Below are 144,179 nucleotides of genomic sequence, written 5' to 3'. Positions count from 1 at the left end.
CCGCCAGTGTTTTGTACCACTGCAAAATAATGAAGAATTAGAGGCGAAAGATTATTGTTTTTTCCTTCCAATAACTACTTCCACTTCTGAATTTAGTTGAGCACTGATGTAATGTGACACAATGGTGTGTTTCACCTTGTCAGCTGTGTATTATTCTAAACATGAAGCTTTGATGTTCTAATAGTTATGGCTAAGTGAATGACAGGACCAAATGGAATCCAAATAGCAGCCCTGAATGGATTGCCCAGAGAGGTGAGACAATCTGTGCCTGCCTCTTAAACTTACTGGCATCTGAACTGTGGCTATGTTAACTATCAGTCTGGAGCCATTGGATAGTGAATCTTTGCATATCATTTGCAGCATTCAAAGTATTAAAAGAAAGTTTAATTGAGAGCTAAGTGCACACTAAGCTATATACAGTATAACATGGAGGTTTTGTAAGATATATTTGAACAAAAGTTGATTTCTTTTTGCTTTCTCCTAATTACATTGTTACACTGTCAAGAACAGATGACATTATCCATATAGCATGCCTAAAGATTACAGGCTGGTGATCAGAAACTTGTCAGAAGTGAGATATCCTTGCATGTTACACAAGCAATAATACATCTACAATATATACTGTTAGTCTATTTGCCGATGAGGCATCAACTCTTCGTTCCTGTTCTTTGGTCTTCTATTGCTCTTCTTTTTCTGCAAACACATTCAGCACGAATGTATTTATTAGCATTCGTACTGCTCGGTTCTACTTCCCTCCTCCCATCACCGAAAGAAAACTTCTATATATATTCTGTATTTGCCATGCTTATTATAGGCAGAGAAGGTGCAGGAATAAACATAGTTTTGCACTTACCCTAATTGCTGCTAATTGAGTAGTTAATGAGCAATGAAGACAGTAATGCTGAATCTATAGCTGGTTTGTGTTAAATATATTTACACCCAGAAACATGGCTAAATTTAATGTCTATTCATTCAATAACAGTGCCAAATTTAAAAAAAAACCCTTACTGTGGACTTGGCACAAACTGTAACAATATTACGAACAGAATTAAAAGAATTCTCAGTGCAAGCTCTGTAAATGCTGTTTTTACCACATGGTAAATGTTGGAGAGAGATGAGACCTTGAATCAGGAAGATGAAAGTGCTTTCAGTGAGTTCTGATGTGTTCTCCGTCAAACGGAAGTGATTGACAAGAATACCAAGCACAAATTCTGGTGAAACTCAACAGGTGAGGTAGTATCTATGGAACGGAATAAACAGTAAACATTTCAGGTCCAAACCCTTCTTCTGTCCGGATGAAGGGTCTTGGCCTAAAAAGTTGACTGTTTATTCCTCTCTATAGATGCTGCCTGACCTGCTGACTTCCTCCAGCAGTTTATGTGTGTTACTCTGAATTTCCAGCATCTGCAGACTCTTGTGTTTATCATTAATAAGAATAACAATTTTAAGTTCTATTTTTATATACCTAGGTTTACATGTTGTTAGTCCCTGGTAATATGCTTTAATATACTGAAATATCTAAATACACATCTAAAGATTTTTATCCATAATACCAAGGCCAGTGAAACTGGGGAGTAGAAATAGATACAGTAAATAAAATGTTAGTTGGTTTGTATCTTGACCATTGTTTTATCTGATTCTGTGTTCAAAGAGCAAGGAGGTTGTTGTTTGAATCATATTTTGCTTTCATCAAATAGAACAGATAAAATGCAAACATTTGTTTACTATCTGTTGCTAAAAATAGTTACAAATGCACAGCTGCATCCACTAAAAGAAAGTCCAAATCATCAAAATAACAATGTTTTAACAACAGTCATCTTCACTGTACTGCAAATTTGAAGTAAGTTTTCAAAATGATCCTTGAAAATAACTGCGTATCAAGTGAACAGAAAGGGAAAGTATTTAAGGTTTGGAGAGATGGGAGAAAGTGTGCAGGAATGGAAATGATTCCGTTGAGGAAAGGAGAAGCAGATGCCCAGCACTCAGTTTCAGATGGATGAAAACAGTTGCTTATTGAGGGATAGTTCTTTAGTTCATCTGGAAATGTAAAAGATCCTCTCTCTATGTTGTAAAAGTAGTGTGTGCATGATTTATTAGTTTGAATAAAGTCTGTTTCTCTGCATTATATGCTGAGGTGTGACCCTGAACTTCCAGTTGTCTATGACTTTAATTGACTATGCCTCTCCCTGAATCTGACCTCTCTGTATGTGTCCTTTTACATAGTTACAATGAGGTCCAATTTGCTTTAAGTGTGGCACCGCACCTGGGCAGGCTGCAGGATTCTATATCAAGTTCTCAAAGCAGAATCCTGGAAGAGCTTTAGGTATGCCAGGATATGTGGAGGTAAAAGGTGCAAGTTGACATTTTTAAGTGAGACCTGGCAACTTGGTGGGAAATAAAGGAACGATTGCTAATATACAGCCGTATGATGCTAGAAGATCGAGGTGGTAGTGGTGGGTGGGGTGGGGGGAGGTGCATGTATGTGGAAGAACACGAGTGGAGTCTGACAGCTAGTAAGTGGAAGCATTTGGGATGCTGGGCAGGTGGAACTAGGTTGGGGTATGAGAGGATTGAGGGAGGGAGAAGAAAATTTGCAACTCTGGGAGATGTAACACTTGCCCTTTATCAAGGTACCTATAAAGCCCTTTCAAGGGTGGCAGAGGTTCACTTGCACCTCATCCAATATGGTCTATATGGTCCTTACAATGTGACCTCCTCCACAGTGGTGAAATCAACTGTAAACAGTTTTGCCAGTATCTTCATTTTAACAGCAACATACATCTTTAACTGCTGGTTATTTGTAATTTTGCTTCTCATTGCCAGTTAAACACTAACCTGCCTGCCCTTGACTGTCTTCATTATCACAGTGGGGCCAAGCATAAACTGGAACCCTTCTTATTCTGCATGGGTAGTTTACAACCCAATGAGCATGATATTGCTTTTTTAAATTATAGGTAAAGTATATCTCCAGTGTTCTCTTCCCACACATATTCACCTATTTACCTAATTTTCTTCTCCCTTTTATTTATCTCCTATTCCTCAACTTCCACTCCACCCCACCAAATCTGGTTCCATTCTCCCATTAATCCCACCCCATCAGATTCCACCTATCACCTGGCAGACTTCATTCCGACTCCTCCACACCCTTCTTCCACCCTGAAACTCCATATACTGGTAACCTTTCCCCATCCCATGACTAACATCTTTGTCTTCCTCACATGCTTCTCGACCTGCTGAGTTCTTACAACATTTTGTCTTTTGTTTGAGACTTCAGCAAATTTAAGTTTCATTATGGCTTTGAAGTTTCTATACTCATGGTGCCTGTTAATCAGAAATATTTCATCAGCAGAGTATGAACATTGGGAAAATGTTGGATGGTATGGAAGTATTGTTATTTAAAGAATTAAATGAGCATACGAGAAAGGAAAACATAGAAAGTGGCATTCTTTTAATTCAGTGTAGATTGTTCTAATTATTATCTCATGGTGAAACCGGGCCCATTGCAAAATTGTACTCAACATCTCTATGTTGTTCACGTGATGTTTTTTGTCCCTCTTGTCAAACCTTTGAACAGTTCATGAACACTACCTCATATTATTTTGCTCTCTTTTTGCACTACTCATTTTTAAAAATATTTTTGTAACTTAATATTTTTATGTCTTACATTGTACTGCTGCTGCAAAACAACAAATTTCATGACATACATATGTCAGTGTCTGTACAACTGATTCTAACTTGCAACAAATGATGTCACTGTTGACAGTGCATCCATTTCTGTTCTTAATTTGGAGCTCAGTGGTGCAACCTGTGATCTTTAAGAAACAGTCTCTGTATAACTCATAAAATATCACACTACTCTCTTCTTGAGTGTCCTTAAAGGTAATAAAACTAATTATCAGGGTACACAATAACAATAAACTTGAACTGAAGTCCCATGAACAGCTCTTACTGCGTACGGGTTTGCTGACTGCAATGTTCCAAACTGCAGTGTCCTTAAGATATAAATATCCATCGATACTCTCACTGAAGGGAGGGTACTGCTGTAACTACTCAATATTGAAAAGCTAGTTTACTTCCCTGTTTATTCTCCACAGGGAGAATAGCTGCCAATACCCACTATTTGAGCAGTAGGCCCCCCTCCCTTAACAAGGAGAAGATGAGAAGATGCTTCCAGCTAACGAAGTTGTTAAAACACAGTTCATTTATTTTCAGCGATTCACGTTTAAAGCCAAACAACATACTAAAAACCCATTTAAAGCACATTGAGGATTTCTATCTTATGAAAGACTTCCAAATTACAAACCATTTTTAAAAGAAAGGATTTCCAAAACACAGGTAAAATTCCTAAAAGCTAAAAATAGACACCCACGGGCTGTCGTTCATCACAGAAATTAAAGAGGAATTGATTCTAATTCACCCCGTATTTCTGTAATACGTTCCTAGGCATTCACAAAAAAGCCTGAACTGTTCCTTAAGTTCATACTTTTGCCTCTTGGCTGACTTCACACACACATGATATTCTTTCAGATATCTTTTAACATGTGCTCTGAAAGCTTCTGGAGATAGTTCACAGGTCCCCACAATTAATGTTGTGAAGCTAACTCCATAAGTGTGCAAATCTTCCAACTTGTAATAGATCAGCTATTGATATGCTAAGTAATAGTATCCATCTGGTCTGCAAGTTTCCTTGAATTACAAAGTTTTCGCCAGTGTTGTCTGTTTGAAATAAGACAAATTTAATGACCCATTATCTTATACTGCATCTCTTCAGCATTTAGCACAGGTTCTGTGGGCTGGCGGTCTGCTTTATAGACCTTACTTCTGTTTGTAAAGCTGCCTTTTTAACTTCAAACTAATTACTGCTTGCCATTTACATTTTAAGAACTGAAGTCTGGCTCACGTTTATGACAAGAAGCTACACAAAGAATATTAGTTGGAAGTTGAACTTATTGGAAAAGAACTCTTTGATCTTTAGAAGTTTCAGCTGCTATATTTAGGAAGCTGAACTTGGCAGATAACAAGATCTGCTCCTGGCTCAGGACAGTGAATATCCATCACAGTGTACTGTCTCTGCTGCTGCCCTGATCAGATGAAGTATGGGAAGGATAGCTTTGGGCCTTGTATAAGCATATATTGGAGCTGGCTTGGTGCCAAAAAGAGAAACTGGTGTTCATGCCTTCCATCGATTTCTCCTTCCGCTACTTTTTTCCTTTTCCTTTTCCCTTTCCTTCTCTCTTCTTCTATCCCCCACTCTGATCTCTTACCACTTTCCGTCACCTGCCTATCACCTCCCCCAGTGCCCCTCCTTTTTCCCTTTCTCCCATGGTCTACTCTGTTCTCCAATAGCTATTAGAAACCTTTTAGTCCAGTCCTTCACCTGTCACCTTCTAGCTTTTAGCCTTCCCTTTCCCCCCTCCCCCACCTTCAGCTATTTTTTCCGCTGGCATCTTCCCCCTTCCTTTCCAGTCCGGATGAAGGGTCTCAGTGCAACTGTGTATTCTTTCCATGGATGCTGCCTGACCTGCTGATTTCCCCCAGCATTTTCTATGTATTGCTGTGGATTTCCAGCATCTACAGAATATTTTGTGTTTGTTGTTACTTCATTTGCCAAAAGTGAAAAAGAAAGTGACAGTTTACTTCCCTGTCATTAAGATTCCAGCGTCATCGTGATTCGCAGTCTCTCCTGATGTACTGTGAAGGTGAAACATAATTTGTTTTGTCTCAATTTGTTCCTTCAGTAAAATCAATCAGGAATCACAGTTCAATTAAACACAGCTAACTCTCAGTCTATGCCAATCGGAATGCGAAAAAAGAGAAGTCAGTGAAGGCAGTATATGTGTACCCAACTAACTGAACATATTTGTTGTCCATTTGACTTTTAAAATTGCAAGACAGTTTTACTAGCATGGCCAAATGTCAAGGGCAAAATCAGTCACCTCAGGTTTTCTCCCCCATGGTCAAACTAAAGGCGTAATGAAGTTTTGGAACCAAACACGCCTGTTGAAAGGTAAACAGAGAATCTCTGAGCAGATTATTGATGAGTAAGTGCTGCTTGATAGCACTATTGACGAAGCTTCCTATTACTTCCATGCTGATTTAAGAATAAACTGATGAGGTAACTGGCTCAATTAACTTATCCTGATCATTTGTACTATTCAACACTAGCTGAATAGCAGTGTTTTATTTGCAGCCTATTTTGATAGAAGTAAGGGTAATTTTAAAGCACACTTTTTACCTTACAGCTAGGATGCTGTTGGGGTTTACAGGCTTTCCTTGATGATTCTGACTCTTTATACCATATATGTCTTGGAAAAAGCATAGATGAGTCATTTCTTTGAATCAAGCTAAAGATGCCTGTAGAAGTTTCCATTGTGCATTTTTCCTCTTGCCTTCTGAATTCCATCAATATTGAATTCATGAGTCCTGGTGAAGGGTGACAGTCTGAAGCATCAAGTGCTTATTATTCTCCATAGATGCTATCTGACCTGCTGAGTTCCTCCGGTACTCTGTGTGTGTTACTTCAGATTTCTGGTACCTACAGAATCTCTAGTGTCTATTCATTTACAGAGTTACCATTTCCTATTAACGATTTGGTTTTTCATTTGATCTAATCTGTTGTGGGATTACTAATCCCTTCCCGTAGCACAGTGTTTCTAGCTACTTAGAATGTATTCGTCATGTGGCGCATATTCAATTACAAATCAATACTGTAATTGATTACTTATTTATTTTTCCCTATATTATCATGTATTGCATTGTACTGCTGCCGCTAAATTAACGGACTTCATGATATATGCCAGTAATATTGAACGTGACTATGATTCAATAATGTGCACAGTATGCATGTTTTTAAGGTCTAGTGCTCTCAAAAGAAAATTCACTGTAAAGGAGAAGGTCATTGGCCACCTGAGATAAGGGACGTTCTAATACTTTATACTTTATTGTCGCCAAACAATTGATACTAGAACGTACAATCATCATAGCGATATTTGATTCTGCGCTTCCCACTCCCTGGATTACAAATCAATAGCAAATATTAAAAATTTAAATTATAAATCATAAATAGAAAAAGAAAAATGGAAAGTAAGATAGTGCAAAAAAACCGAGAAAACCGAGAGGAACTATTTTCATTATGAACCTAAAAATTTACTTCCTCAATGCAAACTGTAGCTTTTTCTACTCTGCAATCATGGACACAAACAGTAATAAGCAGGAGAAACCTGCCTGACATGCAAAATCCTCTCCTTACCCCTCCACCATTATTCTGCAACCCTGCACTGAATATGGAAAGGAAAAGTACGTCGCATCCGGAGTTTCTCCAATTAGCGAACGACTTCCCTCCGCTTCTTTCTGACGTAGTGGGGAACCGCGTACGAGGCAAGTTACAGCAGTGGTTTGCCATTGCCTTCTGCCAGGTGAATTTCCAAAGAGATCAGCAGCGTGTAACCCAGCACGGATGGAAAGCGTGCAGGGGAGCCGGCTGGGTTTTTGAACTCGGGACCTTTCGCCCCGAATTCCAGCGCTAATGCCACTACGCCACCAGCCAGGTCGCATTGAATATAGCATTCTTTTTAATGGGTGGATTCCCCGAACCTATAAACACGAAATGATTTGATGCAAATGATGTCTGTTTTCTCTGACATGGGAACTGATTTAGACAACTATGGCTTCTGCACAAAACACACTTTCCTTAGATCAGCTCCTGTCTGTAAGTTTAAATATCAACCCAAAACATTCTGGCTGCTGCTTAACCAGAAGGATGGCATGTTGAGCATGTAGCCACAGCAGCTGAAGCATAAGACAGTGTGTTAGTCAGGTTGACATTCAATGGCTAGGGAGATGAACAGAGAGAGGAGGTTTCCACGAGTGTTGAACAATTAAGTGAAATTCCTTTTTAGCCATTATATCAGTTGGCTATTTCAAGCATATAATGGGTTCAAATTATTAAATGTCTCACTTTTCTCAAATTGGATATGATCCAAGACAAAATTTAAGGTAGCTACCCTTGTAATTTGTGCCCAAGACATCCTTACTGTGTGTTTTTAGCACATTGATCATAATGACAGGGTCTCTTGTTGATCCAGTTATATGAATTTTAATCATCACAATGAGTGTGTGTAAGCTTATATGAAAAGTTTCCCAGAGCTTCTGATCTTGAGGTGGCTCCACTGACAGTATGAAGGAGCACAGTCTTCGTCAGACTGGTGAGGGTCACAATCCAATCCTTCAGTGATTTGAGGAGATGCAGTATAGAGGCCATAGCTGGGTAGCTATGAGCAGGTTCCATTGTTTTCAGATGTCCATAAGTCAGAAAATCAACATCATTCAACTTAGTATCCGTACTTCCACAGTGATGTAATGCATGGTAACAAAGCACCTGAGACTGCTGAGAGAGGGAGAGAAACTGTGAGTGAGAGAGAGAGAGAGACTGAGAGACTGAGACTGATTTCAATGTCAGTATCCATAAGTCAGACATACATAACACGCAGATGTCCTGTACTGAGTTATCATTTGGTTATCCTTCCACTGAAGGCCTAACCTTCACTTAGGGCTGGAGGAAAATAAAGTGGGGCGAGAGTGTGGCTGGAGTAATTGTTTTTGAACTTGCATGTGGATGGATATGAAAACAACAGTCCTTTCCAGAGATACTCTTATCCTGTAAATGAATTAAAAGAATGCTTAGATGCAGGGGTGAAGTCCTATCTATGAGTAATTTCATGACGCTGCATATATGTGGTGTTATTTCAAATTGACATTGATTAATACCAGAGGAAGGAACAAAATAGATTATAAACATTAGATGTCAAGACTAAATAAAATATGTTTAAGTTAGACAATAAATGGAAGGCTGAACTTATAACAATTATTTATCATTGCTATGTTCTAAATTTATTAATTGGGTGGCAACCTGATATTTGTGAACAAGTACTGCAGGTACAAACATCATTATTGTAATGTGTGAAAGTCAATTTTTCAGTTGCAAAAAAATTAATCATTATTGAGTATCTCTCTCCATGTCTAATCACTGTTCAATATGAAGCTGTCAGAAAGAGGCGGTCAGAATCATAATTGCAAATGGAGCCATTTTATTTGAAGATTTGTTGGCACATGTTCTACACCATTATGTACAAAGGCAGAAAAACTGATTATACAAATACTACAGTATATTGAATAACACTAAAGGAAATGCTTGTGGCATGGGGTTTTATAAGTCAAACTATTTTAAGTAAAAGATTACATATAACAATTGAGGTGAGTTTTTCATTTGCTCCTTCTCCAAATACAATTAGACAGGAACTAATTGTAACATTACTCCTAACTAAATTGAACTCAACTTAATCTTAATGCAGTAATAATAAAAAAAATCACATTTGATTAAACATTTCAAATGAAATATGTTAGATTTGTGGTAGCAAAGCACTTTCTGCTTAGAGAGCAAACTATTACAATCTACCTGTTTGCATTTTGATTGATGAAATGATTAACTTGGATAGATGTGTTTTCTTTGAAATGGTTCCACCTCTCTCAAAAGATCAAATTAGTTTATGCAGGGTGCAGTGCTCTTCTTCATTAATGAATGTTATTTTCATTATAGCTCTGCATGTGTTTAGCCTCCTTATATTTACACCTCTAACAAGAGTGGTACAGAATAAATTATGTTTTCACGGTAATGTAGAAGATATGCCAAGAAATTGATTTTTTCCCTATTTTGAAGCAATGTATGTGTGCTATGTTTAGTCAGTAGCTTAAACACATTCTCTATTATTATCACTGTATAGTGTTATAAAGCTGTCATGGAGGTGAAGGATAACTAACAAGTTATTAGGGGGTGGACATGGAGATGTGGAAACATGATATGAATGTCTGTGGCCACACCACCATCAGCATTGTGCCTTTGGATTGCTTCCTGGACAACAGCAATACAGGTTCCTGTATATTGATTGCAGTTCAGTGTTCAACAACATCATCTCTTTAGTACTAATCAACAGGTTTCAAAACCTGGGCCTCTGCATGTGAATCCTTGACTTCCTCATTATGAGACATCAGTCACTGCAGGTAGGAAATAATATCACCTCCTCGTTGGCAATCAACAGAAGCGGACATTAAAGATGTGTGCTTATTCTGCTGCTCTACTCTTTCTATACCCGTGACTGTGTGGCTAGGCACAACTCAGACGCCACCTATAAATTTGCCGATGACCCAAATGTTGGCAGAGTCGAAGATGGTGCCATGGAGGCGTACAGGAGTGAGGTAGATCGACAGTTTGGGTGGTTTTGTAACAACAAACTTTCACTCAAATTTGGTAAAATCAAGGAATTGATTGTGGACTTCAGGAAGAAGAAATTGAGAGAACACTCACCAATCTTCATTGAGAGATCAGAGTGGAAAGGATGAGCAGCTTTATGTTTCTGGGCATCAACATCTCAGAGAGCTATCTTGGCACTGACACCTGGGACATGGCCTCTTCTCACTGTTACTATAAGAAAAAAGTACAGAAGCTTGAAGGCACACACTCAGTGATTCAGGAACAGCTTCTTTTCCTTTGCCATCTGATTTCTGAATGGACATTGAAGTCATGAACACTACCTCACTATTTTTTAAATTTATGTTTTTGCACTACTTATTTAATTATACATATATATACTTACTGCAACTCACAGGTTTTCCCTGTATTATATTGTATTGCATTGTACTGATTGCTGCTAAGTTAACAAATTTCACGACATATGTGTTCAGGAATTTTGAGAGTGCATAGCAGGTAGGAATACATGAGGTGGTTGTGGAATATAAGAAATACAAAAGACACTTAAGAACAAGACCAGGAGGGCTAAAAGAAAGCATGAATTTGCCCTAGCAGACAAGGGGAAGGAGAATCCTAAGGGATTCTACAGATATGTTAAGAGCAAGGGACAAAATTGGTCCTCTGGAAGATCAGAATGCTAATCTATGTGTGGAGCCAAAAGAGATGGGGGAGATCTTTAATGAATCTTTGTAACTGCATTTACTCAGGGGGTCTATAGAAGTGAGGCAAAGTGGCATCAACTTCATGGATCCTGTACAGATAACAAAGATGAAGGTGTTTGCTGTCCTGATGCAAATCAGGGTGGATAAATCCCCAGGGCCTGACGAGGTATTCCATCAGACCCTACAGGAGGCAAGTGCAGAAATTGCCGGGATCCTAGCAGAGATATTTAAATCATCCTTAGCAGCAGGAGAGATACTAGAGGATTGGAGGATAGCCAATGTTTTTCTGCTGTTTTAAAAAAGCTCTAAACATAAACAAGGAAATTATAGGCCGGTGAGTTTGACATCAGTTGTGGGTAAGTTATTGGCAGGTATTCTAAGGAAGCAGATATATAAGTATCTGGATTGATATGGACTGATTAAGGATAGTCAGCATGGTTTCATGCATGGTAGATCATGTTTAACCAATCTTTTATAGAGTTTTTCAAGTGAGTTACCAGGAAACTGGAACAAAGCAAGGTAATAGATGTTGCCTGCGTAGACTTTAGCAAGGCCTTTGACAAAGTCCAGTGTGGGAGGTTGGTCAAGAAGGTTCATTCACTCAGCATTCAGAATGATGTAGTAAATTGGATTAGACATTGACTTTAGATGGTTGCTTCTCTGACTGAAGGCCCGTGACTAGTGGTGTGCTAGACAGACTGGTGCTGGGTCCAGTGTTATTTATCATCTATATCAGGGGTCCCCAACCCTTTTTTGCACCACGGACCAGTTTAATATTGACAATATTCTTGCGGACTGGCTGACCAGAGGGGGTGTTCAAGTAGGGTTAAACTCATCTCGGCATGTCTTTTACAGTTAGGGTTGCCAACTTTCTCACTCCCAAATAAGGGACAAAAGTAGCAGTCAAATCCCGGGACACTTTACCCCAGGAAAGACTACCATGACCATGAAGCCTTGCGCGGGCACCTGTGTGCACATGCATGTACGTGCCGATTTTTTTTCCCACAAATCGCTTTTGCCTTCATCTTCCCGACTATACTGTACATACATTATTTCTACTTTATATAAGCTGTGTATTTATCATATCATTCCTGCTTTCACTATATGTTAGTGTAATTTGGTATGATTTGTTAGGTTATTTTTTGGGTCTGGGAACGCTCAAAAATTTTTCCCATATAAATTAATGGTAATTGCTTCTTTGCTTCACACCATTTCAGCACAGAAGGTTTAATAGGAACGCTCTACCTTAGTGGGGGAAATAAGGGACAAGGGCAGTCCTGTATGGGACAAACCGATTTAGCCTAATATACAGGATGTCCCGGCTAATACGGTACAGTTGGCAACCCTATGTTCAAGTTCAACAGTGCGTAACAGGGAATGAGGAAAGGTGCAGCTGACTCATATCGTTTTCTCACGGCCCGGTAGCACATGCTTTGCGGCCCGGTACCGGTCCACGGCCCGGTGGTTGGGAACCGCTGATCTATATCAGTGATCTCAATGATCATGTGGTTAACTGGATCAACAAATTTGCAGATGATGCCACAATTGGGGGTGAAGTGGACAGCGAGGAAGGCCATCATGGCTTGCAGTGAGATTTGCATCAGCTGGAAAAATGGGCTGATAAATGACAGCAACGCACACAAAATGCTGGAGGAAATCATCAGGCCAGGCAGCATCATGGAAAAAAGTGCAGTCGACATTTCAGGCCAAGGCCCAGATGGAATTTAATGCAGACAAGTGCAAGGCTTTGCACTTTGATAGGACCAACCAGGGTAGGTCTTGCACAGTGAATGGAAGGGCTTTCAGGAATGTGGTAGAGTAAAAGGATCTGGGAATACAGATGCATAATTCATTGAAAAGTGGCATCACATGTAGATAGGGCCATAAAGAAAGCTTCTGGCACACTGGCCTTCATAAAGCAATGTATTGAGTACAGGAGATCGGTTGTTATGTTGAAGTTGTCTAAGACATTGGTGAGGCCTAATTGGTACAGTTTTGGTCACTTACCTACAGGAAAGATGTAAACAAGTTTGAAAGAGTACAGAGAAAATTTACAAGGATGTTGCCAGGTCTGGAGGACCTGAGTTATAAAGAAAATTTGAGTAGGTTAGGACTGTATTCCTTAGAATGTAGAAGATTGGGAGGAGATTTGATAAAGGTATACAAAATTATGAAGGGTATGGATAGGGTAAAATGCAAGCAGTCATTTTCCAGTGAGTTTGGGTGGGACTACAACCAGAGGTCATGGGCTAAGAGTGAAAGTTGAAAAGTTTAAAGGGAACATGAGGGGAAACTTCTTCAATTGGAGGGTTATGAGAGTGTGGAATAAGCTGCCAGCACAAATAGTGCATGCGAGCTTGATTTCAACATTTAAGAGAAGTTTGGATAGGTACATGGATGTTAGGGGTATGGAGGGCTATGGTCCCAGAGCAGGTCAACAGGAGTAGACAGTTTGGCTTTGGCATGGACTAGATGGGTCTTCATAGACTTCAAGAAGACATTTGACAGAGTCTGGCATGATGCTTTATGGGTCACCATGAAGAAATTCAGCTTGGGGCAGAAACTGATTCATACAATCCATCAGCTTTACACCAAGGAAATCAGTGCAGTACTCGCTCAGGGCATCGCCGGGGAGTGGTTCCATACCTCTGTAGGAGTCCATCAGGGCTGCCTCCTCTCCCCCACTCTCTTCAACGTCTTCCTGGAACGAATCATGAGTGTTGCCCTTGAAGATCATGTGGGCACGGTCAGCATCGGAGGGAGGAACATCACAAAGCTAAGATTTGCTGGCGACATTGATGGACTTACAGGAAAACATGACGAAGTGGCCAACCTGGTCAGCCATTTTGACAGAGCCTCCACAAAGTTTGGAATGGAAAATAAGTGCCTAGAAAACCAAGCTCATAGCAAATGCCAACAATGCTATCACAACAGACATCTCAGTCCATGGTCAGAAACTTGAGACAGTGCAGCAGTTCAAATACCTAGGGGCAATCATCAGTAATGAAGGATCAAGACCAGAAGTTCTGGCAAGAACTGCACAGACAATGACTGCACTATCCAAACTCAAGACAATATGGAGGGACAGCAGCATCACCATGAAGTACAAGATCAGACTCCTGTATGCATTGGTATTCTCCATCTTCCTGTACGCATGCGAGACATGGACCCTCACAGCAGAGGAAGATACAGGCATTGGAAATGAGATGCTATCGCAATATCTTGGGCATCTCATACTTGGACCACATCACAAACGAGCAGGTCTGCAAGACCATCCAGCACCACATTGGCCCCCATGAAGACCTTCTCACAATGGTGAAGAAAAGAAAGCCACGTACAAGATCCAGTGGCCTTACAAAAACCGTCCTACAAGGAACTGTGGAGGGGAAAGGAAGGAGAGGTAGACAGAGGAAAAGATGGACGGACAACATTAAAGAATGGACAGGGAAAACATTTGCGGTGACCCAGGCTCTGGCACACAACTGTGACAGATGGAACAGACAGGTGCAAAGCTTGTCATGACGGCGCCCCAATGACTCCACCAGGAGTTAAGGGCGCAAGGAAGGAAGGAAGGAGATGGGCCGAGGGGCCTATTTGTGTGTGGTACTTCTCTATAACTCTGTATGCCAGGAACATTAAACCTGATTCTGACATATTGAAGCAATTACGAAGAACACACAACAGCAGATACACTTCATCAGAAGTTTGATGAAAAGTTTACAGTCTCTATAGAAGTACCATGGAGAGCATTTTAACTGGTTGCCTCACCGTCTGGTGCGGAAGTGCCAATGCACAGGGTCAGAAAAAGCAGCAGAAAGTTGTAAACTCAGCCAACCCATCATCAAGGGCATCCTCAAAAGGTGATACCACAAGATGGCAGCATCCATCATTACAGACCCTCACCACCCAGGACATACCCTTTCCTCATTACCACCATCAGGGTAGAGGTTCAGGAGCCTGAAGGCACAAACTCAACATTTTAGGAATAGCTTCTCCCCCCGCCCCCAACCCCTGCCGCCGTCACATTTCTGACTAGTCCAGGAACTCCTGAACACTACCTCGCTATCTTGCTCTCTCTTTGCACTGCTTATTTATTTCTGTGTTTCTTATTGTAAGTTATAACGATAGTTTATGCATTGCACTGTATACAAAGCAACAAATTTACATTTGTCACATTGCCGGCAAGAAGGGCTATTTTATTGAAGTGGAAAGATACCTCTGTCCTGACATTAATTCAGTGGTTTTCTCAAGTAATATTATGTCTTAGCTTGGAAAAAATTAGAAGTAGAACTTTTGATCCTCGATTCGATTTTCAGAGAAGATGGGGCTCTTTTGCCAAATATTATCATTTAATTTGAATAAATTTATATGGTTTCCTTCCAATCTTATTTTATATAAATGTGAATTGGCAGTTGTTGATTTTTCTTCTTTATATACATAGATGATTGTAAGACGTGTTGCTCCGGGAGTTGGTTCCTAATGGTTTTTTTTCTCTCTTTCTTCTTCTTTTTTCTTTTTCTTCCTCTTGTAGTTACTATTTTTTCTTTTAGTAGTTGGGGTTCTCTTTTTCCTTCTTTTCTTTATAATTTTTTTTCATTATCATATGTTATTCTTTTTTGATAAGTTTTTTTCTTCAGCTTTAGTAATTGTATATATATCAATTTGCTGAAACCTTGTACCATTTTAAAGCTGTAGGAGATTATGTATCAATAAAAAGATTTTAAAAATGAAAATAAAACTGAAAAATGATCATAAATCTAATTCCGATTCTGCTTCCTATTTCACAAAGTGGTTCTATCAGCAATCACAGCACTGCTTCTGTAAGCAGTCAGCCAAACGGAAATGGTCTCCAACCTAAGCAATGAATAGACACCCAGGTGCAATCAAACAGAAGAACATCAGTGCCATGTATCGGAAATGACAGATGTGGGGTTTGCTCCATGTTTTGTTGTAACTGAAAAATAAGGTCACAACAGTTCAAGTTCTGTAGCTATGTCTGAATGAGAATTGAGAAATTGATGGCCCGGTCATAAACAAGTAATCGCTGGGCCATCAAAACTCCAATTAAGGTATGTGTGTCCAGAAGTTGTAAAGCAAGGTTTCTGATGGCTGAAACTTCTAACGGAAGTGGGCACAATTCCTGTATAACGTACAAAATAATTATAGCATGTAATTTAAAAATAAATGCACTCAAATGTTCCAGATTCAAAGTAGATTTATTATTATAGTATGTTTGTCACTATATATTACCCTGAGATTTATTTTCAATGTAGGCATTCACAGCAGAACAAAGAAATACAAAATAATCAATTAAAAACTACACACAGATGAGCCAAATGTTTTAACAATAAAATTGGCAATTTATTCCCAGTGTGTATGAGGCCATGTTCGCATGGTGGTGTGACAGAAATGATGGGAGTCTAAACAATTTTAAGAACAGTTAAGAAGAAGCTCTTAACAACGGCAATGGTAAATGGAGTATCTGTTTAAAAGTATTTGTTTGCCTGAGGGAATATTAGAAAAATTTTCTTTAGAGCTAGTTGTCAAGAATAAAGCAGAGCCTGAAAGAAAGTTGGGACCAAATTCATTAGTAATTTTTATAGCAAATGTACTTATTTATTGATTGATTCCTTCATTTGTCCATTTATTAATTGATTCATTCATTCATTGAGATACAATGCAGAATAGGTCCTCTGAGCCGCACTGCTCAGTAACCCCTAATTTAACCCTAGCCTATTCACGGGACAATTTACAATGACCAATTAGCCTACTAACCGGTATCTCTTTATGGGGACTACTTATAAACTCTTTATAGACAGTGGCGGGAATTGAACCCGGGTCGCTGGTACTGTAAATCATTATGCTAACCACTATGCTACTGTGTTGTCCCAATTTGGTGTACATCAAAATGGAAAATACTTACAGGGTTGTTGGAAAATATGTGAGCGAAATTAATTGGATAGCTCGTCCAAACAAAAGCTGTAGTGTGGTCTGTGAGCCAGTCTTGCACCATCGATAGTACTTTTTGAGAAACATCAGAAGTTTCAGAACACGGCTGTGAATTTTATATTTGACTAACACCATTGTATAAATTATATAATTCATTCATATACATAAATACCATGCTGCTTTGGGAAAAAAATATCACTTTAAATATGCAGAAATTGTAAATTCAGGCTGTTAATTAACTTTCTCAGATGTTTAAACTGTCGTTACTCTGAGTTTCCGATATTCTATTTGCTTCGTAATCTGATGAATAAGTGACATCCTGCTGAGTCTCTCCTCTTCTCTTTCCATTTCCACTTCGGGAATAAATCTGTCAACAAATACTGCTGGAGTTTCTGATGTCTCTCTCATAGGAAATATTTGGTCAGTCTGAGTACTTCTTACATTTCTTACATTTTGCACTGAATGTTACTTAATTCTGCAGACTTGTATTATCTCACTTATATCACATATGTGTGTCTTTCTTATCAAACTCAGTGCCTCATGTTGAATTGCTTTTCATTGCTTTGTCTTAATAAATTGTTCGGGTATGAAACGTGGGTTTTGCCACTGTTTCACTTTGTCCTTTAAGCCTGGTTGTAATAAACGTAAGCATCTTCAAATTGAGTACACCTCATATTCCTGTGGAAGAACATGATGCTGTACAAAATTTCACAGTAAGTTAATAAACATAGATTCATAGTTAAACTCAGAAAACCTGACTCTTCAAGGCTTTTTTAACAAATGCACAAGTGCACTGTGCAAAATAAGATGGTGCTGTGGAAATAATGAATGTTTAGTGCCGTTGCACTTCCTGAGGCATTTAATTAGTTATGATATGAGTTGAGTCAGAAAAGGAACACCAATTCCTCAATCATAGCAATTGTTATAGAAATCAATCTCAATTCTGTAAATGTACAGGCAGCCATAGTGCTTAATTCTACATATATAATTATGGTCCATTTAGAACAAATGTTAATAAAGACTGTGAAGTTGTCAAGATTCAAATTTGTTAATGTCAGTTCCAGTACACAAGTGTAAAGGAGAATGAAATATTGTTACTCCGGATCTGATGCAGCATAAAACAAAACACAATAATTTTAAAAAGCACAATAAATAAATATATGAGGTAGTTTATTGATTGTATGTCCATAAATTAATGCGAGGCACAGGAATATCTGTACACCTTTTTGAGAAAAGTCAAGATGTTGTGAGCAGTTTTGGGCCCCTTATCTAAGAAAAGATGTGCTGGCATTGGAAAGTGTCCAGAGGAGGTTTATGACAATGAACCCAGGAATGAAACGGTTGATGTACGAGGAATATTTGATGGCTCTGGGCGTGTACTTGCTGGAAGTTAGGAAAATAGCGGGTGAATCCCATTGAAACCTATTGAATATTGAAAAACCTAGATAGAGTGGATGTGGAGAGGATGTTTCCTATAGTTGGTGAGTCTAGGACCAGAGGGCACAGCTTCAGAAATGAAGGAGGTCCACTTAGAACAGAGGTGAGGAGAAGTTTCTTTAGTCAGATTGTGGTAAATCTGTTCAATTCATTGCACAGATAGATATATTTAAAGCAGAGGTTGATAGACTCTTGGTTAGTAAGCATGTCAGAGATTATGGGATGGAGGCAGGAGAATGAGGATGAGAGGGATAATAAATCAGCTATGATGGAATGCAGAATAGGCTCAATGGGCCAAATGGCCTAATTCTACTCCTGTATCTTATGGTCTTAAACTTGATGTGGACTTTAGGAAATGGTCTTGTAGGAAATATTTCCATGTCTGGTCTTGTAATCTCCATTGTTTTTCTCCATTGTTTTTCTTGCATTGCTAACTCCACAGGTTGTCTCTTTGATAGTGCCACACATCATAGAAATAGGATCTTTGGCCTCTCCATGTCTATGCCACCCTTTATTGCCCATCTGCATTAATCCCATTTCCCTACATTAGATCTGCATCTTTATATGCCTTATCATCCTAGTGCCTGTCTGAATGTCTTTTAAATGTAGTGATTGTGTCTGATTCTTCTGGCAGTACATTCCAGAGATAGACTGTCCTCTGTTTTTTTAAGAAAGGTAGCATTCTCCTCAGATCCCCATTAAAGCACCTTTCTCACCCTAATCTATACCCTTTGAATAATCCTACCATGTGAAAAAGGTTCTGTCTGCCATATCTATGTTTCCCACAAATTTATAGACCTTTATCAGGTCACCCCTCCTCAGTCTCTTTCACTGAAGGACAACAAGCCTGGGTTATTCAGTCTCTTTCCTCTAATTAAAACCCTTCAATCCAGGGAAAATCCTGGTGAAACTCCTCCATGCACTCTTCAGCGTAACCATATTCTTTCCATAATATGGTGGCCATAGCTACAAACAGTTCTCCAAGTGTATTCTGAACAGTGTTTTGTAAAATTGAAAATAACCTCCCAAATTGTGAATTCAAAGGCCTATAGGCACACAGTATTCCTCCTTAACCACCATATCTACCTGTGCTTCCACTTTTGAGGAGCTATGAACTTGAACCCAGTTTTTGTTCTGTGCATCAACAGTTTGTGGTGCCTTACCAGCCACTATAAAATCAATCCAACTCTTCCCTTCTACATAACCCTCCATTTTTCTATCATCCATGTGCTTATCTAAGAGTTTCTATTATATATGCCTTTACTATTGTCCACTTCCACCCTGGGGAAAAGTCTTGAGCTCTCCACTATCTCCATGCCTCTTTACAGTTTTATCAAGTTTCTTTTCATCATCCTTTACTCCAAAGAGAAAAGCCCTAGCTCACTCAACCCATCCTCATAAGTCATGTCCTGTAGTCCAGGCAGCATCCTGGTAAATCTCCACTGCGCCCTCTGTACAGCTTCCACACCCTTCGTATAATGAGGTGATCAGAAATGTACACAGTATTCTTTTTCACTTTAAAAATCTTTTTTATTAGTTATTATTAAAGATCAACAAAAAATACATTAAAGTAATCAAGTCAATATGTCAATATGTACAATGAAGAATTAAATTAGCAAATAACTGATTAACAAAGCTAAGCAATATATCAATAATAAGAAGAAAAAATAAAGTGTTAAGAATATTTTTTGAAAGAAAAAAAGAAAGGAAAAAAAAGAGCCCCTACTAACTAAGAGAAAAAAATCCCTGCTAAATAAAAAAAAAATGGGGAAAAAACCCTATTGGGAGCACAAACCTGGAGCTATACGTCATACAAGCTTCTATAAAAGAAAAACATAATCCGCCAACTCAAGTCCATTTAAGCAAAAATCGGAAGGAAACCATATTAATTAACTCAAATCAGATGATAGTAGCGGGCAAATGAACCCCACCTTTTCTTGAAATCAAATCGAGGATCAAAAGTTCGACTTCTGATTTTCTCCAAACTAAGACATAGCATCACCTGAGAGAACCATTGTATCAAAGTAGGAGCAGAAGCATCTTTCCATTTCAACAAAATAGCTTTTCTGGCCAATAATGTAACGAATGCAATTACATGTTGTTCTGATAGAGAAATATCATGAATATATTGAGGAACACAGTAAGTGTGATCTAACCAGCATTTTACAAAGCTTTTATTTTGGTAATATTCTTGCTATCGATATCAGAATTTTTATGTGCATAGTTCATAATGCATCCTCTTGAATATTGAAATATTTGTCCAGTTGATCTTCGATCATCTTGGACAACTCTTGCCTTAGTGTTGACAGCTGTATTATTGGCAATTTAAATTGTGGTCCACCATAACAAGCAAAGCGTTTTATTTGTCTTTCACCTTAAGTACCTCCCCCAAGTGTATTGGCCAATTATTTGTTAGTTCTGGTTTTGCATTTGATTGCTGATAGTGTCCATTCCTTTTTCTGATACATATATTGTTACGTTTTGTAACTCTAGAAACTAATCAAAAGAAAAACACGGGAGCCAGGATACTGATCTCCAAAGAACATTATTGGAATATTTTATACATATCTGTCAATTTTCCTCTGCAAAGGAACAGCTTTGGAATGAATGACTATCCTCACCTCTCTGACAGGAAATGGGGCCATTTGCTCTCATTTGGTGCTGATATTTATTTCTGAAATACTGGAGCTGTCACTGTCAAATTCCAGCTAAATGTCACAATTGTGATATTTTTGGCATTCCTTCCTGCCGTTTCCATTCAAGATGCAATCTTCCAAGCCGGGCCAAATACACAACAATGATTTCTAAAGACCTGCTAATCATTTAAGGCAAATCTTAAGAATGCACCAAAATTCTAGTCTGGATAAATCTCTTCACACAACTACATAGTTCTTGGTTGTTTCTCCATTCCATTGATTACACAAAAATCTCTGATTTCCACACATCCTCAATGAATGGCCTTTAGTGAGGCAACCAGATTTGTTAACACATTCTAGCTCTCAGGAACAATTACCATTAGTAAAATAGCTGCCTTGCATTTATTTATTGTCATATTTTATGCCTCTGCATGTTTCACATGCGCATTGGAACCTCAACCATGTTGTTTGCTGTAAGAAAAATTTCTATCCTTTCTGGGCATCCAGTGATGTACGTGTGTTCTGTTGTACATTCCAAGCTTGTCCATGCATCTTGTCTGTTTATGGACAACCATTCCTGTCATGCTTCATACTTCCATTTCCATTCAAGATGCAGTCGATCTTCCGAGCTAGGTCAAATACACAACAATGATTTATCACAAGATAGATCACAAGACTTACTGAGACAAGATAAGAATATTAGGAAAGGATGCAATAGGCACACACAACTTAGGGACAATTGCTTTACTAACCTCAAAGTATCATCAGTTGTTAGCTTGTAGTTTCTATTGACTCTTAACACCTGTACTGGGAATGGCGATTGATCTTGCAAGTAAGGAATTCAAACATACACAGTTAACCAAATGGTTAATATCTGTAACTGCTAATCAATTCTGTACGAACATGGCATTTTTATGTTCAGAATTCAGAATAATGTGGTGACAAAGCCCATGCTGTTCTCATTGTGCAGAAGTAAGTTAAAGTATAATAGAGGAACGAGTGTGAGTTTTCAGAGTCCAGTTAATCTACGATGACAAGAGCACTTGTTGACGTGGCCTGTGTTTAGAAAACCATAGAAAAACTTCAGCACAGAAACAGGCCTTTTGGCCCTTCTTGGCTGTGCCGAACTATTTTCTGCCTAGTCCCATTGACCTGCACACGGACCATATCCCTCCATACACCTCCCATCCATGTATCTGTCCAACTTATTCTTAAATGTTAAAAAAGAACCTGCATTTACCACCTCATCTGGCAGCTTATTCCATACTCCCACCACTTCCTGTGTGAAGAAGCCCCGCCTAATGGTGCCTTTAAACTTTTCCCCCCTCACCCTTAACTCGTGTCCTCTGGTTTTTTTCTCCCCTTGCCTCAGTGGAAAAAGCCTGCCTGCATTCACTCTATCTATACCCATCATAATTTTATAGAAACATACATAGAAAATAGGTGCAGGAGTAGGCCATTCGGCCCTTTGAGCCTGCACCGCCATTTATTATGATCATGGCTGATCATCCAACTCAGAACACCGCCCCAGTCTTCCCTCCATACCCCCTGATCCCTTTAGCCACAAGGGCCATATCTAACTCCCTCTTAAATATAGCCAATGAACTGGCCTCAACTGTTTCCTGTGGCAGAGAATTCCACAGATTCACCACTCTGTGTGAAGAAGTTTTTCCTAATCTCGGTCCTAAAAGGCTTCCCCTTTGAAAGTCCTGCCATCCCAGGAATCAATCTGGTGAACCTTCTTTGTACTCCCTCTATGGCAAGGATGTCTTTCCTCAGATTAGGGGACCAAAACTGCACGGAATACTCCAGGTGTGGTCTCACCAAGGCCTTGTATAACTGCAGTAGTACTTCCCTGCTCCTGTACTCGAATCCTCTCGCTATAAATGCCAGCATACCATTCGCCTTTTTCACCGCCTGCTGTACCTGCATGCCCACTTTCAATGACTGGTGTATAATGACACCCAGGTCTCGTTGCACCTCCCCTTTTCCTAATCGGCCACCATTCAGATGATAATCTGTTTTCCTATTTTTGCCACCAAAGTGGATAACTTCACATTTATCCATATTAAATTGCATCTGCTATGAATTTGCCCACTCACCCAACCTATCCAAGTCACTCTGCATCCTCTTAGCATCCTCCTCACAGCTAACACTGCCACCCAGCTTCGTGTCATCCGCAAACTTGGAGATGCTGCATTTAATTCCCTCATCCAAGTCATTAATATATATTGTAAACAACTGGGGTCCCAGCACTGAGCCTTGCGGTACCCCACTAGTCACCGCCTGCCATTCTGAAAAGGTCCCGTTTATTCCCACTCTTTGCTTCCTGTCTGCTAACCAATTCTCCATCCACATCAATACCTTACCCCCAATACCGTGTGCTTTAAGTTTGCACACTAATCTCCTGTGTGGGACCTTGTCAAAAGCCTTTTGAAAATCCAAATATACCACATCCACTGGTTCTCCCCTATCCACTCTACTAGTTACATCCTCAAAAAATTCTATGAGATTCGTCAGACATGATTTTCCTTTCACAAATCCATGCTGACTTTGTCCGATGATTTCACCGCTTTCCAAATGTGCTGTTATCACATCTTTGATAACTGACTCCAGCAGTTTCCCCACCACCGACGTTAGGCTAACCGGTCTATAATTCCCCGGTTTCTCTCTCCCTCCTTTTTTAAAAAGTGGGGTTACATTAGCCATCCTCCAATCCTCAGGAACTAGTCCAGAATCTAACGAGTTTTGAAAAATTATCACTAATGCATCCACTATTTCTTGGGCTACTTCCTTAAGCACTCTAGGATGCAGACCATCTGGCCCTGGGGATTTATCCGCCTTCAATCCCTTCAATTTACCTAACACCACTGCCCTACTAACAAGTATTTCGCTCAGTTCCTCCATCTCACTGGACCCTCTGTCCCCTACTATTTCTGGAAGATTATTTATGTCCTCCTTAGTGAAGACAGAACCAAAGTAATTATTCAATTGGTCTGCCATGTCCTTGCTCCCCATAATCAATTCACCTGTTTCTGTCTGTAGGGGACCTACATTTGTCTTTACCAGTCTTTCCCTTTTTACATATCTATGAAAGCTTTTACAGTCAGTTTTTATGTTCCATGCCAGTTTTCTCTCATAATCTTTTTTCCCCTTCCTAATTAAGTCCTTTGTCCTCCTCTGCTGAACTCTGAATTTCTCCCAGTGCTCAGGTAAGCCACTTCCTCTGGCTAATTTGTGTGCTTCTTCTTTGGAATTGATACTATCCCTAATTTCCCTTGTCAGCCATGGGTGCACTACCTTCCTTGATTTATTCTTTTGCCAAACTGGGATGAACAATTGTTGTAGTTCATCCATACAACCTTTAAATGCTTGCCATTGCATATCCACCGTCAATCCTTTAAGTGTCATTTGCCAGTCTAACTTAGCTAATTCATGTCTCATACCTTCAAAGTTACCCCTCTTTAAGTTCAGAACCTTTGTTTCTGAATTAACTATATACCTCTATCAAATCTCCCCTCATTCTTCTACGCTCCAGGGAATAAAGTCCCAACCTATTCAACCTTTCTCTGTAACTGGGTTTCTCAAGTCCCGGCAACATCCTTATAAACCTTCTCCACACTCTCTCAACCTTATTAATACCCTTCCTGTAATTTGGTGACCAAAACTGAACACAATACTCCAGATTCGGCCTCACCAATGCCTTATACAACCTCATTATAACGTTCCAGCTCTTATACTCAATACTTTGATTAATAAAGACCAATGTACCAAAAGCTCTCTTTACAACCCTAGCTGCCTGTGACGCCACTTTTGTATCCGTATTCCCAGATCCCTCTGTTCTACTGCACTCCTCAGTGCCTTACCATTTACCACTTACCCTGTTTCTTCTTTTTAAAACAAAAACTTGTAATGTTAATAAGCAAGGAGGCAACAGGAAATTCAGAACAAGAGCTGATGCATTTTTTATTGTTGAATATTACTGCATTTATCATGGGAGGTTTTGATCTATATGTTGATTGGGAGAACAAAGCTGTCACAAGGTGTATCATAGAATAAGAATCTGTGGAATGCATCAGGGATCACTTTTTAAAGCAGTACCTTTAAGTGTGCTCTTAGGTTTAGTTTTGGTCCAATGAAGGATTGATAATGGATCTGTCAGTTGAAGATGTCCTAGGGGGTCATAACCACAGTATGATGGAGTGCAATTTGAAGCTGAACATCATAGTTCCATAAACAGTGTCGTCAAATTGAGTAAGGGCAATTATAATGGTTAGAGGGAAGAGTTGCTAGGGTGGACTGGATAAACAGCTAAGAAGCATATATTCAAACAGCTTATCATGCTCATCAGTAGTTTTAAACTGATCATAAAGAGAGATTCCATAAGAAAGAAGCACACTGGAGGTAAAGAATAATATTACGTTGAAAAGTGCAGTGTACAAAGTGGCCGGAGTTAGTGGTATACCAGAAGTCTGGGAAAAATTGAAAGTGCAAAAGAAGGGAGAAAATGAATTCAGAGAGAAGACTTGCATGGATTATAAAAATTCAATGGATATATAAATGGGAAATGCACCTGTAAAATAAATAATTTTTGTTTTGAGGGAATGAAGCTGGTGAATTAACAACATCAAACAAAAAAAAGGCAGATATGTTGAATACATTTTTTGCAACAATTTTTTACCATAGAGTACATTACAAACATTCCTAAGATCTCTGACAGGCCAATATCAACAAATGCAAAAGATAACATGCTGGAGAAACTTGGGAACCTAAGGTGGACAAGTCCCTAGTTCCTGATGGACCACATGCTAATTGCTGCACAGATTGTTGAGATGGTTGGAAGTTTTCATAACTCACTAAATTCCAGGAAGTTAGCAAAAGTTTGGAAAACAACCAGCATTCAAGAAAGGAGAAAGGCAGAAGAAGGGAATTCCAGAACACTTAATTTAACACCTTAACACAAGATGCAGGAGACAAAAATCAATGAGGAAATAGCTAACTATTTAGGGCATCTGAATGTAATTACATCCAGTCAACATGGTGAAAGGCAACTCACTGAGACCCTAGGATGTGGTCAACCAAGGATGTTGGTCCCAGCTGTCCACATGCTATACACAAGCCAGGGCAGTACAATATAGAGAGTAAGCTGTTGCACGTGCAGCAGGTTCCCCCTCTCCATGCATCTGATGAATCCAGCGGAGCAGAGAGACCAATACAGTTTGGCACCAGCGGAGTCTCAGGAGTTGCCAGTCAATGTTGAACTCAATGTACTGCTGCCTTAGGGATATTTCCTCTGGATTTACTGCCAAAGCTTGACCCATGAGTGGGTGTAGCTGCAAGGCAGCGTAAGTTTAAGATCAGAATTTTCCTTCTCCTTGATGTGCTGCCAACCAGGGCTGACGAGCCCGATCTTCCTGAAAAAGGTAAATTAAGTTAAGCTTCCTTTGAGGACATAGTAAGAAGGGTTGGTAGAGGAGAAAGGTATAGATGGTAGTGTATTTAGATTTCCAGATGTTTTTTAACAATGTGCCTCCTATGAGGCTGGTGCATAAAAAAGGCTTGGTATCAGAGGAAGTGCATTTGAATGTATTGAAAACTGGCTGTCTCAGAGAAGGAAGTGAGATCAAATAAATGGGTCTTTTTCAGACTGGAAGGGGATAATTAGCAGAGTACCCCAAGGATCAGTTCTTGGCCTGCAATTGTTCAACATTTAAATTATTGATGTGGAGGAACTGTATGTAAGATTTCCAAATTTGTTAATGTTAAGAAAATAGATGGGAAAGCATATTGTGATAAGGATACTGAGATTCTGTGGTATAATTAGATGAAAACATATATATGTATATGTATAGTTTAAGGGATACTATCCCTTTTGGCAACTTCTGGCCTACAATAATACAGTCACCGATAACAAGAACAGTTGGATTATTGGTCAGTCTGCATAATCTTGTACCCCACTCATTTTAGATGAGTAGACTTGTTTCTTCTAAAAAAAACAGTTTGACAGTCTGATGTATCATTTAATTTTTTTCATAGGATGAGGAAGTGGAGGGATGGGTTAGTAATTTTGCTGATGACACAAAGGTTGGGGTGCTGTGGATAGTGTGGAGGGCTGTCAGAGTTTACAGTGGGACATTGATGGGATGCAAAACTGGGCTGAGAAGTGGCAGATGAAGTTTAACTCAGGTAGGTGTGAGGTGGTTCATTTTGGTAGGTCAAATATGGCAGAATATAGTATTAATGGTAAGACTGTTGGCAGTGTGGAGGATCAGAGGGATCTTGGGGTCCGAGTCCATAGGACACTCAAAGCTGCTACGCAGGGTCATTCTGGTTAAGAAGACATATGGTGCATTGGCTTTCATCAACCATGGGATTGAGTTTAGGAGCTGAGAGGTAATGTTGCAGCAATATAGGACCCTGGTCAGACCCCACTTGTAGTACTGTGCTCAGTTCTGGTTACCTCACTACAGGAAGGATGTGGAAACCATAGAAAGGGTGCAAAGGAGATTTACAAGGATGTTACCTGAATTGGGGAGTATGCCTTATGAAAACAGGTTGAGTGAACTTGGCCTTTTCTCCTTGGAGCGACAGAGGATGAGAGGCAACCTGATAGAGGTGTATAAGATGATGAGAGGCATTGATCATGTGGATAGTCAGAGGCTTTTTCCCAGGGCTGAAATGGTTGCCACAGAGGACACAGGTTTATGGTGCTAGGGAGAAGTTACAGAGGAGATGTCAGGGGTAAGTTTTTTTTACACAGAGAGTGGTGAGCATGTGGAATGGGTTGTGGCAACAGTGGTAGAGGCAGATGCGATAGGGTCTTTTAAGAGACTCCTGGATAGGTACATGGAGCTTAGAAAAATAGAGGGCTATGGGTAACCCTAGGTAATTTCTAAGGCAAGGATATGTTTGGCACAGCTTTGTGGGCCGAAGGGCCTGTATTGTGCTGTAGGTTTTTTATGTTTCTATGTTTATAGGCTTGGTGTTTGATAAAGAGTACTCCACTGCATCAGTGAAGTGAGAAACAAGAGTTAATATTCCAGGGGAAAGGTCATCAGCCTGAATCAGTAACTCCTTATTTATCCACAGATGCTGGTGAGCTGCTAATTTCAGCGCTGCATGGTGCATTTTCGTGAAGGTTTCGTGAAGGCTTCATTGTTTTGATAGGAAGGGCAGGGTTGATGTCTGTTGGTGAAGTCAAAGCCTTTTTAAAACATGTTGGCTCTATGTTGAGTGTAGTAGAAACAGTGCATCTTTATATCTTTTGTGTAATTTAATCAGGTCACAAGTTTTGACAAAGTGAGGTCACTCCATCTGCTGTCCCACCACTAATAGTTTAGAAAATAATTTTTTAAAATCCACTTGTAATCTCCTGAAAGCAGAAAATCTCGTGAATTCCGAGCTGTAAACAAAAATAAAACCCAGGTGTTCAATTTTTAACAAGTATGTGTTTAAATCCAATGTATTTTTAGTCACAATGTCAAACAGCATGGATACAGATTCTTTGACCTACTGTGTCCACTCTGGCCATCAGATACCAATCTATCCTAATCCCGTTTTTCAGCGCTCTTCCATGCCATGGTGTTTCAATGAACATGTGCTGTAAATAGTAAATGTTGTGAGAGTACCCATCTCCATGTCACCCCTCAGGAAACATATTCCAGAATCTTTGAATCCCCTCTAACTATCCCACTTGTTACCTTAAACCCATGTCCTCTGGTTATAGACACCTCTGTGTAGGAGAAAATTTTCTTGCTATTTCTCTGTCAATGCCTATATAGTCAAATGCAAACCACCCCAGATTTAAATTTAATCATACACAAAAGATGCTGGAGGAACTCGGCAAGCCAGGCAGCATCTATGGGCAAGAGTAAACAGTTGATATTTCAGGCTAAAACCTTTCATCAGGCCAGGCCTGATGAGGGTCTCGGCCTGAAACATCAACTGTTTACTCTTTTCTAAAGATACTGCCTGACCTGTTGAGTTCCTGCAGCATTTTATGTGTATTACTTTGATTTCCAGCATCTGCAGACTTACTCTTTTGTTTCAAATTTAATTCCTCTATTTGTGCCTTTTTGTTTATTCTTGATTTTTCTAAAACTGAATTTACAATGTTCAGTAGTGAATTTAAGTGAATCCCTTCAAATATCGAATACCTGAGCAATGAATTCTCTTGGCAGAACTGAAACAGGTTTAGACAGCCAAAGTGAAAATCTCTTCTGCAAATATCGTTAATGACAATACTTTTGATAGCTATATGTCCAAACTTGCATTTGTCCATAAACTTAGCATTAAATTATTAAACAACAGAATCCTGGCATTACTGTAGAATCTGAGGAAGACTGAGCTTTACACAATGTCTGATAATGTAGTTGATGCTATTTACAGAAAGAGGAAAATATTCAATTCCTCACCACTTGACCTATTCTTAAAAAACAAAAATAAATTAATTTAAATTTTTTTTAATATCCACAGATTCTTTATACAGGATCTGAAAACATTACAATTCAAGAGGCTTATATCTGACCATCAAAATCCTTCAAAATAATTTTGCACCTGACTTATTGATAGGTCTTCAGAGAATGATGCATTTTTCATTCTGTAGTTGCTGATTTTCAGATTAGTTGTAGACTTGATTAGGTTCTCAGAACAGCCAATTACTATAATCTTATTGAAAAGACCTTGAAGTATTCATGCCTGTAAATTGAAATTATCTTCACACTGTTAGTCAGAAAACATTACTTAACAGTTACTAGATTCAAAGGATCCAATTCAAGCTTGAAAATTAAATTTTCTTTATTTTAATTTGAGTTACTCTTCGTTCCAGTCGGCAGACATTTGTCTGATACATTTCCATAAATTGAATTTCTTTTATAATGCTATACATTTACAATTTGCCAGTTATTTAAAGGGACACTGCAGACAAATCTGGATACTATCACCTCTTATGAAGTTAAGTCAAGCGACATAGGCAACGACAATGAGCTCAATGCCTTCTATGCTTGCTTGGACCATCAAAGCATGGATGAACCATCACAAGTTTCTACAGCCCCCAATAATCCTGTTATTTCAGTCTCTGAGGCTGACGTGTGAGCATCCTTCAGAAGGGTGAACCCATGTGAAGCATCCAGCCAGGTAGGCTGAGTACTAAAGACCTGTGTGACGAACTGGCTTGAGTGTTCACTGGGATCTTCAACCTCTCGTTTTGACAGTCCGAGGTACCCACCTGCTTCAAGTAGGCTCCAATTATACTGGTGCCCAAGAAGAACGTGGTAAACTCCCTCGATGACTATCATCCAATAGCACTTACATCCACACTGATGAAGTGTTTTGGAGGCTGGTGATAAAACATATTAACTGCTGCCTGAGAAGTGACTTGGATCCACTCCAATTTGCCTACCACAGTAACAGTTCTGTAGCAGATGCCATTTCATTGGCTCCTCCCTTAACCTTGGAACATCTAGACAGTGAAGATGCATACATCAGGATGTTCTTTATTGGCTACAGCTCAGCATTTGACACTATCATCACTTCAAAGCTAATCAATAAGCTTCAAGACTTTCGCCTCAATACCTTCTTGTGCAGTTGGAACCTTGGTTTCATCACCTGCAGACCCCAGTCAGTTCGGGTTGGCAACACTGATCTCTATCAGCACAGGTACACCACAAGGCTGTGTGCTTAGCCCCCTGTTCTACTCAATTTGCACATGATTGTGTGGCTAAGCACAGCTCCAATGCCATATTCAAGTTTGCTGATGACAGAATTAAAGGTGGGGTTGAATCAAGGAGGGAGATTGAAAATGTGACTGGGTAGTGCCATAGCAACAATCTCTTACTCAGTGTCAGCAAAGCCAAAGAGTTGATTATTGACTTCATGAGTTGAAAACGAGAAGTCCGTAAGCCAGACCTCATTGGTGGATCAGAGATCAACAACTTTAAGTTCCTCAGTGTTATTATTTTGGAAAACCTGACCTTAGCCCAGCATGTAAGTGCAATTATGAAGACAGCATGCAGCACCTCTAATTCCTTAGGAGTTTGCTAAGATTCGGCAAGACATCTAAAACTTGGACAAACTTCTATATATGTATAGTGGAGATCAATGTTCCCTATAAGGTGTGTGCGTGCGCACACATCTTTTGCTACTAGCACACAAGGGAATTTAAACTGTGCACTAAAGGTTGTCACTCTCTACCTCATTGGCATGTTAAGTATATTTCATAATCATATACAACCACATTTCCTTTTCTGGTTTCTGATGCAGACTGTGTTGACAAGATCGAATTTGTGATGATTTGTCTGCAGATTTTAGAACTGGCTTATCTATACTCTGCTGCCCTGCTTCCATTCTCAGAATCACTGTGTGCTGGTCTTATAGGCTTAAAATTAACTACTATGGTTTAGAGCATAAGACCATAAGACAAAGGAGCAGAAGTCAGCCATTCGGCCCATCGAGTCTGCTCCTCCATTTTATCATGAGCTGATCCATTCTCCCATTTAGTCCCACTCCCCCGCCTTCTCACCATAATCTTTGATGCCCTGGCTACTCAGATACCTATCAACCTCTGCCTTAAATACACCCAATGACTTGGCCTCCACTGCTGCCCATGGCAACAAATTCCATAGATTCACCACCCTCTGGCTAAAAAAAATTTCTCCGCATTTCTATTCTGAATGGGCGCCCTTCAATCCTTACATCATGCCCTCTCGTACTAGACTCCCCCATCATGGGAAACAACTTTGCCACATCCACTCTGTCCATGCCTTTCAACATTCGAAATGTTTCTATAAGGCCTCCCCTCATTCTTCGAAACTCCAAGGAATACAGTCCAAGAGCGGACAAACGTTCCTCATATGTTAACCCTCTCATTCCTGGAATCATTCTAGTGAATCTTCTCTGTACCCTCTCCAACATCAGCACATCCTTTCTTAAATAAGGAGACCAAAACTGCCCACAGTACTCCAAGTGAGGTCTCACCAGTGCCTTAGGGAGCCTCAACATCACATCCCTGCTCCTATACTCTATTCCTCTAGAAATGAATGCCAACATTGCATTCGCCTTCTTCACTACCGACTCAACCTGGAGGTTAATCTTAAGGGAATCCTGTACGAGGACTCCCAAGTCCCGTTGCATCTCAGAACTTTGAATTCTTTCCCCATTTAAATAATAGTCTGCCAATTTATTACTTCTGCCAAAGCGCATAACCATACACTTTCCAACATTGTACTTCATTTACCACTTCTCTGCCCATTCTTCCAATCTATCCAAGTCTCTCTGCAGGCACTCCGTTTCCTCAGCACTACCGGCCCCTCCACCTATCTTCGTATCGTCAGCAAACTTAGCACAAAGCCATCTATTCCATAATCCAAATCGTTGATGTACAATGTAAAAAGAAGCGGCCCCAACACTGATCCCTGTGGAACACCACTGGTAACTGGCAGCCAACCAGAATGGGATCCCTTTATTCCCACTCTCTGTTTCCTGCCAATCAGCCAACGCTCTACCCACATATGTAACTTTCCCGAAATTCCATGGGCTTTTGTCTTGTTCAGTAGCCTCATGTGTGGCACCTTGTCAAAGGCCTTCTGAAAATCCAAATATACAACATCCACTGCATCTCCCTTGTCTAGCCTACTGGTAATTTCCTCAAAAAATTGTAATAGGTTTGTCAGGCAGGATTTTCCTTTAAGGAATCCATGCTGAGTTCTGCCTATCTTGTCATATGCCTCCAGGTGCTCTGTAACCTCATCCTTGACAATCGACTCCAACAACTTGCCAACCACCGATGTCAAGCTAACAGGTCTATAGTTTCCTTTTTGCTTCCTTGCCCCCTTCTTAAATAGCGGAGTGACATTTGCCATCTTCCAGTCCTCCGGAACCATGCCCGAATCTATCGACTTTTGAAAGATCATTGCTAATGCCTCCGCAATCTCCACAGCTACTTCCTTCAGAACACGTGGGTGCATTCCATCTGGTCCAGGTGATTTATCTACCTTTAGACTATTCAGCTTTCTGAGTACTTTCTCTGTCATAATTGTGACTGCGCACACTTCTCTTCCCTGCCACCCTTGAGTGTCTGGTATACTGCTGATGTCTTCCTCAGTGAAGACTGATGCAAAATACTCATTCAGTTCCTCTGCCATCTCCTTATCTCCCATTACAATTTCTCCAGCATCATTTTCTATCGGTCCTATATCTACTCTCACCTGTCTTTTACTCTTTATATATTTGAAAAAGCTTTTAGTATCCTCTTTGATATTATTTGCTAGCTTCCTTTCATAGTTAATCTTTTCTCTCTTAATGACCTTCTTAGTTTCCTTTTGTAAGGTTTTAAAAACTTCCCAATCCTCTGTCTTCCCACTAATTTTTACTTCCTTGTATGCCCTCTCCTTTGCTTTAACTTTGGCCTTGGCTTCTCTTGTCAACCACGGTTGCATCCTTTTTCCATTTGAAAATTTCTTCTTTTTTGGAATATACCTGTCTTGCACCTGCCTCACTTCTCGCATAAACTCCAGCCACTGCTGCTCTGCCGTCTTTCCCGCCAGTGTCCCTTTCCAGTCAACTTTGGCCAGTTCTTCTCTCATACCACTGTAATTTCCTTTACTCCACTGAAATACCGACACATCAGATTTCGGCTTCTCTTTTTCAAATATCACAGTGAACTCAATCATATTATGATCACTGCCTCCTAAAGGTTCCTTCACCTCAATCTCTCTAATCACCTCCGGTTCATTACACAATACCCAATCCAGTACAGCCGATTCTTTAGTGGGCTCAACAACAAGTTGTTCTAAAAAGCCATCTCGCAGACATTCTACAAATTCTCTCTCTTGAGATCCAGTGCCGACCTGATTTTCCCAATCCACTCCCATGTTAAAATCCCCCACAATTATCATAACACTGCCCTTCTGACAAGCCTTTTCTATTTCCTGTTGTAATTTGTAGTCCACATCCCTGCAGCTGTTTAGAGGCCTATAAATAACTGCCATCAGGGTCCTTTTACCCTTGCAATTTCTTAGCTCAACCCATAAAGATTCTGCTCCTTCCGATCCTATATCACCTCTTTCTAATGATTTAATATCATTTCTTACCAATAAAGCCACGCCTCCCCCTCTGCCTACCTTCCTATCCTTCCGATACACCGTGTATCCTTGAACGTTCAGCTCCCAGAGACATGCATCCTTTAGCCACGTCTCAGTGATGGCCACAATATCATATCTGCCAATCTGTAGCTGTACGACAGGATCATTCACCTTATTCCTTATGCTGCGTGCGTTTAAGTATATTACCTTAAGACCAGTATTTGATACTTTTTGCTTTGATTTCACTGCAACTTTATTGCACTGCAACTCATCCCAATGGCTACAAATTTGCCCCATCACCTGCCTGTCTTTCCTGACATCTTTACTGCTCACTATCTTAGATTTATTTCTGTTATCCCCTTCCTTCGCTCTATCATTCCGGTTCCCATCCCCCTGCCAAATTAATTTAAACCCTCCCTAACAGCTCTATTAAACTTTCCCGCCAGGATATTGGTCCCCTTCGGGTTCAGGTGTAACCCGTCCTTTTTGAACAAGTCATACTTCCCCCAGAAGAGATCCTAATTATCTGAAAATCTGAAGCCCTGCCCCCTGCACCAGTCTCTCAGCCACACATTCATCTGCCTGATCCGACTATTCTTGCCCTGGCTAGCACGTGGCACAGGTAGCAATACTGAGATTACTACCCTGCAGGTCCTGCTTCTCAGCTTCCTTCCTAACTCCTGGAAATCTCTCTTCAGGACCTCCTCCTTTATCTTATCTATGTCATTGGTACCAACATGTACCAAGACAACTGGCTGCTCACCATCCCCCTTCAGAATATTCAGGACCTGATCTGAGACAACCCGTACCCTGGCACCTGGGAGGCAACACGCCATGCGGGTATCTCTATCAGGCTCACAGAATCTCCTGTCCGTTCCCCTGACTATGGAATCCCCTACGACTACCGCATTCCTCTTCTCCTTCTCTCCTGCACAACAGCACCAGGCTCAGTGCCAGAGACCCGGTCACCGTGGGCGTCCCCTGTCAGGTCATCCCCCTCAACAGCATCCAAAACAAGATATTTGTTGCTGAGGGGGACAGCCACAGGTGTGCTCTCCACTATCTGGGCATTTCCCTTCCCTCTCTTGACAGTGAGCCAGTTTTCTAACCAGGCAGATGGAGAAGGCTACAAAGATCCACAAGATCAATGGCTGGTCTGTTGAATGAGAAATGTTTAAGCAGAGTGACCACATGCTCTTCTGGGTTTATAAGAAATAGAGGTGATCTATTGAAGTGTACAGAATTCTTATGAGGCCTGATATTTGTTTTAATAAAGGTGCAAATCAGTACCACTGATTAAAAATATAAGAAATTGAAGCAGGAAAAGAAAATTTCTCTCCTGATTCCTGTTGTGGCATGCAGTAAGATCTTAGTCTATCTTTCTTTTTGCCTCGGTGCCACCTTCATACACTAACCCTATATTTACTAATTTCCTTAATATCTAAAATAAGTAATTGATCTTTCTCTTGGTTATACTCAGAGACTGACATTTACAGGCCTGTTTTGCAGAGGTCCCAGAAGTTCACCACTATCTGGATGATAAAATTTCTTGTTATCTCTATCCTGAATGGTCAACTCTATATTTTGAACCTGAGACCCTTTGTTCTTTACCAGTCATCGAAGGAGAGCCCATATCTGCCACATCAAGCCTCATAAGAATTCTGTACACTTCAATAGATCACCTCTATTTCTTATAAACCCAGAAGAGCATGTGGTCACTCTGCTTAAACATTTCTCATTCAACAGACCAGCCGTTCATCTTGTGGATCTTTGTAGCTTTCTCCCTTTGCCCAGTTAGAGAAGATAGACCTGGGATAGATCAGCTATTAAGATATTGAATGGCAGAGAGTGTACGCAAACTCTGCAACGGCTCCCAAGATCAGGACTGAACCTTCTTGAGAGAAGCAGTGGAGGCACAAGCTGCTGCATCCATGCCCCCCCCCCACTTCATATGTAATCAAAGTGGAGTGATTTTTCACTTCATACAATGTATCCAGGTAATATTACCCTTCAAGGCTCCATGGTGCTTGAATGTTTAATTCAGCTCATCAGCTTTGATTTGGTGTCCTTGAGCTGACAATCTGACGACAATGGACCCCAACTGTTTCCATCATTTGAGAGCTGCAATGTACCACCTTCCTCTGCCATGCACAATCAGAACCAAACACCCATTGTTGGAACTGTAATGCAGTAGAAATAATATTTATTATTGGAGGGTGGTATTGTACATTATGAGCATTATGGTAGAGGATCTGATTTTTTGGAAAGGCCTTTCCTCTGAAATGCCTTAAACAAGTCAACAATGACTTGGGATTTCTCCTCCAATCATATACAGTGCATGTGCATGCACCCATTGCATACTTTAACTCCGTGATGGAATTTGGAGTAACCTTGGTTCAGAAGTGGAGTGGCCATTTTTTTAAAGGCAACTGATAACTGGCAACAACATGTATAGTGCTTGATGTTGCTTCCTACAGTATATCACTCTTGGAGTTGTTATGTGGCAACAGTCACGCGCATTGACTCTGAAGACTGGTGGAGTCCACAGCAGTGGTTGCTCACTGCAATGGATTTTCCCTGTGGCAGCCAGCAGGGAGACATCACAGTCTGTAAAAATCACACGTCAGATTTAACTTCCTTGAAGCTGGTCATGATTATGTCCCTGTGGTTTCTTGCCATGTTGTACTTTTTCCAGGCATGCAAGGAGTAGTGAATTGTCTCCCTTTCTCTTCACTATTTACACCTCGGACTTCAACTACTGCACAGAGTCTTGTCATCTTCAGAAGTTTTCGGATGACTCTGCCATAGTTGGATGTATCAGCAAGGGAGATGAGGCTGAGTACAGGGCTATGGTAGGAAACTTTGTCACATGGTGTGAGCAGAATTATCTGCAGCTTAATGTGAAAAAGACTAAGGAGCTGGTGGTAGACCTGAGGAGAGCTAAGGGACCAGTGACCCCTGTTTCCATCCGGGGGGTCAGTGTGGACATGGTGGAGGATTACAAATACCTGGGGATACGAATTGACAATAAACTGGACTGGTCAAAGAACACTGAGGCTGTCTACAAGAAGGGTCAGAGCCGTCTCTATTTCCTGAGGAGACTGAGGTCCTTTAACATCTGCCGGACGATGCTGAGGATGTTCTACGAGTCTGTGGTGGCTAGTGCTATCATGTTTGCTGTTGTGTGCTGGGGCAGCAGGCTGAGGGCAGCAGACACCAACAGAATCAACAAACTGATTCGTGAGGCCAGTAACACACAGCAAAGTTGCTGGTGAACGCAGCAGGCCAGGCAGCATCTCTAGGAAGAGGTACAGTCCACATTTCAGGCCGAGACCCTTCGTCAGGACTAACTGAAGGAAGAGTGTGTAAGAGATTTGAAAGTGGGAGGAGGAGGGGGAGATCCAAAATGATAGAAGAAGACAGGAGGGGGAGGGATGGAGCCAAGAGCTGGACAGGTGTTTGGCAAAGGAGATATGAGAGGATCATGGGACAGGAGGTCCGAGGAGAAAGTCAAGGTGGGGGGGAACCCAGAGGATGGGCAAGGAGTATAGTCAGAGGGACAGAGGGAGAAAAAGGAGAGTGAGAGAAAGAATGTGTGTATAAAAATAAATAACGGATGGGGTATGAGGGGGAGGTGGGGCATTAGCGGAAGTTAGAGAAGTCGATGTTCATGCCATCAGGTTGGATGCTACCCAGACGAAATATAAGGTGTTGTTCCTCCAACCTGAGTGTGTCTTCATCTTTACAGTAGAGGAGGCCGTGGATAGACATGTCAGAATGGGAATGGGATGTGGAATTAAAATGTGTGGCCACTGGGAGATCCTGCTCTCTCTGGCGGACAGAGCGTAGGTGTTCAGCAAAGCGGTCTCCCAGTCTGCGTCGGGTCTCGCCAATATTTAGAAGGCCACATCGGGAGCATCGGACGCAGTATATCACCCCAGCCAACTCACAGGAGAAGTGTCGCCTCACCTGGAAGGACTGTCTGGGGCCTTGAATGGTGGTGAGGGAGGAAGTGTAAGAGCATGTGTAGCACTTGTTCTGCTTACAAGGATAAGTACCGTAAGGCCAGTGATGTTGTGGGGATTGAACTGGACTCTCTCACAGTGGTGTCTGAAAAGAGGATGCTGTCCAAGTTGCATGCCATCTTGGTCAATTTCTCCCATCCACTACATAATGTACTGGGTGGGCACAGGAGTACATTCAGCCAGAGACTCATTCCACTGAGATGCAGCACTGAGCGTCACAGGAAGTCATTCCTGCCTGTGGCCATCAAACTTTACAACTCCTCCCTTGGAGGGTCAGACATCCTGAGCCAATAGGCTGGTCCTGGACTTATTTCATAATTTACTGGCATAATTTACATATTACTATTTAACTATTTATGGTTCTATTACTATTTATTATTAATGGAGCAACTGTAACGAAAACCAATTTCCCCTGGGATCAATAAAGTATGACTATGACTATTTCTGGCGGTTGTTCCTTCCAGTAAATTTTGGAACATCTGCAAAGATATCATCTGCTCTCCTTTTGTTTCTAGGCTGTCACGCAGTCTATTCAAAATTTCTGTTGGTCGGATTTGGTAGTGAGATTGTAGATCCCTTTGGAAAGAGGGAACAGTACTTGTGTCATGAGGAAGCTCAGTCTGGATTCTGGCCAGTTACCTGAGTGTCTGCAGTTGGCTAGTTTGTCACTTTCTGTCACAGCAATTTAAAACTATACAGTTAAGAGAACTTAACTGAAAGCTTAACTGAACAAATACATTTCATTTTGCACCAAAGTGCACTCTCCTTGGATGCAAGCTAACTAGTGGTAACTGTATAGCTGTTATATCTAATTTCATACCCAGTTTATACATTGAAATTTGTCTTCTTTTTGTTGTGTGTGTGTGTGTGTGTGTGTGTGTGTGTGTGTGTGTGTGTGGTGTGTGTAGACATCCCACCCTGCAAAAACTCATTTCAGGGAGGTAGGACCACCATTTCAGAGAGGTACCACCCCTGCCCCCCCCGCAACCCCATATCTCTGCCCCCCCCCCCCCCCACCGGTCGACCTCCAAGAACGTACGTATGCGGGACATTTGATTATGAAAGAACACAACAATTTATTTGACACATATTGAAACTATTTACATATATATATGTAAACGACCTCACAGTACAAGGAAAGTTTGCAAAAGAAATAGAAAAGCTATTTGCATTAACATTGAAATTGCCAACAAAATACTCAACAAGGAATATATATATATATATTCCTTGTTGAGTATTTTGTTGGCAATTTCAATGTTAATGCAAATAGCTTTTCTATTTCTTTTGCAAACTTTCCTTGTACTGTGAGGTCGTTTACTTGGCAAATTTGAGCATTTTGCCGGAGGTCTCAACCTCATAGCAGTCTGTGTCAATGAATTTGTTAATTTTGCAAGACATCAGATTCGCAAGTGTTTTGTGAGACAGTTGACTTCTGAATTCTGTCTTAATGTGACGCACCATGCTGAATGCCCTTTTCTACATCACAATTAGAATTTGGCAGCACCAAAAGCAGCTTCATCAACTGGCAGAACTCTTTGAATCTCAATTGCCCTGTGCTCACAGATTTTACTTTGGACAGCTTCCACCAGAACTCATCAACTGGCAAACTTTTGTAGTTTGGCACCAATCCTTCAAGGTTAGTTGAGACAAAATCCAGGACTTCCAAGTGGAGCTGTTCTTTTGCATCTGCCTTGATCATATTTGGAAATCTCTCTGCCAAAGTCAAAATCTGGTCTGGATTCATAGAAACATAGAAAATAGTTGCAGGAGTAGGCCATTCGGCCCTTCGAGCCTGCACCGCCATTTATTATGATCATGGCTGATCATCCAACTCAGAACCCCGCCGCAGCCTTCCCTTCATACCCCCTGATCCCCGTAGCCACAAGGGCCATATCTAACTCCCTCTTAAATATAGCCAATGTACTGGCCTCAACTGCTTCCTGTGGCAGAGAATTCCACAGATTCACCACTCTCTGAGTGAAGAAGTTTTTCCTAATCTCGGTCCTAAAAGGCTTCCCCTTTATCCTCAAACTGTGACCCCTTGTTCTGGACTTCCCCAACATCGGGAACAATCTTCCTGCATCTAGCCTGTTCAATCCCTTTAGGATTTTATATGTTTCAATCAGATCCCCCCTCAATCTTCTAAATTCCAACGAGTACAAGCCCAGTTCATCTAGTCTTTCTTCATATGAAAGTCCTGCCATCCCAGGAATCAATCTGGTGAACCTTCTTTGTACTCCCTCTATGGCAAGGATGTCTTTCTTCAGATTAGGGGACCAAAACTGCACACAATACTCCAGGTGTGGTCTCACCAAGGCCTTGTACAACTGCAGTAGTACCTCCCTGCTCCTGTACTCGAATCCTCTTGCTTTAAATGCCAGCATACCATTCGCCTTTTTCACCGCCTGCTGTACCTGCATGCCCACTTTCAATGACTGGTATATAATGACACCCAGGTCTCGTTGCACCTCCCCTTTTCCTAATCGGCCACCATTCAGATAATAATCTGTTTTCCTGTTTTTGCCACCAAAGTGGATAACTTCACATTTATCCACATTAAATTGCATCTGCCATGAATTTGCCCACTCACCCAACCTATCCAAGTCACTCTGCATCCTCTTAGCATCCTCCTCACAGCTAACACTGCCACCCAGCTTCGTGTCATCCGCAAACTTGGAGATGCTGCATTTAATTCCCTCATCCAAGTCATTAATATATATTGTAAACAACTGGGGTCCCAGCACTGAGCCTTGCGGTACCCCACTAGTCACCGCCTGCCATTCTGAAAAGGTCCCGTTTATTCCCACTCTTTGCTTCCTGTCTGCTAACCAATTCTCCATCCACATCAATACCTTACCCCCAATACCATGTGCTTTAAGTTTGCACACTAATCTCCTGTGTGGGACCTTGTCAAAAGCCTTTTGAAATTCCAAATATACCACATCCACTGGTTCTCCCCTATTCACTCTACTAGTTACATCCTCAAAAAATTCAATGAGATTCGTCAGACATGGTTTTCCTTTCACAAATCCATGTTGACTTTGTCCGATGATTTCACCGCTTTCCAAATGTGCTGTTATCACATCTTTGATAACTGACTCCTGCAGTTTCCCCACCACCGATGTTAGGCTAACCGGTCTATAATTCCCCGGTTTCTCTCTCCCTCCTTTTTTAAAAAGTGGGGTTACATTAGCCACCCTCCAATCCTCAGGAACTAGTCCAGAATCTAACGAGTTTTGAAAAATTATCACTAATGCATCCACTATTTCTTGGGCTACTTCCTTAAGCACTCTAGGATGCAGACCATCTGGCCCTGGAGATTTATCCGCCTTCAATCCCTTCAATTTACCTAACACCACTTCCCTACTAACAAGTATTTCGCTCAGTTCCTCCATCTCACTGGACCCTCTGTCCCCTACTATTTCTGGAAGATTATTTATGTCCTCCTTAGTGAAGACAGAACCAAAGTAATTATTCAATTGGTCTGCCATGTCCTTGCTCCCCATAATCAATTCACCTGTTTCTGTCTGTAGGGGACCTACATTTGTCTTTACCAGTCTTTTCCTTTTTACATACCTATAAAAGCTTTTACAGTCAGTTTTTATGTTCCCTGCCAGTTTTCCCCTTCCTAATTAAGCCCTTTGTCCTCCTCTGCTGAACTCTGAATTTTTCCCAGTCCTCAGGTGAGCCACTTTCTCTGGCTAATTTGTATGCTTCTTCTTTGGAATTGATACTATCCCTAATTTCTCTTGTCAGCCACCTCATCTTGGCTCTTGGTATTGACCACTGACAGATTTTTCAAGATTTGGTCTCTCGTTGGGAACTTCTCGAAGATTTTTTGAAAGCACCTGGCTCTGGCATCTTTGAAGAACTGCTTTGTCTCTTGTGCTTCCTTGCTTACCAACTGCCTCTTGTGCTTCCTTGCTTAGCAACCGCCTCCTTTCCAAGGACCAGTAAAAAGCTCTTCATCTGGGCAGTGAATTTCAGGGTTGCTCAATAAATCTGCTAGCTATGTCAGGCAGGAGCTCTTCTACACTCTGATCCAACGAAGAGGATAGGTGCCTTGTTTTGAAAAATCAAACTGAATTTGTAAAAACATTGTGTGACATTATGGAGAAAGCATGTGTATATTTTCATTTGGGGGTCTTTCAGCCCCTTCTGAATCTGAGATGACTTCTGATTCTCATTCTTTGACTCAAAATATGAAATAAAGCCTGACCATTGGTGGAGCAGATGGTCCAAACCTTTTCTTAAAGAAAGCCAGCGCGTAGGACAATGCTTTTGTACTCTCTGCTGGACAACATTGCAGAACTCTTGAAACTGTTTTAGATCTTTTCTTCCTTTGGAACTTTTCTCAAAATAGTAGTAGATATCAATGAGTAGTTCTTCAGGTGACATTGAGAGCTCCTTAGCAGCAGTTTTGCATAAATGTTGACCAGGTGAATTGGACAGCCAACGCTGTAAGTATGAGGGGCCTGTCCTTTCACTCTTGATAAGACAGAGTTGTTTTTGCCAATCATCACATTGCAGTTGTCACTGCAAAATCCTGAACAATTAGACCATTCAAGGCCTTTGTCATGCACGGATGATGCAACACAGTTGAATATGTTTTCAGCTTTAGCATCATTGCACACTGGCATGTCTACAAATCCAACTGTTAACTTATCCTGTGTTTCATCATAGTACCTGGCTAAATTGGCACATTCTTCCTCACACATGATATCGTTGCTTTCGTCAACCAAAATACTGTATGGCCTTTTTACTGTCCGGATGAATGTGTACAGATCCTCTGAACATTCAGGTTCCAGTGCCATGTTCACAATGGCTGCTGTCTTGGTTGATGAGCAGGCTTAGTTTTTTGCTATTTCTGAATCAGGAAACATTTTTCTGAATAGCTTGCCTATGTGCTTACACACCTGGAATGGCAGGTTATGCTCAATGATGAAAGATGTAAAGTACACCTCAGCTCTAGTGACCTTCTCTGTCAGACTTTGGTTTTCTGCTGAAAAGAACTGTGAAATACTTGAGCAGCCTTCCCTGCGATTAGCCTCCCTAATTTGTTGTGGTCCCTAAAAGAAATAAAAGCATAAGGTGTATCCTTAATATATTGTCTTATGTAATACTTTGTTTAGTGATTTTGTCTAATCTGTAAACCAATCTGTAAACTGGGTATGTGCAGAAAGTGTGACATTAAAATATGTACTTATATTATCATGGAGTTATTTTTTAATTCTATTACAACTTTAAGCATGTCTACAGGGAGTTTGGCCTCATCACGTAGGACATCAATAGAGTAGCTCCTTATCAGCTAGCCAGCTAGTTTAAATAACATTAGCTATGCTAATGAACGAATGACACCTGTTAAACTCACCTCAACATGTCCTTTATAGTCATTTAAGCCACCATTTGCAAACAGTGCAACGAGCAACACTGTCATTATTTTTGACCGCTATTAGGCAGGGGTACACTTTAGTGTAGTCCGGGTTGAAGTGCACTTTATATTTTATTTTTTTCAAACACTCTGCCATGGCGGTGCAGGACACCAAACTGAACTGAGGGAAGACAAGAGGTGGACTGTGAAGCCCGCCCACAGAGAAAACTGATAGATCTACTTAGCACAAAGAGAGACCAATCAGGATGCTCGCTCCCACTCTCGTTCCCACTCCCGCTCCCGCTCTCCCTCTCATTTCCGGGATATTGTATATAATTTGCGGGCGTCAGTGATCTGCTATTAATATGCAGGAGACTCCCAGAACTTCTGGGAGAGGTGGGATGTGTGTGTGCATGTGTGTTCCTGACAAAGATTGATCTCTTGGGATTCCTTTAATGATTAACTAAATGCTGTTGTGCAAAACAAAGTCTCTCTTACAAAGAAATATGAACAAGCTGTGCCATGAGGAACAAATGAACAAAGATGAAATACCTTATTTTGATGCCTCAGATTTTGTTTCTATTTACAAAGTAATGGTGCCTACTGCTCCCTACCAAGATTTAATTATCTCAGTGATGAGAACATCCCCTTTTCCAATTGCTGTAGCTTGTTATTCGGCCATAATGTTGAACCTGAAACAGTAATGAATTGTGGTTCAGTGGGCCTCACTGAACACTAGTGCAACCCAAGCAACCTGTGCCAACATTATTTGAATTCCTGATCTCACATGTACTGCCACAGTCATTTGCCTCACATCCCAAGTCCACCACCTTGAAGGGGAAAGTAATTAAGCATCTCTGTATGTGCATTTTAAGAATACTACAGGACTTCTCAGAGCCCTCTACGGCATATTGAGGATTAGGTGAGTAAAGGATGCTTTCATTGTTGTAAAAGCTGGGACACGTCTTTTCAAGCTCTAAAATCAACGAACGCCTGGCCCTGATCCACGCTGATTCTTCTAGGATTTGTATAGTTCCACATGCATCGGCTTGATCAGGATGATACAATGTTTGCAGTGCTTCTGTAAGTGGTTCTATGCTTCTGTACTCTAATTATGGCTTTGATATTTGCATAGGCCCTGACCCACTGACTCACCTTCTTGGCTCATGGGTTGTCAAATCTGCTACTGGGAGTTTGTTTCGAAGAATATTTTTAATTAATAAACTGTTTTCCCTCCCTCCTCTCTCTCACTTTGTCACATGCTGGGAGATGGACTTCAGAAGTTACACTGTACCAACTGTGCAGGTGTCTGGGGTTGACCCTTTGCAGAGCAAGAGGCGACAAAACGCTAGGGAATATCCAACTGCACAAATAATAAATATACAATATTCCATCCACAGTGTCAGTTTTGCAAAGGCAATCCTAGTAATCAGATTATCTTTCAAAATTTGATATTCTCAGTTACATTTTGCAAGTCCTTTTGTTATTACAATGGTCATGATAATGATTTTGGTTCCATTTTATTTTAACAGAAGGTGATATATGTTTCAAGTTCAATATCCGACGAGACAACTGAAGAGAGAACTTGAGCAAATAATGGCACACACTATAGAATGGATTCGATTCCGTTTTCCGGCATGGAAAAGAAACAGCCTGTCTGAAACAACACCATTGTTATCATGTACATCACCGAATTCTCCAGGGTTGGGTCAATGGTCATCCACTTTCAATAAGCAAAGAATCATCTTTCCAAATAATAAAATGCTCACCAAGGACTCAGAAAGGATAATGAGAAACTACTTGAGCAACAAAATAAAAACTACAAAATACACCATCTTCAACTTTCTTCCAAAGAACTTTATTGAACAGTGTAACAGGTAAACACAATGACTTATATCTGTTAAATCAATTTTCCTCAGTGAAAATGCATTTAAGTTGCTAATTTATATTGCAGTTAACATTCCAATCTGCCAGGATGAATGTGATGTTTATGCAGTTATAAATATTTAAATATATCTTTAATGGCTTACTTTGTTCCTTGCCAAATGTGGCTCCTTCTCTGTTCTGCCAGTTTAAGCCTGACAACAGTTTTCCTTGCCTCTGTCCTCAATTTATCTTTTTCTTGTGAACTCTTGGCTTGTTTCTCGCAGTATAACCAATTTACTAATATTAATGCTGGTTGCTGGTTGCTGTTGTGGAAATCTATGAAATAAATGAGGATTTCTTTTATCCATCATCCTAATGGCAATAGGTTTACTGGAATGAAAATGAATTTGACTCCAGAAGGTGCATCTCATCATAGTATTGAACTCTGGAGGCCTGAGATCCATCCAATTCATTTCACTTTTCAGAATAGCAATGCCTCAAATTGCTTTATCATTTGAATAAGGATGTCTACTGGCAGATCACAATTTGAAATTATGTGCTCTCCAAATATATTCACAAATATCGCACTAAGAGCAAAAAAGGGGTAAAATCTTGGTGCAAGAAATTCTTCAGCACAATAAAGCAGCAGGTGCCTCCATACTGTTGTAAGAAAATGTCCAAGTTTCAGGGATATGTGCCTCTACTTTTGGTTAATACCCTTAAGTAATGATGTAGTTTTGTGACGAGCTCAAGCTGCCTTGTGCTGAAAATGGCAACACAACAGAAGGCTTTTTTTTTCTCTGCCAGAACTTGTGGAAAGAGCTGGGTAGCCTTCAGATAATAGATGGTGGGAGTATTTTGAAATATTCATGGTCATAAGGTAATAGAGCAGGAATTCAGGCTCTATGCCCCAACTGGACCATGATGAATGATAACATCATCCCTGCTAACCTCAGTTACCTGTGCTTAGCCCAAAACCTCCCAAGCTCCTGCCCTCTATGTGGTGTCAACCCATTCTGTGCTGAATTTAAAATATTTCCCCATATTAATTTGATTTATTAGATGAATGCTTCATATTTAATAAGGGATGAAGATGTTGAGGTGAATATGAAAGGAACTTGTAGCCTGAATCATCCCAGGGAAGGACATTTATTCATGTCCCATTAACAGAGACCATGCAAATAATTTGTTAAGTTTTCTCAAATGCGATTTGCAAAGGACAACATTAAGAAATATAAAATTGCTTCCTCTCCCTTTTTCTTATTTTGCAGATTTGCCAATATTTATTTCCTCTTGCTAGCCTTTCTGAACTGGATCCCATCGATTGAAGTATTCCATAAAGAAATAGCCATGTTGCCAATAGTAATTGTGATGTCTGTCACTGCAATTAAAGATGGATTTGAGGATTTCAAGCGGTATCGATTTGATAAAAAGATAAACCAAGCTAGGACACAAGTATTTGATTGGTAAGTCATTTGTGGATGAATACAAGGAGTTCTGTCATCACTATGATCTAACAGGGCATACTAAGGCTGGGTGGCTCCTGTGGTGTGCTGTTTATACCTATATAGTGTACAACTTCCCCAGTTACTTTTTATTCATATGATCCACAGGTTCTCATTGAACCCGCTTATAGCATCTACATGACGTGGTGAGGATGAAGATGATACACTGCCATTGCCATTTAGTGGGCTCGTTCATCACTCACATCTTGGATTTGTTTCTTGAACAAAATTACCTCACATCTTTAAATGGCTTTTCCATGCTGATGGCTGTTCTGCATGCTCCTGCTCCTAAAACTAAGGCATCCGTTAGTCTTGCGAGACCATGGATCTGCGCCTGGATAGTCTTCACTCTCCAGGGCGCAGGCCTGGGCAAGGTTGTACAGAAGACCAGCAATTGCCCATGCTGCAAGTCTCCCCTCTCCACGACACCAATGTCTTCCAAGGGAAGGGCATTAGGACCCATACAGCTTGGCACCGGTGTTGTCGCAGAGCAATGTGTGATTAAGTGCCTTGCTCAAGGACACAACATGTTCCCTCGGCTGGGTCTCGAACTCACGACCTTCAGGTCGCTAGTCCAATGTCTTAACCACTTGGCCACATGCCCACTCCTGCTCCTGCAATGTTACATTCAGTACATCAGACTGTTTTGCCTGAAGTCTCTCATTCACCATTCCCCACTCTAAAGGGAACAATACATCTGCCAGTCTTTGCTCCAGTCCTGTAATGCATATTCCAACCTTCTATGTTTTGAAAATCTATGACAGCAACAGATTTAACTGTTCTTTCTGGGTTTTACATTTTTTCTTCATTCAAGACCTCATCCGTTGTACGGTGCTAGAAGTCTCACAAATGTCTTTGTCTCTGACCCTTGATCAGCACCAAAATTTACTTTGTACATCACTGATCCTTTCCATTCCATGTAACAGAACTTGTCCGAAGGATGTCAAAAATTATATTTGTTTTGCAGTATTTGAATCTGTACCTAGAAAATAGCATTGCCAAAGTAATGTATTGTTGTGAGTCTTGACCTTTATTTCGAATTGAGGTAGAGATGTAGTTTTTCATTTAAGTATAAAAATGGCATCACGAAGATTGACAAGGTGGCATATCAAGTAATGTACACTTCACTAGTGATGAAATTATAGCAGATTTTCTGGTGACTGAATGAACCCTGCCCTGTTCAGATAATTACGCTTCTTAGTATATATCCATCAAAATAAATATCTTCAGGACATTTAGAGGTCATAAAAGTAACTATATAAATGTAAATCATTTCCTTCTTTGCCTTTTTTGAGAAATTAACAGATAGGTACATCTTTCATCCCTCTGCACTACGTCTGGTTTTGCTACAGCTAACATATTGTGAGATTATTTAAGTGTCAAAATGTCATTTCAGTCTCAGAACAAATCCAAATTCAGCAACTAAAATGGCATTTGGCTCTGTCTAACCTTCGTTCTGGGAAGTTGTCAAATCCGTATTTGAGTTGAAAAGGAAAAGCTGATAAAGTAAGTGGCTAAATGAATGGAAGTATGTGGTCGCAAATGGAATTAGGTGCAGCATTTTAATTTCATTAAATTCAGTTTGTTTGCGTGTTGTAAGTTATTTTAAATTCATTTACAAGTTCAAAGTAAATTAATTATCAAAGTATATATACTGTACCATATCCATCCCTGAGATTTATTTTCTCACGGGCATACTCAACAAATCCATAATGGAATAATAACCATGATAGAACCAGTGAAAGACTACACCAATATGGGTGATCAACCAATGTGCAAAAGACACAAACCGTGTAAGTACAAAAAAAAAGATTGAAGGGTAATAACTATTCCTGAACCTAGTGGTGTGAGTCATGAGGCTCCTGTACCAACACCTTGATGGCAACAGTGAGAAGAGAGCATGTCCCAGGTGATGGTGGTCCCTGATGATGGATGCTGCTTTCCTGCGACAGTGGTCTGTGTAAATATGCTCCATGATGGGGAGGGCTTCACCTGTGATGGACTGGGCCATATGCACTACTTTTTGTAGGATTTTCTATTCAAGGCATTGGTGTTTCCATACCAGGCTGTCATGCTGCCAGTCAATATGCTCTCCACCACACATCTATAGAAGTTTGTCAAAGTTTCAGATGTCATGCCAAATCTGCGTAAACGCCTCAGGAAGTAGAGAGTGATAAACGAATTAAGCTGGCTTTAAAACAAGTTTTGTTGATTAACTGTATCTAAACCAGCAATTAATGAAGCTATCTGATTATCAATTGTGACTATTAAAAGACCTTCTCAAGAACTAGTTTTTCTGGAGCATTCTAGCCCAGCAGTCTTTCAGTACCTCTGGGCTCAAAAAACATTTACATAAACTGAAGCAATGACTGATAACAAAGAGAAACAGTATAAATAAAAAATAATGCTGAGAACATGAGATGTAAAAAGCCTGTATAACTACTATGGGTACACAGTGGAGAGTATCCTAAGTGGTTGCATCGTGACCTGGTTTGAAACACCAGTGGCCTGGGATAGAAAATGCCAGAGAAACTGGTAAACACGGCCCAGTCTATCACAGGCAAAGCCCTAATGACCATTTACGTTTACATTCCTGCAAGAAAATTCTTATTAAAACTGACTCATTAATTTATCTGGAAGATGACACCTTTAACATTGTAATTTTATCAAAATATCAGATGAACACACTGGCTTCTATTTCATGACAGTCTTGAAAATGAGAATACTCTTTGAGCAGCCGTAAACTAGTAAAACATTGAAAGTATTAGCCTAGATAATGCATATAAATTTTCAGTAGAGGATGAAACAAATGGATATTGATCCCAGGATACTACTGATACCAACTGACCTGAAGTGACATTTGAAAGTCTTGGTTTGTCTTCTATCAGAAGCTCACTTTCTGATGAGTGCTTATACTCAAGGTGACAGTACTCATCCTTTACATTGTTTGACTTCAAAACCTATCATTTTTTCAAGCAATGACAGAAGTGAGTTATTTGAAGAATATTATCCAGCAAGAAGCTGATTACATTGGATTCATCAGAAGCTATTTTTGGATTGGATTAAAAAAATACAAGTTGGAGAGCCCATCCAATTTAATGAGTATTCTGTTGGCTGGCTAAGATTAAAAATGACCTGAGGATATATGTACCTAGTTTAACTTTGCAACCAGATGATTGACTAGAATGGTGAATGGTCTGACTGTAAAGAAGGACTAGAATCTAGATCATTGTCATCTCTTTTTAAGCACCCATCTAACAGTACTGTGTAGGACTAGGAAATCAAGGGGCAGAGCTGCCCAACTTATAAGAATAGAGCATGCCAGAAGCATTCTGATGGTCTGAGAGCAGGAGTATGGAAATAAATAAAAACATGTTTTCATTAATCTAAAAAAATAGCTATTTTGTCTTTCTGGATGCTTCCTGACCGGCTGAAAGCTTCCATTATTTTTTCTGCTTTGGGGATTTTTTTTTGAAGATTTCTGAATAACTGTGGTATTTTGCTTTTGGTGCTTCTGTAGATGCCTTTCAGTGGCTTTTATAAGTAATTATTGACACATTTAAAAAATTATAAACTTCCTCAGTTAAAATTTCACTGTGCAATTACCATGCTTCCAAAGGGAAAAGAGAAGCTTTAAGCTTGGGTGAAGGAGAGAAGTTATTTTGTGTTAAAGCTTTTCATTAGCTGTCTACACGTTCTCTTCCACAGGAAACAGCACCAGTATGTTGAGAAATGCTGGAAAGATGTTCATGTAGGTGACTTTGTGCAATTATCATGCAATGAAATTATTCCAGCTGACATGCTCCTATTGCATTCATCAGAACAAAATGGAATCTGCTACATTGAGACTTCTAACCTTGATGGAGAAACAAATCTCAAGCAAAGATTAGTGGTTAAAGGACTTTCAAATGCTGTAAGACACTGCTTCACTTTGTGTTTTATTTATTGTTGTTTTTTAGGAAATGTCATTTGGAGCATTTTCTATGAAGTTTCTCAGGAAACTCTGTTCCTGATCGCGTCCAAGATATCCTGAAGTGGGAAGGAGAACAGCCAGAGGTCGTGGTACATATTGATACCAACGACATAGGCAGGAAAAGGGAGGAGGTCCTGAAAGCAGACTATAGGGAGTTAGGAAGGAAGTTGAGAAGTAGGACCACAAAGGTAGTCATCTCAGGATTACTGCCTGTGCCACGCGACAGTGAGTATAGGAATAGACTGAGGTGGAGGATAAACACATGACTGAGGGATTAGAGCAGAGAGTGGGGATTCAGATTCCTGGATCATTGGAACCTCTTTTGGGGCAGAAGTGACCTGTACAAAAAGGATGGGTTGCACTTGAATCCCGGGGGACCAATATCTGGCTGGGAGGTTTGCTAGAGTTACTGGGGAGAGTTTAAACTAGGATTGCTGGGGTGGGAACCAAACTGAAGAGACGGAGGAAGAGGAGGTTGGCTCACAAATAGAGAAAGATTGGAGACAGTGCTTGGAGGGAGGATAGGCAGGTGATAGAGAAGGGACGTGCTCAGACTGATGGTTTGAGATGAGTCTATTTTAATGCAAGGAGTATTATGAACAAAGCGGATGAGCTTAGAGTGTGGATCAGTACTTGGAGCTATGATGTTATGGCCATTACAGAGACTTGGATGGCTCAGGGGCAGGAATGGTTACTTCAAGTGCCAGGCATTAGATGTTTCAGAAAGGACAGGGAGGGAGGCAAAAGAGGTTGGGGCGTGGCACTGTTGATCAGGGATAGTGTTACGGCCATAGAAAACAAGGAAGACATGGAGGGATTGTCTACAGAGACTCTGTGGGTGGAAGATAGGAACAGGAAGGGGTCAATAACCTTTTAAGGACCACCCAATAGTAACAGGGACATTGAGGAGCAGATAGGGAGACAGATTTTGGAAAGGTGTAATAATAACAAGGTTGTGGTGGTGGGAGATTTTAATTTCTCATATATTGATTGGCATCTCCCTAGAGCGAGGGGTTTAGATGGGATGGAGTTTGTTAGGTGTGTTCAGGAAGGTTTCTTGACACAATATGTAGATAAGCCAAAAAGAGGAGAGGATGTACTTGATCTGGTATTGGGAAATGAACCTGGACAGGTGTCAGGTCTCTCAGTGGGAGAGCATTTTGGAGATAGTGATCACAACTCTATGTCCTGTACCATAGCATTGGAGAAGGATAGGGAAAAAAAAGATAGGAAAGTGTTTAATTGGAGTAAGGGGAAATATGAGGCTATCAGGCAGGAATTTGGAAGCATAAATTGGAAACACATGTTCTCAGAGAAATGTACGGAAGAAATGTGGCAAATGTTCAGGGATATTTGCATGGATTTCTGCACAGGTACGTTCCAATGAGACAGGGAAAGGATGGTAGGGTACAGGAACCGTGGTGTACAAAGTCTGTTGTAAATCTAGTCAAGAAGAAAAGAAGAGCTAACAAAAGGGTCAAAAATCCAGGTAATGATAGAGAGCTAGAAGATTATGAGACTAGCAGGAAGAAGCTCAAGAAAGAAATTAGAAGAGCCAGAAGAGGCCATGAGAAGGCCTTGGCGGACAGGATTAAGGAAAACCCCAAGGCATTCTACAAATATGTTAAGAGCAAGAGGATAAGACATGAGAGAATAGGATTAATCAAGTGTGACAGTGGAAAAGTGTGTATGGAACCGGAGGAGATAGCAGAGGTACTTAATGAGTACTTTGCTTCAGTATTCACTATGGAAAAGGATCTCAGGGATTGTAGGGATGACTTACAGTGGACTGAAAAGCTTGAGCATGTAAATATTAAGAAAGAGGATGTGCAGGATATTTTGGAAAACATCAAGTTAGTTAAGTCACCGGGACCAGATGAGATGTACCCCAGTCTACTATGGGGTACATCTGAGCCTCTGGAGATAATATTTTCATCATCAGCAGGGATGGGAGAGGTTCTGGAGGATTGGAGGGTTGAGGATATTGTTCTATTATTCAAGAAAGGGAGTAGAGATAGCCCAGGAAATTATAGACCAGTGAGTCTTACTTCAGTGGTTGGTAAATTGATGGGGAAGATCCTGAGAGGCAGGATTTATGAACATTTTGAGAGGTATAATATGATTAGGAATAGTCAGCATAGCTTTGTGAAAGGCATGTCATGCATTATGAGTCTGACTGAATTTTTTGAGGATGTGACTAAACACATTGATGAATGTAGAGCAGTAGATTTAGTATATGTGGATTTCAGCAAGGCATTTGACAAGGTACCCCATGCAAGGCTTATTGAGAAAGTAAGGAGGCATTGGATCCAAGGGGACATTGCTTTGTGGGTGCAGAACTGGCTTACCCACAGAAGGCAAAGAGTAGTTGTGGACAGGTCATATTTTGTATGGAGGTCAGTGATCAGTGGTGTGTCTCTGGAATCTGTTCTGGGACCCCTACGCTTTGTGATTTCTATAAATGACCTGAATGAGGAAGTGGAGGGATGGGTTAGTAAATATGCTGATGACACAAAGGTTGGGGGTATTGTGGATAGTGTGGAGGGCTGTCAGAGATTACAACGGGGCAGTGATAGAATGCAAAAATGGGCTGAGATATGGCAGATAGAGTTCAACCCAGATAAGTGTGAGGTAGTTCATTTTGGTAGATCAAATTTGATGACAGAATACGGTATAGTATTAATGGTAGGACTCGTGGCAGTGTGGGGGATCAGAGGGATCTTGGGGGTCCGAATCCATAGGACACTCAAAGGTGCTGCGCAGGTTGACTCTGTGGTTAAGAAAGCATAAGGTGCACTGGCCTTCATCAATTGTGAGATTGAGTTTAGGAGCTGAGAGGTAATGTTGCAGCTATATAGGACCCTGGTCACACCTCACTTGGAGTACTGTGCTCAATTCTGGTCGCCTCACTACAGGAAGGATGTGGAAACCATAGAAAGGGTGCAAAAGAGATTTACAAGGATGTTGCCTGGATTGGGGAGCATGCCTTATGAGAATAGGTTGAGTTACTTGGCCTTTTCTCCTTGGAGCAATGGAGGATGAGAGGTGACCTGATAGAGGTGTATAAGATGATGAGAGGCATTGATCCTGTGGATAGCCAGAGGCTTTTTCCCAGGGCTGAAATGGCTAGCACGAGAGGGCACAGTTTGAAGGTGTTTGGAAGTAGGTACAGAGGAGATATCAGGGGTGAGTTTTTTTTACACAGTGTGGTGAGTGCATAGAATGGTCCGCCAGCAGCAGTGGTGGAAGTGGATACGATAGAGTCTTTTAAGAGACTCCTGCACAGGTACATGGAGCTCAGAAAAATAGAGGACTATGGGTAGCCCTAGGTAAATGCATGTTCAGCACAGCTTTATGGGCCAAACGACCTGTATAGTGCTGTAGGTTTTCTATGATTCTATGTTTATAAAACCTTTAGTCTTTACCAATGTTGTGGGTGTACGATCTATATTGGAATGACATGATTTATGCGTTATTTAAAAATTAAACTAATAATAGATCTGGTATTTGACCATTAGAAAATGTAATGTTTAAGCTGCTATTCCGTTTTGCTAATTCTCATAATGTCAATTTTTTTTTAGGCTTCTGGCTTTAAGCCATTGAAATTCAGCAACAATATAATCTGTGAAAATCCCAATAATGATATTAATAAATTTAAAGGCTTTATGTAAGTATGAAAGATCTTCACCATTAGTATTTTCACCTTCACAAAATATGGAATTTTTAGAATTTATTGAGATACGTTGAACTCACAAATCTGTAGATGCTACTTATTGCTCTGGAACCAACCCATACCAAATTCTAGACCTAGTGAGATACTTTTTCTAAAAAGTATCTAAATAGCGACTTTATCTGATCACGTGAAAGAAATATGCAATTCATTCCATTGCAAAAACAAGAAGAGTAATAGAATGCAAATCTCTGGAATTTATTAGGCAAAAAGTTGCTGATTGCTCAAGCATTACTATAAGTTCAAAGGAGATGGGTATTTGTTCCTCAAGGAGGAAGGATTGAATTCCAACCACATGGCTTCAGGGTATCATTGACAGACTCTTCAGAGTGCACACATTCAGCTCACAGCTTATTGAGAATTATGGACAATTAACATACAAAACAGAAGTCAAGAGCATATTGGATTAAAAATAGTCGTGGAACTTCTAGTCACACTTCACAATTCTGTTAAACTTGAGCTATTAGCCAATTATTTCACACTCACTGAAAAGGAAGAGGATATTTAAGAAAAGCCAACGTGTCTGGTGATTCTCATTGATAGCTTAGTTGACGTGTTTTGACTTCCACAAGCCATTTGCTACAAAGCAGCAGCAATGCATTATACAGACTGAAAAAGATGGATTTAAAAATTTTTTAAGCCTTGCATTTAAAAGCATGCATTTGTAAACATAGATTTGTTTCTAAATATTCACACTTGAATGTTTGTGTCAATAGGTGTAATTTTTATAAAAGAATAACATTGATTTTTTTAAAGTATAATTTTAGCAATTGATTGGTTTGATTGCAGAGATAAATTGAATGAAAAGATTGGTATTGATAAAGACAACCTCTTGCTTCGAGGCTGCACCATCCGAAATACATCTGTTACTGTGGGAATAGTGGTATATGCAGGTATGTAGTGGGGGTTATTTATTATTCCCATGAATTTGGTCCCTTGTCTTTATTTGGATGAAGTGGGATAATCAATCAAAAGGCAGCATTAAAGAGGAAACTGTGGCTTAGTTTGTTTAGCAGGAAAATGCCTCTGCCTGTCTTTGAAAAAAAAAGATTAGGTTATTATTTCAGAATATGGAACCAAAGAAGACAAAATCTTTCCTTAATTTCAGGTTCACTTTTAGCATTCAAGGTACACAAAATAATAGTCCAGAGAATGTGTGTTCAATGGAAATTTGAATATAAAAGTAAGAATTTTAGCAGCAGTTGAAAATGAAAGGCTTGGAGACAGGAGACAATGAAATGTTTGTATGAAAGGGCTGAACATAAGTGGTGGTCTCATTATGAACTGTGCCATATGATGTGGGATATCATGGTGTTTCCATGACCGTGATTGTTCTTGGCAGATTTTTCTACAGAAGTGGTTTGCCATTGCCTTCTTCTTGGCAGTGTCTTTACAAGACCAGTGACCCCAGCCACTTATCAATACCCTTCAGCCTGACATCAGTGACATAACCAGGACATATGATATGCAATAACTGCTCATATGACTATCCGCCCATGGCTACACCTTGCTCAGAGGTGTCCTGCAGGCTAGCAGAGGGAAGTTCTGCCTTACACCTCCTTTGGCAGAGAGGCATCCCCACCCCAGCACCTAGAACATTAGGGTACCACTCATAATCCCCAATTTCAGGGAAGGAAGCCCACTATCAATAGTCAGGGTGGCAATATGTGACGTCAATCTCACACCAACACTGCTGACACTTGCCTTCCTCCTTAAATGGATGAACAGCAGGTCAAATGGATTTGGGCAAGAAATGCCAGTACTGCCAAGAACAGCTCACATCCAGAAACAGAACTTATAAGTACCAGCGATTGATTTCATCTGACCCTGCAATGCCAGTTTTTTTTTTAAGAAACACATTTTTTCAAAGAGGCAAACTATAAATGTTCAGAACTACACTTCAGCTTTAATATGTTGCCACAGTCCTTGAAGAAACATCATATGGCTCTCAATATAATTGGTCATAGTGCTATTGTATACACTGCCAGAATCCAGCAAATACTGAAGTGTCCAGCTGATCAGTCAAGAAGTGCAGGTTAATGTTTCCAGACCATCAACATCCTGATTTTTGATGACACTATCATCTAAGCTTATTTTTTCAAGAGTTGCATGGACTAGTACAGCCTTCAGCATGTTCTCCCTTATTGACAGAAATTTGAATAAAGAATGAAGTTTTGTTTCAGCACATTATCTGCTATACTAGCTGACGTGTTTTGCAGAGGTCAGGTTACCCCTTTAGGCAAAGCAAAGATTCTGCAGCTCAGGAGAGCTTGAAAACTACTTTGAAAAGACGATGGAAGTGACAACAGTTGTATTGTTGTGTTCTTACAATAAATGTATGAATTGAAAAAGTAAGCATCTTGTATTCCTGTGCAATCTCCCAATGAATTAATATTTAACATAAATAACTGGGATGGTAAGATTTTAACTGATCAGAAGCCTTAAAGTAATTTCTAATGTACAGGCTACAGATGAATTATTATCTAAGGTAGTGAAATGGATGAGGGTTTTCAACCATTTTTTAATGTGCATGTTTCAGGCCATGAGACCAAAGCAATGCTTAATAATAATGGAGCTCGCTGCAAGCACAGTAAGTTGGAGAGAAAAATGAACACTGATGTCATATACTGTTTGATTCTATTGCTGATTATGTGCAGCATAGGAGCAATAGGTAAGATGTTCCAATGTACCATCCTTTACCTTTGTAGTTGCAAATGGACTGGTTTAGTTAAGTTGAAATTATTGGAATAATTAAACCTGGTTACTATGGTCAGTGATCATTTCCAGTAGGAATGTGACTATGCAGAGTGGCAAAGTGGATTGTTCTTTACTACAGTTATAGTTAAAAGTCTGAGTTAACACGTTAAATAACTTGTGTCGATGGGGCAAGGAAATGACATGCTCATTTGCCTGGATCTTTAACAGTTCATCTTCTTAAAATATTTATTTTATTTTATTTTTCTTGTAATTGCCAAGAACTACACTATTGATAATGATGAGTTTAAATAAGCAAAATAGATTGCAAAATTTGAAGAAATGAGCATTTTTATTTTGAGGCAGATTGCAGGCATTCAATATTTATCAAGAACAATTTAAAGCCTACTGAAATAAGTATACTTGTTTGGTTATCTACATTGTTGGTTGTATTCCATTATATTTGTTCAAAGTGTGCAGAATAAATCTCATTTAAAAGAAATTCAATGTGTCAGAATGCTTCCAGTGCCAGAGTAATTCAGCCTCCTTACTCTGTCAATGAGGACTGATCTGCAAATGAGTACACATCATTCCATGTCCTAATACTGCCACTGAAAAGATTTGATTTGAAGGGGCAAAGAAATCTTCAGAGAAGATGGAATGATACCTCATTCATGATGCGTTGATGCATTTTGGTAATGTTTTGACAGTCAGACCAGCTAAATAGATAGCAATGACAAACACTATGGCAAATTGCTTGTGTTCCATTTATTTGTGGAAGCATGTGTGATTGGTAAGGTTACTATTAATTGAAGAGGTGGTAGGAAACCACTTCATAACTTTTTGAATGCATTCTCATAATGTCATTGGGGCAGGGTGGGGGTTGGAATGTGGTGGCAGTTCCAGGATTTAGATCTCATGACAAAGAAAGGAGGGCAATATATTTCCATACCAGTTTATTGTGTGATTTTGGGGGGAATCTGCTGGTGATGGTTTTCCCTTGCATTTGCTTCTCTTATGCTCCTTCATGCTGAAGGTCATGAGATCTCTGTTAGTGGCAATAGTAACTAGAGTGTACGTTGTATATGGTACATGATGTGGCCACTGTAAGTCAATAGTGGAGCAGTGAACATTTATGGTAGTTGACAGAGTGCCAACGAGGAGTGTTATTTTCAAACAGTACAGTCATGAGTTCTTACCTGTTGGAGCTCTCTTCATTCAAGATTCAAGATTGTTTAACGTCATTTCCAGTGCACAAGCATACTATCTTCATCCAGACAGATACTGTACATGGTATTCCAACTCATTCCTGCTTTCTGCATAGTAGTAAGCTTTGAAAATTCAGAAGGTGAGTCATTTACCTCAGGGTATTCACCTGCTTTCATAGGCATTTGTATTCCTAATATTTAAACTAAAGTGTGATTTCAGTTCTCTGACACAACTTAAGCTTACTTTTTGTCAATTCACTGAACAATTAATACTATAGCTTGACAACATGCACTTTACTAAATGATATGTTTCCTTTAACCATACATTTTCATGTTAGGTCATAGAATTTGGGTTGGAACTCTCCCTTCATTGTCTCCATTTGAGCTCCCAGACCAGAATGGCAGCTTCATTTCATCTGTTATGTCTTTTTTCCATGCATTTCTGACAATGGTGATACTATTGCAGGTAAATCATATAAAATTTGGACTGTTATTTTGTCTGTATCTGTTTATATATGAATGACTTGCATGTTTGGAATACTTAAATCATGAGGCCTGTTGACCAAGCAGTTACTCTAAGATTGAAAACATACTGATGTTTACTTTTGTTTTGGGGGAAAAAAAAGTTACATGGATGTACATATAAGCTTGATCTTAATTCAAGTTCCAAGCTTAATTAATGGTTAGTTTGCCATAGCATCCTTGCTCTAGCCTGCAGATTCCTTAGGAATCCTGTGACCACACTATCCTTTGTAGGCTTGTGGATCTATCTGTATTTGAGGTCTTTCTACTACAGCCACCTCATGAACCGGTGTAATCTGCATGTGTGACCAGACCTCAAGTTGCATAACATGAGGCCCAGTCCTGTAACATCCCAGACCAGGGGTAGTGAATCTTTTGAGAGCATTTTTTCCAAATTGGCGATAATATTCTTAAAAAAAATTCTCAAAAAAATATTCTCTTGCATGTTATGCTAATTTTGAACAGAGATTATCATTGATTAATAAATTACTAACAATAATGATAGACTTTTCTTAAAATGGATGTCCTGTTGCTTATTTATGTGTATTCACTGTTTTATTATTTAAAAAAGTATAAGAGAGACATTAAAATAAATGAAGTGTTTCAGAAGACTTGTTCAAGAATTATTAATATTAATATTTTAAGATCTTTTCTAAATAGTGTTATCGTAACCTTTTACTACCCAAATACTGATAAGTAAACCAGGTCTGCGAGGCTTTCGAAACGTATTATCCAATATCACATGTTCTCACAACCATCTAGCTGGTGCCAGGACGGCATGAGACATTTCCTGTGGAAACATCTCACTGCTCTTGGGTTGTAAAAAGTCATTCTTTGCTTCATTTTACAGTAAAGATGATCGACATGTATCTTTTTATTTTGGGATGGGCTTAAAGAATCGATGAGAGGCAGACAACAAAATGCTTATACATGTTGTAGGTTTGCACTCCTGCACTAGACCTTGTGATCGTCTATGCTCCAAATAGCCTCCAAATGTTTATCGTTGAATCTAATAAAAAGACGCAGCAATTAAAATGCAATTCAATAGTTTTAAAACGAAGTATAATTATACTTATAAAACAAATGTAACTGATGTAATTTAGTTCCTACATATTAATAATTGAAATAAGGGAGGGTAAAAAGCTACTTACCTTTGCTTCCTCGCTTGCCTAAAGCTGATGGGCAAGATATGAGTTTTACCTGACCACTCAGCTTGGAAGTGTTTGTGCGTCACCCTGGACATGGGATAAATCTATGAGTGGAAAGAGGCATCCAATTTACAGCATATTCTATACTCCTGCATCATTGTATAGGAACGTGCTGACCTGCTTGGAGCATTTTGCTGCCAGATCTCTTCCAGGTCACTGGCAAAATGTGAATACATTTCAGCCCAATGTGAAACCAGACTTGAAGGTCAATGGACAATGACCTTTAAGTACACCTGTACAACTATTCATTAATGCAAATACCTAACCAGCCAATCAAGTGGCAACAACTCATTGCTTAAAAGCATGCGGACATGGTCAAGGGGTTCATTTGTTGTTCAGACCAAACCTCAGAATGGGGAAGAAATGTGACCTAAGTGACTTTGGCCATGGACTGATTGCTGGTGCCAGATGGGATAGTTTGAGTACCTCAAAAACTGATAATCTCTTGGGATTTCCATGCACCACAGTCTCTAGAGCTTACAGTGAACGGTGCGAACAAAAAAAAAGAAATCTAGTGAATGGCAAACACAAGGAAATCTGCAGATACTGGAATTTCAAGCAACACATATAAAATTTGCTGGTGAACGCAGCAGGCCAGGCAGCATCTCTAGGAAGAGGTGCAGTCGACGTTTCGGGCCAAGACCCTTCGTCAGGACTAACTGAAAGAAGAGCTAGTAAGAGTTTGGAAAGTGGGAGGGGGAGGGGGAGATCCAAAATGATAGGAGAAGACAGGAGGGGGAGGGATGGAGCCAAGAGCTAGAAAGTTGATTGGCAAAAGGGATATGAGAGGATCATGGGACAGGAGGCCTAGGGAGAAAGAAAAGGGGGAGGGGGGGAAAACCCAGAGCATGGGCAAGGGGTATAGTGAGAGGGACAGAGGGAGAAAAAGGAGAGAGAGAAAAAGAATGTGTGTATATAAATAAATAAATAACGGATGGGGTACTAGGGGAAGGTGAGGCATTAGTGGAAGTTTGAGAAGTCAATGTTCATGCCATCAGGTTGGAGGCTACCCAGACAGAATATAAGGTGTTGTTCCTCCAACCTAAGTGTGGCGTCATCTTTACAGTAGAGGAGGCCGTGGATAGACATATCAGAATAGGAATGGGACGTGGAATGAAAATGGGTGGCCACTGGGAGATCCTGCTTTCTCTGGCGGACAGAGCATAGGTGTTCAGCGAAACGATCTCCCAGCCTGCGTCGGGTCTCGCCAATATATAGAAGACCACATCGGGAGCACCGGACGCAGTAGTGAATGGCAGTTCTGTGGGCAAAAACACCTTGCTTAATGAAAGATTAGAGGAGAATGGCCAGACTTGTTCAAGATGACATGAAGTTATCAGTAACTCAAATAAACACACGTTGCAACAGCGGTGTGTAGAAGAGCATCTCTGAATGCAGAACACATGAAATCTTGAAGTGAGTGAGCTTATTAGGTACCTAATATAGTGGTCACTGAGTGTATTGAATGTCTGCTCGCACACACACACACAACTACAGATTTTGTACATAGTTAAGGCACATCTTTTTCAATTCACTGAAACTTTACTGAAGGAGCTGTTTTAAAATGCTAAATATTGGTGCCAGCTTACCAGTTTGATCATGTCGTAAGTTACCACAGTGCAGAAACTTTCAACTCCTTTGGTCAGCTTGTTCTTAGTTTCAATAATGCCATTCTATATCTGTACAAAGACTCTCTTATGGTTCCATTCATCAGACTTTCAAAACACCATGAGATCATCGTGTGTTGTCAGTGCAAAACTCTGTAAAAATCTTTGTGATGAATATAACTATTTACAGCATGTTATGCAAATGTGATTTAGGATCATTTAGATAAACTGGCAGCTATGTCTCCATGGGAGAGGTTATAAGTATTTTTGGGAGGACATATGGTAGAGATAGCAGAAACCATTATCAATGAGTTTTTATTTCACTACATCATGTAAACTCAAAGTGTCAGAGCTCTGAAGAGATTTCAGATCAATATTTGAGCTCTGTTGAAACAGATTACCAAGCTCCGGAAAATTGCACATTCAAACAGTAGAACGTAGCATATGTATGTATTAATTTCATTAAAAGATTGTTCAAGAATATTCACATAGCTTTCTGTGAAATTGGCTGCTTAATTACGTTTGCTTTTATTGACAGGTCTTAATTCCTATCTCTTTGTACGTTTCCATTGAGCTAGTAAAGTTGGGTCAAATATTCTTCATATGCAATGATGCTGATCTGTACGATGAAAGGACAAATACACGCCTGGAGTGCCGAGCTTTGAATATCACTGAGGACCTTGGTCAGATACAATATATTTTCTCTGATAAGACTGGAACGCTTACTGAAAACAAAATGGCCTTTCGTCACTGTAGCATTATGGGTACAGAGTTTCAACATAATGAATGTAGTAAGCATCACAACCTTATGAGTATTAATATATTTAATTTATATAGAAATTAAAGGAACTTTCATCATGTTTTGATTTAATTTCTGTTGCTGAGATAATTTAAATGAGCTACAAATATTTAATAAAGCAGAATGTATATGACATGCAGAAACAAATGAAAGTTAAGGCTATAAGATGGACTGATGCTTGGTGTCCATTGGTCTAAATAATTCAGAGATAAAATTTTTTTGATAATTTCCTCTTTTCAGAGACATCGAAGTAAGATGCCTTTGCAGTCAGTATTTCCCACTCCATTCATTTCCAACATCATGTATTTAACTCTGACAATGAAGTGTATAAAGTATGTTAATAACTTGCAATTTAATAATCCTGTGAATTCTCTGAATGATTTTTCATTTAGCCAAACATTTATCTACATGCACACAGCCGGATTTCTTGGATAAGGAAGGACCACAGTTGGAGACCTTAGGCCCCATCACCAGCCACCAGAACAGTGCGTCACATTTGAGGCCGAAGAGTACAAGATTTGTGAAGCAATCGCACAATATCTGTTCCCAGCAGCAGCGTCCCACTGTTGAAAGTCATAAGGAGTCGATGATGTCTGGTGGTAACATCCCTACCCAGAAAGCGGCATTAAACAGCTCAATTGTAAGTAAAATAAATACTGCATATTTGCATAAATTCTGATTTGAGAAAATCACTTGTTCTCTGAGCCTGGACATATTTTACAATCTAATCCCTATAAGAAATAACATATCAGATTAAAATTATAAATTAACTTGTCCCATGCTGAGTGAGGACTGGAACAAGAAGGCTACAAATTATCATAATGCAACTTCCTTAAGGAGATGGTTGTCAGGAATTTCTGCACTCGATTGGTAAGCAGCAATCTGTGTATTTGAAATGATTTGAATTGACCTTATTACTTACATCCTTCATATACATGAGGAGTAAAAATCTTTATGTTACATCTCCATCTAAATGTGCAATATGCAATTTATAGTAATTTATAATAAATAGTATGTACAACAGGACAGTCAATATAACATAGAAGTACAATTGTATCAGCATGAATTAATCAGTCTGATAGCCTGGTGGAAGAAGCTGTTCCAGAGCTTGCTGGTTCTGGCTTTTACGCTGCGGTACTGTTTCCCAGATGGTAGCACTGGAACAGTTTGTGGTTGGGGTGACTCGGGTCCCCAGTGATCCTTCAGGCCCTTTTTACACACCTGTCTTTGTAAATGTCCTGATTAGTGGGAAGTTCACACCTACAGTTGTGCTGGGCCGTCCGCACCACTCTCTGCAGAGTCCTGCGATTGAGGAAAGTATAGTTCCCATACCAGGCAGTGATGCAGCCAGTCAGGATGCCCTCAATTGTGCCCCTAAACAAAGTTCTTAGGATTTGGGAGCCCCTACCAAACTTCGTCAACCGTCTGAGGTGAAAGAGGTGCTGTTGTGCCTTTTTCACCACACAGCCAGTATGCACAGACAACATGAGATCCTCGGTGATGTGTAGGCCGAAGAACGTAAAGCTGTTCAGCCTCTCAACCCCAGATCTACTGATGTCAATAGGGGTTAGCCTGACTGCATTCCCCCTATAGTCCACAACCCGCTCCTTTGTTTTTGTGACATTGGGGGTGAGGTCGTTTTCTTGACACCACTGTACAGAGCGGGAATGGAATTTGACCTTACTCTGCCATTCTGGAAGTGAACTGGCCACCCGGCAATTATTTTCATGAGCATAGCAATAAAATAGTTCATGGAGGCATATAATGTAATAATAGATTTGGAGTAATAAAGTGGAGCAGTGATTGGTACAAGAACCAGAGGCTCAAATTTAGAGTCATGATCAAAAGATAGAGGTATTATGTGTGTAATCGGGATATCTGAATTAACTGTCTGAAAGAATGTTGGAAACAGCGCCAGTTGGTGCTTCTAAAAAGGCAATAGAGCAGTTACTTGAAGCTTCATCATTTTCAAGACTATGGGGAATGAACAGGGAAAGAGCAGTAACTTGAAAGTGTGAGTACATTCTTCTCCTGTCCCACAATAATTATTTAACTCTTTTGCAACTGAAGTAAATTGAGCCACACTATGCAGGCAGCATGAGACATTCAGAGAGGAGAATACAATCAATTTACAAAATAAATACTCTGGAAATCGCTACATTGTTTTACAAGACAGTATCACAAGAGTTCTACAACATTTGGATTATTCAAATATTGGATTATTTATTCTCTGCTACATGGCTAAGAAAACGCCAAGTCTACATTGGACAGTTCAGTGCGGGGAGAGAGGGAATTGGAGTAAATTGCAGTTGTTACGTACCCCGTAACTGGGTTGCCAAACCAGCAGAAATGGATCACTCAGTTGGAGTCTGGATTACTAGAACTAAGAAAGTTTTATTAAAGAAACAAGCAACACAGTACTCTAATCAAAAGGATAATAAATGCAACAGTTCAGCAATGATAAACACACATGTACACAGAATTAAGATAACAGGATCAATCAAGCACTATCGTTGTCTAGGGGTAAATGACCAGTTTCAAAGTGACGCAAAGTTCAGTTCAATTTAGTTCAGTTCAGTTCGCAGTAATCGTTGCTGTGGGAGATGGACAGTGGGGGGAAGGAGAGAGAGAGCAAAACGAATGAATATTCAAACGGCTTCCACACAGACCTTCGATATTCTTCGCAATCAGCTTTCAGGCGAGCCCTTTGTGATGTCATCTGAGGTCACTGACCGTGACCCCTCCGTGTCCAGATACGATCGTTTCTCTGCTGTGAACCTGGCACCCAGGCAAGGGTGGACACACACCAGGTTCCCACCGATCGTGCCTTTCCACCCTGAGCGTCTATGGCTTGATCCCGCGACCAGCCGTCCAAAACTTCCCACCGACTTGTGGGAGATGTACAGCTTCCAGGGTCTCGTTACCTCGGGGTGTCATGTGTGTGTTGCCTTAGCGAACCTGTCCCTTTTTATCACCCTGCTGGGGTATCGCCTCTCCATCACTTCAAACAGTTCAGGGTTCAAAGGGGGAGCCGATCTTGACAGCTCTCCTTCCGTTACTCTCTCCCGTCCCTTCATTAACATCTCCAAATGCTGCTCCATTGTTTTCCTTATCTCTCTTTCTCCTGAAGACAAGTGGCAGACCAACTGTTGATCCCACTGGTGCCAGCCCAGGCCAGCTAACATCTTAATTTATGTGTATTCTCGTCACACGGTATAAATCATTACGGACTGCTCTTCAACACAAACAAGTCAGCTGAATTCCTGGTTGGCATTTGGCGCATTAGCACTGAAATTGAGACCATATTTCATACCCAACCATATAATATGGTTTCTTTTGTAAATGCTGCCCAACTTAATGTTCATATCCCATTCAGGGAAGAGTATAATGAGACTATGCACACAATCTAAATATTTTAATCAATGTTGTGCCCCTGGGACATTTAAATAAACTGTCTATATTCTCCAAACATTTCCAACAGTTTTACAGAACACTGAAATTAATCTTTGCAATGTTAAAGCTATGAAATATGCCTCATACCGATTTACATTCATTCCTCTAGATTCAGTTCAGTACCTGGAATAATGTAATGATGTGATACCTGTAAATCTCACAATATATTTATTACTTATGTGAATATATTATCTGAGTTTGCCAGCAGCTTCAAGAAAATGGCATTGTGCTGTCCATCTTCTATTTGAAATGCATTGAGTAGGATGAGATTGTTGTTTGAATATTGGATACAAGCTAAACACATGATAAAGTTGATGTAATTTAAACAATGTGACATTTGATGATTACAACTAAACAACTCCCAGGCAATACAATTAACTTCCACAAATGCAGTGTTTCACTTCTTGAAAAATTATCATTTAACTATAAAGAAAGCTTATTTTTTAATATTTCATATTTTGTTCCTTGATCTCTTTCCCACTTTCTCAAATATCTATTGTTATTATTTGATATTTCCTTTATCATTAAATTCTTCTTTTTCACTTTTTGCATTATTTATTTCATAATATTCCAATACAATTGGTAAGGGAGATGCAAATTTGTTCTATTTTGTTTACTCTGGTTCCACAAATTCCTTTCCCTCAATGCTGTGTTATTTGGCTTTCACTCTCAGCATCTTGTCATGCAGAAAAAAAACAAACCTAAATTGCAGACTCTGTTAGATATTCAGCTGACCACTGGCCATAACCATTGAAAGACTCCTTGGAATCTTGAATAAGGTTGAGAAAGCCCAAAATTGTTTTAAAAGAAGAGATGAAGAGAAATTTCTTTAGCTAGAGGAAGGTAAAGCTGTGGAAGTCATTGCCACAGATAGCTATGGAAGCAAAGACGTAAAGTATATTTAAAGCAGAGGTTGATGGTTCTTGATTTGTAAGGGTGTGTAAAGGTCACGGGGTGGGGGTGGAGGAGAAGGCAAGTGAATGGGACTGAGAGAGAATAATAAATTAGCCATGATCAAATGGGGGAGCAGACACAATGTGTTGAATGGTATAATTCTGTTCCTATGTCAAATGATTTCATGGGAATTTATATGTGGTTAAATTCAATGCAGATTATTAAAGCTCAGTTCAAGCTATCTGCTGTTTTCATATTGACTCGTTTCCCTGCCAAACTTGTATGTAAATATGTGTAAGGAAAAACTAATGCATTTTTTAAAAATCTAGGATAGAAATGTAGAGTGATATAACATAGTAACTTGGCATTCCCATTCAGCCCACTGAGTTCTCAATGACCATAAAATGTCGATTTGCACTTGTCCTAGATTATTTTCCCCACAATACCCTCAGATTCTGAAACCTGCATGAACACACTAGAGACAACTTACAGTGGCCAGTCACTATCAATGTGCATTTGCACTGTGGATAGAAACTACACCATTCCATACAGTGAGAGGGATCTCCTGCAAACTCCTTACAGAAAGCAATTAAATCAGAATTGAATCTATGCCACATGAGCTGTGAGGTAACAATTCCACAAGCAAATCAACCACACCACCACAATCTACAAAATGGCCTCTAGCCTGGATTTGTTGACTCAAGTCGATTTTACATATTCATTTGCTCACCCATCTAAAGTGTTTTGGCCACAATAATTGGATTCATATTCTGATTAACAGTGACAATGGAATTTGTCCACACCTCCTCTTCATGTCTGAGGCAAGGCGTGAAATTTGATGAGGTATTTTTTGAGAATTATTCTGTTAGTTTGGGTATGATAATGATGGACAGATGTTGTTAATGAGGGATGAAAAGGAACTAAGACATATTAGCACATAAATAAATTTATCTTGTCATTTGAAGCACTCCTTTTATCTTTCACTTTCATGTTTATACTTTATATGAATTCTTTATGCAGTAACAAACTTGTTATTCACTAATAGTTTACTGTCAAAAATCCCAAGTGATCAAGTTTCATCCAAATCTAATTTGGGAATTAACTACACTCCATGGGTAAACATCTCCACACTTTGGTTAGTAAATCAAGGGGTTATTCACCCACTGAGAATGGCATTATCATAGTAAATTCACTAATGTTGCTCAAGCAGAAACCATCTGTCCCATTAAGCCTACCTCGACAATGGCTCACAACAGACCACCTCTTGCATTACCATGAACTTGCCTCTTATCTTGCACTAATTTCTTGTTTTGCACAGTCTGCTTTTCTTCATTGTCTTATGTAATTTATAGGTAACTTATATCTTGTCTGAATCTACGAGCCTGTGATGCAACTGCAAACCAGTTTTTCATTGTACCAGTGCCTTACTGTACTTGTGCACATCAAATAAGCTTGACTTCACTTGAGCCTAGTACGGCCCTTTGGTGTAATTTACAAAATTATTCTACTTCGCAGTTCTTTTGCCATGTCACATATGTATTTTTTTTTCTCTCCTGATAAGAACAAATTCAGAGATGTTTTTTTAAGCCAATAGTAGTTCCCAATTCATTGCATGATGTTAATAAGACCATAAAATAAAGGAACAGAATTAGGCCATTTAGCCCTTTGAGTCCACTCCACCATTTCATCATGGCTGATCCTGGATGCCATTCATCCCCATACACCTGCCCTCTCACTATAATCCCTAGATGGAATCTGTCAACTTCTGCTTTAAGTATACTCATGGATTTGCCCTCCACCTCAGTCTGTGGCAGAGCATCCCACAGATTCATCACTCTTTGGCTAAAAAAAAGTATCCTCCTTATCTCTGTGCTAAAAGGTTGCCCCGCAATTCTAAGGCTGTGCCTTCTAGTTCTGGATGCCCCCACCAGAGGAAACATCCACCTTTTCTAGTCTATTCAACATTTGGTAGTTTCAATGAGATCCCACGCATTCTTCTAAATTCCAACAAGTACAGGTCCAAAGCTGCCAAACTCTCCTCATATGTTAACCCCTTCATTCTTGGAATCATCCTTATAAACCACCTCTGGAGTCTCTTCAATGACAATACATCCTTTCTGAGATAAGGGGCCCAAAACTGTTGACAATACACCAACTGTGTCCGAACTAGTGTCTTATAAAGTTTCAGCATTATCTCCTTGTTTTTTTTTATTCTATTCTCTTTGAAATAAATGCCAACATTGCATTTGCCTTCTTTAGCACAGACTCAGCCTGTGGATTAACCATCAGGGAGTCTTGCACGAGGACTCCTAAGTCCCTTTGCACCTCTGATGTTTGAATTTTCTTCCCATTTAGATAATGGTCTGCTTTTAGATAACTGTTGTTCCTTTTACCAAAATGCATTATCATACATTTCCCAATACTGTATTCCATTTGCCACAGTTTTTACCCATTCTTCCTATTTGTCTAAGTTCTTCAGCAATCATTTTGCTTCCTTAGCATTACCTACCCCTCTACCCATCTTTGTATCATCCACAGTCTTTGCCACAAAGACATCATTATCTAAATCATTGACAAACAATGTGAAAAGTAACGGTCCCAATAGTGACCCCTGAGGAACACCACTAGTTACTGGCAGCCAACCAGAAAAGGCCCCTTTTATTCCCACTTGCTGTCTCCTGTCTGTCAGCCGTTCTGCTATCCATGCCAGTATCTTTCCAGTAATGCCAAAGGATTTTATCTTGTGAAGAAGTCTCAGATGTGGTACCTTATCAAATGCCTTCTGACAATCCAAGCAAATGAGATTCACTTCCTTTCCTTTGTCCACCCTGCTTGTTACTTCCTCGAAGAACTCTAACAGATTTGTCAGGCAAGATTTCCCTTGACAGAAACCATGCTGACTTTGACTTACTTTATCATTAGTCTCCAAGTACCCTGAAACCTCATCCTTAATCATAGACTCCAACACTTCCTAACCACTGAGGATAGACTGATTGGCCTATAGTTTCCTCCCTTCTTAAAGAGTGGCATGATATTTGCAATCTTCCATGCAAGTGGACGATGCCAGAATCAAGTGATTCTCAAAAGATGATGACCAATACATCCATTATCTCCTCAACAACCTCTTTTAGGACTCTGGGATGTAGTCCATCTGGTCCAGGTGACATCCACCTTAAGACCTTTGAGTTTGCCTAGCACTTTTTCCTTTTTTAATTGAAATGGCGCTTACTCCTGCTCTCTGACGCTCATGGCCCTCCGGATGTGTCTTCCACAGTAAAGCATGAGGCTAAGTACTTACTAAGTTCATCTGCCATTTCTTTGTCGCCCATTACTACCTCAACAACATCATTCCCCAGTGGTCCAATATCAACTCTCACCTCCCTTTTATTCTAATACCACTAAAGGTTTAATAATTATAAAATTGTTCCTAAAAATTATTGATTCCTACATGGCTAACAATATCCAGGGAATGGCAGAGTTAATATATATGCATTGCCAGAACATCTTGCTTATGACATGTGATGTTAAAAATATTGGATCTTTGAAAATAGAATCCTAGAACCTAATTATTAGCATTTATCTTTGTATTTAAGAATCCAGCTTATTGTATGCCAGTTAACTTAATAAGCTACTAGTCTATAACATTTTTTGGTGGATATTTGGTAGTTGGCAGATATTCTTGCATGTCTCTAGTAAGACCATACCAACTGTGTGTCATTGTACCTCAGGCAGTAAGAGTAAAATCCTATAAAACACTGAAGCCTCATCATATGCACAGAAGATTAGCATTTCATAACTGAGAAAATTGAAAGAATTTGTTTGTTATTTCATATTCTTGGTCTCCTTTTGCTGCATATTTTGTGAAAGAATAATTGAGTCTGGATGTCATCTTCCATTGTGATACTAAAACCTCATTTGTAACTACTTTTATTGAAAATATGTAATTCACATCACGTACACATAGATTTCAATTACAGTGGAGGGTGAAATCAATTTACAAGCCTAAACACTTCTGGCTGAAACTGCTTGATAAATCTACCATTGTGCTTCAAATCCCAAGGTTGCAATGACTACCAAGGCTGCAGCAGCAGGTATGTCTAATTAATAAAATTAGCTTGGCAGTGGCTTATAAAATTGCTATTCCACTGTTGCTTGCTGTTCTGTAAGTACATAATAAAACAGATTGTCAGTTAAAATGTTGATTCTTAACAACAGTTTTTTGTTTTTATGGTCTCATCATCTTGGAAATTTGATTAACATTTAGTAACTCTTTGGAGACTCATTGAATCAATTATTAAAAATTAAGCTTTTTGATATGGATTACCAAGTATTTTTAATAAATTTAAAGGGAATTAAATCCTACTGAATTACTCCTTTCTCTGCATTCCTAAAGTTCACCTGCTGCTGTTCACCTGCATTAATCTTGTTCAATGCATCATGTGGGAAGAGAGTTTTATTTAACTTTTAGGGCTTTTTTAGCAGTAACATCAAGATTCCATCCAATGACATTGCTGCCACAGCTCCCTGTATATTCAACATTTTCTCTTTCCACAGATCCTGCTTGTTGGGTTGAGTTCCTTCAGCATTTTCTGCATTAGTTTCACATCTCAGCACCTTCAGTTTAATCACAAACAATAGAAATTTTGTAGATGCTGGAAATCCAAGCAACACACACAAAATACTATAGGAACTCAGCAGGTCAGGCAGCATCTATGGAGAAGAGTACAGTCGACATTTCGGGCTGAGAGCCTTCAGCATTTTATGTGTGTTACCTACCTCCAGTTTAATTTGGTTTCTGACTCCCATGTCTGTCTTATCAACATCCAGCGATAAGGATCATTCCACAGATCTGACAATAATGCAGAAATGTCTGTTTTCAGATGGCCTCTAATCAACGGTTTAGTAAAAGAGTTTTAAGAGCCCCATTCTGTGTGCAATCAGATCTGGTTCATAAGATTTGAGATCATTGCATTTTCATATTCTTTTTCAGATCAATGGATTTGTACTACAATGCCACCAACAGATAAAGGAAGAAATATACACTTTTCCACAAATTCCAATGTCACTTAGTTTTGATGATGTGATAACAAAATGACAGAACATTTGATTTATTATTTAAAAAATCAAATATTGATTTCAGATATGAGCAATCTCCTCATATAAAAGGTAATGAGTATTGGTATTTCCAGACTCTATTCAAAATTGAGCTCGATTTTTGCACACCAAAAACTTGAGTCAGATTGAGTGCAAGAGTAAAGTTCAAGTGAAACTTGCCAAATTGAATAGAGCAGGAGCATCAGATATTTTAGGACTTTCTCTTCTTTCATTATTAAAATGTAATTTATGTATATTGATTTAGTTGAGAGCAGTATAAAGAGTCACAGAGCAATGTCGCACTGATTCAGATCCTTCAGTCTGACCAGGCTATGCAGACCAAAGTGCCCTTGTATCTAGTTTGACGCATATCCCTCCATGCCCACGCCTCCATGTACTTATGCAAGTGCTTCTTCAATGATACTACTGTTTCTGCCTCAACCACCTCCTCTGACAAGTCATTTCATGTACTCACTGCCTTCCATATATTGAAGGAAAGTTGCCCCTCAGGTCTTGCTTAAATATTTCCCCTCTCATCCTAAACTTGTGCCACCTGGTTTTAGACTCCCCTAATATGGGGAACAGTTTATTACCGTTCACCTTATCTATGCCTCTGATCATTTTAAACATTGTCCTATGTTCCAAGAGATAAAGAGTTAGCCTAGCCTTTTTCAGTGACAATCTTGACTTCTCTATCCTTGCATGAATGGGTTCAGCATATGCCTAAATGTTAGCCATTACTGGAAAATGTTTGGAAAATTCTGAAGGGCATAGGAAAGAAATCCAACGTATTATGCTTCTGACTCATTTAATTGGTATGCAGGAAAGCCAGTTCTGTTCTGGAAGTGATACTGAATAGGTAATGTTGGGTAATGTTAATAGGGAGGTAAAATTGAGTTTAAAAAGTCCTTCCTGATGTTCAGATTGACACAAGATCTAGAACAAGATACCAAGTGAAAAATATATCAATCATCTAATGGTATGGTTATTCATACCATTTAGGTTGTATGGTTGCAGCTTAGAGTTTCCAAAGATTTTACCCACTAAATAATGAAATATAATGTGAGTGGTGGTTTGATATTGAATAATCCAGAAAACAACAAAATCAAAATATTAGGTTCTTATTTAACTTTTTATTTTATTTCCTGTTAAACTATCATCATACTGCAGTGAACATCAACAGTTGTTCTGAACTGAAAGCAGTTGAGTTACAAGTTTCTTTATAACCACCTGGGGCTTTCGGAATCCATTCTTTTTAAAGTCCTAAGTATTATGCATTAAGCCCATTCCCAGTTTTCATTAGGGAAAATTGCAGCATAGGCCAAATGCTGCGAAAAAAATTATTGAAGTATGCAGACAAGATTTTTAAAGGTCAATGACTTCTAACTTCACCTCACTGTGTAAAAGCTGACACCAGAGACGGTCTCTGCTGGACTGCCTGAAAACAGCAAATGAACCAGAATTTGTCATAGAACACTAGGGGCTTACAGCAGAGGAAAGGAAAGGTATATGTGACCTAACATGTCCTTTTAGCTCGCTTGAAGTAATTCTTTCTTCATAACCCAATATCTTGCTGGACTTTACGCCTTGGGGAGCTCTGCACTTCTCTGTGAAAAGATTTTTCCAGGTATGTGAAGAGTAACGGACAGGCAAGAGTGCCTGACAAATCTGTTGGAACTCTTTGAGGAAGTAACCACCAGGATAAACACAGTCAATTGATGGTGATTACTTGGATTTTCTGAAGGTTGACTTGTAGAGCACACTGAGGAACAGGATATATGCACATTTTTAAAGGCATAGCTTGTTTATGGAAGTGTACATGGCTTGTGCAGGGGCAGATCATGCCTTACAAATTTGATCGAGTTTTTTGAGGAGGTGATAACAGAGCTGAATGAGCATAAGACAGTGGACATTAGTAAGGAATTTGATAAGGTCCCTCTCCCTCATGGTTCGTTGGTTCAGAAGATGAAGATGCACAGGATCCAAGGTGAATTGCAAGTTTGGATTCAGAACCAGCTATCCATAGAAAACGGAGTAAGGGTGGAAATCTTTATTCTGATTGAAGGTTTGTGACTAGTGGTGTGACCAGATCTGTGACTGCAAGGTTCGGTGCTTGGATCTCTGTTATTTGTGATAGTATATCAATGATTTGAACAAAAATGTAGATAGATGGATTAGCAGGATTTTTGACCCTCAGATTAGTGGAGATGTCTAAAGGACTTTCAAAGAATACAACAGGATATATAGATCAGTTCCAGGCATGGGCAGAGAAGTGGCAAATAGAGTTGTTGCATTTTGGCAGGTCAAATGAAAGGAGAAAATATACATTTAATGATAGACTCTTTATCAGCTTTGAGGCCTAGAGAGATCTTGGGGTCCAGGTCATAGACCACTGGAAGTGGCTATGCAAGAGGCTATGGTACTAAAGAAGGCAAATAACATGCTTTCCTTCATTAGTATGGGTGTAAAGTACAAGATTAAGAAAATCATGCTGCAGTTATATAAAACATTAGTCTGACTCCACTTGGAGTCTAGTGCTCTGTGTGCTGTTCTCATTGGGCCATTTATAGAATGGATATTGAGATGGTGTAGAGGACACAGAGGAGATTTAATAGTATATTGCCTGGATTACAGCTATAAGAAAAGATACGATAAATTTAGGTCGTTCTGCTTGGTTTATCGGAGGCTAAAGGGGAGACATGATAGAGGGTCTTAAAAATTATAAGAGCCATGGATAAGGTAGACAATCAGAAACCTTTCCCAGGGTAGAAATGTCAGAGCCAGAAGACATGCTTTTAAGGTTGGGAGAGTGTAAAATAAAGGTGATGTGTGGGACAGTGTTAGGTTCCTGGAGTAGGTTACTAGAGGTGGGAATGGAATCAGACTGTTTAGTGGGGTTTTGGGAGGCTTTTAGATAGACACATGAATATTGAAAGAGTAGAAGAATGTGCCTGATTCACAAGAGGAGGACATTTAATATAAATCTACATCAACATTAACACAACACCATTGGCTGTATGTGCTGTCCAATATTGTACTGCTGTATGTTTTACATGTTATGCACACACGCGAAATGCTGGAGAAAGTCAGCAGGTCAGGCAGCATTACTTTTTAAAATCACTTTTATGTTCTATGCCCAGTTTTATTATTACTTTGGGATGAATGCACATGGAATATTCGTTCACATCTTGGCCTGGAAATTCATCAAGATTTTAAGCTGAATTTTAAGCTGAACAGAAAGAATAATTTTGTGTACATTTCTGGGGGCTTTGGTACCCATTGGGAATTTTGACATTTTGTTGAATCTTCATTCCCTCTGCCTATTTAACATAAAACCTTCTCCACCCACCTTCCTCCAAAAATAACATCATCATTAGGACAACATGCAACATTTGTCTGCAGTGAAATTTTCAAACTCCCAACTCTGAAAAGCTAGTCTCGCCTAACAGAAAAATATTATTAACCCTATTTATCTTGAAATCGCATTACTTAAAGAGCCATCTGAGATCTTTGACCTTAGTTATAACTTCATGTGATCTAACTACAGCAACACACAAAAAGTACTGGAGGAACTCAGGAGATCAGCATCTGTGGAAATGAATAAACTTAACGTTTTGGATCAAGACTCTTCAGCAAGACTGGAAAGGAAGAGGGAAAGAATAAGAAGGTGGCCCCCCCAGGAGGGTTGAGAGGAAGGAGTACAACCTCAGTGATAGGTGAAGATGGTGGAGTAAGGATGAAGTAAGAAGCTGGGAGCTGAGGGGTAGAAAAAGTAAAGTTCTAGAGAAGAAGGAATCTAATAGGAGAGGAAAAAGAAAGCATGAGAGAAAGGAAAGGTGGAGGAGCATGAGTGGTTGTGATAGGCAGGTGAAGGAATGGGGTAAGAGGTGAGTCAGGGGGAGGAATCGAGTGAGGGGGGAAATTACTGGAAGTTGGGGAAATTGATGTTTATGTTGTCAGGTTGGAGGCCACCCAGACAGAATATGAGCTGTTTCACCCTGAAAGTGGCCTCATCACGGCAGACATGTCAGAATGGGAATAGGGATTGGAATTAAAATGGTCGGGCACAGGGAAATCTTGCATTTTTGCGGATGGAGTGAGGTGCCCAATTTATGTCAGTTTCACCAATGTTGGGCAGGACATATCGAGAGCACTGGATATAGTAGACGACAAAGCAGGTTCACTGATGAAGTGTTACCTGACCGGGAAGGATTGTTTGGGGCCCTGAATGGAGGTGAAGGAGGAACTGACTGGGCAGGTGAAGAACTTCTTCCGCTTGCAGGGACAAGTGCAGGGGGGAGATTAGTGGGGATGGATGAATGAACAAGGGAATCATGGATGGAGCAACCTCTGTGGAAAGTGGAGAGTGGGTGGAAGCAAAGATGCGTTTGGTGGTGGGGTCCTGCTGAAGGTGGCGGGAGTTGTGGAGGGTGATGTGCTGGAGGTGTAGGCTCTTATGGTTGTAGATGAGGACAAAAGGAACTCCATCCCTGTTAAGGCAGTGGGAAGATGGGGTAAGGGCAGTTGTTCAGGAAATGGAGGAGATGCGGGTGAGGGCAGCATCAATGGTGAAAGATGGGAAACCTTGGTCTTTGATGAAGGAGGACGTTTCTGTTACCTTGGTGAAGGAAGCCTCATCTTGGGAACAGATGCAGTGGAGATGAAGGAACTGAGAAAAGGGATCGACATTTTTACAGGAGACAGGGTGAGTAAAGGTATAGTCAAGATAGCCATGGGAATCAGCATGTTTATAAAAGAAATCGGTAAGCAGTTTGTCTCCAGAGGTGGAGATAGAGTTTGAGAAAGGGGAGAGAGGTGTCAGAAATGGACCAAGTGAATTTATTTTTATTTTAGTGGGGAGTAGGCCCTTCTTCCTCTTCGGGCCACACCACCTCAAAAACCCCACATCCCTGATTAATCCTAATCTAATCACAGGACAATTTTTATCATGACATATTAACCTACTCGGTAGGCCTTTGGACTCTGGGAGGAAACCGGAGCACACAGGGAAACCCATGCATTGTAATAATGTGCTAACTGCTGTACCATCATGGCACCCATTTTAATTTAAGGGCAGGGAAGAAGCTGGAAATAAATTTGATGAAATTGATGAATGCATCACGTGATGCATGAAGCAGCACCAATCCAGTCATCAATGTTGGGCATTATGTCTTGGGGGGCCTTGCCAGGGAAGGCTTGGAATGTGGACTGTTGCATGCAGCCTACAAAAAGGCAGGCATAGTTTGGGCCCAGCTGCAGGTGCCAATGGCTACACCTTGTGTTTGGAGAAGTGGGAGAAACCGTAAGAGAATTTGTTGAGTGTGAGGACCAGTTCCACCAGATGGAGGGGTGTGGAGGTGGAGGGACACTGGTTGGGTCTGCTGTTGAGGAAGAAGCAGAGTGCCTCAAGGCCTTCTTGATGGGGTGTAGATGTACACAGGGACTGGACATCCATGATAAAAATGAGGCATTCGGGGCCAGGGAATTGATAGTTGTTGAGGAGATGATCTAACCACTTTGGCTGAGCATGTGACTTAACTATTTTGGTTATGGAGGTCAAGGTTACTGTCACACTTGGGTTCCCTGATTTTGGGTATTTTGGACAGCTGGTGCTGATCTCTGTCATATCTTAGTCTGCCTCTCACTGGGCAGACGATACAGGAGTCTGAAAGCATGTATCACCAGGCTCAAGGACAGCTTTTATCTCACTGTTCTAAGATTATTGAATAGTCCCCTTGTATGATGAGATGATCTCTTGACCTAAATCTAATTCAGGATGGCCCTTGTAACTTACTGTCTCGCTTTGTTAAAGTAACAGTTTATTCTGCATTCTGTTATGTAGCATGTGACAATATTAAACAATTTACAAATTTGATTTACCAATTTATGTTTTGCGATGCCATGTACACACATGGAGTAGCCATCTGTTTCCCCCTCCCAATCCCCCTTAATTGGAAGTGTTGCTTTAAAAGTTTAGGAAGAGTGGCCATAATCATTTCTCTTTATCATAGACTTCCTAATAGTGCAGTCATTCACAGGTGCCACTCGTGTACCCCCAGAGACCTCTTGCCAGGAGTGTCTGACTGTAGCCCAAGAAAAATTGTAGCCTCACATATAGTAAGCATGCCTACTCAAGTACAAATTAAATTTATAATTAAAGTGAATATACATTATGTTACCATATACTGCCTTGACGTTCATTTTCTTGCAGGTATTTATAAGTAAAAAGAGAAATAGAATAGAAATTAGGAAAAGCTATACATAAACAGGCAAAGACTACGAACACCCAGTGTGAAGAAGAAGACAAACTGTGCAAATAAAAAAACTAAGAATATGAGTTGTAAACAGTACTTGAAATTGAGTCTTCAGGTCGCAGAATCAGTTCAGTGTGGTGGTGATTGAAGTTATCTGAAGCACCTTCAATAACTCCAAAAGTTGGGTAAAGTACTGAAAGGCTTTTATTCGCTGTACAATACGACCTCCATGGTGAGTGTCTGCCCCTGGACTGAGGGGGAGGGGCAAGGTGAACACCTTTATACAGGAATCTGTGGGAGGAGCCACAGGGGCAGTTAGCAGAGGGACGTGTCCAGACAGTTAACCCAGCTACAACATATATATGGTTTACCACATTATCCACACTGATTCAGGAGCCTGATCTACAGGGAAATATTCTGAGTTCCTCCCACTAGTGCATCATCCCTTACAGTAAAGAACAGCATGAAATGGAAATGTTACTTTAGAAAAAGACTGCAGAAGTGCACCTCCTGCATCACGTGCTGATAAATTGAAGAATGTGCAATATATTGATGGGGACTGTTGCACCAAAAATGTCCATTTAAGAACAGATTAATAACAGTTTTCTGACATTTAAATTCCAGCCTTTCATACAACTTTCACAATTAGTTTTAGTTAATGACCCTCAATGCTATCATTTCATTAAAGTTTCCCTTCATGTTCCCCTTAAACTTTTCAGCTTTCCCCCTTAACCGATGCCTCTAGTCGTAGTCCTTCCCAACCTCCGTGGAAAAAGCCTGCTGCATTTACCTTATCTATACACCTCATTGAATACCTCTATCAAATCTCCTCTATGTTTTAAAGAATACAGTCTAAGTTTGCTGACGATATGAAGATAGGTGGAGGGGCCGGTAGTGCTGAGGAAACGGAGAGTCTGCAGAGAGACTTAGATAGATTGGAAGAATGGGCAAAGAAGTGGCAAATGAAATACAATGTTGGAAAGTGTATGGTTATGCACTTTGGCAGAAGAAATAAACGGGCAGCCTATTATTTAAATGGGGAAAGAATTCAAAGTTCTGAGATGCAACGGGACTTAGGAGTCCTCGTACAGGATACCCTTAAGGTTAACCTCCAGGTTGAGTCAGTAGTGAAGAAGGCGAATTCAATGTTGGCGTTCATTTCTAGAGGAATAGAGTATAGGAGAAGGGATGTGATGTTGAGGCTCTGTAAGGCACTACTAAGCCCTCATTTGGAGTACTGTGGGCAGTTTTGGTCTCCTTATTTAAGAAAGGATGTGCTGACATTGGAGAGGGTACAGAGAAGATTCACTAGAATGATTCCGGGAATGAGAGGGTTAACATGTGAGGAACGTTTGTCCGCTCTTGGACTGTATTCCTTGGAGTTTAGAAGAATGAGGGGAGACCTCATAGAAACATTTCGAATGTTGAAAGGCATGGACAGAGTGGATGTGACAAAGTTGTTTCTCATGATGGGGGAGTCTAGTACGAGAGGGCATGACTTAAGGATTGAAGGGCGCCCATTCAAAACAGAAATGTGAAGAAATTTTTTTAGTCAGAGGATGGCGAATCTATGGAATTTGTTGCCACGGGCAGCAGTGGAGGCCAAGTCATTGGGTGTATTTAAGGCAGAGATTAATATGTATCTGAGTAGCCAGGGCATCAAAGGTTATGGTGAGAAAGCGAGGGAGTGGGACTAAATGGGAGAATGGATCAGCTCATGATAAAATGGCAGAGCAGACTCAATGGGCCAAATGGCCGACTTCTGCTCCTTTGTCTTATGGTCTTAACCTAATCAATCTTTCCTTATAGCTCATGTCCTCCTGTCCCAGCAACATCTTTGTAAATTTTCTCTGTACTCTTTTAACCTTATTTACATCTTTCGTATAGGTAGGTGACCAAAACTACTTCCCAACGCTCCACATTAGGTCTCACCAGCATCTTATACAACTTGAAAATAATATCCCAGCTCTTGTACTCAATACTTTGATTTAAGAAGGCCAAAGTGCCAAAAGCTTTCTTTATGACTCTATCTACCTGTGCCACCACTAACAATGAATTATTGTCCTGTATTCCCATACCCTTTGTTCTACCACACTATTCAGTGCCCTACCATTCACTGTGTAAGACCTACCTTGCTTGGTCCTACCCAAGTGCAACTCGTCGCACTTGTCTGCAATTAAATTCCATCGGCTATACTTGATTGTCAATAATTGGGAGAAGGTGCCATAACAGTTAGCAAAACGTGCATTGACTACTCAAACTTTACTGAAAATAATTAAAACATATAATACAATGGAGGTTGTAAACAAATGAAATTTCCAAATGAGTGATATCAAAGTATCTGCTGCTGAAAGTATTAATGCAATAAACAGTTGTGGATCATCTCTTCTTTAGTATATTTTCTTTATTGTATTTGTCATATTCAGGTTTAGAACCCTCATCCAATGCTGAACAGTATAAAATCTTCACAATAGATGAAGGATCTAGAGCCATAATAGAACAACTAAAACAAACTTAATATGTACTTTGTAAAGTAATAAAGAGAAGAGTAATTGCATGTACGATTGTGGAACAATAATCATCTGTGTCATAGAAGGAACAGGCTGTTTGAAGTTCTAAAGATGAATAGACTAAAAGATAAATGGATCACGGGGTTTGGTGTGTTAATTATTGAACCTCGCCCCCGTCATATTATTATGTATGCTTGGCCGTTCACTTGTCTTTCCTATTTTATATTATACCTGTTCTTAGAAGCACATGAAATCCAAAAAGCTAATAGCCATTCTACTTGCCCTCAAATTTTTTATTGCATTCGTCTCCAAATCTCTAAATGTATCTTTTGTTGGATGACAAAGAATGATTTTGATAACTTTTTATAAAATGATCTTCCTAATTTCCGCACTAACTTGCAGGGAACAGTTAAGATGGAATGCTTAATTGTATAGAAATGATTTCAATTACTGGTGTTATGTACCCCGTAACTGGGTTGCCAAACCAGCAGAAATGGAACGCTCGTTGCAGTCTGCGGTTACTAGGAACTAATAAAGTTTTATTAAAGAAATAAATTATACAGTACTCTAATCGTAAGGATATGAATGTAACAGGTTAGCAATGATAGTACACACATATACACAGAGAGAGGGTAATAAGAATCAATCAATCTCTATCGCAGTCTAGGGGTAAAATGATCAGTCTTAAGTGAAGCAGAGTTCAGTGCAGTTCGAAGTAATCGCTGTTGTTGTACCACTGGAGAGAGAGAGAGAGAGAGAGAGTGAGTGAGTGAGTGGGAGATGCAATTGGTTTCAGGCAGACCTTTTGATGTCTTCGCAGTTGGTTTCGGGCAAACCTTTTGATGTCTTCTAATCCCGCTGTGGTCACCGACTGTGACCCCTCCGTTCCGGATACGATCGTTCTTCCGCGGTGAACCCGGCACCCAGGCAAGGGCGGACACACACCCCAGGTTCCCACCGATCGTACCTCTAGACCCTGTGAGTCTCTGAACGGTTCCCGTGAACTGATCGTCCAAACTTCCACCATTTGTGGGGGCACACTGCTCTTTCCAGGGTCTCGTTGTGTGTCGCGTGCCTTAGCAAACTTGCTCCTTTTATCCCCCTGCTGGGGTATCGCCTGTCCATCAAACTTCAAACAGTTCAGGTTCAAAGCAACTGGTCTGTCAATATCTGAATTGTGTTTCTTTCCTGTTAATCTCTCTCTTCTCTCTCACTAGCATTTTGAATGTTTCTCTGTTGTCTTCTGTTATCTCCCTCATTAGCATCATCCTTCCAGTGGCTCTGCTTGGTGTCACATATGAAACTGGCTACTTTTGAAAACAAGATTCTGACTTCACCAGAATAATATTTACCTAATGTGTTTGTACATATATATTAATAGAGATAATTTTGCTGATTGGTTGTTGCAAAAGGTCATTTAGAAAGTCAAGTGTATAATATACAGCAATGCAAAATATCTTTATTATGCATCTCAGGAATAAATAGCCAATGTTTCCCTTTTAAGGCTACAAAAGACAACTATTGTCCCAAGCTCAAATTAATTAGAAGCCCTTTGTTCTCAGAAGAGACTTCAGTCATCTGGTGATCAGATGCTGCCTTTTGAATTCCAGGAATCAATTAGTTTTTTTGCCTTTCTCCATCAAAAAGAATGAGGAATAGACTAGAGTATAATTTATACATTGAAACTGAGGCACATACATTTGTGGATTCGCAGCAGAAGAAACTCTGAAGGATTTGAGGGAAGTGACAATATAGATAAGGGGAACAAATGTAACTTAATAGTTGTGAGGTAATAACAAAAATATCACGCTCAGGCGAGTTTGAAATGTTGCTAATCAAGAAAGTTAAAAGGAAGGAGGGCTGTGATGACAGCACAGAGAAAGCACAGACCTCCAAGGTATGGAAACTATTGAATCAGTTCTGATTTCAGTGTAAGATGATAACAGGGAGATGATGGCAAGTGATTCTGTCGTGTAGAACAGAAATTTAGGCTTCAGTCCAGCAATGTAACACTGTTCTGCATTTTATGCCTTGGCATGAAATGAATCCCAGGAAAAAAAGGTGCTCTTCAGGATTGTTACTCAATGAAGTTACTATGTGAAAGGTAGGACAAAAGATTTATTGACAAGCAGGTAAGTTAACAAAGGAAATCTATTTCAAATCTTGATGATTAAACTAATGCATCTTCATCCAAATGTCAAGTTAAAAAGACACCTACTCGCTGAAAGAATGCTATGGTATTGTGGTTGTAAGAGACGTGCTTCAAAAATGATGAGCAGACATAAGCTGATTGATTACCTGATGGAAATAGAAAAGATAAAATTGCATTCTTACAGAAACTAGTTGTTCATGCAACCCACAATAGTAATTCTGAGTTTCAAATGTAAACAGATACTTGTACAGAGTTACTGTCAGAGAATACCTTTGTGATGATATTCACAGTTTAGTGGACTTTTATAATTTTGGACGCAAGATAGAGTGGAGCCAATTTTCATGTTCATGTGCATTGGTTAATCTTAGGCCAATGAATCAAAGGAAACCAGGATTGTATTACAGTCATGGTCATTGAATACTGCAGCAAAGAAACATCTCTTTCAGCTCAACTAGTCTGTGCGAGCTATTACTCTACCTAATCCCATTGACCTGCATCCAAAGCATAGCCCTCCCTCCATACCCCTCTCATTCAGGTACCTATCCAAATTTCTTTTTAATGTTGAAATCAAACCCGCACCCACCAATTCCACACTCATGTTCCCCTTAAACATTTCACTTTTCACCCTTAACCAATAACCACCAGTTCTAGTCTCACCCCACCTCATGAGCAAACAAATTCCTCACCCCTCCTTCTCTATTCCCCATTCTGCCTTTTCTACTTTTACTTACATGCCTATTACATTCCCCCGAGTCCCCTCCTCCTCCCTTTTCTTCTACGGTTCACTCTCCTGTTCTATCACATTCTTTCTTCTCCAGCCCTTGACCTTTCTCACCCACCTTCCAGCGAATCTCTTTCCCTCACCCAAAATTTATTCTGACATCTTCCCCCTTCCTTCTCAGTCCTGATGAAAGGACTCAGCCCTAAACATCGACAGTTTATTCTTTTCCATAGATGATGCCTGACCTGCTGAGTTCCTCCAGCGTTTTGTGTGTGTTGCTCATTTGAAAAGGCCTGCTTGCATATACCCGCCCTATTTATGTGTCTCGTTGTGCTTATATGAGGGCCTGCCTGATTTTCCATTGCCAGTTTTAAATGGACAGAAGATTGGATTAGCTCCCTACTGAAGAAAAATACACATTAAAAACATTCAAAGAACTAAATGATAAAAGCAAAGTACAGTTGATACTAGAAATCTGTGGCTATCTGGAGATAAGATGATAAATGGGGACATTGACCGATGATTAGCAAATATTGGGCTGCTGAGAAGTCAGTAGGATAAGTTGGCACTTTGGTGAGTTAAGGAACCCATTAAATTTATTAGATTAGATTAGATTCAACTTTATTGTCATTGCGCTGAGTACAGATACAAAGCCAATGAAATACATTTAGCATCTGACCAGAAATGCAAAGAATAACGTTATTTACAAAATAACTGCAAATAAGGAGTAAGTGCTACAGCACACAAATATAAAAGTACTGAGACAGTACAACATGGATGCAATACTGCTTTGCGCTGTGATGTGAGGTTCAGCAGGGTCACAGCCTCAGGGAAGAAGCTCTTCCTGTGCCTGCTGGTGCAGGAGCGGAGGCTCCTGTAGTGCCTACTGGATGGGAGGAGAGTAAAAAGTCCGTGGTTAGGGTGAGATGTATCCTTGATCATGCTTTTCGCCCTGCCCAGGCAGCGTTTATGGTAGATGTTCTCAATGGTGGGCAATTGGGTGCCGATAATCCGCTGGGCAATTTTCATCACACACTGGAGTGCTTTGCGGTCCGATATGGGACAATTGTCAAACCACACTGAGATGCAGTTGGTGAGTGTGTTCTCAATGGTACAGTGGTAAAAGTCCATCAGTATAGGGACAGAGGTGAGCCTTCTTGATGCTCCGCAGGAAATAAAGGTGCTGTTGCACCTTTTTGATCAGGATGGAAGAGTTCAGGGACCAGGTGAGATCCTCGGAAATGTGGACACCAAGGAACTTGAAGCTTGATACACGCTCCACTACAGCTCCGTTGATGTAGGTGGGAATGTGAGTGTGGCTCCTAGCATGCCTGAAAATAGAACATGCTATAAAATGAGACCATTGAATATGGAAGCAACTGGAACATTGAGAAGTATGGTTAAGTCTTGAAGGAAGTACTGCATGTGTAAGATTCAGACCAAGTTATCATCAGTATGGTCAGACAGATTATTGAAGCCTCTGAGACGAACAAAGCCAATAGACGTATTTAGCAAAACTTACTTAAGGGTTGAAATAATGAAATTGGGACAATTAGGTTGGTGGAGAGTTGAGGAAAGTGTTAATAATGTGAAAACTGGTAACTTGTTTGAAACAGTTAAGTATACAGTTCACAGTGGATGAATGAATTAATAGGAAAACAGAGAGTGGATATGGAAATTAAGGAAAAATATAAGAAGAATAAGGGTCCAGAAAGGTCAAGCAACTGTGGTGCAGATATAAACAAGTGAAAAGAATAAGAGGAAAGCTGAAACAGAAGACAGAAAAAAACGAATGAGTATCAAAATTTTGGAATTTTTCCAGGCATACTTCCAAATAAGCTGGTGTAAAGAAAATGTTGGATTTTGAAAAGACTCCTGGAAGGAATGAAATCTCATGACCTAGAGGAGCAAATAGATAAAGAGTTCTTGTGAGATAACATGACCAGTTTTGACGGGATTGTTCTAGGAACAGACCTACGGGGCAAATGACAGCCTCTGTGTCATATGAAAAAATGTCAAGCATGGTGAATCCTTTCTCTCTATATCTCTTCTAATTTTCTGTCTATTAATTTTTCTGTCCCTTTTGTGTTTTTCTCTCACTCTGTCTCTCTTTGATGTCGTCTCTCCATGATCTCATTCTAAATCTGTCCCCTTTCTCAATATCATTTTCCCCCTCTGGTTCTTTTTCTCTTAGAATATAGACAGTTCAGCCACTATGTTGTACTGAACCAATTAAATTAGTAATCAAATGGACAACTACACTTAGTTTTTCTGCCTAATCGTTATCCATATCCTTGCATTTCCTTCACATTCATGCTTCAAGTACCCACCACTCTGTGTGTGTATGTGTGTGTGTGTGTGTGAAGAAAATTACCCTCCTCTCTCCTTTGAACTTGCCCCTTTTCACCTTAAATCTTAAATACAATCCCTCTGTGATTAGACATTTCAGCCTTGGGAAGAAGATGTAGTTTGTCTACTCTATCTATGCCTCTCAAAACCTTATAAACTTCATAGATCAGACCTATTTTCCCACCACCCTCACTGTCCCTGTTGCGCTAATAACCCTTTCTCACCCTCTCTCTCTATTTATCATTCGCTCTTTTCTCACTATTTCTCTTGCTTTCTTTCTGAAGCTGATTTTCTTTTTCCTTTCCCTTTCCCTTAGTTTTCGCATTCTCTGCCTTACATGATCCTACCTCCAATAATTTCTTTGCTCACCCTGCTTCTGTTTTCTGTTCCTTCTATTTTCTCTTGATTCCCTAATTCTCTCTCCCCCTGTGCTCTTTCCCTTGCAGGGCCCTCCTCTGCTCCATTCCTGATCTCACTCTGACAAAATTTCTCCCTGTTCCTTCAATGTTCTGCCTGCACATCTTCCTCTGTTTTCCTCAGAGCTCCATTCAAATGATAGGCTCAATTACCACCATGTTCCATCCACACATTCTTGGCCACACTCTGGTCATACACATGGTCCATTTCCTCAGTGCATTGCATCAACTTCTTTGGTTCCATTCCCACTACTTCCATCTGCACATCTGCCCATTTTCTGAACATACTGTGGCCCTTTAATCTAATGGGAGCTGCACTTAGGATCAGTAGGAGCCATCATTGGTTTGCAGGACTTGCATGTGGGACACAGACTAAAATGAACAAGGGTGGTAGGCACATTAATGAAACATCCTCTATTTTTCATATGCCATTCTGCCTTTGAAATATTTCCTTGTCCATCCCAGAACTCCATACTACCACAACTGTGGAACAATCTTCTACAGAAGGATTGGAATAGCTCAGAAAACGGCTTGGATCAACACCAACTGAAGGATGATTAGGAATGGCCAAAAGTGCTGGCTTTATCCAAAAATAGTCACCTCCATAAAGGAGTGAAAAGTGTAGGATTGTTAGCTTGTTGAATTGATTATGTTCTTGGTGTCTTTGGAGAATCATCAAAAACAATGTGGTCTGTAGGGCTTAGGGCACTACTTTTCACTATGCCTACTGTCTGCTGCAAGTAAAGTGCTATCCTGAATGATGGGATCGAGATGGTGTCATGAAAAAAGGATTACTAGACTGAAAACCTGATTTAACATTGGAGATGCTCTGCAAGTTTTGTATTTCAATGTTAGCTTTTGATATTTTGATAGATAAATACTTTCTGCACAAGGAAGTGTAACAAATTTGAGATTAGAGCCTAGCTAAACTGGAAGAACTAGGTATGAACTAGGTATTAGGTATGAATAGATATGTGCTGGCATAACAAGGAGATCATTAGCAAGTTGCCACTAAAGTAAATTCTGAGGTAAGCATGCATGTAAAAATGATCTGAAGCTGGAAAAACTCAGGCAAATGACAGTTCTTTTTTTATTGGGCCATACGCAAGCAGTAAAAAACATGACGCCAAGTAATAACAAAATATTTATTGGCAAATCATTGTCATGATTGATGGATAACATTTAATAAAAACAAATAGAAGGATATGAGACAAAAAAAAAGAAATGAATAGTACAGTTTTAAATCAAAGGTTTCAGACTGCAAGACAATACAAAAATGGAACTGAAATATTTGTTGATTTTGTTTCATTGAAACCATTCTGCAGTATACAAAATCAATGAGGTAAATAGATGCACAGACAAGAAAGCAGCAAAAATACTCAGAAATGGTGAAGAAATGTATAGGATATTGAAGTATTATGTTTAATTTCATTCACATGAAGATTAGAATGGAACAAATGAAGTGTAGGAGATCTGATAGTCACCTATCAGAATAATGTTTCTCTACCCGTATGTTATGCTCATGTACTGAAGAAATTGGGATTGGTTATCCTGGTCAGGTTTTGAAGTGGAACGGAGCATAGGCAATTTATGAATTTCGGGAGGAATGAACATTTTCTGGGTAGAATCATCGAAATTAACTGTGTGGCAGTGTTTAACATACAAGCCAATTTCCTCTAAAATCATAACCTTTGCCATAATGCCTTGATGCTTGATCCAAGTTAACCACTCAAAGTAAACAACATCTATGCAATTATTTGCATTCTCACGTTATCATATGAAAGATAATTTAATTTAGACAATTTCACTTACTTTGAAAGTGGTCTCATTGCATGTTTTGGCTCTATTTTTAATACAGCAGAGAAAATGTTTTTTTCTAAATATATTTCTTTGTTTGTCTATGAAAACAATAGGGATGAGGTACACTGTAGATTATGCTAATAAATTTAGAAAGAACCTTGAAGTATCATCTCAGATTGAAAAACAAAATAACACAAAATGCTGGAGGAACTCAGCAGGCCAGGTATCATCTAGGAAAAGAGTACAGTTGACACTTTGGGCTGAAACTCTTCACAGGACTGTCAAGCACCTTTTGAGAGGAATTTGGAGCCAAGTGGTAAAAGACTGAAAAAAAGAGAATGAAGTAGAGAATTGTGAGGATTAGAGTCATAGTGTCATATAAAAGTACAGCACATAGTTAGGCTCTTCGGCCCATCTAGACCATGCTGAGTCATTTAAGCTGCCTACTCCCATGGACCTGCAATGGGATCATAGCCCACACTACCCTTACCACTCATGTACTTATCCTAACTTCGCTTAAACTGAAATTGAGTTTGCATGCACTACTTGCACTGGCAACTTATTCTACACTCTTACCCTCTGAGTGAAGAAGTTTCCCCTCATAGTCCTCTTAAACTTTTCGCATTTCACCCTTAACCCATGACCTGTAGTTGTAGTCCAACCAAACCTCAGTGGAAAACGCCTGCTTGTATTTACCCTATCTATATTCCTAATAAGTTTGTATACCTGTATCAAATCTCCTCTCAATCTACTATGTTCAAAGGAATAAAGTCCTGACCTATTCAATTCTTCCTTATAACTCAGGTCCTCCAGACCCAGCATTATCCTTGTAAATTTTCTCTGTACTCTTTCAACATTATTTATACCTTTCCTGTAGGTAGGAGACCAAGACTGCACACGATATTCCAAATTAGGCCTCACCAATGTTTTATGGATCTTCATCATAACATCCCATTTCCTGTACTCAATACTTTGATATATGGAGGCCAATGTGCCAAAAGCTTTCTTTACGACCCTGTCAACCTGTGATCCCACTTACAATGAATTGTGGACCTATATTGCCAGATCCGCTTGTTCTACCACACTCCTTAGTGGCCAACCGTTCACTGTGTAACACCATCCCTGGTTGGTCCTAACACCTCGCACTTGTCTGCATTATGTCCCATAAGAATGGACTGCATTAAATTCCATAATAATGGACTGTGGCATAGAAGGAAGGTGAAATAAACTGATAGGAATATATGTAACGAAGAGATATGGTTTAAATAATTTTGTCCCACAATTCTATTTTGTTTTGCTGCAATATTGGCTGGAAATCATTCATTCTTGGTAAAGGAAAATAACTGTAAACCTGGCAGTAAATTTAATTGGGCATTTCTGGGTGTTGTTTCTTCCCCCAACTCTGCTCACCTGTGGATGGACCATCCCTCCACACCCTGGACTAAGCATCAATTTCCATCCTCATCATTGCCATGGATCTCTGATTTTTGGGTTAAGATAGTCTATCCCATCTTTGGTTTCTTAGTACACTGGTTTAGTGAACTATGTCTTATGCACTTTAAGTATTTCTACTCATTGCTGCTGATTTAGTTTGAATTTGTATGTTGATTTAAAAACCTTCATGATTACTTATTACCTTTGTTAAATATACTTAAAAAGTTTTAATGTATGCTATGCTTTACACTTAAGTACTGCAATTCCAGGCAAACTAATCTCCAAACTCCTAGACTTGGGATTCATCACCTCCTTTTTCAACTGGATCCTTGACTTCCTGAGCAACAGAGTGCAATCAGTAAGAATAGGCAGCAGCACCTCTACTACAATATTTCTCCATACAGGTGATCCACAAAGCTGTGTGTTCAGCTTCCTACTCTACTCCCTCTACCCTCATGACTGCATGGCCAGATTCCCTTCCAGCTGTGTCTATAAGTTTGCAGCTGATACGACTATAGTGGGCCATATATCAAGTAATGATGAGTTAGAGTATAGGAAGGAGACAGAGCCTATAGACAAAGTGCCGTATCAACATTCTTTCCCCTATTGTCGGCAAAACAAAAGAGCTGATTATTGTCTTCAGGAAGGAGGTGGTTCACATGCTCTTGTTTACATCAGAGGTGCTGAGGTTGAGAGAGTTGAGATATTCAAGTTCCTCGGAATCACCAATCGCCTGTCCCGGTCCAACCATGTTGATGCCATGGCCAAGGAAGTTAAGCAGCGTCTCTACTTCCTCAGGAGGCTAAAGAAGTTTGGCTTGTTCCCTTTGACACTCACCAATTTTTAAAACAGACTACAGAAAGCATCCAATCTAGATGCATCACAGCTTAGTCTGGCAACTGCTGTGCCCATGACCAAAAGTAATCTGCAGAAAGTTATGGACACAGCTCAGCACATCAGAAAAACAAGCAGCCCCTCGAAGAACTCTGTCTATGCTTGGTAAATCAGCCAACATATAATCAAAGATCCCACCTACCCCAGACATTCTCTCTCCTCCCCCCTAATGAGCAGAAGATATAAAACTTTGAAAGTGCATGCTACTGGGCTCAGGGTCAGCTTCTATCCCACTTATAAGACTATTGAGTGGTTCCCTAGTACAAAAAGATGGAATCTTGACCTCACAATCTACCTTGTTATTACCTTGCATTTTATTGTTTGACTGTACTGCTGTTTTTCTATAATATTGACACTTTATTCTGCAGTTTTGATAATAATTTTTCATAATAATAATAATTTTTTTGATAATAATAATATTTTGACTTGGTACTGACTCAAGCGCTATTGTAATTAACTCATCTGCATGAATAGTATGCCAAGACAAGATTTTCACTGTACCCCAATACATTTGACAATAATAAATCAATTTCTCAGATTATTACCACTACAATGTATGAACCAATAGAAAATTCCCACAATGCTTTCAATGCTTGCTCATTCTTGGTCTCAACAAAATCTGTTCTGTTGATTCGCTGAATTAAAATATATTTTTTCACTGCCTTTGTCCCATTTTAATATCAGAGTTATCCTTTTTTCATTTTACCTGTCTGAGCAGAAGTGTCCAGGAAAATACAGTCTTCTTAGAACCAATTCTCTGTTCTGGTTATTATAGTTTACCCTTATTTCTATTTGTGCTGTTAATTCAGATATTTTATTGTGAATGCTGTAGGTCATAGAGTGACGACTGCCCAGAAATAAGTTCTTCCGTCCCTCTGGTCTACGCTGACTGATCATTAGCCTGGTCCCATCTCCCTGAGCCATGACCATATACCACCTAATCCCTCTCATCCATATATCCAGCTAAACTTCTCTTAACTGTTGCCATTGAACCCGGATCTTCCACCTCCACTAGCAACTTGTTCCACACTTGCATCACCCTCTGCGAGAAGTTGTTTACCCTCAGGTTCCCTTAAATATTTCACCTTTCACCCTGAACCTATGACCTCTAGTTCTAGTCTCAGCCAATTTGAGAGAAAAAAAAACCTGTATGCATTCACCATTTCTGTAATTTAGGTTTTGGGTATTCTTCAGTTTTGTCTTTCACTACATTTTTTAAAGCTCTGACTTTAATTGGAGATATATCCTTATGTTTGTATGCCCAGTTCTTTCCTAACAGATAGCTTGTTCACTTATCTTCCTATCTTTTATGCTTACCTTCTTCTTTTTCTTTTATTGGCTGGACTTCCCTCAGTAAGGCAACACTCTCCTCCCAGTAACTGCTTAGCTTAAAACTACTATTGTCCCCTTAGTTACTTAGTTCATTTGTCCTTGCATCTCGGCTCAAATCAACCCATCCCTAGGGAGTAGCTTCTTCTTCACTTGTATTGATGATAGTGCCCCTTGAATAGAACCTATTTCTTCACACTGTTACGTACCCCGTAACTGGGTTGCCAAACCAGCAGAAATGGATAGTTGGAGTCTGGATTACTAGATCTAAGAAAGTTTTATTAAAGAAACAAGCAACACAGTAATCGAAAGGATAATAAATGCAACAGTTCAGCAATGATAAACACATATGTGCACAGAATTAAGATAACAGGATCAATCAAGCTCTATCGTTGTCTAGGGGTAAATGACCAATTTCAAAGTGACACAAAGTCCAGTTCAATTTAGTTCAGTGCGCAGTACTCGTTGCCATGGTGATGGACAATGTGGGGGAAGGAGAGAAAGAACAAGAACGAATGATCATTCAAAACGGCTTCCACACACAGACCTGCGATATTGCTCACAAGCAGCTTTCGGGCGAGTCCTTTGTGATGTCACCTGAGGTCACGGACTGTGACCCCTCCTCCAGATGTGGTCGATCCTCTGCAGTAAACCTGGCACCCAAGCAAGGGTGGACACACACCGGGTTCCCGCCGATCGTACCCTTCCACCCTGTGCGTCTATGGCTTGGTTCTGCAACCAGCCTTCCAAACGACTCCCGACTTGCGGGGGGGGGGGCACCGCTTCCAGGGTCTCGTTACCTCGTGGTGTCGTGTGTGTCCTGCCTTAGCGAACCTGTCCCTTTTTATCCCCCTGCTGGGGTATCGCCTGTCCATCACTTCAAACAGTTCAGGGTTCAAAGGGGGAGCCGCTCTAGACAGCTCTCTCTCCCGTCCCTTCATTACACATCTCCAAATGCTGCTCCATTGTCTTCCTTATCTCTCTCTCTCCCGAAGACAGGTGGCAGACCAACTGCTGATCACACAGGATAGCTAACATCTATGTGTATTCTTGTCACAACACCAATCTTTAACTACAAATCCAGCTTTCTAATCTTATTGATGCGTGCCAACCTGCATTTGGTTGAAGTTATTATTCGGAGATTATACCTTCCATGGATTTTAAAAAAAAATTTAGACCTCAGCTGCTTACGTTATTTCAACCAAGTCTCTGTCTTTGTTCTATCAATATAATTGATTCCTAATCAAATCTCAAAAAGTGGCTCTTTCTCCACCTTTCAAGTTCCTCTACAGACCTCGGGTGACGTTTTTAATCCTGGTACTTGACTGATAACCTGGCTTGCGTCTGCAGATAATATTATCCACCCTGTAGTGGTGATGTTCACAATCTCCAATACATTCCTTACCATCTCCTCAGGCTGCATTGATCTCCTTACCATTTTGCTTATCATCTCTACAGTCTCTGATCTTGTTGACATGTGCTGCAAGAATCTCACAACTGATGAAGTGCAATACTGCCTCTCTCAAAGCTACCATTTGGTTTCTCACTCCCACCTCATTTGTTGTCACACCTCATGTCACTTTTAATTGACCAGTTCTTCAGTACTCCATCAAGGAGCCGTGATTGCTTTCTGGACCAGTATCCACTTTCCTTCTCTTTAATGTATCATAATTCCTGAATCACTGACTTCAACTCATCACCTCTGAGCTGAAATTCCTCAACATAAAGATATTTACTGTATGTGTGGTCATAATGAATAAAAGTGTCCACATAAAACAGGTGCAAAATACCAGCCCTATAATACCTGTCCTAAAGTAAAGTAACTTATTATACCTTATGTTTTAGAAATTAAACATCCGTTAGTCTTGAGAGACCATGGATCTGCGCCTGGAAAGTCTTCACTCTCCAGGGCACAGGACCTTGGGCAAGGTTGTATGGAAGACCAGCAGTTGCTCATGCTGCAAGTCTCCCCTCTCCACGACACCAATGTTGTCCATGGGAAGGGCATGGCATTAGGACCCATACAGCTTGGCACCAGTGTCGTTGCAGAGCAATGTGTGATTAAGTGCCTTGCTCAAGGACACAACACATCGCCTCGGCTGGGGCTCAAACTCACGACCTTCAGGTCGCTAGTCCAATGCCTTAACCACTTGGCCACGGCATTACCCTTATAGAAGCAAAGTGTACAATTCATGTATACAGCACTTAATGGGCACTGTCTTGGAACCTGCTTGACCAGAGCAAAATCCATGATCTTTTATTGCCAAATTCCATTGTTCAGTCAGTTAATCAGTTTCAGTTTCAGAATTAAAATAAATTAAATAATTTGAATCCTATAGACATTGCACTGCATGATGGATCCTTGAAAGCCTCTTAGAGATACAAGTATTTCATGGATGTCTAAGCTGAATAGTTCTCTGCACCTGTTTCATCATAAACATACTACCTAGTTACGTATTGTTAACTCTAACTTTAGTTTACTTCATTTTAGTATGTTTCATTGGTTAAAAATAAAAAATGGTTGCAAGTGCTCTGTGTATGAAATAGATTTTTTATTGCAGTTTTGAATTGCTGTTTTAAGAGAAATATTTATAAGACATGGAGTGTTTCATTTATATTACAGAAAGTGAAAATTGGGAACTAGTTGACTAAAAGTGAAAAAATTACAGTGTCAAAATATGGTGAAAATTTTAATGAAATAGTCTGTAACTATTAAAGGGTTGCTTCTGATCTCTGCCAGTATAGACTGAGTCTCGCCAATTAACTCTTCATCATGCCTGTTCTACTTCTCTTTGGGTAAATTATCCAAACTCTAAGGCAATCTTGACAGAGAATGTTAAAAATTACTTTATATAACACCAGGCTGTAACAATAAGCACGGAAGTAAGAAATGCTAGTAACTTGTATGCCACAGTATTCACAGTGATGGTTAGACGTTAAGCTTGTCAGCACCTGCTAAGGAAATGGCACCCAGCCAAGTTAACAGTGTCATATGGCGATGCAGTGAAATAAAATTACATAAGTGAGGTGTGCAGAGTGCATATGAGGGATTTATAGAAATGAGCTGGGCTGTGACTTATTTATTTTTAATGCTCAAGCTGTTGTTAACATGGCGAATTAAAAGTCTTCAGAATTCAGTTAAGCTAGATAACTGAGCAAAGTAAAGTAATTAAGCTCTACACTGTGTAAATAAGCACAAGATCTAGCCCCAGGAGCCACTGATACAATTCATTTTTAAAACCAAGTGTTGTTTACATTTTTATGTGTGCTTCTCTCTTAGGTGAAAGATATCAGACCAGATGAAGCTTTGCTGAGGAGAATTCGAGATGCATTTGTCCATATGGAGATATTGACTCAACTAAAAGCTGGCACTGAATTGCAAAGTGCATGCTTTGTCGATTTCTTTCTAGCTTTGACATTGTGTAACACTGTTATGGTTTCCACAGCAACACGGCCAAGGCAACCAGTAGGTTAATGCTATTTTGGGTAATTTGTTAAAATTCATTCTATAGACATGTAAAGCAGGATCACTAATTTCTGTGGGTATTCCAATGCAGTGGCCAAAATATTTCCCTGAAGCTCAAATGTCAATTCAATTTTAATGTAAGATGCCCCCATATAAAATGTCCTGAGCACATTGTTCCTACAAAGTGGGCAACAAGACAAAACCTAATGTCACTGTAGTTCAGATCACATGATAAGGTAGCAATTTGATTTGAATCATTATATTATGTTGTGGGAGCCCACACTCATTACTGGCTACTGTAAAATGCTCTGTTTGCAAAAGTCCATGTCAAAGTCAGCCCCATGACCAAAAATCCAATCACTGGGGCACTTTTAATTTTGCTATGAACTTGCAGTCAATGCTGATTTTGGCAAGACCAAACTGGTTTTGCCCATTTTCTCTCCAGTTGAAACTGACTGCAATCTCCCAAATTTGAGTAACACACTCAAGACTTCCAGCACCTGCAGAATGTCTTGTGTTTCTCATGATCTGAGTCCGCATAGTTTCTGAGATCGGACAAGATCAGCTGTATCCCGTGTAGTATTTACACAGTGCACCCCCTTCCCATCCCCTCCCCCATTTTTTCCCCTCCCCCATTCCCTCCCCTTCCCTCATTTTCTCCCCTTCCCTCATTTTCTCCCCTTCCCTCATTCTCTACCCCTCCCTCATTCTCTCCCCCTCCCTCATTCTCTCCGCCCTGTCTCATTCTCGCTGTCTCACTCACATTCTCTCTGCCCAGAAACACTACTCAGACCAGAAATGGTTTTATGACAGAGAAATGCTGACATATAGGGAATAGGAAACCTAAATTACAATGGTGGATAGCGATCCAGTAATTTATTGAATATCAAGGTGTGCAACCTCCTTTGCATCGACAAGGCTATCTGCAGCCCAATCCATCCAAAGAGCCATTCCAATGATGACTTGTATGGTACAGAGAGGGGATCAGTACCCACTGTATGGAAAACTTCAAAAAGCTCTTCAACTGAGGTTCTTATTTTTAAATAATTTTCAGTTTGTCTAGTGAAATTTTGCCGACGCGAGAAATTACAAACACCATCTGTTAACTCAAAAAAAGAACGAAAAGTTTTACTTTTCAAGTCGCAACATTTGAGAAATGAACCTCAAGCTTATCTATTACTTCTGGGAAGAGGAGAGTCCAGATGCCCTCGAGATAGCATGAATAAGATCTTCAAAAAGGGAACCAAATCCAAATGCATTAATTGTTGAGAGCTCTTCCTGCTGACAGATACATGGAAATCATTTCAACAGTCTTTAAGTGCTGTTTCCCAGTGGCTAAAGAGATGCATGATGCATAATGTTCATTCGTCCAGACTTAATAGATATGATGATACAATGTGAGAACTCCAAGAAAGCTGTATTACAGGGAATTAATCACTATAGGTGGCTTTTCTTGACCTGGCAGAAGTTTTTGACCAAGCGAAATTTGGCACTATTTTAATCTACTGTGGGATTGCATGTAAGTGGCAATTCTAACCAACTGGTCCACCTCAGACACAATCCCAGTGCAGACTGGCACCGAGCAAAGCTGTATCAGCATTCAAGTTACTTGCCAATCTTTGGCACAACAGAGTTTGTACATCATCTAAAATAAGCAACCCTCTGGAGTGACACCTAATTTACAAGTTGAATTGGAACTGTTCAATCTAAATCACATCCCCTCCACAGTGAAGATAATTCTAACTTTGCTCATTAATCTCCAGTATGCAGAAGAATCTTGCAACCATTTAGAGGCTGAACCCCCAATATCATTTACAAAGGAATAGCCCATGCGTTAACTTCCTCAAGGCAACGGATGGTGACCAATCTGAATGAGTAATACCATCAGGCAATACAGATCCATAATAAGATTGTGGAAGATGGGAGCCACTTCCTATTTCTTGGAGCCAATTCTCTGCAGAGGCAGACATTAATTCACCATTACCTCTCGTATCTTAGTGAAACGTTTAACCATCTGAGGAATAAAGATGAAGAACTCGGAGGTCGTATAATGTTCTGGTCTACTCGACAGCAATGATCCTCTTGTTCCATATGTTTCAGAGAAATGAACTATTTGCAGTAGCCACCTCAAAGTGCTGGAGAGGTGACGTCTAAGCTAATTTATAAATGAATTTAACATCAATATATGTAAACCAATGCCAATGACTTTTCCCAGACAATGCCCACATCACTGATGTTAAACCAGCTCCATGGGCAGACCACGTTATTGCACACCCTATAAATAGTGACCTGGTACAGTCTACTCTATGTAAGCATGAGATTCAAGATTGGTTCGGTATATAAGTGTAAAGGAAAAGAAAATAATTGTTACTCTGGATCCGAAGCAATGCACAATAAGATATAGAACACATGAATAATAAAAACACAATAAATATAAATACGTAAGGTAGCTTATATACAAAGATTTTATGTCCATAAGGTAATGCCAGACACAGGAGTGGCTCTACATAAGGTGACTGACAGGAATTGCTAAAGTAGGCGTGGTTGGGGGTATGGGTGGGGTGTTTGGGTTTGTCCAGAGGACAAAGAAAATAATTCAGGGTTTTTTCCAAATCCTCATGAAGAATAAGTGATCTGCCCATTGGAGATGGATACATTGTTTACCTGGTGATTTGTGAGAGTCCCTGGCCAGTGACTGCTCCAGGTGGAGAACATCGTGAGAAACTTGAGCTTCTTTGCCAGCAGCATTTGAAAGATTAGCAGAAGCTACAAAGGAACATATCATCTCTTTTATATCACATGTTCTCACCCTGTGAAGTATCCTCGACTTGTAAGGGATGCAAGCAGCCTCATCAGCTATCTCAGGATACACAGAAAAGCAGAAGAATCAAATCAGCTTTGAGCTTGAAGTTCTGCTAAAGAGGTAGAACTTTATCCAACATTAGGCTTGCTTCTCCATTCGTACTGAAACTGTGGTAACAATGAATTCATTTGGCATTTTTAAAATTGATTTGGGTACTTAGACAACTTAGACCGTAAGACATTGGAACAGAATTAGGCCATTCAGCCCATCAAGTCTGCTCAGCCATTCCATCATGGCTAATCCCGGATCCCACTGAACCCCATCCACTGCCTTCTCGCCATATCCTTTGATGCCCTGACCGATCTGGAAACAATCAACTTCCACCTTAAATATACCCATGGACTTGGGCTCCACCACAGGCTGTGGCAGAGCATTCCACAGATTCACACTCTCTGGCTAAAAGAATTCCTCCTTAACTCTGTTCTAAAGGGTTACCCCTCAACTTTGATACTGTGCCCTCTAGTTCTGGATACCCCCACTATAGGAAACATGCTCTCCACATCCACCCTATCTAGTCCTTTCAACATTTGTAGGTTTCAGTGAGATTCTCCTACATTCTTCTAAGTTCCAGTGAGTACAGGCCCAAAGCTGCCAAATGCTCCTCATGTGTTAATCTCTTCATTACTGGAATCATCCTTGTGAACCTCCTTTGGACTCTCTCCAATGATAATATACCTTTTCTGAGATATGGGGCACAAAACTGCTGACAAAACTCTAAGTGTGGCCTGACTAGTGTCTTATGAAGGCTCAGTATCATCTCCTTGCTTTTGTATTCTACTCCCCTTGAAATAAATGCCAACATTGCATTTGCCTTCTTTACCACAGACTCAACCTGTAAATTGACCTTCTGGGGGTCTTGCATGAGGACTCTGATGTTTAAACCTTCACCCCATTTAAATAATAGTCTGCACGAATGTTCCATTTACCAAAATGCACCATCATACATCTCCTAACACTTTATTCCATCTGCCACTTTTTTCCCATTCTTCCAATTTGCCCAAGTCCTGTTGCAATCGCATTGTTTCCTTAGTACCTACCCCTCCACCCATCTTTGTACCATCCACAAACTTTACCACAAAGCCATCAGTTCCATTATCTATATGATTGACAAACAATGTGAAAAGTAATGGTCCCAATACTGACCCCTAAGGAACACCACTAGTCACTGGCAGCCAAACAGGAAAGGCCCCTTTTATTTCCATTTGCTGCCTCCTACCTGTCAGCCTTTCCTTTATCCATGCCAGTGTCTTTCCTGTAATGCCAGAGGATTTTATCTTGTTAAACAGCTTCATGTGAGGCACCTTATCAAATACCTCCTGAAGATCCAAGTAAATAACATCCACTGCCTCTCCTTTGTCCACCCTGCTTGTTATTTCCTCGAAGAACTCTAACAGATTTGTCAGGCAAGATTTCCCTTCACAGAAATCATGTTGACTTTGACTTACTTTATCATTAGTCTCCAAGAACCTTGAAACTTCATCATTATTAATAGTCTCCAACACATTCCCAGCCGTTGAGGTTAGGCTGACTGGCCTATAATTTCCTTTCTTTTGCTTTCCTCCTTTCTTAAATAGTGGAGTGACATTTCCAATCTTCCAGTCCTCTGGGACGATGCCAGAATTAAGTGATTCGTGAAAGATCATGACCAATGTATCTATTATTTCTTCAGCAACCTCTGTGAGGACTCTGGGATGTAGTCCATATCGCCTAGGTGCCTTATCCACCCTAAGACCTTTCAGTTTGCCTAACACTTTTACTTTGTAAATAGCAATGGCACTCACTCCTGTTCCCTGACACCCACAAACCTCTGGCACACTGCTAGTATCTTTCACATTGAAGACAGATGCAAAGTACTCATTTAGTTTATCTGCCATTTCTTTGTCCCCCATTATGACCCTACCAGCATCATTTTCCAGTGGTCTAATATCAGCTGTCACCTCCCTTTTACTCTTTATATACCTGACAACACTTTTGGTGTCCTGCTTTATAATGTTGGCTAGTCTGCCCTCATATTTCATCTTTTCCCTTCTTATGGTTTTTTTTTTAGTTGCCTTTTGTTGGATTTTAAAAGCTTCTCAAGCATCCAACTTCCTACTCACTTTTGCTACCTTATATTTGAATTGACTTTATTACTTACATCCTTCACATACATGAGTAACAATCTTTATGTTATGTCTCTGTCTAAATGTGCAATATGCAATTTATAGTAGTTTGTAATAAATAGTATGTACAACAGGACAGCAAATATAACATAGAAGTACCATTGTATCAGTGTGAATTAATAAGCCCTTTCCTTGGCTTTTATGCAGTCCTTGACTTTCTTTGTCAGCCACGGTTGCCTACCCCTGCCATTTGAGAGCTTCTTCCTCTGTGGGACATATCTATTCTATGCCTTGTGAACTATTCCCAGAAACTTCAGCCACCCAGCTGTGCCATCATCCCTGCTAGTTTCCTCCTCCAATCCACCTGGGCAAGCTACTCTCTCATGTCTCTGTAGTTCCCTTTATTCCTTTGCAATGCTGATACACGCGAGTTCTGCTTCTCCCTCTCAAATCGCAGTATAAATTCAATTATTTATGATCACTGGCTACTGATTTGTAACCAGCAATATTTTTTGCTTAAAATCAAGTTTTTGTTATGATTTTTGTCTGCTGAAACAACATTATTAGCAGCATCTGTGCATGTCTATGCTTAATAATTCATGGCTTGTCATCCATTGTCTACCTATTAACTTTTAATGATTTGAGGAAATGGAGGCCAATTCACACATGATACGGTGATGATTCCACAGTTATGATGTTTTCCCACAGCCAGCCCAACTGGAAATATGGGAGAAGACAACTTCCTTCCAAATGGATACTGACAGTTTAAACTGTTGTTCACCTATTACTAACACCTACTAATGCAATTCCTTATTCTATAACTTCTCAAGTTTACCACCTAAATTGTACTGAATATGATAGGAAAATACAATTATGATCCTTAAATGATATTGGTGTTTTCTACCTTTGAAACACTCACTCCTTTCACCTTTGTATCTATTCCATTACAAGGCAAAAAATTCAAAATGCATAAACTACCAATCAATGTCAAGGGTTAAGGCAAATTTAAGTCTAACTATTAACAGAAATTAAATGTCCAAAAAACAAAAGAGCTGATAGTGGATTACAGGAGGAACGGAGACAGTCTCACCCCAATCAATGCAGCTGAGAGGGTGAGTAGTTTGAAGTTCCTCGGTATATACATCACTGATGATCGCAGCTGGACTGTACACACCATCTGTGTGGCAAGAAAAGCACAACAACGTCTCTTCCACCTCAAATGACTGAAGAAGTTCAGCATGAGTCCCCAGATCCTCAACAACTTCTACGGGGAGCACCATTAAGAGGATCCTGACTAGCTGTAACACCGCCTGGTATGGGAACTGCACCAACCTGGATCGCTGGGCACTTGAGAGAGTGGTACAGACAGCCCAGCAGATCTGTGGATGTGAACTTCCCTCCACTGAGGACATTTATAGCACCAGGCGTGTAAAGAAGGTCTGTAAGATCATCGGGGACACCAGTCACCCCAACCGTAAACTGTTTCAACTGCTTCTGTCCATTAAACGGTCTCACAGCATTAAAGGTAGGAACAACAGGCTATGGGACAGCTTCTTTCTACAGGCCATTTGACCTGTAAATTCACATGTCTGTACATTGCAACGGAGTCATAAAGCAAAGATTTTTACTCCCTCACATTGTGGGATGGATGCAAGATTTAAATAAATTCAAGTATCTCATGTTTCGGGGAAAGTAATTATAATACAATAGAGGTTGTTTCCATTGTGCAAGAGTATTAAATGATTAGTTAAATTCTCTGTATTTTGTTAGCTTGTTGCTGTTGACTTCAGCAGTTGCTTGACTTAAAGCGTTGGGGGTATTCCATACATTAATTTTATGATGTATATTTTTTGATTTTTTTTATTTTTCCATGAAATATTCAGAACAAATTATTCCTACTCGTAAATATTATGTTACCGCCCTGTATTAATTCCATGTACCATTTAACAGACATTTTCAGAGCATTATTACAGGTACTCCGAATCAAGATGTCAAGAAACTCTAAAAGCACCAAATATGGATACTTTTTGAGTACTGTGGTAGTCACTTCTGCTTAAGCATGTATATATGGATACGTTGTGTTCTGTTGAGCCAAAATTCAAGAGTACAACTATTAATTTATTGTGTGATTTATGCCAGCAATGAAGAGTAACATTCAATTCCACTGAGACACGTTTATAATTCCCAAAATGTAATTTTTCCAGCGTGAGAGAAGAGAAAGTGGATCTGTGTATTCTGTGTATATTTTCATGGCCTGTGGATAAAAGATCAAATGCTAATTATTTTAGCTGATGCAGTTTTCTATGATAGAGACTGGCTGTTTTATCATCAAAGTAAGTCATGTTTGCAGAGGGTGATTTCTGATGTTGTTTTCATGTTAATAGGTTCTAACTTCATCATCAAAATCTTCAACACTGCCCATGGCAGAACAGCAGCATCTACTTCAAAGCCTTAAGACGTCATATGAAACTTCCATTTCCATGCCCATTCAATCTAGCCCTGATGTGCCAGGGAGTTTGTGCAATACACCATTGTTGTCTTCCATAGTTAGTCCAACTTCTTCCTATGGTGCTGAGAGTACAACGGATGACATAGGTTCTGGAGAGGATAGCACTGATAATTTGAGTGAAAATGCTGAGGTTGGTAGTAACATCGGTGGAGAAGAAGTGAATATAATTGATGAACTTGATAAAAATATTTTCTATGAAGCTGAAAGCCCGGATGAGGCAGCCCTTGTGTATGCTGCTCGAGTATATGATTTCACATTACTATCCCGGACTCCCGACCAAGTGACTCTAAAGCTTCCTCAAGGAAACCTTCTGACATTTGAACTATTGCATACCCTGAAGTTTGATTCAACACGGAAGAGGATGTCTGTGATAGTTAAGCATCCCATAACCAAAGAAATTGTTGTGTACACAAAGGGAGCAGATTCTGTTATTATGGAGCTGTTAGAGCAACCGGACAAAGGTAAATGAATGTTTAATTTCAACTTTATTGTCATTCAACTATCTGCATGTATATAGCTAAAGGAAACAATGTTCCTCAGGGACCAAGTACAGAACATAGTACATATATCACATATAGCACTTAAAATCATATTAACACAATAATATTAACAGTTAAAAAAGTATTTTGTAAGTGAACTAATTGACATAAAATGCATATATGACATGTAGTTAAATATACAACAGTGTACTGCTACTAACGCGGTCATAAATAATGTGTACTAGGTCATAGCATGGTGATCAGAAGCTTCAGAGACTGGGGGAAGAAGCTGTTACCCATCCTAATGGTCATCCTTTCTTTCCTTTTCATGCTTTGGCTTTCTGGTGTCATCACGTAAGGAAAGGAGCCACCTGATCATTTCCTGGCCTTCAAAAGCCATCGTGCCATGCCTAACAGAATTGTCCTTCAGAAGAGCTCATGAGAGTTGTTTCCTTAGTTGAGTCTTAGTAAAATTGAAGTTTGGGGAAGGAGGTCCACCCCTATTCCTTGTCTTTACTCATGCTGCAAGTAGCACTTCTGAATCAAGAATCTTAAAGTTTATTTCACATGGAGATTTTAAATTTTTCATATACTGCTGATTTAGCTATTTTAATGCCTTGGGTCTTTATGAGTTTTGCTTAATTTGATAGTGATATAGCTCAAAGTGTAGCTCAATTAACTTCTTGAGTTAGAAGGAAAGAAATCAGTTGGATTTTCTTCACACAAGAGTTTCCACAAACTGACAGACATTTGGTGACACTTCATTTGGAGTTCTGTATGTAGTGTCAGTCCAAGAAAGGGTGCCCTTGCTTTAGTGGGAGAGCTTTCAAGCTTTTTGAAGCTGATTCTTGGTATGGAGTGGCTGACCCATGAGTTGAATGAGTTTTGAGGAGTTGAGGGAAGATTGAAAGTTGATGTAAAACAAGTATATAAACTTTGTGAAGGGCTCAGAAGAGGAGCTACCAAGAGGATTCTGGCTCGTTTTAGAGAGACTAGGAAAAGGTAGCAGAATTGTATGTTCTCAGTTGATTTTGTGATGACTATTTTGTCCGCTGTGCTTGCCACTGATCTCAGTGCCAGATCTGCTTTGACTTATGGGCAAGCCAGATCTAACGCTACAGCATGTCCTTCTCTGCAAGGATACTGAAGGAAGAATAGAAAAATGGTAGGAAATGGTCTGGTAGGCAAGGATCGTAAACTTCCAAGAAGAATATGGGGGCTCAAAAGAAAAACTTTGATTTGCTGGGAAAAACAACTTTAGTTAATTAAGTCAGAGTTAACTTAGTTACTTGTCAGTCAAAGCTATCAAAACATTGTACCCTAAACATGACTTGGTACTCTATATATACATTAGTTTGCATATAGAAACATAGAAACATAGAAAATAGATGCAGGAGTAGGCCATTCGGCCCTTCGAGCCTGCACCGCCATTCAGTATGATCATGGCTGATCATCCAACTCAGAACCCTGTACCAGCCTTCCCTCCATACCCCCTGATCCCTTTAACCACAAGGGCCATATCTAACTCCCTCTTAAATATAGCCAATGAACTGGCCTCAACTGTTTCCTGTGGCAGAGAATTCCACAGATTCACCACTCTCTGTGTGAAGAAGTTTTTCCTAATCTCGGTCCTAAAAGGCTTCCCCTTTATCCTCAAACTGTGACCCCTCATTCTGGACTTCCCCAACATCGGGAACAATCTTCCTGCATCTAGCCTGTCCAATCCCTTTAGGATTTTATACGTTTCAATCAGATCCCCCCTCAATCTTCTAAATTCCAACGAGTATAAGCCTAGTTCATCCAGTCTTTCATCATATGAAAGTTCTGTCATCCCAGGAATCAATCTGGTGAACCTTCTTTGTACTCCCTCTATGGCAAGGACGTCTTTCCTCAGATTAGGGGACCAAAACTGCACACAATACTCCAGGTGTGGACTCACCAAGGCCTTGTACAACTGCAGTAGTACCTCCCTGCTCCTGTACTCAAATCCTCTTGCTATAAATGCCAGCATACCATTTGCCTTTTTCACCGCCTGCTGTACCTGCATGCCCACTTTCAATGACTGGTGTATAATGACACCCAGGTCTCGTTGCACCTCCCCTTTTCCTAATCGGCCACCATTCAGATAATAATCTGTTTTCCTGTTTTTGCCACCAAAGTGGATAACTTCACATTTATCCACATTAAATTGCATCTGCCATGAATTTGCCCACTCACCTAACCTATCCAAGTCACCCTGCATCCTCTTAGCATCCTCCTCACAGCTAACACTGCCACCCAGCTTCGTGTCATCCGCAAACTTGGAGATGCTGCATTTAATTCCCTCATCCAAATCATTAATATATATTGTAAACAACTGGGGTCCGAGCACTGAGCCTTGCGGTACCCCACTAGTCACTGCCTGCCATTCTGATAAGGTCCCGTTTATTCCCACTCTTTGCTTCCTGTCTGCCAACCAATTCTCTATCCACATCAATACCTTACCCCCAACACTGTGTGCTTTAAGTTTGCACACTAATCTCCTGTGTGGGACCTTGTCAAAACCCTTTTCAAAATCCAAATATACTACATCCACTGGTTCTCCCCTATTCACTCTACTAGTTACATCCTCAAAAAACTCTATGAGATTCGTCAGACATGATTTTCCTATCACAAATCCATGCTGACTTTGTCCGATGATTTCACCACTTTCCAAATGTGCTGTTATCACATCTTTGATAACTGACTCTAGCAGTTTCCCCACCACCAATGTTAGGCTAACCGGTCTATAATTCCCTGGTTTCTCTCTCCCTCCTTTTTTAAAAAGTGGGGTTAAATTAGCCACCCTCCAATCCTCAGGAACTAGTCCAGAATCTAACGAGTTTTGAAAAATTATCACTAATGCATCCACTATTTCTTGGGCTACTTCCTTAAGCACTCTGGGATGCAGACCATCTGGCCCTGGGGATTTATCTGCCTTTAATCCCTTCAATTTACCTAACACCACTTCCCTACTAACATGTATTTCCCTCAGTTCCTCCATCTCACTGGACCCTCTGTCCCCTAATATTTCTGGAAGATTATTTATGTCCTCCTTAGTGAAGACAGAACCAAAGTAATTATTCAATTGGTCTGCCATGTCCTTGCTCCCCATAATCAATTCACCTGTTTCTGTCTGTAGGGGACCTACATTTGTCTTAACCAACCTTTTTCTTTTCACATATCTATAAAAGCTTTTACAGTCAGTTTTTATGTTCCCTGCCACTTTTCTCTCATAATCTTTTTTCCCCTTCCTAATTAAGCCCTTTGTCCTCCTCTGCTGAACTCTGAATTTCTCCCAGTCCTCAGGTGAGCCACTTTTTCTGGCTAATTTGTATGCTTCTTCTTTGGAATTGATACTATCCCTAATTTCCCTTGTCAGCCACGGGTGCTATACCTTCCTTGATTTATTCTTTTGCCAAACTGGGATGAACAATTGTTGTAGTTGATCCATGCGATCTTTAAATGCTTGCCATTGCATATCTACCGTCAACCCTTTAAGTGTCATTTGCCAGTCTATCTTAGCTAATTCACGTCTCATACCTTCAAAGTTACCCTTCTTTAAGTTCAGAACCTTTGTTTCTGAATTAACTATGTCACTCTCCATCTTAATGAAGAACTCCACCATATTATGGTCACTCTTACCCAAGGGGCCTCTCACGACAAGATTGCTAATTAACCCTTCCTCATTGCTCAATACCCAGTCTAGAATAGCCTGCTCTCTAGTTGGTTCCTCGACATGTTGGTTCAAAAAACCATCCCGCATACATTCCAAGAAATCCTGTTCCTCAGCACCCTTACCACTTTGGTTCACCCAATCTACATGTAGATTGAAGTCACCCATTATAACTGCTGTTCCTTTATAGCACACATTTCTAATTTCCTGTTTAATACCATCCCCAACCTCACTACTACTATTAGGTGGCCTATACACAACTCCCACCAGCGTTTTCTGCCCCTTAGTGTTATGCAGCTCTACCCATATCGATTCCACATCCTCCCGGCTTATGTCCTTCCTTTCTATTGTGTTAATCTCCTCTCTAACCAGCAACGCCACCCCACCTCCTTTTCTTTCATGTCTATCCCTCCTGAATATTGAATATCCCTGAATGTTGAGCTCCCATCCTTGGTCACCCTGGAGCCATGTCTCTGTGATCCCAACTATATCATATTCATTAATATCAATCTGCATTTTTAATTCATCCACCTTGTTATGAATGCTCCTTGCATTAACACATAAAGCCTTCAGGCGTGCTTTTAGAACTCTCTTAGCCCTTATACAATCATGTTGAAAAGTGGCCCTTTTTGTTGCTTGCCCTGGATTTGTCGACCTGCCACTTTTACTTTTCTCCTTAGTACTTTTTGCTTCTACCCTCATTTTACACCCCGCTGTCTCTCTGCACTGGTTCCCATCCCCCTGCTGTGAACTAACGTCCTTTCGCCTAGCCTCTTTAATTTGATTCCCACCCCCCCAATCATTCTAGTTTAAAGTCACCTCAGTAGCCCTCGCTAATCTCCCTGCCAGGATATTGGTCCTCCTAGGATTCAAGTGTAACCCGTCCTTTTTGTACAGGTCACGCCTGCGCCAACAGAGGTCCCAATGATCCAAAAACTTGAATCCCTGCCCCCTGCTCCAATCCCTCAGCCACACATTTATCCTCCACCTCATTGCATTCCTACTCTCATTGTCGCGTGGCACAGGCAGTAATCCCGAGATTACTACCTTTGCGGTCCTTTTTCTCAACTCCCTTCCTAGCTCCCTATATTCTCCTTTCAGGACCTCTTCCCTTTTCCTACCTATGTCATTGGTACCTATATGTACCACGACCTCTGGCTCCTCACCCTCCCACTTCAGGATATCTTGGACACGATCAGAAATATCCCGGACCCTGGCACCAGGGAGGCAAGTTACCATCCGGGTCTCTGGACTGCGTCCACAGAATCGCCTATCTGACCCCCTTACTATCGAGTCCCCTATTACAACTGCCCTCCTCTTCCTTTCCCTACCCTTCTGAGCTACAGGGCCGGACTCTGTGCTGGAGGCACGGCCACTGTCTCTTCCCCCGGGTAAGCTGTCCCCCCCAACAGTACTCAAACAGGAGTACCTATTGTCAAGGGGCACAGCCACCGGGGTACTCTCTATTACCTGACTCTTCCCCTTCCCCCTCCTAACAGTGACCCACTGGTCTGCCTCCCGTGGCCCCGGTGTGACCACCTGCCTGTAACTCCTCTCTATCAACTCCTCACTCTCCCTGACCAGACGAAGGTCATCGAGCTGCAGCTCCAGTTCCCTAATGCGATCCCTTAGGAGCTGCATCTCGGCACACCTGGCACAGATGTGGACGTCCAGGAGGCTTGGAGACTCCAGGGCCTCCCACATCCGGCACAGAGAACAACAAACTGCCCTCACACTCATACTGCCCCTCTCCTCAAATAACAACAACAACAAAAATGAATACCAAACCTTCCTCGCCTCGCCCGTTTCTGCCTAAGCCCGGTGAGCCGAAGCCGTTAAGCCTTCACTCTGCTCCTGGCTCACTCCGCAGCCCGCAAACTACGCTGCCCGCTGTATGAGGCTCTGTTCCTTTTAAATCTTCTGCGCTTCACTGCCCGACGTCACATGCCTGCGCAGTCCCGCCTCTCTGAACGCCGATGGAAAAAAGACCGAAAAATTCAAAAATGTCTTCCTCCGCACTCCCAGACTATTACTATTAACTGTTTTGATTGAACTTTACAAGCTCCTGAGCCAGTACAGCACAAAGGAAATTGTGCAACACTTGGAAAGAGTCAGGGGCTAGAAGTTTGTGGTGGGTGGATGGAGAAATCCAGGGGAAGGTAGAGTCAGGGATTAGATATTGAGGCTTGGGGTGAGGGTTATCTGTTGGCAAATGGAGTGAGAGTGAGAAAGTCTGTAACGGTGAAGAAGTGGGTTGTCCATTGATTGGTGGGCAGCTGGAGAAGGTAGTGGGTGTGGAAATCAGTACTTGTGACCGGATAGATGGTAATCTGATCAAGTGATGGTCTGTTTAGGCACGGGCCAGGGACTTTCAGGGGCACAAAGGAAAGCTGAATAATGAATCTTAATGGGACCCTTGTCTGAGTCTGGGATTGCGTCAGGAGTGGGTTACAAATAGAATTTGCAAATAGAATTGGGCTCTCTAAATAGAGAGCCTGGGTGGAAAATGAGGAGAGCGGTAGTGATAGGGGACTCGATAGTTAGAGGTACAGATAGGAGGTTCTGTGGTCGTGACAGAGAATCCAGGATGGTTTGTTGCCTCCCGGGTGCCAGGGTCAAGGATGCTTCTGATCGCTTGCATGACATTCTGAAGTGGGAGGGTGATCAGCCAGATGTCGTGGTGCACATCGGTACCAATGACATAGCAAGGAAGAGTGAGAGGTCCTGGAGAGGGAGTATAGAGAGCTTGGTAGGAAGTTGAAAAGCAGGACCTTGAGGGTGGTAATCTGAAGATTGCTACCTGTGCCACGTGCCAGTGAGGGTAAGAATAGGATGCTCTGGAGGATGAACAAGTGGCCGAGGAACTGGTGTAGGGGGCAGCGTTTAAGATTTCAGGATCATTGGGACCTCTTCTGGGGCAGGTAGGACCTGTACAAGAGAGACAGGTTACACTTGAACTACAAGGGGACCAATATCCTTTCAGGGAGGTTTGTTAGTGCTATTGGGGAGGCATTAAACTAGATTTGCAGGGGGATGGGAACCAGAGTGCCAGAGCTGACAGCGTGGATGGGGTGAAAATAAATGATGTTAAAAGTTCAAGCAAATCCGCTAATAGAAAGGTTGTGAGTGGTGGTAAAAATCTTCTGAGGTGTATATATTTCAATGCTAGGAGTATCGCGGGGAAAGCGGACGAGTTGAGGGCGTGGATTGACACGTGGAATTATGAGGTTATAGCTATTAGTGAAACTTGGCTACAGGACGGGCAGGACTGGCAGCTTAATATTCCAGGGTTCCGATGTTTCAGGTGTGATAGAGGCAGAGGAATGAAAGGTGGGGGGTAGCATTGCTTGTCAGGGAAAATGTTACAGCAGTGCTCAGGCAGGACAGATTAGAGGGCTTGTCTACTGAGTCCTTATGGGTGGAGCTGAGAAACAGGAAAGGTATGGCCACATTGGTGGGGTTGTATTATAGACCACCCAATAGTCAGCGAGAATTGGAGGAGCAAATCTGCAGAGAGATAGCAGGCAACTGCAGGAAACATAAAGTTGTGGTGGTAGGGGATTTTAATTTTCCATATATTGATTGGGACTCCCATACTGTTAGGGGTCTAGATGGTTTAGAGTTTGTAAAATGTGTTCAGGAAAGTTTTCTAAATCAATATATAGAGGTACCAACTAGAGGGGATGCAATATTGGATTTCCTGTTAGGAAACGAGTTAAGACAAGTGACGGAAGTTTGTGTAGGGGAGCACTTTGGTTCCAGTGATCTTAACACCATTAGTTTCAACTTGATCATGGACAAGGATAGATCTGGTCCTAGGGTTGAGGTTCTTAACTGGAAGAATGCCAAATTTGAAGAAATGAGAAAGGATCTAAAAAGCGTGGATTGGAACAGGTTGTTCTCTGGCAAGGATGTGATCGGTAAGTGGGAAGCCTTCAAAAGAGAAATTTTGAGAGTGCAGAGCTTGTATGTTCCTGTCAGGATTAAAGGCAAAGTGAATAGGAATAAGGAACCTTGGTTCTCAAGGGATATTGCAACTCTGATAAAGAAGAAGAGAGAGTTGTATGACATGTATAGGAAACAGGGAATAAATAAGGTGCTTGAGGAGTATAAAAAGTGCAAGAAAAGACTTAAGAAAGAAATCAGGAGGGCTAAAAGAAGACATGAGATTGCCTTGGCAGTCAAAGTGAAGGATAATCCAAAGAGATTTTACAGGTATATTAAGAGTAAAAAGATTGTAAGGGATAAAATTGGTCCTCTTGAAGATCAAAGTGGTCAGCTATGTGGGGAACCAAAAGAAATGGGGGAGACCTTAAGTGGGTTTTTTTCGTCTGTATTTACTATGGAAACTGGCATGAAGTCTATGGAATTAAGGGAAACAAGTAGTGAGATCATGGAAACTGTACGGATTGAAAAGGAGGAGGTGCTTGCTATCTGGAGGCAAATTAAAGTAGATAAATCTCCAGGACCTGAAAGGGTATTCCCTCGGACCTTGAAGGAGACTAGTGTTGAAATTGCAGGGGCCCTGGCAGATATATTTAAAATGTCGGTGTCTATGGGTGAGGTGCCGGAGGATTGGAGAATAGCTCATGTTGTTCCGTTGTTTAAAATAGGATCGAAAAGTAATCCGGGAAATTATAGGCCAGTAAGTTTGACGTCGGTAGTGGGTAAGTTATTGGAGGGAGTACTAAGGGACAGAATCTACAAGCATTTGGATAGACAGGGACTTATTAGGAAGAGTCAACGTGGCTTTGTGCATGGTAGGTCATGTTTGACCAATCTATTGGAGTTTTTTGAGGAGGTTTCCAGGAAAGTGGATGAAGGGAAGGCAGTGGATGTTGTCTACATGGACTTCAGTAAGGCCTTTGACAAGGTCCTGCATGGGAGGTTAGTTAGGAAAATTCAGTTGCTAGGTATACATGGAGAGGTGGTAAAATGGATTAGACATTGGCTCAATAGAAGAAGCCAAAGAGTGGTAGTAGAGAATTGCTTCTCCGAGTGGAGGCCTGTGACTAGTGGTGTGCCACAGGGATCAGTGCTGGGTCCATTGTTATTTGTCATCTATATCAATGATCTGAATGATAATGTGGTAAATTGGATCTGCAAATTTGCTGATGATACGAAGATTGGAGGTGTAGTAGACAGTGAGGAAGGTTTTCAGAGCCTGCAGGGGGACTTGGACCAGCTGGAAAAATGGGCTGAAAAATGGCAGATGGAGTTTAATACAGACAAGTGTGAGGTATTGCACTTTGGAAGGACAAACCAAGGTAGAACATACAGGGTAAATGGTAAGGCACTGAGGAGTGCAGTAGAACAAAGGGATCTGGGAATACAGATACAAAATTCCCTAAAAGTGGCGTCACAGGTAGATAGGGTCGTAAAGAGAGCTTTTGGTACATTGGCCATTATTAATCAAGGTATTGAGTATAAGAGCTGGAATGTTATGATGAGGTTTTATAAGGCATTGGTGAGGCCGAATCTGGAGTATTATGTTCAGTTTTGGTCACCAAATTACAGGAAGGATATAAATAAGGTTGAAAGAGTGCAGAGAAGGTTTACAAGGATGTTGCCGGGACTTGAGAAACTCAATTACAGAGAAAGGTTGAATAGGTTGGGACTTTATTCCCTGGAGCGTAGAAGAATGAGGGGAGATTTGATAGAGGTATATAAAATTATGATGGGTATAGATAGAGTGAATGCAAGCAGGCTTCTTCCACTGAGGCAAGGGGAGAAAAAAACCAGAGGACATGGGTTAAGGATGAGGGGGGGAAAGTTTAAAGGGAACATTGGGGGGGCTTCTTCACACAGAGAATGATGGGATAATGGAATGAGCTGCCAGATGAGGTGGTAAATGCGGGTTCTTTTTTAACATTTAAGAATAAATTGGACAGATACATGGATGGGAGGTGTATGGAGGGATATGGTCCGTGTGCAGGTCAGTGGGACTAGGCAGAAAATAGTTCGGCACAGCCAAGAAGGGCCAAAAGGCCTGTTTCTGTTCTGTAGTTTTTCTATGGTTTCTATGGTTTCTAAGTGGTTTCTAGATACAGTATGAAATGCACATTGCTGAAAGCTATTGCTCATGTCCAGGCCTTTCATGCAAAACAAATTATGCGTACTGAAGAACCCAGAATGAAAATCACAGGGCTGGGTAGTCTCTGACTTGTCATCCACATTTTCAATTTCATCAAAATTGGGTCATATAATGCATGAAAGCATGGAGCTGTTTGAGTTACGGATTTTTTTCTTACTGGGGCTGCAATTTGTGTTGCGAACATCAACGCTGCCAAACATGGTTGAGTTGATTTTTTTTCTCATTTACCAGATAACATTGAAGAGCAAAAGAAGCAAAGAAATATAATTGAAAAAACACAAAAGCATCTGGATCAGTATGCAAGTAATGGTCTGAGGACACTTTGTATTGCAAAGAAGGTAAACTATAAATTCTGAAGGACCTTGTTTCACTATAAGTACCATATTTAGGAAATGCTCTATTTTACGTATATCATTTGTTTGATCAATCCTTATTGGTTTCGTTGCAAATATCCTAACAGGCATAATCTGCATCTCAGTATCAGAATCAGGTTTATTATCACTGGCTTCCATGACGTGAAATTTGTACTTTGGCAACAGCAGTACTGTGCAAAGACATAAAAATTACTATGAATTACAAAAATAAACACTGTAAATAATGCAAAATAAGGACTAACACGCTAATTCTATGATGGTAGAGGGGAAGAATCTGTTCCTAAACTGTTGTGTGAAAGTCTACTTTCCTCCACCAGTGCTGGTAATGAGAAGAGAGCGTGTCACAGGTGATGAGAGTTCTAAGTGATAAACGCTGCCTTCTTGATGCACCCACCTCGTAAAGATGTCCTTGGTGGTGGAGAGGTTTGTTCGAATGGCAGAGCTGGCTGACTCTATAATCCTTTGCAGGCTCTTGTGACTTGTGTCAATTTCAATAGAGAGAAATGTTCTAATTTACTTCATCAATGCGTAATTCACAATAAAAGTAAGTCGTTCAAGAAGCAACAGTAGCCACGGAGAATCGTTTTATAAACTTAAATGGAATAGTTGAGACCTTAAACAAATTTTGCGTGACAGTGCTGCAGCTGGTAAGACCACTGCCTCACAAGAACGGAGATGTGGATTCAGATGCTGTCATTTGGAGTTTGCCGGTTCTCTCTGTGGCTGTGTGAGTTTCCTCAGGGTGCTCCTTTCTCCTTTCCCCTTGCCTATCCCAAAGACAGTGGATTGGTAGGTTCATTGCCATTGGCCTGAGCACATAGTAGGTGAGTGGTAGGCAGTTAGATGGATGGAATTTGAGGAGAATGTGGTGAGAATAAAATATAAAAGGAAATCATATAAGATTAGTGTAAAAGAGTGGTTAATGGTCAGCTTGGGCTAGGTGTGCTGTAGGGCCTGTTACCACATTTATTTTTATATGACCATAAAACTAGTGAAAATTGAGTATCCTCAGATACTGGATGAATGGATCATCTCCCTCTTTGGAAATGAAGAGGAAGAGGGTTTATAAAGATTGATAGTGGTGTAGAAAAAGATTGGGAGATATCAGAGTTCATAAGAATGATCATGAGAGGATAAGAAATGGGAGCTAAAGTAAGCCAAGCAATTCCTCGCATCTGCTCTGTTATTCAATAAGATTGTAGCTATTCTGATCCAGGGCCAACTCCTCTCTCTTCCTTGGTCCTAATACCCCTTAATTTATGAATTATCTAGTGATCTGTTTATCACAATGGTGACTATAATCAATTGCTGTAGTCATGGTTCTCTGTAGTAAGTAATTCTAGAAGTTCACAAAGCAAGTGTATTCTACGAGAAGGTGATTGCTTCTATTAATTATGTTGTTCCTGGATCTTCAAGAAGGTTCTAAAGCCTAAGGTGGTCCTTTTGGACACCAGAATACCTAATAGATATGGTTTGAAATGTTTACTTTACTAAGAAACTAACCTTCTTATTCTATGGAATAGAAAATGTTTTTGTATATTTCTGAAGTATTTTTTGATGGATTTCATCACGGTGATGAATATTTGGAATTAATTGCAACAAACAGCTGAAGAGGCCAAGTCAATGGGTATTTTTAAAGTGGAGGTTGATATGTTCTTGATTAGTAATGGTATGCAAAGTTACCAGGAGAAGGCAGGAGAATGAATAATAAGCCAGCCATGATGGAATGGCAGAGCAGGCTCGAAGAGCCGAATGGCACAATTTTGCTCCTATGTCTTATTGTCTTATAGTGATTAAGGAAGCTAATTTCCTGTGATTACACCATTTTCAACATAAATCCTACTTTACTAAATTAATACTTTTAAATATGCTAAGGAATATTATTGAAGGCAAAATATTAAAGACGTATCAAGGACGGGAGACATGGATTTAATTATTCCCATCTCTGGTTTCCAGTGCCTGTAATCCAAGTATCAATTGAAAACAACAGTTTCACTTGGCATAGTCAACATTACTCATTTCATCACAGTGCTGATTTTCCATATGATCTTAATCATGTTTGCATTGCACTGATTAGCAAAACGCAATTCATCCTGGGTTTCAAATCCTAGTTCTTGTGCCAATACATAAGCCGCAGACAATATTCTGTACAGAAAAATATTTATTTTATGTAATACTCTACAGGGTTCAGAAGATCAGAACTATCTATCTGACCATCCTCAGTTGCCCCAGCTCTATGTCAAACAATTTAGCATGCCAGATGATGATTGTATAACGTATGAGGGGTGATTGATAAGTCCGTGGCCTAGGATAGAAGATGTCAATTTTAGAAAACCTAGCACATTTATTTTACAACATAGTCCCCTCCTACATGTACACACTTAGTCCAGTGATCATGGAGCATACGGATCCCTTGTAGAAGTCGGTGTTTTGGACCTCCAGTAAGTGGTCCACAGCAGGAGTGATTGATAAGTTTGTGGCCTAAGTTAGAAGGAGAAGATCTATACAGCTCTCGTTACATGCATGTGAGCTCAAGTCTTTGAGTGATTATGCAGAAAGTTAGAAGTTAATAACTCATCTCCTTCTACCTTAGTTCACGAACTTATCAATCACCCCTGCTGTGGACCACTTTCTGGAGGTCCAAGATGCCAACTTCTACAAAGTGTTGGAGCTGGAACTGGATGAACTCCGGGTCTTTCGGGAGGCTGAAGGGGTGATAGATAGGACATATAGAGAGGTAGTTATACCCAAGGTGCAGTACAGAGCAAACTGAGTGACAGTCAGTAGGGTAAAGGGGTTAAGGAACCAGTGCAGAGTACCCCTGTGGCCATCCCTCTCAACAAGAGGTATATCACTTTGGATATTGTCGGTGGGGGGCGGGGGGGAGGGAGGACCTAACAGAGGAAAGTCACAGTGGTCGGATCTCTGGCACTGAGTATGCCTCAGAGACTTAGGCAGGAAGGGGGACAAAGAGGCAAGCTGTGGTGGTAAGGGATTAGTAGTTAGGGGAACAGACAGGAGATTCTGTGGGTGAGAACAAAATTCCCAGATGGTATATCATATGAAGAGCATCTGATAGCTCTGGGCCTGTATTCACTAGAATTCAAAAGAACAAGGGATAATTTCAAATGGTGAAAGAGTTTGATAGAGTGAATGTGAAGAGGATGTTTCCTATGGTGCGAGAGTCTAAGCTAGAGGACACAAACCTCAGAATATAGTGGTGTCCTTTTGGAATGGAGATGAGGAAACTCTTAAGCCTGTGGAATTTTTTGCCACGGGCAACTGTGGAAGGCAAGTCTTTATGTATATTAAAGAGAGAGGTTGATAGATTCTTGACTGGTCAGGGCATGAAGGGATACAGGGAGAAGGCAGGAGTTTGGGGCTGAGAGGAAAAGTGGATCAGCCATGATGAAATGGAGGAGCAGACTCGATGGCTTAATTCTGCTCCTTTATCTTATGGACTCACAGTCTTATGGGTAACTTTTCGGTCAAAAGGAAAAGTAATTTAAACTTAAGTTCATTTTGATATATATATTCTGGTACTAGTTTTTTGTTCTGTTTGTTATTTTTGCTTAGGTCTTGACTGATGGTGAATATGAAAAATGGGCTAATTTAAGGCATGAAGCAGAGACCAGTATTGACCGTAAGGAACCATTGATTATGGAAACTGCACTACAAATGGAAACAAATTTGAAGTTATTGGGTAATTTCTATGATTATACTGTATGCTTAGATAAATATGAACAATAATTTGGTACATCTTCTCTGTTTTAGCCACCGTTACAGTGTCTAAGAAACACTCAACTCAAGTTGAAGTTCACGTTTATTGTCATCTGACTGTAGATGTGTGCAACCAAATCAAACAGTGCTCCTCCGGACACAACATATATCACACACCGCACATAAACCAAAATATTATACTGTAAATAAGTTAATAAAATATAATTCAAAATGCATGTAGTAAAGCATAGCACAGGTAAGCAGTATAGTATACAGCTTATTGTCTGAGTGATGGATATAAATATGATATTGAGACAAATCCTAGTGGCCTGAACTCACCAGCCAAAATCTCACCTACTGTTACCCCACTAGTTACCACTTCCACTTGCAGAGAGTATACCCACCTCTTTGAAGCATCCTGGATTTCATTGAAATGGTATTTACCAGCATAATCGGGATCTCTAGGTTTCATAAGACCATAAGATATAGGAGCAGAATTAGTCCATTTGGCCTATTGAATCTGCTCCTCCATTTCATCATAGCTAATCGAATTTTCCTCTCAGCTACAATCTCCTGCCTTATCCCTGTATCCTTTCATGTCCTGACCAATCAAGAATCTTTTCTAAAGATCTTACCTCCATATCAGTGTACCAGTCAAAGCATTGTGATACTATTACAGAATTGGATGCCTCAGTAAGACTTTCTTTTGGTCCATATCAAATGAGTATATGTATCCTGTACTGATAGTAGAAACAATTTTGCCAAACCCCATAACAAATGGCTAAAGAAAGATCTACATTGTTTGGAGTTAAGAAGAATAAGGGGTATTAAAACATGTTTAAGAATATAACAGGGCAGATGATGAGGCAGTTCCACTGGTACTACTTACGTATTTGATGCCCATTACATTGAGGGCACTTAGGGCAGCATTTAAGGTCCTCCATCTCTTCCTGTCTTTGGCTATCTTCTATATTGTGCACCAGTTATGGTTGAGGGTCCTCATTTCTGCCTCTGCACTACAGCGCCAAGTTGTCTATGGTCTCCCATATTTCCTCCACCCTTCAGAGGTCAAGTGAAGTGCTATCTTGATGATCCAGTTGGCCTCTCATCACATGCCCAGTCCATCTTCAACATTTTGTCATGATGACTGTGCTCCTATCCTCCTGATTACACTGAAGGAGTAGGGTGTGGTTGGAGATACTTCTTGGTCAGAAAATGTGGAGGATCTTCCAAAGGGTCATGGTGTCGAATGGCAACGGCTTGGCAAAGTTGCTCTCCCTCATGTGCCAGGGCTTTCACTAATGCCCTGTATATGTAGCTTGTAATGAGGCGTTTCTGCAGTTATTTGTGCTAGTTTGCCAGTATTGTACATGGTTTGTACATTCCAAAAAACAGTTTTGGTCTTGGTCTAGGCAGTGTTCAGGGTTTCCTTCCTCATGCCAGTGGCTTCCTCTTGGTTTTCACTACTGTGAGCCATGCAAGCCTTGGGTGGATTCTCAGGAATACCGTTGCACACAGACATGGAAGGAATTTTCATTGCTGTTTCAGTCACAGTTTCTGGACCAGTCAGTGTTGTTAGTCCTGAACTGAGCCCCGGAAACTGGAGGATCGATGGACCATTCTTAATCTGGCCTCTACCCATACCCATTGACCTGTTTGGCATGGTGACCCTACCACAAGCCAGAGCACAAGGCCCTGACTCCAGCATAGTTCTCCAGGTCACTGAGGCATGCAAGTCTCCAAACCCTTGGAGCTTCCACAGGTTGAAGAACTTTAAACAATAGCCATTGTTACAAGATTAGGAGGCATCATTTAAAACTAAGGTGTACAGGTGTTTGTGCAGAAAATATCTTGAATTGGAAGGTTATGAAGGCTAGATCATTGGAGGTGATTAAAATGGAAGTAGATGTATTCTTGAATGATTTGAAAATTGAGGGCAATGGGGTTCTGACACAGGTAAGGCCTAGAGCAGATCAATCATTATATTGAATGGTGAAGCGGTGTTGAAGGGCCGAATGGCCTACTCTCACTTCTGCTTTCTTATGTTCTCATACACCTAATGCCTGACCCTTTAAGGTAGGTTTCCAGCTACAAATGAACTGAAATATAAATAATCATTCCTCAAAATGATAGCACATTCATCCATCAAAGCTTAGCATCTGTCTGCTGTGCAGTATTTTGATTTATGGCAGTACAGGTACGTGATAAAATTGTCCCTCTACTGTTTGTTTTCAGTACTCCACAGTATACATTCCTCCCTAATGTGCTTTTTTTGGATTTTTCTGTAACTGACATTTTTTTTAACCTTCCATGTTGAGATATTCTAAAGTCAGATTTGTCTTGGGCTTCATTTGCAATTAGGTCACTGAAAAGTATCAAGATGACTAAGCTGTTATCTGAAAGTCTGCAGTAGAATCATCTTTTACAGATGTTGGGTGAATTGTGAAGGACTTGCTCAGAGAAATGGAGATTTTATTTTACTTTTCACACCTCGTATCGGCACCACGAGCTGCCAAATTGAAATAATTCATTGTGTAAACCAGATGGTTCAGATCAATCTCAAATGTCCTTGTATCAGCAGAACATCTTTGCTGCTAAAAATAATCAGCATTAACTGATAAGTTAACAAGAGTCCTTCTCAAAGAGATGAGGTTTCAATCTGATTCCCCTTTATTTTCCATGATGAATATTCTCTTTTTCTTTATTAATAGCCATTTTGATTTATTCCCAAATAATATATCAAATAATAAAGTGACAGAAAAGTTTTTGAGGCTGTTCAATTTAAAAGCATTGCCTGATTTAGTTTCAGCTGAATTAGCATTTTCTTTGTAATCATGATTCCATTTGATGCAATCATTTTTGTGCTAGTCGTGGAACGTGACAATAATTCTGCAGTTTCAGTAGCAATCATTTTGATTGTTCTTCATTAATATTCAAAAATCAGGGCACCTATTCATTGTACTTAATCAAGTAAAACTGACTTCTAATCCACTCAGACATACATCCACTCAAATCCAATGGAAAATGATTTGCATTACTTGGAAAATGCTTTGGTTTTAAATAATGGGACCTTGGGAGATAAACAATAGCCGATATTCCAAATTTAAACTTTGACTGTCCATCTATTAAGTCGCAACAACTATGTTGCACAATAATTTGGTTCTAATGCATGAGAGTAAATGCAACAATACAAACTAGTTTTGAAGTTAGTGTGAGTCACTTCCAGCTACCACAGTATCAATATGCCAGCATGACCAGCAAATCAGCTGCACCTCTTCAACATCTGTTTCTCCCAGAGATGCCAGCAAGTGAAATTTTGGGACTGTTTGTGACAAACTAATACCACATTTATCTTTCTATAACATTTCTTCAGAAAGACGTTTAGAACCATCATACAACAGCTAATGCGTAATTACATACTTTGCAAGTTATCATGCTCATATACAAACAAGAGAAAATCTGCAGATGCTGAAAATCCAAGCAACACACACAAAATGGTGGAGGAACTGGGCAGGCCAGACAGCATCTATGGAAAAGAGTACAGTTCACGTTTCAGGCTGAGACCCTTAGGCAGGACTCATACAGTTGAGACTCTTATTTGACAGTCTCTGTTTCACGCTGTCTGTGGAAATGTTATGTTCTTGTAAAGCAGGCATGCCACAGATCTCCTCTCGCCAGTGGAATTTCAGATGCAAACACAAAAATGCACTACAAATATTTTCATCCTTTTTTTCCATATGTTAACCCTTTTGAAAAAGTGTTATAGTAGTTTGCATTGAATTAATTGCTGAGATGGGGCATGTAAAGTTCCCATCAGGAAGCTGTTTTATCATTGCCATGGTTTTCGTGGAGATAAATGCCATATTCTGAAGACACGCTTGCCATAGGAATTGCACACACAAGCTACGTAAACATTTGCCATGGAGGCACTGGAAAATATGAGGAAAACAGCAGTCTCCTGTTTGTTTGTTTATGCACTCTTAAACAATGGGCGGAATAGATCGAGTCATGCACCATGACAGAGCCCATGCCACTGAAAGATACGGAATGAGCAAGGGACTTGGCATGAATTTGTGATGTGAATTGTATAAAGAGTCTGCAATCAGTGATGGAGCAACTGGGGAAGTTTCCATTATCCAGTGTATTACAAACTGAAGCTGGCTAATGCTGTGTGCCAAGCAACAGAATCACTGTCCTATTGCTTTGACATCTTACTGCAGTCTTTCCATAATGGGTGTCAATTTTTTTTGAGCGTGCTCAAGATTGTAAATTGCATGCACATGCTCCAATTTATGTCAATAATGAGCAGGCATGTGGTGTGTGTCTTAATACACCAGTATGTGCTTGACCAACAGCCAGGAAATCAAAAGCCATGAAATCATAGGATGTCCAGGCTAATTTCTCAATGAGTGCAGTTTTACCTGAAAATAAATTTAGTGAGATCTAACACGGGAAAATTGTTTATATCCCTTAGTTACCCAGGAAAAGCAGACAGTAACAGATCCATTGTATTTTCTTGGCTCATGTGAGTTCAGGTCCTAATCCAGATACTTGTGCATCTAGGCTGACAGCTTTGTGTTGTTCTGAGAGTGTTACATTATCAATGATTCTTCTTAAAACTGAACACCTTAAACGAGATCTTGCTTGATCTTCCAGAGAGTTTCAAAAGATTCTTTGGCATTAAATTATGAGCGGGTATGGATAGATAGATGCAAGCAGGCTTTTTCCACTGAGGTTGGGTGAAACTAGAAATAGAGATCATGCGTTAAGGGTAAAAGGTGAAATGTTTAACGGGAACATGAGGGGGAATCTTCTTCACTCAAAGGGTGGTGCGAGTGTGGAACAGCGCAAGTGGCGGATATAGGCTAAATTTCAAAATTTAAGAGAGATTCAGATTGGTGCATGGATGGGGGGGCCGTGGCCCTGGTACAGGTCGATGAAGCTAGGCAGATTAATAGTTTGGCATGGACTAAATGGGTAGAAGAGCCTTTGTCTGTGCTGTAGTGTAGTGTTCTATCATTCTATGACAATTTGAAGTAAACCAAGAAAATTATTTTAGTATTTCAGCCACCAAAAATCCTCACCTATTTTATTACCCTTTGTCATTCCTCACTGTGTGCTAATTGGCTGCAGCTCTTAAATTGACCCAGTGGTGACTTATTTAAAATGTATCTCATATAAATTTTGGGGGGCATTGCAGTAGCATCAAAGCTGCCCTATAAGTGAAAGCATTTTCCTTTATCTTTCTTAATAATTTTCAAAATTGTCTTACTATCAGTATTATACCTGAAATTTAAACTCCCTCAAAGATTAACATAAATGTCTAGTAGGTGAAAAGCGACATAGCTTCTGATTCCCATGATAGCACAATCAATTTCTTTTCCTCTTCTTTCCATTTCAAAGCTTGCGATCTGTCACATTTTCCATTTTGTAGTATTGTTACAGAACAATGAACACACAGCCAAAAGAGTACTTTATAGTTCTGAAGAACTTGGTGACATCATGTAATGGCTTTTATTTTCTTTCTATCAAAGGTTCAAAGGTTCATTTTATTGTCAAAGTGTTCATGTACAATACAACTCTGATAATTGTCTTCTCCAGATAGCTATTAAATACAGAAAGACCATGTGTGTTGATGAAAGAAAAGACATTAATTCCACCTCCCAGCATGAGAAAGAAAAAAAACTTGCAGAACCCCAAATCCCCCTCCCCTGCAGCAAAAAAACCAGCAACAATAACATTCCCTGACCCCATCACTTGCAGAAAAACAACGATAACAGTCCCAACCTAATCACTCACAGAAAAAGCAGAGACAATACCAGTCCCCAACCCCGCTCACTCGTAGAAAAGAACAGCGACAAGCACCAAACCCCCCCTTACAAGAAATTAACAGCTCACCTACCTGCTAATCAGCCACAAGAAAGAAAACATCAAACAACTGAAGGAAACCAAACCAATGTACAGTCCAATAATTACATAAATCTCAGCAAACCTGAAACTTTTTCGTCTGCATGAGAGCAGAGCAGCTGCATGAACTCAGTCCTTCTGTAAGGAGTGACCACCAAACCAGATCCAAACCCCGTCAATCTGGGGCCAAGTGCACGGATCCGGCTGCTGATCGTCTCTGCATTCACTTCGATGCTTCAATCTTCCTCACTGCTTCCAGATAGAGTCATTCATAACCTCGTGCCCCATCTCTTGTCTTTTCCATGAGTCAGCTTGTGTTCTCAGTCCTTTTTGGCCTCCCTTCCCCCACCCGTCTCTAATATCCAATTTTTGTCATGTGCAATAAAGTCATTTAGTTGCCAGATAAGGAATTAGTTGAGAAACTTTTTTAATAGTTGGTCTATGTACTTTTGTAACAAAAGGTGCAACAGGAATTGAAGATCGTCTTCAGGATGGTGTGCCAGACACGATTGAAGCCCTTCAGAAAGCTGGCATATTGACTTGGGTCCTCACAGGAGATAAACAAGAAACTGCAGTATATATTGCCTATGCATGTAAGCTTCTGAATCCAAATGATTTGATCTTCACTCTAAATTGTGAAAACCAGGTGAGAGTGGTTTTATATTATAATTATTACAATTAATAATTGAATACAAGATTTGGAGATAATGCTTCAGTCAAATAGTGTTTTTCAGAGTCCACATATGGACAACCATACTCAGAATTAATCTCCTTACTTAAAGAAGGATATTTATGTGATGGGCATAGTGAATGTGATTGGAAGCAGTTCAGAGAACATGAACTATATAATGGCTAGAATGGTAAAATTGTCTGTTGAAGAGAGATTGGCTTGTGTGTACTGCTGTGAGAGGAGAATGGATTGAAATGCACAACACTTTAAAGAGTTTTGACTGGAGGATACTGCTTCCTGAGAGAGCAACTGGAATTTGTGTTTAATGTTATTTTTAAAAAAACAAAAAAAAAACTATTTAAAGCAGAGTAGAAGTGTTTTTTTTCACTCTGAGTATTGTGGGTCTTTGAAACCCTTGCCCTCAAAGAGCAAATAAAGAAGAGTTTTTGAATATTTTAGTCAGAAACAGATTCCTTCAAACAAGAGGTGAAACGTTAATACAACTGGGCCAGGAAATCTAGAAGAATGTAAGACCTTAGAGACATCAGAGGACATTTGATTTAATGATAACTCTACAGTGATATGGAAACCCATGACAAACCATAACATAATAATTTCTAAGAAACAGAGTTTAAAATCCTGATGGGTCTTGACAGAACAAATAAGATGACATTGATTTGGCAAAGGAAAAAGCAGCCATGGTCATCTTACATTGAGACCAGAGATAACAAAAATTCCAGTAACAATTAACCTACAAAATATCCAGATTCAAGTGGTGTAACAGTGGCTACAGAAGCCTAATAAGCTTCTAAATAAAACTACTAAAGCAGCTTATCATGATTACTGGAAAATTCACTGAATAATTACATGCACTGTACAAATACCCATATGAGGCTATGCAGCTTTATGTATTGCACGAGACAAGTCTCATTATTTCAGTAACAATTCAATATTTGGATTAACCTATTGTTCAGACATGTCTTAACATGAATTGGGTTTGAAAAGATCACATTATTTCAGAATGTTATTAAATCCTTTTTGGAATATCCTTTGCAAATTCTTGATCCAAACTCCTAATAAAATATAGCCGCTGTCATAGCTTCTCTGTAATTGCATCAACATGTTGGACGCAAGGTAGATCTTTAGAAATGTTGACACCCAGAGACTTGAAACTGTTCCTCCTTTCCACTGCTGATCCCTCGAAGAAGGCTGGTGTGTGTTACTCTGACCTACCTTCCTGAAGTCTACAATCGATTCCTTGGTCTTACTGATTCATGCTGAGTGCAAGGTTGTTGTTGCTACACCACTCAACCAGCTGATCATGCACTCCTGTATGCCTCTTTGTCACCGTCTGGAATTCTGCCAACACTTCTTGTATTGTTGGAAAATTTATAATGGCATTTGAGCTGTACCTAGCCACAAAATTATGGGTGTAGAGAGAGTAAGTTATGTAAATGACAATAAGAATATATGAAATCTTTCATTTTTAGAATGAAGTAAGATGATTTCAGGTTCTTACCTTGGTAGGCTTAATGCATTGCTTCACAGCAAGGCTGACAATTCAACACCGAAGGAGTGTCAAAGTAAGCATAAATCATTCGGAATCTAATCTTGGGAACTTGAGCCTGGGATGTCAGGGTTAAGCAGTCTAATGTCATATTCATTGCCTATGAATCTAAGAATCTTGGCCCCTTCTAAGGCAAATGTTCATCCCAATTCCACCTGGCAGGAATAATGCATTCTGTTATATGACTTAGCAAACTGAATCAAATAAGAACAGCCAGATCTTTGGGCCATTAAAATCATCTTTAAAACAAATATGTTGTGGCAGGTTACTAGAAAGATGGAATTGGCAATCAGTAGATTTTTTTATATAAACAAAGTCACTTCTAACCTACAAATTTTTGACATTTGCAAATGAGTGTATGACATTTCTATAACCTTTCCTTTCCACTCCCTATCACAGAATAATTTGTGGCTCTTGTTTTTTTTATAAATGTCAAACTAAAGGGGGGAATGTACTTTGCAGCTCAAACTTCAAATATTGTTAGTTGTTTATGCATTGCTTTCAGAAGATGAATTGGACTTGGAAATACATTTTGTGCTTGTATGATGAGGAACTTTAAAAACGGCAAGGCTTTTAAATAAAGGAAGTTCTTTTTGTTGTTAGTTTTTTTAATATCAGTATTAGTATTTGTACTTTCTTGCATCTTCGTATTTAATCCACTTGCTGTACTGTACTAAGCCAATGAGACCAAGGAGCAATCTTGGCATTCTTCAAAAGTATTTCTGAGTACTTGTGTTTGGGTCTGAGATAATATTAGGCAGATTGTTTCACAGGCAGCCAATTACAGGCTGAAATACTAGCAGAATTATAACATTGTCATAGCAGAGAAGTTCTTTCAGCCTATCAAATCTGTGCCATCAAGATTAATCCCATCAGCCCAATTCTCTTACCCTTTCTTTACAGCCGTAAAATTAGTTATGTTGCAAATGTCTATTGAATTTCCTTTTGAAGGTGCTGATAGGTCGTTGAGCCAAAATCCTAGCTGTGATTCTGAAGATTGGTGCTCCAGACTCATCATGCCTTTAGCAAAGGTGTTTCAGCACAACTAAAACATGATTATTTACTTAATAATGAGGAAAATTAACCAAATAGGCCCTGCCTCTCAAAGAAAGGTGCAACAAACCTATCAAGATTCCACCCAATCAGTCCACACATGACGAGAAATGTGAAGAAGGGAGTTTAATAGCAGAGTTTTCATGCATACAAAATTATGAAATGAGGCTAGATCTGGCCAAGGTAACACTGATGTCAGGGAGCTGGGAAAGAGGCAGGGCCTTAAAGGTAGTAAAATCCAGTTTACTACCAGCTTTCAGATTAGGAAGATCAAGCAGATGAATGCAAGGCTTGAGAAATAGTGCAGGAGGAAGGCAGAAAGACTCTAGCTTCCTGAAGAAAAGGGACAATTTTTGAGGGAAATTGAACCTCTAAACAAAAAGGGGATGCACATTGACAGGAGGGATTAAGCTAGTTTAGCGAGGATGGCAGGCTAGCAGTAGAATCAAAAGAGAGAAAGGTTAAGCTGCCAACAGAAGGTAGAGATTCAGGTGAGGGAGTATTCAGGATGGAAAAGGCAAATGCACAGGGCAATGAGAACCAGCATGCATCAAGAGGGGCAGAGGGTACAAGCAAAAAACTATACTAGTAAATACAGACAGAGTCAGAAAAGATTTACTTGTGTTATTCAGAGATAGAGCATGGTTACAGGCCCTTCCGACCCAATGAGCCCGTGTCATGTAATTATGTGCCTGCCTCCGATTAACCTGCTAACCAGTACATCTTTAGAATGTGGGAGGAAACCAGAGAACCCAGAGGAAAACCACATGGTGACAAGAGTATGTATAAAAACTCCTCACACACAGCAGTGGGAATTGAACCCAGAATGCTGGTGCTGAAATAGTGTTATACCATTACATTTATAAAAATAAAATATGAAGGGAGGGGGTGAAGAAAAGCAAAAATAAATGGAGAAGATTGGGTCTCCCAAAGATCTTACTGGGGTCAGCAAAAATAGAAATGATGTCAATGAGCTTAACATGCACATGTGACATGCATGACATATATGACATGCATGACATATCATCTGGAGGAGTGAAAATAGAAACTTTTCAGTGATGCTGAGGCATTTTTGAAGTATTAATAAATATTTTTCAACCATCTTTACAAGGAAAGGTGGTATCTCTTGTTACGTACCCCGTAACTGGGTTGCCAAACCAGCAGAAATGGACCACTCAGTTGGAGTCTGGATTACTAGAACTAAGAAAGTTTTATTAAAGAAACAAGCAACACAGTAATCGAAAGGATAATAAATGCAACAGTTCAGCAATGATAAACACACATGTGCACAGAATTAAGATAACAGCATCAATCAAGCTCTATCGTTGTCTAGGGGTAAATGACCAATTTCAAAGTGACACAAAAGTCCAGTTCGATTTAGTTCAGTTCGCAGTAATCGTTGCCATGGCGATGGGCAACGTGGGGGGGGGAGGGAGAGAGAGAACGAGAACGACTGATCATTCAGAAACGGCTTCCACTCACAGACTGGTGATATTGCTCACAAGCAGCTTTCGGGCGAGTCCTTTGTGATGTCACTTGAGGTCACGGACTGTGACCCCTCCTCCAGATGCGGTCGATCCTCTGCAGTGAACCCGGCACCCAAGCAAGGGCGGACACACACCGGGTTCCCGCTGATCGTACCTTTCCACCCTGTGCATTTAAGGTCCGGTACTTCCCACCGACTCGTGAGAGGCGCACCGCTTCCAGGGTCTCATTACCTCGGGTGTCGTGTGTGTCCTGCCTTAGCGAACCTGTCCCTTTTTATCCCCCTGCTGGGGTATCGCCTGTCCATCACTTCAAACAGTTCAGGGTTCAAAGGGGGAGCCGCTCTAGACAGCTGTCTCTCCCGTCCCTTCATTACACATCTCCAGATGTTGCTTCATTGTTCCTTATCCCTCCCCCCCCTGAGGACAGGTGGCAGACCAACTGCTGATGCCACTGATGCTAGCCCAGGCCAGCAAACATCTTAATTTATGTGTATTCTCGTCACACTCTAAATTAATAGCATTAGATGAGACAGCTGAATTAATAAATGTATACAATTCTGGGCTTTCATCAGTAGAGACAGAGTATAAAAGCAGTGAAATTGTGCTGCTTCTTCATAAAACACAGAACTGGCCTCAGCTTAAATATTGTGTTCAATTCTGGTCACCTTAGGCAGGAGGTATAAGCATTGGAATGGTTCAGAAAATAGATAATGAGAATGGCTCCTGATTTGAGGATTACAATTATTAGGAAATATTAGACTGTTTTCTTTGGAGAATAGAGGCCTAAGGGGGATATATTATTGGATAATAAAATGAAGAAGGGTCTGGACAGAGTGGATGATAGGAGGTTGTGCATCGGTTGAGGGGCCAAGGACTGAAGATCACATCAACAAAATACAGGGAGGAGAATTATTGGTGGCATGAAGGTTCTTTTTACCACAGTGTGTTGTTGGAATTTGGAATGGACTGCCTGTAGATGTGTCAGAGTCAGTCCCATTGTGGCCAAGAACGCAGCTGGATAAGGACATGATGAGGAAAATTCTGCAAGGATTTTCAAAGTACATTTATTATCTAAGTATTTATACAGAATACAACTCTGAGATTTTTCCTCCTGCAGGCAGCCATGAAACAAAGAAACACCATGGATCCCATTCAAAAAAACATTAAAAAGCTCAGCACAGGAAAAAAGAACAAATTGCACAAATGGCTGAAAGCAGACATACAAGATGTAGAATATCAGGCAACAAACCAGGAGTCCAGTAGTATTCAGTTTAGTTCAGTTCAGCACTGCGCCACTAGCCCACTGCAGGCCGCAGGGCTGTTCTCCGCCAAAGTGCCCCAGTCCGCTTCAATTACCTCGATCAAACCAATCAAAAGCAGCAAAAAAAATGAGTAATCAGAACATGCAACATGAATCTCAAAGTCCCCTAAAACGAGTCCATGGCCTCTGATCCATCCTTGCAATGTGGATTCTAAGGCACCTGCTCTTTTCTCCGCCAACAGCTAGCAAGATGGAGGGGAAGACCAACCAAACGCAGGCAGATGGAGCCGAACGCCCGCCAGTCGATCGGGTGAACACAGTGAAGCCGAGCATGGACTTATGCCCCATCTCCAGGCCTCCAGGCCACCCGCCCCACTCCGAACCTCACCAAACTCCCTCAGAGACAGCAAAATGCCAGATTACTCAATCGGAAACAACACACACGCAATGCTGGAGGAACTCAGCAGGCCAAGCAGCAATATGGCAAAAAGTACCGTCAATGTTTTGGGCCAAAGCCCTGCAGCAGGACTGGAGAAAAAAAGTTGAGGAGGAGATCTAAAAGGTGGAGGAAGGGGAGAAATAAACACCCCATGATAGGTGAAACCTGGAGGGGGAGAGATGAAGTAAACAGCTGGCAAATCACAGTTTGCAATTACACACAGCTGAGTAATACAATCATACTTGAAATAGTAAAAGAAGTAGTTTTGTGAATTTTCTGCAGGAGAAAGGACTGGGATCGGAACTAGTGAATTACTTTGGTAGAATACTGGACACAATGAGATGAAAGGCTTTTATTCTTGCTGTGACTATCCTATGATTCTATGATGTCAACCCTTAACTGCTTCTTGGTGGGTGGTGGTGGTGTTGCATCTTTTTAAATCACTGCAATGCAGTGCTGCTTGGTTGACTTTCAATATTTAAACACAGTAGTGACACAGGAATTGCAATATATTTTGAAGTCGGGGTAGTATGTGAGTTTCAAAAGGACTTGCAGATAAAAGCTTTACCATGTGCCTGCTGTCTCTGTCTTTCTAGCTGGTAGAGGTTGCTGGTGTATGATGAGGATATCTTGACAAGTTGCAGCAGTGCATTTTGTAGGCACTGCAGCCATGGTTAAAGATGGCAGAGGGAGTGAATATTTGGTGTGTAGGATTGGGTGGTGATCATCTGGGCTATTTTTCCCTGAATGGTGTCATGCTCCTTGAATGCTCACGATAAATGAGAAGTATTCCATCTTATTTCCAGACACTGGAGAATTGGTCAATTGCTCTGTCCTTGCTATCCACTCCTGGGCATGCTCATGTTTTTCCAGTCAGAATTTTTTGTGACATGTCCAGTTACATTTTAGGCCAAAAATGGGATCAGTGGGGTGTTGGCCAAGGGCTGGATAGGGTGATCTAAAAAGGACAACTTAGTATGCCAGAGGTAGATTTTTTTTTCCCCTCAGGATGGAGTTGATTATTGCCCATTGTTAATGTGGTGAAGTTTTACTTGGCATTTATTGGCCTATGTCTAAATGTTGTCTTGGTCTAGCTATATGTATGCTCTGATTGTGTTTTTTAATCAGAAGAATTCCAATGGAAGTGAACATTGCCCAAATATTGAGGAATTATTGGACATAAATTTTTCATTCCTTCTATCTCTAATAGGAGTTTGGATTTCACAATTTTACATGTCTAGGACCTGTAGTGTTACACCTTTATTGCAATTATGAGTCATGTATTTCACAGATATATTATCAAAGCTCTTACCACTCTTAAAATTCGCTCAGTGTGGTTTAAGGTGAGAAATGACTGTTCTGCTCTGAAATAACTTGAACTACAATAAATGATCCTTGGCAATAACTTACTAAATAATTACTCTATTTTCTAAATGGTAATTATTTTTAATCTGCTGTTATTTAACAGGAAACCTGTGAATCTTCCTTGGATTGCTTCTTAGATGAAGTGCAAAAGTACAATGGAATAAATTGTACTACTTCCAAATTAACTGTGAATATTGCACCCATGTCCGCAACATACAACCCTACAGCCAAACCGAGTTTTGGGTTGGTAATTGATGGGAAGACTTTGAATATGATTTTCCAAGGAAATCTGCAGAAGAGGTTTCTGGATCTGGCAAAGTGTTGCCAATCTGTTTTATGCTGTCGTTCCACACCACGGCAGAAAAGCATGGTAGTCGAACTAGTTCGAGATCATCTGAATGCCGTGACATTAGCAATAGGTATGTATCTCTCTGTTATTTTTCAAGTAAGTGGAAAATTATTTCTTACTCCTAGTATTTGAGAATTCTTTAATATGAACAGAAGACAGAATTACACAGCACAGACAAGCCTTGTAAGCATTGAAGTTATATTAGTCTCTACCACTTCCTATAGGCCAATGATCTTGACTTCAGTTATACAGCTGTTACTGGAAGAAATTCTGAGGGACAAGATGTATCATCACTTGGAAAGTCAAGGCCAGGTCAGGAATAATTGGCAGGATTTTGTGCATAGGAGATAACGTCTGATGAATCATTTGGAATTTTTCACCAAGGTAACTAAGGGACAAGACGAAGGTAGGGTAGTGGCTGTTGGCGATATTGACTTTAGTAAGTTCAAATTTCAAATGCTTTTAAAAAGGTCCTGCATGGCAGGCTAACCTGAAAGATTAGTTTGCATGGGATTCAGGGTGAGCGAGCGAACTGAAATCAAAGGGCCTTATTGATGGGCAGCAAAAGTGATAGTTGGAGGTCAATTCTCCAACTGGAGGCCTGTGACTAGTGGGATGCTGCAGTGGTCAATATTGGGCCCTCTGTTATTCATTATTTATGTAAATGATTTGGATATGAGTATACATAGCAAGATTAGCAATTTTGATGATGAAACTAAATTTAGAGAGTCTTGTTGATAGGAAGTAGGTTACAGTGAATTGCAAAGAAATCTTGATCAATCAGGGAATTGGGCTGAGGAATAGCAAATGAATTTTAACTTAGTTAAGTTTAAAGTGATTCATTTTGAACGGTCGAACTAGTGTAAGACTTGTACTATGAAGGGCAAGTCACAGATAAGTGTTGCGGAACAGAGTGCGAGTTCACACTTTGTTGAAAATGGCCACATAAGTAGACAGGGTGGTGAAGGAGGTGTTTAGCATACTGGTCTTCATCCATCAGGATAATGAACTTAGGAGTAGGCGCATTGGTGAGGCTGCACTTGGATTATTGCGTACAGTTTTGGTCACCCAGTTATGAGAAAGACATTGTCAAGCTGGAGAGGGTGCAGCAGAGATTTACGAGGATGCTGCCTGACTAGAAGGTTTGATCTATAGAGGGAGGCTGGCTATGATAGATTTTTACACTCTGGAATGCAGCAGAAAGAGAGGAACCTCATAGAAGTTTATAAAATCATAAAGCAGATGGATAAGTTGGATAGTAAGTCTATTGCCCCAGATTTGAGAAGTTAAAACTGAAGGACACAGATACAAGATAAGAGGGGAGAATTTTAAGAGCAATCTGAAGGATAACACCGTTATACAGAGGGCTCAAATTTCAAAGTAAGTGTATTATCAAAGTGCATATTTGTCACTATATACAATCCAGAGATTCATTTTCTTGGGGACATACTCAACAAACCCAACAACCATAATAGAATCAATAAAAGACTGCACCACCATGCTTGATTACCAAGCATGCAGTATCTGCGCAGTTTGTTGTCTTTTGCACGCTGGTTATTATCTGCAAAGTTTTGGGGACGCTGAGAGTGTCTCTGCTCAAATTCTGTTACACGTCAGTAGATTTTGTTTTTGCAGGTTTGTCCACATTAAGATCAAACTGTTTCCTTGTGAAGTATGCACACATTCTCTGTAAAGACTCAAATGTCTCCTGAATAGATTTCTACCTGTGAAATGACATATTGTCGTACAAAAGATACATTTTGGAACACCATAATGAATGATAACTTGCCTCAATTGTCTTTAGGAATTGTAGATTATGTCGCCGTGTTTTCTAATCATTCTGGGCTGGTTTCTGAGGGACATTTTTTCATGGTCTTCCCAAGAGACTCCATGGGTTGGAGATATTAGAACCATGATGCTTAATTTTCTGCAGTTCATTGGAATATTTCATGGGCCTGGGATCTCTTTTGTCCAGCATTTTTGTACTTGCATACTAATGTCATTTTGTCATACAGAGTTGATTTATATTTGAATAAGATGCAGTGCAAGAGCAAGCTATTGATCATTCCATACTATTCATTGAAGGATGTATTAAGTTGATGTACTTTATTGTCTAGGCGATGGAGCCAATGATGTCAGTATGATCCAAGCTGCTAACGTAGGCATTGGGATTACTGGTCAAGAAGGAATGCAGGTACAGTACTCTTTGAAATTTAGCAGGAAAAGAATAAATCATGCTGGCAAAATATCCAATAAATCATGGTCAGAATGTTCATTCTCCTCTTTCATTATATGGTACTATATATTTGTATTCATGCTGAGATTTCCTTTAATAACATTTGAATACTCTGTACAGTACTGACAAGGTTGAATTGTGTTTACCAGCTTGTGAAAATGATATGGGGCACAAGAAGAGGGTGCAAACATGACTTAAGAGAAAGATGCCAGAAATGTGTAATAATGTCAGTGCAGAATGGATGAACAGACTGGATAACGGCAGTCTGTTCTGAATCAAGACCAATATAGATCTTTTAAAGTTAGAAGAAGTTCTATTAAAGTTGACACAGTGAAATGAGAGTAACTATCCTGAATGCTAGGGAAGGATATGATTGTGTATGACATGAAGGAGCATTGATTAAACTGAAATATATGGGAATGAGGGGGAAACCTTACATTGATTCAAATCATAGATGATCACAATAGAAGACATTGTAGTGGAGGTTAGAGTAAAGTCATCTCAGCACAGAATAACATTGCAGAAATTCCCTAGGATAGTGCTCAAGGTCTAACCATTTTCAGTTGCTTCATCAATTATAGGCTCAAAAATATAGGTGTTTGGCTTATGATTGCAGAAAGTCTAGGGCAATTTGCGGTGGCTCAGATAATGAAGCAATCTTCAACCAAATGCAGCAAGACCTGACATTAGTCCAGGTCTCGGCTGATAGTAGCAAGTAATATTTGTACCACACAAGTGCCAACAAGAGAATATTCAACTATCCATTATTTAATCCCCAGCTATCAGTATCCTAAGGGATACCATTGACCAGAAACTGTATTGGAGTAGTCAATTAACTACACAATATGTCTACAAGAGTAGGTCAGAGGCTAGGACACCTGGGGTAAGTAACTCACCCCCTAACTCCCCAAAGCCAATCCATGATCTATAAGCCTCAAGCAGTATGATGGGATACTGGGATAAGTGCAGCCTCAACAACACAAGGGACTATTGATAGGTATCCTATCTGCAACCATTCACTCACATCACCTCTGACAACAGTAGCAGCAGTTTGGTACCATGAAGTATTGGATAAACTCACCAAGACTACTTAGACAGCTTCTTCCTAACCATCAACTCTACCAGTTAGAAGGACAAGGTAGCAAAAACATGAGGACACCTCCAGGGTATATCCCTCCAAGCATACATCATTCTGATTTGGAAAGATATTGCTGTTCCTTCACCACCACTGGGTCAAAATCTTGGTACTCCCTCCCTAGTAGCATTGTCGATATATTCAGTGGTTCAAGAAGTGTGCTCAGTGTCACCTTCTCAGGGCCAATTAGAGATGGCAATAACTGTGGATCCAGCTGTGAAGCCCACACCCCTTGACTGAATCAAAAAGAAGAACATCCAATGATGATGGGCCCAGTTTTTCTCTTACATTTCGAATGAAAAAACTGGCCTACATATTGTTTAGTGTTGGAGAAAAGGGAGTAAACTAAGCAGTGAACACCTACAAAATGCTGGAGGAATTCAGCAGGTCAGGCAGTATCTATGGGAAGGAATAAATAGCTGAATTTTCAGGCCAAGACCCTTCATCAGGTCTGGAAATGAAGGGGGAGGAAGCCAGGATAAGAAGGAGTACAAGCGAGAAGGTGATAGGTGAAGCCAGGTGGCTGGAGAAGGAGAGATGAAGCGAGAAGCTAGGAGGTGATAGGTGAAAAAACCAGGGGGACTGAAGAAGAAAGAATATGACAGGAGAGGAGAGTGGACCTTGGGAGAAAGGGAATGAGGAGGGGAACCAGGGAGAGGTGTTAGGCAAGTGAGAAGAAAAGAGCTAAGAAGGGAACTAATGCAGGAAATGGAAGAGGAGGGAAGAGGGAAAGGGAGAAATTACCGGAAGTTTGAGAAATCGATATTTATGTCTTCAGGTTGGAGGCTACCCAGACGGAATATGCTCCTCCAATATGAGAGTGACCTCATCATGGCAGTCGAGGAGGCCATGAATCAGCTTGTCAGAATGGGAGTCCAGTCAGTAGATGACTGCTGTTGCCTCAACTGGAAGGACTGTTTGAGGCCCTGAATGGAAGTGAAGAAGAGGGAGGTGATTGGGCAGGTGTAGCACTTCATCTGCTTGCCAGTGGGGAGGGAAGAATGGACAAAGGAACAATGGAGAGGGTGAACCCTGAAGAAAGCGGAGAGTGGCGGTGAGGTAAAGATTTGTTTGGTGATAGGATCCTGTCGAAGATGGCGGAAGTCGCAGCCTCCTCTACGTTGGTGAGACCCAGCATACTATAGATTGAGGAGCTGCTTTATTGAGCACGTTCATTCCATCTGCAGAAGCAGGATTTCCCAGAGGCCAATCATTTTAGTTCCAATCTCCACACTTAATCTGGGCTAAAATGTTAACTGTTTATTTCTGCCTGAATTGCTAAGTATCTACAGCATTTTGTATGTGTTACTCTCGATTTCCAGCATCCGCAGCATCTCTTTTGTTCGTAACTAAGCAGCGAATTCAGAATTTACTCAGAGGTTACTCAGAATGTGAATGTACTTCCACTGACTAGCTGGTGCAAATTTTAAAGTGAGTTTGTATTAGTATAGAATAGAAGATCGTCACACAGACGGCACATAGAACTGAGGCAAACAGTCTGGTAGAACAGAGAGTTCTGATTATGTGTTTGATCCATGCAATGTTTAATAAATTTGAAATTTTCTCATACATATTTTTTGTGTTTACAGGCTGTGATGGCCAGTGATTTTGCAATTTCTCATTTTAAATATCTTAAAAAACTGCTGTTGGTACATGGTCACTGGTGTTACGCCCGCTTGGCAAATATGATCATTTTCTACTTTTACAAGAATGTGGTAAGTGGACAAATTTGGCTTTTGGCTAGTCAGGTAGCATGCTTATCATAGCCATTCTGATATCACCATGATTTTCTGCTAATATTGTTAAGCTCTTTACTTAATAAGCCAAATTCTTTGTTTCTTCTTTCCATTTTCATCTAAACTGTCCTGGTAGGTTCAAATTCTAAAATATGTAGGTGCAACTACAAAGCAGGTACTTATCAGTTATGAATATATGCAAATGACTACCAAAAGGTGGAGTAAATGGAAACCAAATGGCAAATCAAGCTTTGCACTAATACTTTGCAAAATGATTTCAGTACATCTCAGCTACTATTTTTAGACCACAGTCAGTATTAGTACAGATCCTACAATTTCTTAAGTACTTCAAAGGCCACTTTTTATTTACCAAATTTACCCAAGTCTGTTTTCTGTGATGAAAATCATTTTCCATCAAGGTCTCCTTAAACTGAAAGACAGCATTGCATTTGGCACAAGCAATAGTTCTACTGCAGTGAGCTATGATCGAGAAACCACAGCTGAACCAACCAGCTATGCAACAAAGTTTTGAAACAATTGTACAAATTAGAAGATAGTGTTTGCTTTAAAAATGGGGAAGTGATAGTTAAAGTGTTTTGAGGTTGGATTGAATCAAAATTATTTATGGACGTATCTTACAACATCTTGATATCCAATTGTTGCATCAAAGGTCAGATCAACCAACAAATGGACTGACAGTATTATGAGTAACTGCCTTTACTCCCCTTTATTTCTGGCTGTTAATTTGCCAAATTACCAGATTCTCTTGGTAACTGCTGAAATTCTGACTTATCCCTTGCCATCTAGTTAGGTCCTTGTCACATGCTGGGATCTTAATGTTCCAGCCTCATGTGGCAGCTTCCCATGCCAGCTTGGTTACTGAATGGTAAAAGGTATCTAACTGATTGAGAGTTTGTATAATAACAGAGTCATCAATTCTGTGTGGTTCTCAGATGTGGGAGAAGGAAGTCCAGAAGGGTGGGCCTGGAATGGGAGAGGAGTCCAGGTGTTGGCTGGGGCAATTTGGCAGGGAGAGCATTGGGAAGTAATAAGAAAGGAAAAGAATGCTTTCTATTGAAATCAGTGAATAGATAATTGTGCATTTTGAAGTGGTTATAGATGGCTGTAAGTTATATTTTTGTGTATTTTAACATAACCCTCTTTAGATATGGAAAATCCAAAGAAGGACACAGCTTAGAAATACAACCAAGTGTTTTCCTCTAAGGAAACCGATAAAACTAACTTTATGCCATCGGTGTTTGCTCCGTGGCTGGTTGCTGGTGGCTTTCACGCATCAGTGGTCAAGTGGTGTGGAGAGTGCCAGCAGCACAGCCTGCTGAGCTCATTCATAAGCTGGCACAGCCCATTGATAACAATGAGTGGGGCATGTTATAGCTGCAGACTAGCTGCTTGTCACTTGTGGCATCAAGTTAGATGATTGTGCACAAAATTAAGCTATATTGGGAATGTTGCTCCCATTTACATAGGTTGAATTTCAAGCTGTTTCTCATTTACCTAATATTTAGTTAATGACCAGTTTGCAACTCCAATAGTTTTGAGTGAGGCTCTTGAGAATATTTCAATTCTGAATCAGCTTTCTAATTCTTTTTTCTAGGCCTATGTGAATCTACTGTTCTGGTACCAGTTCTTTTGCGGCTTTAGTGGATCTTCTATGATTGACTATTGGCTGATGATTTTCTTCAACCTTCTATTCACCTCCCTCCCTCCATTAACATGTGGAATACTGGACAAGGATGTCTCTGCAGAAATGCTTTTAGAGTTTCCTGAACTTTACAGATACAGTCAACAATCAGGGGTAAATATATATTAGAAATATTATCTTTTAATAATGCAAACAGTTACTGAATCTGGTTTTATTTTTTGCTTCTTAATACATTTGTGGTTTAATCTCTATGGAATTATTCCTTTAGTGGAAAATATTCAGAAAGAGAAGAAAGGAATATATTCTTTGCTAAAACACCTTTCACCACCTAAGGATTCCCAAAAGCCCTTCAACATCTGTGACACACTTTTGTTGTGCAGTTTCTGTTGTAACGTCAAAATCGCAACCATCAAATTATCTACTGTAAAGCCTTTTTAACGTGAATGGGACAATTGCATAGAATTGTCTTTTGGTGATTTTGATTCTGAGAGAACTATTGGTCATCATATAACCTGAGACTGTGGCCAAACCCTAAATTTCCATTTCACTTGAACAAAAGCACTGCCAGCAATTAGACCCTGAAATGATGAAAAATCCTGCCACCTCTGAGTTGTAAAATGAAGACGTGCATTAATTTTTCACTGACAAAGAATACCCATAGAAGGATTCCTTCTGACCACTCTTGTACACATGTCAGCTTCCCTCAATGTTTCTTTCAAAGCGGTAATTTGGTACTTTGTGTATTTGAACATACTACACATGTTCATGGCTAATGACTAAACTGATGTACAAAACTGTGGTGTCTTGGGAAGAGTGATAATGGAGTCAAAGAAATAGGAAGAATGCCAGCATCTCACAAACATGCTTTTTTGTTCTTTGGTCACCAAACAGAAACTAACTAGAATTTACTGATGTCTTTTCCAGGCCTACAATAACTGCACTTTCTGGATCACTGTGCTGGATGCTTTTTATCAAAGTCTTGTTTGCTTTTTCATTCCGTACTTTGTAAGTACTAGTGCCATTCTATTCTGTACTGTTATCCTTGAACATGTTTATGCTCTCCATTTACTAGAAGCTATTCTTGTTTTTATTTCAAGACTTATCGAGATTCAAATACTGATGTCTTTACATTTGGCACGCCAATGAACACAGCGGCCTTCTTCACAATTCTAGCACATCTGGCAATTGAAACCAAAACCTGGGTAAGTCAGGATCTTAGAACAATAGAGCCAAGCAGACTGCAATAAAATACAAGCTGAGCTTTCTGGTGAAAATCCTATTATCTTGTATAACAACACCAGTTAGAAATGGTAATATGGCAAGGTATGCTCAAGTAAGAAAGCTGAATGGAAGTTATAAAATTTTGTAGTGTTGACTTGCCTGCGCCATGATGGTGATAATATGGGCTTTTAGGAGTAATTTTCCATCTGTTAGCATTGTTATCTTTAATGAAGCAAAACAGTTCTGTCTGCCCCATTAACTCAGATAAATGAAAATGAAAACCAGTCTACTTTGACTGTTAACCATAAATGGATTTTGCCTTTGTAAGAAATAAATAAGATAAATGACATCGATCACTGTTAGTACTTTAAATAAAAAAGTGCACGCAGTATGAATTATGCAGTATTGTCATGGTGTAACACATTGCCTTGAATAGTAAAAGAATGGCAAAACTACACGCAGTTGAGAAACAGTTTTGAAGGTGAGCTTTTGTTGTAATGTAGAATTCACAGCCAATACAGTGACCTCATGCTAAAATGAATATGACCGTGATCATATAATCTGTTTTGTATGAATATTGATTGAGAGAAAAATATTAGTCAGACTCTGGGTTAGTCAGTAATTAGCTCAATTTAATATTTCTTCTGGTGGTCCTGCACTTCCTGCAATATGAACCGTAACTTTTGTGCACAAACTTCTAGAGAGAGACTTGTAAGCTGGGGTAATAACAAGTTAGCCGCAGCTGATACCCAGAGTGCTTACCTCATGCTGAATCATCCAAGAAAAAATGCAGACTATTAGAAGTAGGGAATGAAGTCAGTCCTTCCCACTGGAAATAGGGTTATATGTTTTCTATTCAGAAAATTAACTAAGTTTCCATATAAAAGTTCAAAATACAAAATACATTTATTAACAAAATACATATGTGTCACCATATACTATCCTGTGATTCATTTTCTTGCAGGCATTCACAATAGAACAAAGAAATACGATAGAATCAATGAAAAACTACACACAAAAACTGACAAACAACCAATGTGCAAAAGAAGTCAAGCTGCGCAAATCCAAAAAAAATCAAATAATAGTGATGAAACAAATAAATAATACCAAGGACATTAGTTGTAGGGTCCTTGAAAGTGAGTCCATACAGTTCAGAGTTGAGTTCATTAGATTAGAAAAGTGTACCTGCCTCAAAAGGGTTATTTATTTATAAATAGTTTGCTTAATGTGATGCCATTTCAAAGATGCACAAAAATGTTGAAGTGAACAAACTTGGCATTTATTAATTTTTCAGAATTAATGTGAACTACCTTCTTTTAGGTGTTCTGCTGATCACTGTCCTCTGGGTAGAATTAAGTAAGTACTCTGAGGTCCATTTCCTAAACTAACTGTGCTTCACAGAACACCTATCGAAAATCCCCCTGAAAACAACCTATCCATCATATGCTGGATGGAATTGGAGCACTCTGAATTTGCAGGTCACTCCAGGAATACAGTATTTCTTCTCTGAAGCTAATATTATTGTCAGACACCTATTTAGCAAAGACACGTCAGTTGGTGGGTATTGTACCTGAAAACCAGCAAATTCCAGATTAAGAATACAGAGGGAACTTGAGCAAATCCATAGCTCTCTGAAAGTTGTACCACATGCAGAAAGGATGCTGAAGGTGGGGTACGGCATGCTTGCCTTTGTTGTTTAGGGTGTTGAGTCTAAAGTTGAGAAGATATGTTGCAACTGTATAAAGGTTTAGTGTGGATGCATTTGGTTCATCCTTTACAGGAAGGACATAGAGACTTTGGAGATGGTGCAGAAGAGGTACATCAGCACGTTGTCCGGATTGGAGAATATTAGCTATTATATGGGGTGTTGTGGGCATGTGGCTAAGTGGTTAAGGCATTGGACTAGCGACCTGAAGGTCGTGAGTTCGAGCCCCAGCCGAGGCAACGAGTTGTGTCCTTGAGCAAGGCACTTAATCACACATTGCTCTGCGACGACACCGGTGCCAAGTTGTATGGATCCTAATGCCCTTCCCTTGGACAACATTGGTGTCATGGAGAGGGGAGACTTGCAGCATGGGCAACTGCTGGTCTTCCATGCAACCTTGTCCAGGCCTGCCGCCCTTGAGAGTGAAGACTTTCCAGGCGCAGATCCATGGTCTCGCAAGACTAACGGATGCCTTTATATGGGATGTCAAGGCACTACAGAAAGTTCAGAGAAGGACAACGAGACTCATTCCAGGTCTGCAGAGTATGAGCTATGAAGAAAGATGAAAGAATCTTTTTAGGCTAAGTAGACATAGAATGAGAGGGGACATGATAGAAGTGTTCGAAATCATAAAGGAACTATGTAAAGTGGATGCCAGCTGCCACTTCAAAATTAATCCATCAATGAGGGCACAGAGCCATAGGTGGAGACTGGTTAAAGGGAGATTTCAGACTAACATCACAAAGCATTTCTTTAAAGGTGACTTGTGGAAACATGGAGCAAACTACCTAGTTGTGTAGTTGAATACCTTAGAGCCTTTCAAATCTAAATGTGACGGTTATTTAACTACTCTATGTGAATAGGAATTTGGCAAGCTTTGTTGGGCTGAATGACCTGTTTTTATTAAAAGCTTTCTAATGTTATAATGTTCTGTATTCCATTAGGCCTCTAAGATCAGCACCTGCTAGCTTCTCTTTGAAATCTTTAAGCATAATTGCATCCTGATGTCATACAAGGGTATTAAAATTGCATGTTATTCAGATTATTTTGGTAAGAGTCCAGAAGGATATCAGCAAGACACATTTCACTGAGTTTAAGACATGTTACTATTTATGCTCTACAACCAACCCAAACGCTCCTGCCGGCAACCCCCAAACCACTACCACATCATCAAAGCTTTAAAAATTGTAGTGTGCTGTCAGAGGCAGAGGGCCAGTGAGTTAGACCAGTCTGTCTACTTTCTTCACCATTACATCTGAAGAAAAGATTGCTATTCAGCAACATATATATGTTTGTTTGCCTGAAATATTAGGCTTAAGTAATTTATTCTTTATGATTCTTTTTTTAACAGACCTTCCTGCATTGGGTTTCCATGATTGGGAGCATTTTATTATACTTTGCAATTACACTTGTTTATAGTACCTTCTGTGTGACCTGCAACAGTCCATCAAATCCTTATTGGATAATGCAACGTCAGATGACTGATCCACTCTTCTACCTCATCTGTCTTACCACACCAATCCTGGCTCTGTTACCAAGGTAATCCATCATTTTCATTTCAGAACAACTGAGAATAGCTTCAAAAGATTGAGAATAGTGTGGGTTAAAATGAGATGGGGATGGAATGGGAATAACCTAGGCTTCTTGTTTGTCATTAATATTTGTCAGTCTCTGTCTGTTAATGTATAGTTTTCCATAAAGTTCTATTATATTTCTTTCCCGTAACTGCCTGCAAGAAAATTTATCTCAAAATAGTAAATGGTAAAATATACATACTTTGATAGTAAATTTATTTTGAACTTTGAAGTAATTTAGCAGGAATTGGGGAAGATGAAGAGTTGGTTCTGTCAGGGCCCCAGTGATAAGGGAGACTGGAAATGTGCAGGGAGTGTGACATGAGGCAAAAGCAGTCAGAGCCTTATGGAAACTTCTCTTCCATAAACTACTGTAAAAATACATACCTGGTGATCTGTGTTGTTCTTATCTCCTAGTAACAGCTGAGTTTCTTGGGGCATGAGTTAAAAATAGATTCATAAAATTAGGAGCTCAAAAACTCCTTAACAAGTTTTTCTGATGATCAGCTTGCTGTAGATGGTTTGTCATCATCCATGACATTACATCCATTAGATTGGAAATGGGAGAGTTTGAGGTGGTTTAGCGTGTGTTTTCATAATTTTGGTATTTTAACCTTCCATTTATTTTTTGAGGGTTACCATTACTTTTTAAATATCTCATGAGTTACTGGACCACTCATCATTCCATGGAATTGTACAGTTTTATATGAGCAAACTGAACATTGTAAAGTGTTTACATAAAGTTGATAAAATTGAACAAAACTCATTTTTGATGACTTTTATTTTAACATTGCATGCATTAGAAATAGTTTTCTTATCTTTGTTTATATCATCAGGTATTTCATTCGTAGTTTGCAAGGCACATTATCTTCATCTTGCCTTCTGAAAGTTCGCCAACTGGACAATTTGGACAAAGAGCAACAGGTCCAAGCCATAAGGGATTGGAAAGGCCTTAACATCTCAGGGAATGATGTGCCAAATTTAGCAGAGTTTACTGATCAATCAAGTGTGGAAAATGCCAACAAACTTTGTCCTATAATAAGTGATTCTGATTCTCAGATTGCATCTCCCCCAGTGGGAATAGTAGAAATACAAAGGTCCATCAATCGTGTCTGAAATTGTCCTCAGGACATATTAGGCCACAAAATGAATCCCTTTGAGGACTGCAGTAAATCTATCCAATTAGAAGCAGCTTCAGAAATGAATGGCCTTTTTCCTCATTCATTTCAAATGCTATAAATAATTCCTTCCCAGAAGCCTTAAGGACAGTTTCCTGTAGGAAGTAAACTTTATGACAAATTGTACAGAAACAAAACTGCAGTGTGTTTGGAATGATCTAGAGCTTCGTCGTCGGCTATTCCTGTTAAGCAATTTGAAGAATTTAATTTTGGAAGAAACTCTTGGAAGAAGCAAGAACATGGCTAATGTGTCATTTGTTTCTCATAGGAGAGACTGCCCTTCCTATCTTCTCATGTAAATAAGACAATATGAACTGTAATACCAAACCACCTCTTTGTATTGAACTATTATTGTTTTAGATTTTCACAATAATCCTTTTCTAAAAAATCATAAATTTGTATGAACTTCTTAGCAACGAATTGAACTGTTTGTATTCGATTGAATGTTTGGATCTAAA

At 40.2% G+C, this 144,179-nt stretch overlaps 1 protein-coding gene across 1 annotated transcript; it reads left to right on the top strand.

Annotated features, from left to right (window-relative positions):
* Positions 1-45,058: 45,058 nt before the first annotated feature.
* Positions 45,059-143,659, top strand: LOC140200980 (phospholipid-transporting ATPase VB-like). The gene is made up of 22 exons (XM_072264618.1): positions 45,059-45,339; positions 46,600-46,794; positions 50,542-50,746; positions 54,388-54,473; positions 55,326-55,429; positions 57,076-57,207; positions 58,777-58,904; positions 62,314-62,566; positions 62,967-63,214; positions 95,155-95,340; positions 102,690-103,275; positions 113,313-113,419; positions 117,032-117,158; positions 123,544-123,728; positions 131,028-131,343; positions 133,391-133,467; positions 136,234-136,359; positions 137,996-138,196; positions 138,968-139,048; positions 139,141-139,245; positions 142,321-142,508; positions 143,380-143,659. Exons 1-22 carry the CDS (start codon positions 45,059-45,061, stop codon positions 143,657-143,659), a joined length of 4,197 nt encoding a protein of 1,398 aa, XP_072120719.1.
* The last annotated feature ends 520 nt before the right edge of the window (positions 143,660-144,179 follow it).

This window comes from Mobula birostris, chromosome 7, assembly GCF_030028105.1.
Source record: "Mobula birostris isolate sMobBir1 chromosome 7, sMobBir1.hap1, whole genome shotgun sequence".
In the NCBI taxonomy this organism is placed as follows: domain Eukaryota; kingdom Metazoa; phylum Chordata; class Chondrichthyes; order Myliobatiformes; family Myliobatidae; genus Mobula; species Mobula birostris.
Note: the sequence above shows the minus strand (reverse complement) of the source record. Positions and strands in the feature narration are given on the sequence as shown.

Bases quoted from the DNA above. Each gene is read 5' to 3' on its own strand.
- LOC140200980 (XM_072264618.1), top strand. From the start codon at position 45,059: ATGGCACACACTATAGAATGGATTCGATTCCGTTTTCCGGCATGGAAA. The intron at 58,905-62,313 runs GTAAATCATATA...TTTTATTGACAG, and splicing joins CAATGGTGATACTATTGCAG to GTCTTAATTCCTATCTCTTT. The intron at 133,468-136,233 runs GTACAGTACTCT...TTGTGTTTACAG, and splicing joins CTGGTCAAGAAGGAATGCAG to GCTGTGATGGCCAGTGATTT.